The 111,197-nt window shown below is 36.8% G+C and overlaps 17 protein-coding genes across 20 annotated transcripts; 10 read left to right on the forward strand and 7 right to left on the reverse strand.

Annotated features, from left to right (window-relative positions):
- The first annotated feature begins 1,074 nt into the window (after positions 1-1,074).
- Positions 1,075-3,844, forward strand: LOC145902936 (organic solute transporter subunit alpha-like). Its single transcript, XM_082991025.1, has 9 exons — positions 1,075-1,189; positions 1,252-1,406; positions 2,048-2,121; positions 2,186-2,347; positions 2,413-2,539; positions 2,581-2,698; positions 2,911-3,036; positions 3,145-3,344; positions 3,734-3,844. Exons 1-9 carry the CDS (start codon positions 1,075-1,077, stop codon positions 3,842-3,844), a joined length of 1,188 nt encoding a protein of 395 aa, XP_082847151.1.
- A 3,362-nt stretch (positions 3,845-7,206) lies between these two features.
- Positions 7,207-13,338, forward strand: LOC145904079 (cell division cycle 5-like protein). Its single transcript, XM_082992310.1, has 16 exons — positions 7,207-7,316; positions 7,811-7,906; positions 7,968-8,137; positions 8,410-8,640; positions 8,808-9,026; positions 9,096-9,216; positions 9,368-9,535; positions 9,655-9,815; positions 10,734-10,878; positions 10,943-11,107; positions 11,209-11,387; positions 11,527-11,579; positions 12,056-12,243; positions 12,388-12,540; positions 12,610-12,759; positions 13,036-13,338. Exons 1-16 carry the CDS (start codon positions 7,272-7,274, stop codon positions 13,126-13,128), a joined length of 2,337 nt encoding a protein of 778 aa, XP_082848436.1. The 5' UTR covers positions 7,207-7,271; the 3' UTR covers positions 13,129-13,338.
- A 1,020-nt stretch (positions 13,339-14,358) lies between these two features.
- Positions 14,359-23,861, reverse strand: LOC145902937 (glutamate receptor ionotropic, kainate 2-like). The gene is made up of 27 exons (XM_082991026.1): positions 23,837-23,861; positions 23,318-23,578; positions 23,028-23,194; positions 22,734-22,857; positions 22,441-22,628; positions 22,327-22,380; positions 21,810-21,869; positions 21,577-21,729; positions 21,024-21,128; positions 20,632-20,757; positions 20,435-20,512; positions 20,259-20,375; positions 19,866-20,089; positions 19,591-19,743; positions 18,821-19,004; positions 18,668-18,770; positions 18,485-18,601; positions 18,273-18,385; positions 17,890-18,045; positions 17,614-17,784; positions 17,422-17,553; positions 15,749-15,827; positions 15,610-15,682; positions 15,214-15,344; positions 14,958-15,102; positions 14,525-14,670; positions 14,359-14,462 (listed from the first exon to the last, which is right to left on the reverse strand). The coding sequence occupies exons 1-27, from the start codon at positions 23,859-23,861 to the stop codon at positions 14,359-14,361; spliced, it is 3,489 nt and encodes a 1,162-aa protein (XP_082847152.1).
- Positions 23,862-25,681: 1,820 nt separating this feature from the next.
- On the reverse strand, positions 25,682-33,008 carry LOC145901683 (sorting nexin-33-like). 2 transcript variants are annotated; one of them, XM_082989444.1, is made up of 18 exons: positions 32,845-33,008; positions 32,613-32,699; positions 32,094-32,168; positions 31,960-32,022; positions 31,371-31,412; positions 30,633-30,734; positions 30,418-30,521; positions 30,263-30,353; positions 30,050-30,175; positions 29,868-29,985; positions 29,218-29,351; positions 28,859-28,962; positions 28,443-28,546; positions 28,171-28,248; positions 27,815-27,981; positions 27,385-27,499; positions 26,503-26,594; positions 25,682-26,218 (listed from the first exon to the last, which is right to left on the reverse strand). In XM_082989444.1, exons 1-18 carry the CDS (start codon positions 32,851-32,853, stop codon positions 26,162-26,164), a joined length of 1,668 nt encoding a protein of 555 aa, XP_082845570.1. In that variant the 5' UTR covers positions 32,854-33,008; the 3' UTR covers positions 25,682-26,161. The 2 variants fall into 2 exon arrangements, with proteins under 2 accessions (XP_082845570.1, XP_082845571.1); XM_082989445.1 differs by lacking the exon at positions 31,371-31,412.
- A 2,133-nt stretch (positions 33,009-35,141) lies between these two features.
- LOC145903350 (dual specificity protein phosphatase 14-like) lies at positions 35,142-36,502 on the forward strand. The gene is made up of 3 exons (XM_082991427.1): positions 35,142-35,384; positions 35,440-35,612; positions 35,763-36,502. The coding sequence occupies exons 1-3, from the start codon at positions 35,223-35,225 to the stop codon at positions 35,974-35,976; spliced, it is 549 nt and encodes a 182-aa protein (XP_082847553.1). The 5' UTR covers positions 35,142-35,222; the 3' UTR covers positions 35,977-36,502.
- A 4,301-nt stretch (positions 36,503-40,803) lies between these two features.
- Positions 40,804-44,041, forward strand: LOC145902029 (uncharacterized). Its single transcript, XM_082989866.1, has 3 exons — positions 40,804-41,061; positions 41,360-41,548; positions 42,797-44,041. Exons 1-3 carry the CDS (start codon positions 40,915-40,917, stop codon positions 43,283-43,285), a joined length of 825 nt encoding a protein of 274 aa, XP_082845992.1. The 5' UTR covers positions 40,804-40,914; the 3' UTR covers positions 43,286-44,041.
- A 114-nt stretch (positions 44,042-44,155) lies between these two features.
- Positions 44,156-46,995, reverse strand: LOC145902028 (transmembrane protein adipocyte-associated 1 homolog). Its single transcript, XM_082989865.1, has 8 exons — positions 46,697-46,995; positions 46,397-46,631; positions 46,189-46,341; positions 45,874-45,990; positions 45,442-45,505; positions 45,247-45,349; positions 45,003-45,183; positions 44,156-44,703 (listed from the first exon to the last, which is right to left on the reverse strand). The coding sequence occupies exons 1-8, from the start codon at positions 46,930-46,932 to the stop codon at positions 44,533-44,535; spliced, it is 1,260 nt and encodes a 419-aa protein (XP_082845991.1). The 5' UTR covers positions 46,933-46,995; the 3' UTR covers positions 44,156-44,532.
- Positions 46,996-49,013: 2,018 nt separating this feature from the next.
- On the forward strand, positions 49,014-51,182 carry LOC145903920 (xyloside xylosyltransferase 1-like). The gene is made up of 9 exons (XM_082992110.1): positions 49,014-49,318; positions 49,376-49,505; positions 49,579-49,649; positions 49,746-49,834; positions 49,893-50,049; positions 50,127-50,273; positions 50,333-50,463; positions 50,526-50,702; positions 50,757-51,182. The coding sequence occupies exons 1-9, from the start codon at positions 49,244-49,246 to the stop codon at positions 50,971-50,973; spliced, it is 1,194 nt and encodes a 397-aa protein (XP_082848236.1). The 5' UTR covers positions 49,014-49,243; the 3' UTR covers positions 50,974-51,182.
- Positions 51,183-51,248: 66 nt separating this feature from the next.
- On the reverse strand, positions 51,249-52,316 carry LOC145903921 (peptidyl-prolyl cis-trans isomerase NIMA-interacting 4-like). Its single transcript, XM_082992111.1, has 4 exons — positions 51,977-52,316; positions 51,651-51,706; positions 51,469-51,588; positions 51,249-51,415 (listed from the first exon to the last, which is right to left on the reverse strand). Exons 1-4 carry the CDS (start codon positions 52,017-52,019, stop codon positions 51,257-51,259), a joined length of 378 nt encoding a protein of 125 aa, XP_082848237.1. The 5' UTR covers positions 52,020-52,316; the 3' UTR covers positions 51,249-51,256.
- LOC145902938 (uncharacterized) lies at positions 52,065-65,325 on the forward strand. The gene is made up of 32 exons (XM_082991028.1): positions 52,065-52,120; positions 52,449-52,656; positions 52,762-52,926; positions 53,120-53,272; positions 53,339-53,569; positions 53,875-53,981; positions 54,042-54,193; positions 55,426-55,573; positions 55,644-55,783; positions 55,836-56,101; positions 56,568-56,698; positions 56,803-56,911; positions 57,063-57,169; positions 57,296-57,476; positions 57,593-57,805; positions 58,005-58,119; positions 61,236-61,584; positions 61,834-62,011; positions 62,247-62,435; positions 62,540-62,680; positions 62,747-62,880; positions 63,265-63,453; positions 63,511-63,560; positions 63,614-63,730; positions 63,783-63,826; positions 63,987-64,095; positions 64,178-64,235; positions 64,304-64,455; positions 64,507-64,666; positions 64,758-64,857; positions 64,987-65,098; positions 65,234-65,325. The coding sequence occupies exons 1-32, from the start codon at positions 52,065-52,067 to the stop codon at positions 65,323-65,325; spliced, it is 4,656 nt and encodes a 1,551-aa protein (XP_082847154.1).
- Positions 59,397-60,362, forward strand: LOC145901581 (uncharacterized). Its single transcript, XM_082989316.1, has one exon. The coding sequence runs from the start codon at positions 59,397-59,399 to the stop codon at positions 60,360-60,362; it is 966 nt and encodes a 321-aa protein (XP_082845442.1).
- Positions 65,326-67,094: 1,769 nt separating the features above from the next.
- On the forward strand, positions 67,095-77,143 carry LOC145901511 (uncharacterized). Its single transcript, XM_082989212.1, has 22 exons — positions 67,095-67,275; positions 67,641-67,760; positions 67,941-68,078; positions 68,137-68,277; positions 68,329-68,469; positions 68,545-68,685; positions 68,744-68,830; positions 68,896-69,162; positions 69,361-72,015; positions 72,344-72,522; positions 72,588-72,684; positions 72,760-72,897; positions 72,954-73,103; positions 73,160-73,263; positions 73,418-73,602; positions 73,665-73,875; positions 73,964-74,073; positions 74,283-74,409; positions 75,442-75,689; positions 75,778-75,940; positions 76,176-76,325; positions 76,386-77,143. Exons 1-22 carry the CDS (start codon positions 67,215-67,217, stop codon positions 76,764-76,766), a joined length of 5,994 nt encoding a protein of 1,997 aa, XP_082845338.1. The 5' UTR covers positions 67,095-67,214; the 3' UTR covers positions 76,767-77,143.
- A 172-nt stretch (positions 77,144-77,315) lies between these two features.
- On the reverse strand, positions 77,316-91,711 carry LOC145902374 (histone demethylase UTY-like). The gene is made up of 23 exons (XM_082990312.1): positions 91,555-91,711; positions 89,507-89,567; positions 86,969-87,074; positions 86,820-86,869; positions 86,693-86,751; positions 85,421-85,541; positions 85,073-85,127; positions 84,865-85,002; positions 84,674-84,800; positions 84,461-84,602; positions 83,850-83,993; positions 83,606-83,775; positions 82,122-83,483; positions 81,843-81,972; positions 81,505-81,681; positions 81,271-81,405; positions 80,869-81,066; positions 80,416-80,630; positions 79,497-79,641; positions 79,148-79,332; positions 78,837-78,963; positions 78,440-78,610; positions 77,316-78,330 (listed from the first exon to the last, which is right to left on the reverse strand). Exons 1-23 carry the CDS (start codon positions 91,623-91,625, stop codon positions 78,310-78,312), a joined length of 4,110 nt encoding a protein of 1,369 aa, XP_082846438.1. The 5' UTR covers positions 91,626-91,711; the 3' UTR covers positions 77,316-78,309.
- Positions 91,712-92,376: 665 nt separating this feature from the next.
- On the forward strand, positions 92,377-93,376 carry LOC145902281 (FUN14 domain-containing protein 1-like). 3 transcript variants are annotated; one of them, XM_082990192.1, is made up of 4 exons: positions 92,377-92,504; positions 92,648-92,789; positions 92,846-93,042; positions 93,091-93,376. In XM_082990192.1, exons 1-4 carry the CDS (start codon positions 92,480-92,482, stop codon positions 93,168-93,170), a joined length of 444 nt encoding a protein of 147 aa, XP_082846318.1. In that variant the 5' UTR covers positions 92,377-92,479; the 3' UTR covers positions 93,171-93,376. The 3 variants fall into 3 exon arrangements, with proteins under 3 accessions (XP_082846318.1, XP_082846319.1, XP_082846317.1); XM_082990193.1 differs by having other exon boundaries at positions 92,846-93,023; positions 93,093-93,376; XM_082990191.1 differs by having other exon boundaries at positions 92,846-93,376.
- Positions 93,377-93,448: 72 nt separating this feature from the next.
- Positions 93,449-98,906, reverse strand: LOC145902279 (uncharacterized). The gene is made up of 15 exons (XM_082990190.1): positions 98,767-98,906; positions 96,983-97,629; positions 96,798-96,849; positions 96,527-96,648; positions 96,227-96,437; positions 96,015-96,103; positions 95,591-95,719; positions 95,436-95,531; positions 95,108-95,289; positions 94,923-95,046; positions 94,697-94,861; positions 94,498-94,631; positions 94,226-94,421; positions 93,901-94,082; positions 93,449-93,821 (listed from the first exon to the last, which is right to left on the reverse strand). The coding sequence occupies exons 2-15, from the start codon at positions 97,559-97,561 to the stop codon at positions 93,662-93,664; spliced, it is 2,421 nt and encodes an 806-aa protein (XP_082846316.1). The 5' UTR covers positions 97,562-97,629; positions 98,767-98,906; the 3' UTR covers positions 93,449-93,661.
- Positions 98,720-100,077, reverse strand: LOC145902939 (motile sperm domain-containing protein 1-like). Its single transcript, XM_082991029.1, has 4 exons — positions 99,891-100,077; positions 99,617-99,692; positions 99,295-99,545; positions 98,720-98,925 (listed from the first exon to the last, which is right to left on the reverse strand). The coding sequence occupies exons 1-4, from the start codon at positions 100,075-100,077 to the stop codon at positions 98,720-98,722; spliced, it is 720 nt and encodes a 239-aa protein (XP_082847155.1).
- Positions 100,078-102,109: 2,032 nt separating this feature from the next.
- Positions 102,110-105,621, forward strand: LOC145902660 (uncharacterized). Its single transcript, XM_082990712.1, has 4 exons — positions 102,110-102,269; positions 103,693-103,825; positions 104,024-104,086; positions 104,380-105,621. The coding sequence occupies exons 1-4, from the start codon at positions 102,163-102,165 to the stop codon at positions 104,905-104,907; spliced, it is 831 nt and encodes a 276-aa protein (XP_082846838.1). The 5' UTR covers positions 102,110-102,162; the 3' UTR covers positions 104,908-105,621.
- The last annotated feature ends 5,576 nt before the right edge of the window (positions 105,622-111,197 follow it).

The following is a 111,197-nucleotide window of genomic DNA, read 5'->3' on the forward strand; positions in this document are numbered from 1 at the left end:
GCGGTGCATATTTATAGCTTCAAACTTGTCAAATAAACAGCAGAAACAAATTATTGCCTTTTTACTTATTTAAAAATATGGATAGAAGCACGCAGGGAGTGTAACCATTTTAATGCAATTTTATAGTTCATTCTGCATGGATCAATACTTCGATGTCCAATCATATTTCATGGAATAAAATGTCTGATTTTCAAATTTGAACGCAATCAGGTATTATCTATCGGAAACATTCATACGTCAAGCGTAGTGATGTGTTACGCCGGATCCGGGTACCCGGACCCGGCCGGATATTGACCAATTTTCAATACCCGGACCCTGAGGATTAATACACTTAATTTTACCGATGTCAACATGATTGTATCAAGGTCACAAATGTCAGTAAATAAGCAAATTCATAGATAAATTTAAGTTATGTATCAGTCATGTGGGTCCAAATACCCATTGTGAGCAATCTCACGAATTCTTTCATTTGTTTTTGTTGTTTTTAGGTTGTCAAGTTCCAGTTAATTACGTTGTTTATAATCTTTTATGAAGTCAGTATTGTTTTATTTGCATAGAAAATCTTGAAATTAGCCACAAAGGATATTTTACTGTAATTTTTTTTACCAAAACAACAAGCTTTTATATTCAAACAGAACGATGATTCCATGCTTGCTGCGTGGCACCAGTAAGGCGTTGGTCTATTTGCACGAGTAAACGTTTATACATTGATCAAAATTCAATCCTTTTTTGAAGATAACCAAACTCTATTTACAGTTGCTTTTGTGTTTTATGCCCCACCAACTTCCCAGCGGGCTTTAAAACTTCCGACGATGAACTGAATGCAAACAGCGCATGGTTATGGCATAATCGACAAATGTAGTTTCAACAAAGACTATTTGTTGTACGCCGCACAAACCCTCTAACTTTTTACGCAGAGAACAATAAAGATTTTACGTGAGCTTTTACAGAAACAGGACAAATAGAATATAAAGATTTTGTCGATTTTGTAGCGGCGCTGCAGAATAAAAAGCTCTCTTTCCGTGTAGTTTGTCACTTTGGTGAAAATAGGTATACGGGTAACATTCAAGAAAGATGACAGCAAGTCCTTTAGAAATGGAAAACACGACAACTGATGTAACTTTAACAATGTGGAATTGTGAGTTGTTACAAAGTCCAAGCGCAGCAGAGCTGAGAGAAAAAATTGCTGGTAGAAATATTTCCTTTTGCAATTAAGTTTGTGGAAATAAAACAATTAAAAATGTTTCACAGAAGCCGGGTCGACTACCATTGTGACAATGTGCATTCCCCCCATTTTGCTTGGGATAATGGCAGTAATTTTCATCGAAGAAATGTGCTTTTTCGCGCGTCAACCAATTCATTGGAGAAAAAAAGCATACTTTGCCTGGATTTTGGGAAGTTTTCCGGTAAACCCGCTTTTTTAAATACGGGACAGAGTGGTATTCGAACTTTTACAAAAAAGTTTTGTAACTGTCCCCCTACAATTGTCCCAACAACTGTAGAAGCTATAAGGTCATAACTCGCAAAAGATTGTGTGCGAACAAGAGCCTTCTTTGTTACTTGTGATAGATAAACGAGCATTGATGGGTTATGGTACATAGGACAACGCAATCAACAATACACAAAATTTGGACTGATAGTACGGTATGTCAGCATTTTAGCACGATCTGGCAAGAGGCATTGGCGGTTACTATACAAAACTCCTTGTAACGCAATAATAGCGAATTAGGTCGCAAAGAGAAGATAGCCATGAATTCGCCAGACAAAGCACGCAAGTAATGAAGGAAAATTAATGTTATAACAACCTTTTTGTCCGCCGTTACAGCACTGTTTTTGTATTATTGTAAGTTATCGCACATTCTTGGGGGGAAATGGGCCGAATTTCCTGGATCTGCCCCTGACTTTAGGCTCTTTGCGGTTCCCTCGAAATTGCTTCGCGTGTCCCACGTTGAGAGCCGCTGTTATATAGCACATAGTCACTTGGCATGACATTAGGAAATTTTTTCAATGAAAAATACGAAGTAGCAATCCTAATTTATTTTCACAGATTTTGAGCACTTTTTACGTCACGGGATTATTTGTGCCAAGAGCATCGGAAGTAATTTCCTTCGCCTCAAGTTTGTAAGTTAATTAAGTATAACATAAAACTGTGGTTATTTTTTTTTTCAAAAATTTATTTTTTTAGTTATTTTGCCATCTGTCTAAAAAAGTTTTTTGACCATGTCTTGTATTACTTTGGCGGAAAAGAAAGAATGGAGAAAGCTCTAGAAGGCATAGAAGTGGTAGCTGCCAACCCATTTCCCTGCTGCTTTATTGTGTGTTGCTGTCGAAAGCAACCAATGACTACGTAGGAGTACAGATACATGTTTTAAGTACAATGTTTGTTGAACTACATTTAAAAAAATATTACAGATCAAGGATTACTAAATTACAAGTTGCCGTTTATCAAGTTGTTTTCATATTTCCATTCATTTACTTTATAGAGAGTATGTTAATTGCAGAAGGGTACTCACGTCTGACAAAAGCTGTAAGTAACTTTGTATCTTTTAGAATATGTTTATTTCATTATTTTGTTTAAAGGCATACCTTTATGAGATCCTCGGATACGTTGGAACATTGTCTAGTTTCATGTGTCTGTACGGATTTATAATAATGAACAGGGCATCAAGGATTTCGTTACAACAATTTGGGATACGAGGTATGTAACGGTGAAATGTTTTTCTATCGTGTTCTAAACTGCTTTCTATGTGCTTTTACCACCCATATTTGATTTATAAACAAACTTATTTTTATGAATAGTGCCGTGCATTGTCATTTGTCTTTTTAGGTGGCTAAAGGTCAAATGTATTAAAAAGGTTGGAGTAATTCGTTAAAATATCACTTTATTATCACACCTCATAAACAATGCAGGGAAATCTGTTTGTATACAACTGTTGGTTGCATGCAACTCCATTCAAGGGTTTTTAATCGGCATATTGGACAGATACAACCAACTACCTTGTGGCTTTCCATACCCGGACAGGAAACAGGCATTTCGTAAGTAAACATTGAAGTTTTAGTGTATCTTTTCACAATCGCGTTTAAAATAAAAACATTGGTCAGGGTATGGTAATTACAAAAAAAAACATGGTTTTCTCATTGCAGTTTTTCACTCGTACCTGATTGTTTGCGAGTTATTCCTCATTTCGATCGGAGGTTGGTTTGTTTTTCGGAGGTCAGAAGAAGGTTGCGAAATTGTGATGACTCATTCTCAAACTGCGAAACCCACATTAAAAAAGGTACAAAAGATTATTACCGCCGTTGGGCAAAGAAAAAAGGGCAAGGGGTTGCGCAATTACCTGGAGGTATTTACTCCTGAGGTGGTTGACACTGGAAGCAATATAAATTCTTCCGCCCCTCTCTGTATCCAATGAACAAGATCGTTGTTCGTTGCACGGAACTCATAAAGTTTCGTTCGTTTTAATGGTTCTGGTAAATACCTGGTGGATCAATGAGAACGCCGCAACTTCAAATATATTGCCCCGTACGTCACTCACTAACGACCAGTAGTGATTTTTACGCGAGATGAGATAATCCAGGGTAACTATAAATCCCTAAACTTTTATACCTTTTTTGTAAATCGGTCATATCAGGGCTTCACGGGCAATAAAACCGTTTGAAGTTTAAGAAAACATTTCGAAGAACTACGTATTGGTGCCATAAAGCCAGCACAGTAAAACATTCCGTTTTTCAGGTAACCGTTATTTCCGAGCACCCGCTGACAACAACAGAATCGGATGACAATTCTAACATCTTCACAAAACAGTTATCGGTAGAAAGCAATACTCAATCTAACCAAGTTTGAATTGCGTGTGTCGGGCGCTGGATCGATGCTGCCAATCCCCCGTCCTTTTTTAACACAGAATTTTTTTTTACCACCCCGGTTTTGTAACCCAGGATATCCTGGCCACGAATCCCTATCAGGTTTTCTTCTTGGAATATGGGTCCGGCGCTTGACCAATAACACAGAAATATTGACCTGTTTTTATTTTCGTTTTGTGCAAGACTGCCCACAAACGGTCGGAAACATACAACTGAGCAAGCCGGTATTCTTTGGCAGGCGCTGGTTGTTGTTCAGTTTTCTTTAAATGATGCATGTTTGTAACATTCTTTTACTTGCCCATAGAAACGCTTGTTATGAAGTCCCGCGTGTGTTAGCTTATTACTACCGTCTTAACAGTTGCATAGCTACCTAACAACCTTATTTCTTTTTTTATACAATGTTTTTTTTTCTAGATAACTACGATATTTTAAATATTTGTGTATTGCCTTCCCAAAAATGTGTAACTTGTTCAAACTGAATAAAGTTTGATTTCATAGATGTATGAGTTTCCGGCAACATTTTTTTCCTCAGTCTTTTCCTTATGTTCCTTAGTTCCGTCTATCAGTGTATATTTCCTTACTTACCGTAGATTCCTTAATCTGTAAAATACAAATTTAGGGAGGATACCATTGATTTCTATAGAAGGGAAAATAAAGGTCAGGTATACGAGTTTATTTATTTAAACAGACGTGGACTCGCCAAGAAAAAATAGGCAAAAAGAAAGTGAGGGACAAAAATATATTTGAGTATATTGCATGCATATATGAGACTCTACAAACGTAGAATTGACGTTTCTGCGACGTCAAGTTTGTTAAAACACGATAATCAAACGAAAAATTTGCAGTAGCTATTTCAATGTTTCGCTTGAACATTTGAAAATGCATGTTGTACATCTTACAAAAGGTGCATAACCTTACGTCGAGGCAAACATTCACCTTATGGCGTTATTGTAGTTCGCGATAAAACCCACTGAATTATCACAAAATGTCGAGGAATATGAAATAGAATTTTTGGTCAATGATGTCATATGCATCACATGCTGTGCATTAGCATTCAATGATTATTATTATTTGGGATAACATCAGACATGAACATTTAGAAAGTCCAATCGTCTATCTAATTCAACGAAAAAGGTTAAAGTTGTGCCATTTAAAGTTTATATTGCGAAAGCTGGATAGGAATATTTTCAGCTCTTTCCTAATCGCGCCTTTATTTTCGAAGCACTCAAGAGTGCTTAATTTAAAAAAAAATGTACAGCATTCTATTTCTGACAAGGGGACCGAATTTGTTGGTGCCGAACGTGCGCTGAGGAAAAAAACATTTGTAGCGTGCTCTAATTTCGCACATTTTAAAGGCTTTGCTTTAATTTCTGGTTTACGTCAAAAGACAATGTTGGTTGTAATTTATACTGTTTCAATTACATTTCACAATAAAATTAAAATGTTCTAGTTGCCCATCTCCCCATCCATGAAACAAATTTTAGCATTGAGCTTATTCAACCGTGAAGCGTATTTTGCGAGTTTGTTACCTCGTTGCACATTTTTGAGATTTTGAAGCGTGCAGGTTTTTCATGTGCGTTTGTTTTTTTGATGATGTATTATTCACACAATATTGCTTACCTACAATGGAATTTTATGTACATATAAGTACGCTTTCTGTCAATCTTTATAATTCTCGGGCTTGTGGGGTGATAATTTGTAAATAATAATATTATCATTTTCCTTTTAAAAAAACGTAATATTTTTCGAATGTGATTGAGTCCGAACCATGAATAGGCTATATTGTTAAAGGATATAGCCAGTGGTGGGATTCAGCTGGTTCGCACCGGTTGTATAGAACCGTCTTATGAAATTTTTGGAGATCAGGGAACCGGTTAGCATTACTGGTTACTGTCCAGTCTGCAGAGTATGGCAGCTGCACGCGCAAGTTTGTCTTCAACTTTTTTTGTTTGCACGCCAAATTTTTCGGCACGCGAATGTCTAAACAGAAAACAATCAACAGAAAGACGTTTTATCGTTTTCGTTGCACGCGGGTTTAGGGGCCGTGCACGCGAAAAGATTTGGTCTTGCACGCCCGAGATCTCGTCGGGAACTGCCATATTCTGCAGACTGGGTTACTGTCAATGGATTTTTGCATCTTATCTGATGCAACGATTTTTGGGATCCAAGTAGCTCACATGTTTTTTTTTTCAAAATGTGCAATGGTCAAGTTTGCACAAAACAGTTATATATACATTGTGTTAATTTTAATAATTGTATGTATGTTCCTTTTGTGATTGTTTGTCTGAAAATTATATTGTTGCGTCATAAGTACAAGTCATGAGATGACTACTGCTTTTTAGTATGGCTGTTAGCAGTGATGGGATTCAGTTCACACCATTCGCTGGAACCTGGGGTTGCATACTGTTCTTGCAACTCTTTAATTATTTGCCAAAAATATGAAATGTTGCAACAGAACTGGCTAAAAAGTATGACTTTTGTGATAGAACCGACTGACAAACAATTTGAATCCCCTCACTGGATATAGCCTATATTTTTATTTCGAAAGCACTGCTGAAATAAAAATGATGTTGCAATTTTATTATTTTTCCATTTAATGGTAGATAAAAGTTGAAAATTAAATGGTGATAAAACTTTATCAACTACCACTGGCAGAGAATCTTTTTTAATGTTACCAGACAAATTGATGTCTTTTTCGACTTTTATCGGTTGAAACCACAGCAAATATACAGGCACATTTCTTGTCTGATTACACTACTAAAGGTACTTAACAAAGGAAGAAGTTGGTTGTTTGTGTACAGAAAATGGCCTGCGAAGTTCAACATGGAAACATTTATTCAAAGCCATGTTTTTTCAGGGCATTTGGAGCTGTATTGATGGCAGAAAAAAACTTGTAATGTTAACATAGAATGCGCCATTACCTATGTATTATATATGCAAACGACCTTTCAAAGTTGGCATTTTTATTCACTGCATCCAGGCAACCTGTAAACTTGTATGGCGATTTTAACAACTACAGGCCTGTGTTGACCAACCAGGTGCGGTGGCATCCTGTGGTGCCATTTGCAAGTTTTAGAGATGTTGCGAACTTTTTTCTGCATTCACTCTCCTAATTTTTACTATGCGGTTTGTTGGTAGATTAATGTCATGCGGAGGGTACAAATTTTTATTTTGTTCAAAAACCCTTCATATAGAATCAAATAGAAAGGCTGATTGCAGCATTCACAGCAGTCGCTCATTGGTTTGCATTGTGTGCCGAAAAATCTTTATAAATTCTGCAGGGGTGCCATAAGCTAAAGGTTGGAAACCACTGCTACTACTCACTGTTTTAACACACATATTTTGCAGGACTGTTTTAGATAAAATCAATTTGGCAAAGAAGTGTATTGTCAAAAAGAAAATTAACAGTTATGCCACGAATAACCATTAAAGGTGGTGTTTGGAGGAATACAGAGGTATGTACAAAAGTGATCATAGGCGCCTAGTCTGGGGGGGGCGGCAGGGCAGGTTTTTTTCAAAAAAAAATTACGTAGACTATTACGCTCGTTTGTCCGCACGATGTAATTCGCCACATTCCTAACGTTTAAAGGAAAAAAAAAATAAAAACAATGTGTTTCTTACACGACATGTACACAAAATATGTTGACCTAGTTTCGCTTGCGTAAATGACATCGGTTGTTTAACGTTAGTGTCGCAGTATGATATGTGAACAGGTACTTGGTGTGGCTGATCCACCTAGGCTGCATTGCCTGGGCTGCGAAGCCTGTAAACCCAATGATCACCTTCTACAAATAATTTTTTGACATACCAAAAACAGTTATCTGTTAAGCCTCCAGTAAATATGGCAATTCCTAGAACTTCTTATTCATATATGAGGAATGGAAATTTGAGTTAAAATGGGCTAGACATGCACAGTTTGCACTCTTATTCAAATTTATGTTTTTGTTAGGATGAAATTCTTAAAGCTGCTGTAATGAAATATGGCCTTAATCAGTGGTCGCGGATTGCCTCGTTGCTCCATAGAAAATCTGCTAAGCAATGCAAGGTAAGTTAAAAACCAAGGGATTTAAATATTTGTTTCAGTAAAACACTAAATGAAATTGTAGGCACGGTGGTATGAATGGCTTGATCCAAGTATAAAAAAGACTGAGTGGTCAAGAGAAGAAGAAGAAAAGTTGCTTCATCTTGCCAAGTTGATGCCTACGCAATGGAGAACAATAGCACCGATTGTTGGACGAACTGCTGCACAGTGCTTGGAACATTACGAATACTTATTGTGAGTACTGCCAAACATGTCTTGGCCTCTATAATTGTTGCATTACTTGTACTTACCCACCAATACAACAGACATCGAGTACAACTGCAATAACATGTCTGATGCAAGCTTGCAACGTACAAATATGTTACCATTTCATATAAATCGATCAACATGAAAACAAAATAATTTGAAATGAGAAAGAGTTTTCTCACTGTAATTGAAAAAAAAACGTATATGCTACAAAAAATTGGAGGTATATTTTTGTGACTAATAATGATTGATGTATGCAGGGATAAAGCTGCTCATAATGAGGATGGTGATGATGTTGGTGCAGATGATCCGAGGAAGCTTAAACCTGGAGAAATCGATCCAGCCCCAGAAACAAAGCCAGCCAGACCGGATCCAGTGGATATGGATGAGGATGAGATTGAAATGCTCAGTGAAGCAAGGGCTCGATTAGCAAACACACAGGGAAAGAAAGCAAAAAGAAAAGCAAGAGAAAAACAACTAGAAGAAGCAAGGTTTTAAAACATTTTTCTGTTTCTGTTATTACGAAATTTGTTTTTGGCTAAAATGTATTTGTTCTAAAAAATGAAACATGTATGTACTATACAGTGCACATGCAGGGGTGGCCAGCTTATGGTGCAGTGTACCACAAAAAATCAGAGTTGTTCAATCTGTTTTTTAGGAGACTAGCATCTCTTCAGAAAAGAAGAGAGTTAAAGGCAGCAGGAATTGAAACTCGAAGAAAAAGAAGAAAGAAGGGGAGGATTAATTATAATTCTGAAATTCCATTTGAGAAAAAGCCAGCCCTTGGTTTTTATGATACCAGTGCTGAAACTTTTGATGCTATGGATCCAAACTTCAGAAGATTAAGACAAGATCACCTGGACAAAGAACTGTCTACGTAAACTATTGTATTTTTTACCTGTGACAACTTTATTCTGTGTATGCTAAACATGTATTGCTGCTTTAGTGTTAAGGAAGATCGCCTTCGACACAAGGACAAACAGAAGCAAAAAGAGATACCCCCCCTTGTGAATGACCAAAATGAACCAGTAAAAAAGAGATCAAAGTTGGTTCTTCCATCACCTCAGGTATGTTCAACTAACTTATTCGCTCGAAAATATGCATCTTTATTGATAATATGTTTACCAGAAAAACTTCCAACTTTTTAAAATAGGCATGGGAGTTACTGTTCATAACTTATTTGACCAGTGTTTTGATTGTTACAAACTTCAATTTCAGATATCTGATATTGAACTGGAGGAAGTTGTTAAAGTTGGCCAAGCAGCAAAACTTGCAGCTGAAGAGAGTGGGAGTGGAAATATGGCTTCAGACTCATTGTTGTCCGACTACTCAGTAACACCAAACACAGCCACTCTTCGCACACCAAGAACTCCGATGCCTTCCACGGTTTGTCGTGACACAACCAGAATCATGCTTTTACATATTTAATCTGTTAAATCTTGTTCTCTGCTCAATGTTTTGCCTTTAGATTTTGCAAGTATTAATACATGTAAACTTGTCAACAGGATGTGGTGATGCAAGAAGCATTAAATGTCATGGCCTTAACCAATGTTGATACTCCACTCAAGGGTGGTATTAATGCCCCCGTTGAAACTGACTTTTCTGGGATCACTCCACAAAGAACCGATATTAAGACTCCCAACACTGTCATCGCCACTCCATTCAGGTGTTCATGAAAAGAGTTATAATTTTGTCATGTGCAACATTTACTTGCTCTGAAATCACAATAACCAATCATTTTTGTTGGTATGTATTATAAAGCAACAAGCCTCTAAACTATGTCAGCAGATTTATTTGGAAAAAATCAATTTCGCTTATGTATCATTTGTTTCTGCAAATATTAAATATTAAAAGCAATAGTACACACACAAAATATACACTTAAGTTATATTATTGAATTGGAACTGGAAGCAAATCGTTCCTTGATCCTATCCCCTTGAACTGTAAACTACAGCGTGGTAGCGAGGCTCAATGCCTATTGTACTGATCATGCTTATATAAGAGAAGTGACGTAAATTAAAGGCTTGTTACTTCATAATACAATTGCAGTAATTTGCTGTCACAGAGAAAAAGACAATGACAATTCTTGTACAGCAGTGGTTCTTAACCTTTTATCTCATTTCCCACTTTCAGTGTAAAGCGAACCCTTTTTATCTCACCAGAGTATTCAAACTTTAAATTTGATTATTGCATCTGCTCTATATCTGTTACACCTTTATAACAATTTGACAGAATTTCATGACCAATTGCCAGTAAGTGAATGACACACAATGAATACAGAACATAACAGCTACTTTTGTATATTTTGGTGCCGACTAATTACCTATCATCAAACCTATAATTTCCCACTGGTTAAGAACCACTGTTCCACAGTTATTGAGCAAATCATTTTGTTTGGTTTTTGATTGCGAAAATTTATTATCCAGTAAGAAAGTTTAATTTATTAGCTTGTAATCCTGATGTTTTTTGGGGGTAAACTTCTCAATTTGGTTCATTATTAGTTATTTATTAAAAACTTGTCAAGCAGTTTTTTGACTTCTGCAAGTTTTTAGTGATGATAACGCTTAAGAAATATATTTAACAGGACGCCATCTGAAGCTGGAACAAGTGGTGGTGTAACACCTGGATTGGTTACACCAAGAAGTGATGTCATGGCAACTCCAGGCCAAACCCCAATTCGTGACAAGTTAAATATCAACAAAGATGAGATGACCCCATTCAACCCAAAAGTAAATAAATCTTAAATATCTGTGATCCAGTTAAAATGCTGACACATATGAAAACTTTTTACAGATGGAGAAACTGAACTTGCGAGCAAGTTTGTCGAATTTACCAGCTCCAAGAAATGATTTTGAAATAGTTTTGCCTGAAAACACTGATGTTAATAATGATGATGGAAAAGAAAATGGTGTCAATGATTTTGTTGAAGATGCGGCGGATATAGAAACAAGGAAACAGGTTTGAAAAATCTCCAATTATTAAATATTTTGTCCTTTTCTTTGCTAAAGCATTTAGGAGACACAATTTTTTGAAACTTGAAGTAAGGTTTTTATGTACAGGAAGTAATAAATGCAATAGAAATGGAAAAATTAGCCCGTCGTCACACAGCTGTTCGCAAAGAGCTTCCTCGTCCTACTTTGATAAATGATTCAATTATAAGACCTCCATCATCAACACAGCTTGACGAACTTCAACAAGCTGAAGAAATGATCAAGCGCGAAATGATTACAATGCTGAGGTAGTCTTTTACAGTCTTTACTAACAACTTAAAAACAAATATGTTATTTTCCACTGTTTACATTTTCTTGGCGTAGGTATATAGTTTTTCAAAAATATCGTTTTTATTTATTTTAAAGTTGTCGAAAAAACTTTTTTAGGCATGATGCTCTCAACCATACCATTGCTAACCAAATTCCTGGGAAAGGCAAAAGTGAGTAATTTATAAACTTGAATCTGAGGTGATAATCGGGTTTCAGGCACCTTATCTTCTAAAAAATATGTAGAATCATGTCAATTCTTTAACAGAGGCGGCATATTTATTGTTTATTTAGAAAAAAATGTTTTCCCCTTGCTATAAAATGGATTATCAGTTTCAGCAAATGTAAAAGGTATAAAACAGCAACATGATTATAAGTAATGTTAACATGTTTGTTTGCTGTTCGATTGATTTTAAACGTCTGTTATTGTAGATGGGTTAGTTGATAAACTGTAGTGTGAACACACTTTGCCAGCAAATTTTTGATACTTTTGTGCCCATGAATCAAAGATTCTCACCACTGATTTAAGATTGGGATTATCCTAACACTGAACAATTTCTTGAATTTTATAAGCTTTACTGACTTCACAGTCATATTGTAGATATTGTGGAGATCACAATATTGCTAATACTTCTTATGCTTACAACAGAGGCAGCAAGTTTGTCATCGCACACGCAGTACCTGAACAAAAATCCCTACCAGGAAATTGAGCCAGATGAGTTGGAAGCTGCTCAAAACATTCTGGAAAAGGAAATGGATGTGGTGAAGGCTGCAATGCAGCATGGAAACTTATCATTGGATGTTTATTCAAAAGTGTGGCGTGATTGTTACAGCCAGGTTTGTTTTTTGTGTGTTGCTGTCATCATAGCATTATTTTATTTAGTCATCATAATTTAATTTAATCAAGTTAAATTTTTTGCTGCTTTTTCTTTGTGCTTCTGAATGCGTCTCCTCAATTACTCAAGTTTGTTTTGTTGGTAGGTTTTGTACGTTCCAAGTGAAAATAGATACACACGAGCAAATCGTGCAAACAAAAAGGATAGAATTGAATCTCTTGAAAAGCAGTTAGAAGTAAATCGTTCACACATGACTAGAGAAGCGAGACGTGCCGCCAAGATGGAGAAGAAATTAAAGGTAATTTACTTTTTTTGTTTGCTGTATTTTGATGTTCAAGTTAGTCTTTACTTGTCGTTTTTGTCTTAGGTTTTGACGAACGGTTACCAAACGCGCAGTGCAGGAATGGTGAAACAAATCAACGAACTTTACGAGAAAATCGAATTGTCGCAAGTCGAGCATCATACATTCCAAGAACTTTTGCGAACGGAGTGTGGTGCAATTCCCCATCGTCTAGAGGTGATCATGAAACTATAAAAATTATGCATGACCCTAAATATTTTTGTTGTATGCCACAATTTGCATTTACAAGAAAACTGACCATATTGACATGTTTTATTAACAGTAGAAGTTTCGGTAATATCTTATGCCATAATTAGTTTGACAAAATGGCAATTTATTGTTCTCAAAAGTAACACTGGTTTGTGTCAAAATAAAATTAATCGTTTGTGATATGCCACAAGATTTCAATTAAACAACCACCCAACTTAATATGTTTGGTTGTTTACTGTGCAGAGAATGGAAAAAGATTATCAAGTACAAGTGGAACGTGAAAGGGAACTTCAACAGCATTACGCCCAACTTCTGAGTGAAATCGATCAATTGTAAACATCACATTTCTTCCTCTTCTACTATTGCGCGGAGATGAACTTCGTCAACACGCAGTAGCACACACGATGTTGCGGCCGAAATGACTGATGGCGCTGCTAGTGTGGATACTATACGAAAAAACGTTCATTAGTTGATGGGTTATTTGATGATAGTGCCATGAAAATATGCTGCTGTTTTTGTAAATGCCGTAAACGAAATAAAAGCTTCGTAATATGTGTTGTTTTTTTTTCATATTACATGCATGAATTTGCAATGTCGAAAAACAATTTGTCAAAGGTGGCGTTTGAATTTAGGCGGACAGAGATACCTCGAGTGATAGTGCTGCTACCAGCAATAATTCCGGACAAAATAAGTTTTGGCGAAATAAAAAAAAATACATACATTTGATCAATGAAAAGCATTCGAATGCGATCGCAGTGTCACAATGCTGAATTGTTACATAACCAACGACAGGAATAATCCAGTCTTTGTTTTTGAGAGATTTAAAATCTTCAACAACTTCATGTGCTTCGTTTTCGCTGTAAATCCCCGCCATGAGAAGTTGGTGAATTTTGATTGAGGTTAGATTTCGTAACTCCGGCATCTAACATCGTTGAAAAGAAATACTGACAACACGCCCCAATAACAAAGATTTATACTCGCCTGTCGCAGACGTAAAATCATCACCTGTGAATCACAAATATAAAACAGTTTACCGGATGTATTCTTCAAACCAATTGCTTCAAAAAGAAAAATGAAAAACCTCGGTTGAAAGTTGTTGTCTGTTTTTTTTCGTAAGTAATTGTTTGTTCTGATAAATAGAATTCAATCGTTTCACATACTTTTCGTATGTGCGCATGAGCTCTACGTTTTCATCTTTCTGTGGTAAAGTCCGGACTAGTACTTGTATAAGTTATGTTACGTTATATTCCAAATTTTAGTCAAATTACCAGTTCACATAAAGCTTCCTCTAACAGGAATTTTGATATGGGCAACACGAAAGCGGGAGTATTTGCAACAAGACTAAATTGAAACGGCGTTTTGTTAAAAATGCAATCCTCGCCGATGACAAATGGGATGCGTCTGGCTGCAAGAGAGAACTTCCTTTCTTCGCATTTTTGTCTCAGCCAAAAACTTGTAACAAAATTTTAAAATTGATAATCACAAAAATACACACGATTGCAAATGTTGTTAGCCTACAACCTTCCACTAATTAAAACGTAAATGTTAGAGCAACTATCATTTTCTTCACACAGGGTCGAATTTCTGGGCATCATACAAAGCTGACCCCATTTCAGACGGGTTAACAGTTTCATCATTTCCTCGTTGTTCCAGTGGTGAAAAATATGCGTCTTAACAAATGTTCATATATTTTGTGACAAAATGTTTAACAAAGCAAGTACCCTTTTCAAACTTCGCATTATTGTGGAGTTAAATCGTAGAAAACCTTTAGTTGATGAAGAATCACATTTCAGCTTCTCCAGCTCGTGCAGCCAATACAATCGGGTTACTTCGTAGTTTTTTATTATATGACTTGACGTTATTTCCGCCAACTGAGTCCTAGATAATTCCCATTTTTTTATATTTTTACTACAAAATCAAAGCTATTGAAATTCTGCAATAGAGCTTGGCAGCGCTTAACTATATGGCAACTAAAGTTGCACTTCTGTACATGTGATAGCGTTGCAGCCCGTCTTATGTACAGCATTTCTGTTAAATAGATATCAGCCTGCGCATCAAAATGTGGAGCTCGGGCCAGCATTTACGAAATTTTCCTATAATGACTATTTTCTATATGTGACGTGGTTATTTTAGCGCAAAACACAAATAAAGCTTAATTCAATTACCCTTCTGTGGCAATGATGTAATAAATAGTGTTTCTTTCGAAAAGTGTCGGGGTATTAATTCCAAACATGTCAAACTTGCGCATAACCGCTATTTCTTCACTGTAAAAATCTACTTGATCGTTGCAAATTAGTCTGCATTCTCCGTCTTAAACGAAAATAGTAAAAAAGTTATTTTTATTAATGCCAGTAAAGGCGGAAGCAGTATCAATATGTATCCAATTTGTGTAAAAACAAACCGCCTTTCGGTATAGTATACCTATAACAACATAGAGACTTCTGCTAAGTTCCGATAACCGAAATATTCTGTTTCCTTGTTGAATGTTAACAACTTGATAATCAATGGCATCTTTGTTTTCAACTTTTGTTGTCAAGTGTTTCCGCAAAGACCTGTATCAGCGAAAAACTGTTGCGGTAATTTTCCCTAAAACCAAACTATATGGTCGTATTAACCACCGGTATTACTTTTGTGCATAAAAGTGAGTTCTTTGTGTTATTATTTTGTCGCTATTTGATGTAGGCCTACATCTACGCCAAACTTGTACAAAAAGTAATTTACCTTCACTGAAAAGCATTTGAAATATGAACCTTACAATGTAGCGACTGCTCCGCACTCAGTAGGTGTCCACGGGATTAGACGATTAGTGAATCTTACCTTTCTAAAATTGTGGTAATGTTTGTCTTATCGTGTGGCGAATTGCCGGTAAATATGGATTTCTCTTCATTGTCTAAAAAAAGAATAACAAAAATAAAAGGCGTGTTCCCAAAACCAAGTAACAATTGGTGTACATAACCTGTGACTTGTAAAGCTTTTTTCTTTTCATCTGTGGCGGCTTTTTTATATTTTGTTGCACCTCCACCCATTGTGCTTTGCTGTGGTCAATTCATAACATTGTTAAAGATTTTCAATTTTCATTGTAACGACACAATTAAAACAAACACAACTGTTTGTGTATTTTTTCCATATAATATTTGGTAATATTTGGTTATCACACTAGATACAATTTACTTTTATGAGTTTGTATTTCTAATGTACGTTTGAACTTGCATAATATTTACACCGTTTTACATTTATTGCCATTTATCTAAATTTTATCCACCAGAGATTTGCTCGTGAATAATACGATTGGACAAGGAGTTGAACAAAAAAAAACTGCAGTTAGAAAGGCAAACAAGGATAACGGGCTTAGCAGGAGCAATAAGGATGTCGTAAAACCAATGCTTCCCACCCTTTTTTCCACTGATCTCTATGTTTATGAGGTATGCGGCAGAATATTTTTGTTATTTATTAGATTTGTTTTTGCTAAGCTTCTACAGTGAGTAACTATGTCCACTTCCGTGATATAACTAAACTGAACTCAAAATGAGCAACACACAAACTGTGGACTGTTCCGTTTATTGTTTAGGTGTTCCCAAACTAGGGTCTGTCGAGGATACGCCGATGAACACGGCTAAATTTGTGCATAATACAGTATATATGAACTCTGTTACAAATAACCCAAAAGGCTTGGTAATCCCTGCTGCATGGTAACATGCTTCGGCCGCGGCCCTCCTGAAAGAACTTCGCCGACCACTGATCGGGAAGCAAATGTGAGAATTATGGGTTGCTCTAAAAATGATCCCTTACACTCTTTGCTTGAATATTAAACATTCCACCTCCTTTTTGCTTTTATAACTCTTTGTCTCTTTGTATTACCTTACAGCTATTTGTACATCATGTTCTTAATTTCTCTGCATTTATTCGTGCACTTTTTACATTGGCCAACATAACTTCATTTTTGAATTTTTTTTTAACAATAAACATAGTTCAGCCAGTTCGTCAAAAATGCGCACATTCCGTTTTCCTCTTTTGTCTTCCCTCCTTTTTGTTTTTTTTCCCGCCTTTTTTTATTCACCGTATGTTGTTTGTACTTTGTCCTGATGAAGGTCAATTGTATGACGATCCAAACGTCGATGTAATAAATAACTTAGTTTCTTGAAGTTAGAAGACCTTTAAATTGACTGAACCTTGTGTCAAGGTAGCTTCAGCAAGTTAAATGAACTATAGGTTGATTGGTATCTGGCAGTTACAACAAAAGGTCTGCAATAATAAACTACAACAGGCGTATTAAGTTTATTAGCAAAAAAAGGTGGACCTGTACATTTTAAGGGAGTTAAAACAAACATAGCAGCTATAAGTTTATTACATACTGCTTTGTTTATATTCAGATAATTTGGACATTAAGTGATTTCCAGCCAACGGGGTGCTCCAGCTTGTTGAATATTTGTCGTTTTCACCATCACGCTGATTCAATAAATGTGGGTTTCCACACCTTGGTTGACCTGCTAGTGGGCTTAACTCCCCGTCACAGCAGCTTGACATATCAGGTGTTTTATTCCACATATACGTTGCATTGGCCTCTTGACGGCTTTTATTCTTGAGTAAAGATTTGTCCCACTGCATTCGCCACAAAGTGCCACTGTTTACTTCCGTGGGCTCCTTTAAGGTAACCAACTCTTCGTTGACATCAGATAAAACGGTCTCGGTAATAACGCTTGGGTGCTTACGTTTCTCATGGTTAAATTTGCTGTTGGACGGTTGGCATTCTTGTTCAAATTTCTATAAATTTATGGTTGGTCTTAAGATTTTTTGACATGTCGCCCGCGAACATGAATATACCTGCTGTACTGTTGTATCAAATTCTGTAGATTCTCTCAACATCTTTGTGCAGCAATAAAACATAGCAGAGGAAGATTGTTGACTATTGTGGCACGGTTTAACAGCATGTTTATGTTGAATGTGGCTGTTGCACTTTGCTGACCCATTTCCAATCTTCATTTTATCTTTAATCTGCATAATGTGTGAAGCTGGCAGGCAGTATACAAATTATAAATACTTTTATATTACATCTACTTACATGCATTATTCGTAAAAGTAAAACAATATTGCAATCACCTCTTGAGTTACTTGTGTTATGTTGGCCCTTTTCCGGCAGTGTATGAATTTTTCGATAGTTGCAGCCAGAGTTGCAACTAACGCGCCGATTAAAAGAAATACAAAAGCACCACCTAGATTAGAAATGTCAAGCGACTGCGTGTTTGAACTCACTTCCTGAAAAAAACCATCAAGGTTTGTCAAAATACTCAGGAGAAGGTGTATGATGATAAAAAAATCTACCTACCAAGTTTATTATGTTAATACTATAAGTTTGACGGCGAAAACTCTTGAGACGTTTCACTACTATATTTTGATAAGTTGAATACGATCGGAATAGTTTGGGTGATAGTTAAATCCGCTATTTTTGGAAAACGTTTCTTAGAACGAAAACAAACACTTGCCTGAGGACAGTCCGTTGTATTGTGGGTCCACCATTTGTGTTTCAATTCATCAAGAATTCCTTTTTCCTGTAGTTTTAAAATGGCGACACTTAATCGGTCGCGCAAAACTGGATCTAAAAATATCTTGATTTGAAATTTTGACGTTTTGTTTTAATACGCAGCCAAGATCTTGATATTTAGGCGTTCGTTGAAAACAAATAATCGAGACCCACCCATTGTCGCGACCCCGTAACCTCTTGCATCAAGCAATCCTCCCACTTGCGTTAAGTTGCAATTGCGGTTCACAATGTACTGCAAAGTGGGCGATTCCATTAAATAAGCGTATCCTCCTAGATAAAAGTTTTTATTTTTTATTCCATATGTAATTCCCGGCAAAATTTAATTGAAAGTAACACCTTGCATGACTCGTTCCACTCCATCGCGGTTAGTTTGTACAAAAACATCGTTAGTAGTGTTGAGATATTGCCACATTTGTGAGTAGGTCTTAATTTTTGAGTTCTAAAGACAATTGTTTTTAGGCAGTAAAATATATATCACCTAAATCTTACTCGAAAGAATGTTGAAGTTGCCCCGTCCTTTAACGTTCCGTATTTAATTTTAGTTTGTGCGGCAAGATCGTCCGCGGAACTTATGTCCACCTCCATGCGCGTTACCGTTAAAAATGCAGCAAGATTTGCGGTATATGATGAAATAAATATAAGGCTGAAAAACCACCATACCGCCGCAAGCAATCTACAAAGTATATGGTTGAGGAGGAAAACCGCCAAATGTTTAGATGAGGAAAATATATTCTGGAAAATATGTGTAAAAAAGCCACAATATTTGCAAGCTGCAGACAGGGTGTTTACACGCACTGTTACGACCTGTAAGGTCTCATCAGTGCAGCTGTTGAAATGGCACTGTGCTAGTTTCTACACTAGCAGGCACACAAATTCCACTTTGTGGTACCGTTCCGGTCATCGTCGATCTGTTGGGTATCCTATACTGGGTACCAAACAACAGAGACGAATCACTGTGGAGCGCACAAGTGAAATTTAGTGTGCCTGCTAGTGTAGAAACTAGCACAGAGCCATTTCAACAGCTGCACTGATGAGACCTTACAGGTCGAAATAGTGCGTGTACCCACCCTGTCTATACTGGAAAGAAGTGCGAGAATGGAACTAAATCCTGATCTGTAGAAGCTGAAGAAATACAATGTATAATTCTACATTGTTGGGAGTTATATAATTAAAACCTCCTGATAACTTTATGGCCAAAAAAGACGTAGTGGCAGATATTTTCAACAACTTTTGAAATAAATCTTTGTTCGTTTCTGTACCTTGTTGACATAGAACGTGGACTAAAATCAGATCCCTGTTGCATCAACGAACCAGCACCATACCACAAGCTATTCATTATGCTGAAGTTGTCAGCGTTAGTTTTTGAGTCACATTGGTTGTCCGTTTGTCGTGTTCCTTCGTACGGACTCAATCTAATCAGTACAACTGTTAGGTTAACAATTACTGTTTAACTTCGGTAAATAATATCTATAAAAGCATAGCAACAGGAAGCGTAAAAAGTTGTCTAAAAGGTTTTCGTATGTCTCCTATTCACCTTGCTATGAGATACATGAGAAACGAAACCGCCACATATGCTGCCAGGACGAGAATCCAAATGTGCAGGGACAATGGTTTAAGAAAGCCAAAAAGGCTTGGATTTCCAGGCACTGGTTTTCCATACAATATACTGACGCCGAGGCTCATGTATGGTTTGGTGAAACAAGTATCCTTTTCTCTGTCATATGTTATAGTAAGTGGGGCAACCGCAATATCTGCAATCTGTAAAAAGGAAAATTCATAGCTTAATATTATTTTGTGGTTGTTTTCTGGAATTGCATTGATAAAAGCTTTTGTGGTGGAAAAGTATGTAGACATTTTTTGTGTTCAAGTTGTTCTAAAAAATTGTAATACCGCGGAATTATACATTTCAAATAAGTTTGTGACTCACAGCAGTCTTCAACTCGCCGATCATACCATCCCATGTACCATCATCTCGCATTGTTCCATATTCGCTATCAGCGACCTCGCGAATCTTGTAAGTAAACCCAACGTCGTCGGCTAAGAGCTTCACAAGAAACCAAACCAAATGTATCTTTCTGGTACAAGGCGACTGCACGAACTCACCTGAAGCAAATCGATGCAATACCCGGAATAAATCGATTCGTTGAATGAAGTTTTGTGTCGAAATACGTACGGATCCTCCTGCGGAAAACATTGTCAACAACTACATCGTTTATGTGCAGTCGTGAAAGGCCGGAACGCAGTTCCGATAAGAATTTATTGCGATCTCGATGGCTGAGCGATCAAATAGAAAATAATACCACAATTGTTGTGACGATGAATGTTTTGTTGAGAAATGACGATGTGTTGTCATCTTTTTTCTCAAGTAAGGAAGTAAACATACTTAGCCTTTGTTTAGAATTGAATCCATCGTTAAACTTTCCAATCTAAAATTACACAAAAAATGACTGTGCAAGAGATAAACGTGAAACATTTTAAATTAAAACCTCTTGTTATGTCTTTAAATCAAACAGTTACCTGTCAAAAAATGGAAAATAAGTTTTTAATGCGAATGTTAAGAAACCCACCAGGATGTGTTCAAGTGATATATTTAAAAAATTTATGTTGAACAAGATGATTTAAGAAACATTGTTGGGCGACTAACTGTGTAACTATAAGGACTGTTTGTTTTTTACGTTTATTCCGAAATCACCTTAATCAGTCCCTTGTAAGTGATGGACATGACGTCGAACTGGACATTAACTCTCATGCCAGCTTCGTCGAACTGCAAAGGACCTGTCAATCCCACTAAGTTCGTCTGCATTAAAACAACAGCTTACGTCATATGATTGGTGAGCGAGCAAAGTAAACATGAATTTTTGATCGGTGAAATGTCCAATAAAATTGAATCAGTAGCAGCAAAGATATGTAAATCTCATGAAAAGACGTAGCTTACATACATTGCATGAACGGCTGTACCAATAATAGTTAATTGTTTTTGTATTTTAGAATTGCTGACAATCGAACCAAAACTGGACACAATGTTAGCAAAACGGCCATTATAAAAAATTTGGCTTGGGTTGTATTGCCAAACAATTTTGCTACAAGGAACGTAGGTCACTGTTGTGCCCAATAACTTTGAAAAAACATCTTGTTTCCGTTTTCGTCAAAATGTATAACTACTTGGTAACTCGCGGTGGCTAACTTGCTTGCATATAGGCATTCAAAGGTAGGAAATCAAATAAAACAACGAAAAACAAACGTACCAAACGCATAGAACGCGCGAGATGTTTTCCGAAGTCCCATTTCTTGTCACCTGTGCAAAGCAAACTTCGGTGTTTGAAAGAATTTGAATGATAAACGTCCGCAAGAGCTTTAGCGTACATCTGCAGTCCATCGTACATCAACGCTGCACCTGTCTGTATACGGTTGAGTAATGGATAAGTGTAGTGATTGAGTTCGACAAGAACATGATTCTGCCATTGGTCGGTTTGCTTACCGAGAACTCAGAAAGTGGAATTTTCGTACCGTTGATCGCGTAACTGGAAAGCTGTTCTCGCTGTAACGGGGAAATCGTAGAGTACTAAAAACTCCAGAGTCACGAACACGCGAATATTTTAAAAGAAAGCAACGGTTTTGTTTGTGTTAAAACAGAAAGTACCAACGTTAATAATATTAAAACAATGCTTTACTGGGTGTGGATTTGGCATTTAGTATTTGTATAGCTGCTCATTGTTTTGAGAAAACAAATCCTAGAAAAAAAAATTAAAAATACCTACATCTAATTTGCTGAGTAAAAACGTGTTCCACTGGGAGTATATCTTATCTTCTAGGGGCTTGTCTTGCGCAATTCCAAGACATGTTATGTTACAATGTCCGAAAACATACTTGTTATGACGCAGCAGTAAACAAGAATCCTGTTTTATAATCAACAAAATACCAATCATTTCCTGGTTTCATGTAAGAATATATGGGAATATAAGTTAATTGTTTTGAGGAGCTTTGAAACTACTTACCAGTTCAACAAGGATGTAATGAAAGCGATTATTTAATAAATCCATTTCCAGTGCCTACAAAAAAGCCATGACAAACCATTATTAGACTCCTAATTTTCTAAATTTTTTACGTGCCTTTTTCAAAACAAGAAGTAGCACATGATGGGGACTGCAGTCAAGTAATATCTTCGTTATTTTCTTTTGCATGATAACTTTCAATAATGAGTTAAGCTGATCGTTGTTGACGCCTGCCCGCAGCACAGTCACGTCTGCACTGTGGTTAACTATCAGAGTTTGTATCAAACTACTAAGTCGACCTAATCCTGCAATGAATGGGTATTGTTGAAGGACAAACAATTGTTCTAACTTGAATAGAAGATTAGTGGGATACATTTCAGGAAACAATTTAAAAAAGGAAATGTACAAACCTGAATTATCGCAGTACACCACAGCTATTTTTCTCCACCGGTAGTAGACTATGAGATCTAATATTGCCTTTCGCAATGTGTGAGATGCTGGTTCCATTTGAAACGAATATTGTGTATGTGACATCTACAAAAGGAATTGAGCTCTCAATCAATGTTTCACAAAGTTCTTTTTTTAACCAAATCCCAAATATATATTATTTTCAAATGGATTTTGATGCAAAAAAAGGTACCGGTCCGCAAGGGCAAAAAGGTTCAAAGCCACTGCTCTAATCAACCCGAGCCATAAAGTTCTACCTGCAATGTTGTATCTACTTCTGTTGGCCGAATGTTTTCCGAGATTTCGCTTGGGTCCTCACGGATATATATGTATGGCATATCCTTTTTATTGCAAACCGAACTAATAAAGGAAGAATATTGGTATCCAACGATTGCCGCCACGCCAATGTAGAGTTGTTCACAAGCTGAAAGGTCGACCCAATATAAATTCGTGATTTGTAACTCTGACACGAATTGATTTCAGTAACAAAAACACAGTGGTATAAAGGACAAACCACGTCACACGGTTACAAGTAGGCTATTTTTACTTTGCTTCATAACGTCGAATGATTTTAAAGGTCCTTCCTTGTAAGATAAAATGTTCTGCGTGAACGTTTTGTTTCTCAAAATTGTATCACCGACTTTATTCAACATCAAGACAGAAAATTCAAAAGCCAAACGGATTCGTTGATCCAAGCCTTTCGATTCAATTAAGTTTTGAATTGGCGTGGGTTCGTTTTCTTCGTGTATTCCCATTTCCGGATTGTTGGTTGTTGGCTCTTTTATAACTGCCTCACTGAATATTCCTCCTGAAATGGAACCAGATGTGAAAATGAAAGCAAAAGTGAAAAGAGGCAAATTAGATAATTTATTGTTTTATTTTTAAGTGAGAACAAATGTAAGGTAAAGATGCATTAAATCGGTCATTTAAATTTTGCTTGGACGAGCAACCGTGACAGTAAATAACCTCAGGTCAACGCAGCAAATTTTGTGCAAATAAAATTAGTGGTCGCGTTGCCAATGGGCTTTTAAAATGTTATCGGTGTAAACCGAGTTGTGTCCCCTACCGGCCACTCGTAATGATCGCGTCATCCGCACGCTACAAGTGCACAAAACAAGTGGCCTAATGGACGTCGGGCGTCTTTCTTGAAACAGGTATTGATTCGAGGTGACTTTCAACAGCAACTCTCTCCGTGTCAAACCTTAAGCAAGATACATAAGCCCCCAAGCCAATCGATTTAAACTTAATCACTGTTAATAAATGAGTTGGCGCTGGCGGATTGCAGAACTACAATCGCATAAAACGTTATCCGATGTAAGATTTTTGGAATTCAGTTAAGCGACCGTGGGCCAATTGCCTTTTCACCCTAATGGTATTCCCAGGGGTATTAAATGGTTACAGATAAAACATTTTTCCAGGAAAGACACAGCCCTACTAAGGCTGTATCAAAAAAGCTAACATCAATATGACTATTATATTGAAGATTTTTAAAAATAATTATGAGATACATGTTACCATTGCAACTGTTGTCCCGCAAAAAAGTAACAAGCAAACAAAAATAATGAATGGCGCGTAAGAACGCTGTTCATTGCCATTTCACGGTTTTGCATTAAATGAAAGACGATAAAAACATAACATGAAAACCAAGAATGAAAATAACTCAATAGTAAAAAAATATGTTTTCGGAACGTAAACATTTGTGACATCATTAATTCACTCAAAAGAAGAAGTTAAAGTTTTCAAACAAAGAAATACCGCTTCCAACGAATATAGGTTAATTGCAGCTTTTACCTCTGTAGTTCCTCAGTTGAAACCAGTGGTTTCCAACCTGAATTGTATTACGTATAACCGCTTCAAAGTCCTGCAGAGGTACCGCGAACCACCCACGTTTTATTGAGAGAAAAATATGGCACAATTGAGTGAAATACCACCTTCAAACCTTGGTTTAGGCGCATTATTTGTGAAACGGGCTGTATATGAGTGCATGATTTCTAAATAATTTCAACTTTTCATAGTACATGCAAGTTTGTCCGCAAATGTTGTTGCGTACCACCTGGGTGTCATTCGCGTACCACCGGTTAGGAATCACTGCTTTAAACAAATCAATTACATTTGCTTCTAAGGCGCATGCACATGGTTTGCGGCAATTTTTATATTTTTGGTTATATTAATGCTAATAAAAAAATAACAATATAAAGTTATGCATTGAGTTATTCATAATGGTTGTATTGTTTTTGGTTAGCTTACCCAATCTGACACCAGAAGAATTACCAACTTGAAATAAACACACAAGCAGCCAGATGAGAAATTTAACGAACTTCATAGCTTGCAAATTGCTAAAACGGATTTTACTGTCGTTTTCAATTGCTTAACATGAAAACAACAACTCTATTATGTTTAACCAATCCAATTGTCTAACTTTTCTCTGTCTGAACAACTTTGCCTTGAGCTTTGTTCTCACGGCGTTAAATCGATATTAGTTCAACTAATCTTTCTATTGGATTATGCTCTCTGTATAAGCAGTGAGTGGCCTAAGACAAATGCACTTTCTTCCATTCACTTAATGCTTGGAAGTAATATGTGTGTTTAGTCAAAACTACGGTTTTCTTGTCCACTGCACGTTTTACGCCTTTTTTTCACTAAATCTATGAGAAGTTACAAGCTGCGCTCATGCTTGGTTTCGAAAAAGATTCTTTTATGCGTTCAACCGTTTCGACAGAGGGTTTATAACGAGATCTCAAATCGATATCTTGCGGTTTGCGTATGGATTCAATGGCAGATAATTAAAATCCAATGAGCAAGCGCTAAAACGCACACTCGATTAGTGACACAGCTTGTGTCAGATCTCAATTATTCAGTAATGAACTGTAAGCGACCACTTGATCTGCCAATACCACAAAAACTGTATTTTGGTCATTTTTCTTCATGGTTATAAGCGGATAAGTGAAGTACACAAAGTTTTATGAAACTGCAATCAATAGGTTAAAAGATCATTGCACATAAAATAGCACAAATAAACAATTGATTAAAACAAAAACACTGAAATAGGGAGATGCTGTTTGTTGTTGAAAGTTGAAACTTAACGTGAAACACTTCTTCAAGCGAAAAATTTACACACGCTTAGTAAATTAAACTGCATGGAAAAATAGTATGATAGATTGCACGACATGGTAATTGGCAAGTAATAAAACGGGCGCACGTTAACTGGAATCTGCACTAAAATCACAGAATTGTCACTTCCTATAGGAAAATAAATGATCTAAAAGCAGGTTGACGGTATCATTAAAATGGCGTTATGAAAACACACAACACAGCACAATTGCACAACACAATGTATCGCTCGGATGATATGGAAACGGCGAAAAATCAACCATTTTTTCCAAAAGCACTTTTATTCGGGTACCATCGCTTGGTAAAGATCGGCCGTTTCTTGAAGAGTTTGGATAATCTTTAATAAGGAAATAGAAACGTTTTATATTTGAAACATTTCTTTTGTTTATTTCGTACATTTACACGCATACATTTACACGCGACCGACAAACTGAGGGTGAAAAAGGTAAGTTAAGTAAGTTTTATGTTCCACCGTATTGTACATATACTCACACATCTGTTACATCCGGTGGAGTTTCAATAAAATAATCGAAACATTCGAAAGCGTCATTACTTATCATGAAACGAAAGGGAGCCAATCATTATTATCTATTGTTGATAACGCATGATAGTATTACTTACCCTCTGGTGGAAGGAGATTTGTTCGTTAAGCAAATTTTTCATGTACATTGCAAAATCGCCCACTCGGTAATGTTGAAAGTGATTCAACTCGGCTAAAACAACACGCAACATGTTGGTGAACTTCAAAAAATCGACACTAGCGGGATGGAAACAGCATATCAGCACAGTTTTTATATTCATGCGAACACGACCAATGCTCAAGATTGGTAAGCAAATATGTATTGGAGCGTATAATAATGGTCATGTGTGATACAACGGCTAAGGTTATGTGATTTTTCCCATGATCAATAACGGTAGCACACCGCTACTAATGCCAAAAGCACTAGTATAGTCGTTTTAGCTATTGGTTTATCACCACGCACAAACAAAACGGGACAAAAATGCAGTTTCACTAGTAGCGAAGAAAACTATATTGGTGGCCCGGGTTTGGGTAACTAACAACAAAGGAGCCAAGTCCTGTGTTATTTAACGTTCCATTTAATCATTCTAATGGCATTATTACGTTATGTCAAGTCAAAGCAAAAGTTTATCATACTTGAAAATCAACTGTCTGTAATTATTATGTCGTATGACAGCAAAACAATCGTTGGTCAAGCAACATACCTGCGCTCATGATGGAAACCACCAACTACTGGTGATGTCACACTTACATACGAAATATTTGGTTCGTGCGAATGTTTCTAATTTATTTGGGTTCGCAGGAACCCGAATCCTTGTCCATATGGCGTGTCCCTAGTATGTTTACTTTTAATATTATAAACACATTAAAAGGAATCTCTCGTAGATTAGACTTTCACAAGACCTGTTACAAATGCACATTTTGTTGTTGTACTTTTCAATAAGGGAAAATGTACGATCGTATACGATCGTCACACCACTTACCTTGCACACAGTAAACAACCTTTTCCGTCCTCAGCAATACGTCATCCAACTCATCTCGAGTCACCTTGTTTTCTAATTGTAATCGACGTACCTCTTTCTGCTTCTCCAAAACGCTCTACACAACATAAAAACGTTATGTTTTAAAAGTCATACAAAAAAACTAGAGCAAACATAAAAAACACAATCTATATATTTTGAGACAATGTTAATGTGGTGATAAAAACGTCCACACAGATTCGTTGCAAAAGGTTTCAATTTACACGGATATTCGATTTTATGGATATATATCATATGAGTTCCGAAACAATTTCCAACACAAATAAAACCACTGACCACTGTCGGCTAACATACTGGTTTGTTTTTTGTTAATTGGTAAAAAAAGAAAAGTAGGTGGCATCAGTTTATTGAACAAAAAAATTAAATGGATTACCCTCTCATTGCCGAGAATGTTGGGAAAGGTTGCAAGAACACCTTTGTATTCGTTGACTCCTTCTAAAAAGGGATACCAATCCAGCTTTGCTTGTTCCGAATACATTTTGCCGATGGTTTCATATGCTTTTCCCGTGTGCTTTAGTGCGTCAGTAAGAGGTTGCGAGACTATGAATAAAAATTATAATCCAAAAACATGGTTTGCTCAAAAGTTATGTTTATCGAGTGTTTTGAATGTCCCATAAAACTCAGCTTGAAAAGTCACATCACATGATCGAAAAGCAAGTGACATCACACTTCCCGCATAAACATTCACTCAACAAGGAAATAAGCGGTTGGCAGGTTAATCATTCTTACCTGGTCTTTCATCCAGTTCAAAAGATTGACTCAATGAGTTTAAAGCCAAGCCGAATCTGTTGTGGTCTTGCTTGAAAGCTGAACAAAAAATGATTTTAGATTATTTCTCACTGAGAAAAAAAGTTATTGTATCACTTACAATATCATCATATAAAAGTGATTTTCAATGCTCGACAAATTTTTCTTAAAGACATGACCCTCTAAGCTTAATGCAGATTTGCTCCAACATTAACAGAGTTGTACAGCATCAACAAAATGTTAAATGTTCTTACCGCCCTGATAGTTCTTGATGTGATCTTGGCCAATGATCATGAGCTGTTTACACGATTCGTCCATACTACGGGTAAATTTGTTGTGTGTATCCAACGTTTGCTCTCTAAACAAAAATAGTAACTTTTAAAATAGTGAGGAAAACGTTAGTTGAACTTGACATACATACAATTAGTCTTGTGTGTAAAGTCAATCGAAAGAGAAAATATAATTTAATATTTTCTTGGCTGTGACACATTGTCCAAGTGCATACTGTTAACGAAATTGCAATGGAAATTATTAACCAACATCTAATCCACCCGTGCCACCAACATAAATCAAATCAATAAAACTTTGTCACCGAAAGTGCTGTATATCGGCGTAGGCGTCCCACACTAAAATTTCAGCTGAGACAAATAGATTGATAAAAACAACTCACGATATTGCAAGATCTATGGTGTTGGATGGTGGCTCGATACATAGTAAAAATGCCCCGCCAACTGCTTCATCCTTCTCAGCTTTACGTTTACCTGCTTTCCACGCCTGTTTAAACATACGTACTGTCAACTTTACATGACGTCACGAAAGCCTACATTGGAGAGGGGTGAGATAAAGCAGGTTTAAAACGATTTTTATTGAAATCATTTCTTTAAAATTGTTTAGTCTGGTACGGTTATAATTATACTGTAATAAAATAACCTTGCCGGCTGTAACACCATGGTATCACAAACCTCACTAATTAACTACATATTTATTTTGGTTGTTCCTGTTTTTTTTTACGGTAAAACCCTAACTCACACGTTCATCATCTTTTGACGTGATGAAATGTTTGAATACTTCGGATCTTGATACAACGGGATGTAGAGCAATCCGACAAATCCAAGACTGGAGCTGAGCTCTACGGGCTTCGATAAATTCGTCCTCATATCGACCTACGAAACAACCGCAAGTTGTTTGTGTGATATGTCTGTTGGCATTCGTCTACTATAGACAAATTTTGTAAGAAAAGTTTAGAGCATATAAAATAATGCAACAACTGTATGGACGTTTAGCCACAACATGTACAATTAATATAGAAAGTCTTCCATTTCCATGGTCACTTTAATTAAGGTCGCAAAGCAATGAAATCGATAAAACCGGGTCCGCAATTTGAAGTAAATCAATAGGCATACAACTGAGAGACATTTCGACAAGCTGCTGGAAGTGAAATCGACTTTGTTACAATTGCCTTCCAGTATCTTTTCCGAGGTTTATCAGGCAGTCATTGATGCTTACACTACTCTATTCAAACACATGACAAAGGTTCTGATCGTGTTATGCCTTACATCCGCTTTCATGAAATACCTAATTGTCCCAGTTAGCAGTGCTAAATGTAAACAACGTTTTTTAACAACTTTAGGCGACAAGGGACAATTGTCCTGTTTTGCATTAAAGTTTCGAACAAATACCGGTAATTTGTTTGTCGGGAAGTTGGGGAATTGATATTGTGACGTTGTACTTCCTGTTGAGCTGCTCATACAGCCAATCAAAGTGCTTAAATCGCCGCTGCACGGGTGTCTGTGTGTGCTGGAAGAGGAAAGTTTTCTTAGAAAAACTTGATCTGTTGCCACAAATCACAATGGACACATACCGAGGGTGTGATGTTGTATGCAATGAAGCTTTTGAAGCCTGAAAACTTGCTTTCCTTCACCGGGTTGGAGACAGCACAGTTGAAAGGTTCAGGTGTGTTTGCCCACATTGGACCAACATCACCAAGCTAAAAATTAAATTCTTTACTAACTACAGTTTGAATGAGCAAAAACAAAACACACCTACTTTGTTTTGAACAAAATAATACACTTACCACAATGTCACTTAAATCATTATCATCAACTTCTGCTTTGTATTCACCAAGAATAAAAGCCTCTGCTGGAGTTTTGGTAAATGTAGAAAATCTAAGACCCACAATAGTGACATTAGTTACCACAGTAACACTTTTAATTTAAAAATTTATATTACAAGTTCATTCCAACTTTAATCTGTGTTTTACGATCAGTTCGCTTTCCAGGAGAAGTTTCTGATATTCCGAGAGACTGATGAGATCTTGTTGGTGAAACTTGTTGCTGAAAAATAAAATAAAATTGCGATAACTATCAGTGTGCATATTATAATTTTGATATTTTTTTAAAAGCTTTTGGTTCTAATTTACTTTGCCAAAATTTTTATGCACTTACACCAGTAGCCACACCAGAGCCTTCCCATTCATCTGACCACTCAGTTGCATCATTAGTTGGTGGGGGTGGAGGTTCTTCAGTTGGTGCTGGGTCGCCCCATGGCTGGAAATAATCATATAGTTAGATATATATTTTTTGGTAATTTCAATGCATTTGCACTTAAATTAGGACAAACAAAAACACTATACAAATTGTTAGTAGCAGGATTGTAGCCGAAGCTGTGACAAATTCAATTTACCCAATAAGTCAAAGCAGTATATGAAAAATCATGCTCCAAGAGCTTTAAACTTTCAACCCTGGCTATACCAACTGAACAACATGAGCTCAATGGTTTGAGTAAATATAATGATAGAATTACACACTGGTACATAAGAGCACAACATTTTTGCAGAGGATCACCCCAAATTGCAGCAACACAAAAATCATGCATACCTTAGTACACCAGGGCAGGAACCCCTTAATATTGTATTTTACTTGCGAATCTCTGCTTTCTCTAAAGTACTTGTGTTTTCACAATTACACCAACATTACATATAAAGTAGCATGCATTTGAATAAACAATATTGGAAAATAGAATATTGCTTAAATGATAAAAATGAGCAAAGTTTGTGCAGATCTACAGCAGAGAGTTCCTTTAAAGCTGGAAGTATGTTAGATTATTAGTCAATCATTTGCAAAGTTTGATGAATTAGTGCAATAAAATATGAAATATATACATATATGTTAACAAACAGATACCTTTTCATCACCAATTGTCTCAAAATTGTTGCCCTCTGTTTTCTGATTACATTGCTTGTAATTACATACATGTTTGAATTGTTTTATACATATTTACATACTTGGTAATAACAATATCACACTTGCACACCACATGGAATTAATATAGTAATTATTTCAAACATTTCATGAAAAATTGGCATATTGTGTGAGTTTACCTGTGCAGTGCTAAACCCCAAACCAAAAATATCATCCACTGGAAATTGCTTGCATAAAAAGTACCATGTATAAAGTTTGTTGTTTAAAAAACAATTATATATACATATTATTCATGAAAATATAGTTGCACATCACGAATTTACCTCATGAGAAACTGATGGTTTACCAACACCAAAAGGATCGCCGTTAAAGTAAGGCTTGCAGGAAAAAGTATCCAAATTAGGGTTCGACTACTTTTATACCCCAGCTAAACAATTATATTTGGCACAAACTAACAACCAGCATTCTCAGACTATTGTTTTTAATTTTGAAGGAGAAATAATAAGGGAGACTCGATCAACTTTTTAAAAGTTACATATTTCTAAGAAAAAAACATAATTAAGTGTGTCACCTGTTCAGGTGGTGGTGGTGGTAACTCTGATGCAGGTGGTGGATCTTGGGATATATTAAGTTTCTAAAAATTAAAACAAAGTTTTTATTTGAATATAACTATCTAACAAATAGAGTTACAAGTATTACTTTTACCTCAACATAAGCTTCAGGAAATAAACCGACCCTTCCATCAGCTGCTTGTCCCTCCCACCAGCCATCTCCAACATCCTGAAATTAACACAGCAATGTACAAAGTCGTTCGGTTCTTTTGTTTTAAATTTTAGTGCTTGTGGTTTTGGTGGAGGAAAGATTTGGCAAATGGGGTGCGAACCAGCCAATGCACAATGTATTAGCTTATTTGTTTTTTCAAACTGAATTTTTTTTCAATCTGAATAACAATATTATAACTAGTAAACAAGGAATAAAATGACATTTAAATAATATTTATTTATTTACTGATTTACTTTAGAAGGTATTGGGCCTACATGCACTGACATACTTGCCTATGATATAAAGCAATAAAAAAATGGTCTGAGCTTTAAAAAAGAAAAACCTATCAAAGGGTTAGGGCTTAAACTAACCCCCTTTTTAGTTTACTATCTGCTTTGTGTTAAGTCGTGATTTAAACCAAACCTATAGATTTTTAAACTGAGTTATTTCAAATGCATATACCTTGTTAGTAACAGAAATAATTTCTTCAGTTGAAAATGAAAGCTCCCCATTTTCTGTGTCTCCATCAAAATCATACAGAGCTTTAACCTACAAATAATAACATACAGATTCATGCAAACAGTAAACTTCAATTCTTAAAACTGTTTCAAAATACTACCACGCACAATTTATCCAAAGTTGAATGAATTTTGTTTGCCAACAATCAAATTAGGCTATAATGTAAAATACCAACCTGATCCATATCGAACTTCGTCACTAAATTTGGAAAAACTTAAATGGAAAGTACAGGAGGATATAAATAATTGCTACGCAGGGCCACCGAATCACCACAGTAAACACTATTAATGCAAAGTATGCAAGTGAGAGGAAATAACAACTCCCTTTGCATCGATGAAACTGAACTGCGACTGCGCAAAATGCAGAAATCAGTGAAGGGAAGCAACAGGTCATGCAGAACGAAAACCAAAGGTTTTTTACCGCTGATGTCCATACGTTTCTAGTAAAGTAAAATGTGTTGCATTATAAACAAGCCAAAATAATAAACATGATAATTAAAGTATACAACCAAAAACTTTCGCCTGACCCAAAACCGTAAACATTTCGGCCATCACCAAAACCTCCGACTGGGCAGTCAATGCCATTACTTGCGTTCTGATAAGAATTGCGAACCCGTGTTTGAGAGTATGAAAACAAATGTTACTGATGTACAACGTAATATTTGTAACTTCACGTACTCGATATACAAATAAATCAATCCGGAGTTTTGTTACGTTACTAATTGTGAGGCGCTATGTTTGCTGTGAGAGATCCGCAGATATTAGGTGAAGGTTCTGTTTTGCTGCTTTTCTGGTTTTGGGGTCAAATAGCGGATTAATAACTTTAACGCAGTGATTCCTATAACCTTTTTGTTGTTGCGTAACACTTGGAGGTAAAACAATTTTGACGCGTATACCAACTAGTCCAGTGTTACAAACTTTGTAATACAGTACCCAAGGGGGATAAATAACGAACATTTTGAGATCACTTACGATTTTTTGAATTCGAACTACATCCGCAAATTACGGAAAGGTGCTCGCGTACCACCTGAAATGCTATCGCGTACCACTGTTTGGAAAACACACTGCTTTAAGGCAACGACGCGAATTCTTTAATATGTTTTTAACTTACTGAGGTTATCTTGTCCGCAGCAAACACTTTTGTCAAACGTTCCCGCCAACCGCTTCAAAGCCTTTTGCCAAAAGTTATTCACGTACCACTTGTTAGGTCGAACTTAAGAATTCTAGAGGGAAAATGTGTGGAAAACTCTAGTCAGGCATTGAGGGGCTTAAAAGGGCATGCTGTAGGTCAAGGCCCTTGAGAGAAAATGATATGCTGGTTCGTGGGAGGTCTAAATCCATTCCCTTCAGCTTTGAAGGAACAAATGTCAATGGGTTCCCCAGATTGTTATGGGTCCTGTTGCGGCCCACTTGATCTGCACCGCTTTTCGCGGGAGCCTGGCATAAGAGTGCCAAAAACTTACATGTTCTGCTCAATTCCTAGTAGCACGAATCAGCCACTACTGCTTGTTTCTGTGTATGGTGATCTTGTCCCGATTTGCGTTTCCAATGCTTTATTCGGACGCATCTATGGTGCAATAAATGAAAGTTCATTGAGTGTTGTTGTAACGTAATAAAATGGCCACTACATGTAACAGCTAGGGCATTTTTTTTCATAGAAGTCATCTATTTCCACAAGGTCCAGACGATGCCCTTGATGGGCACAAATATCACATTATTTTTGTTTTAGGTTGAATAACAAAAGAATCAGAATGTCATGTATTGCGGGTTATGGCATAAAATATTTCTTAGGTCATTAAAGTTATAAATTTAAAAAATTGCGTTCGACTTCGCATTTATTCTATGTGTGTTGCTTAGATATATTTAGGACTTTGGTTCGGTAAAATATTCAATTCCTGGTCTGATTGAGCTGATCTGAATCGCAAAAATTGTTAGGCCGGGTCCACACTCATGCTTTGCGCCGGCGGATTGTTTGTTTGTTTCTTTATACGTCGGCGTGGGGGCGTACGCTCGGGACAATGAAACAAACAAAGAATCCGCCGGCGCAAAGCGTGAGTGTGGACCCGGCCTTACATTTTAATGCTCCTTTTGCATAACTTTATCTCTAACGAATTTTGTAAGAGATAACTATTTTTAATTTAAGACGAAAATACATATTGTGTGTTCACTACAATTCCATTGTTTTCACATAAGGTAAATGTATGTTTGTTGTGCAATATTGGTAAGGCAGAGTAAAATGTGTTTCTACAAACAAATTAGGTTAATTGTAATGCAATATTATGCCGGCTATGAAACATTGCTCTGTTGCAAATATATGTATCGATTGTCAAAGAAGTTGGATTAGAATGGACAGTCATTCAAACTTTTAAACCTTCCGTTCATAACATGCCAAAGAATTAATATAAATGTTGTTTAGTCATGCGAAACTTTTTCCCCAAATTTTTTTTTTTCTGCTTACACGTTGACTGACGGAGCACAGACTTAAGAGAATACTTTGGGCCGAACAAACGGTTGTGCATCTGTTTTATTGATTTGTTTTTAGTCGCGCTTTCAGATGTCACTGTGGAGAACCATTCATGAAATTACACCAACCCTCTACTTGTGTAGTGGAACGGCTGTGGCAAATAAGCAATTGGTACTTGATAAAAGAATCAAGTGCATAATCAACGCGACTATCGATTTGCCGAACCGCACGTGGAACAGCAGCATTGATGTGGTAAACTGCAATAGTTTTTGTCCGTTTATTTGTGATAAACAAGTTTAATTGACAGATTCGTGTCCCAGTCAATGATGTTCCTCACGCACAAATACAACCATATTTTGACAAAGTCGCTGACTTAATTGAGCGTAGATCAAGGTCTGGCGAACGCTGCTTGGTTCATTGCGTTGCTGGTGTTTCGAGGTCTGCCTCCTTGTGCATTGCTTATCTAATGAAATATCACAGGTAACTATTACTATATTCTCCATTGAAATCTGTTAAATTATTGTGCTAGTTATGTTAGTTTTTATGTTATTATGCGTAACTGCCATAAATTTTGCCTACTGCAATATAAAATGCTATGTGAATAAACTAGATCTATATTTTTTTTTGCAGAATGACATTAAGGGAGGCACACAGTCATGTACGGCATTGTAGACCTGTAATACGACCAAATTTAGGATTTTGGAAACAACTTATTGAGTATGAGAAAAAATTAAGAGGAAAAAAGTCTGTTGCTATGGTTCAGTCACCCATTGGACTGATTCCTGACATTTATGCTCCGGAAACCAGAAACATGATTTCTTTTATTGGCAGAAGTAGACGGTAAACCTTGATGTTTTGAACTTGGTTGAAATGCATTAGATAAAAGAGTAGCAACTTAGATTTTTGTAAACTAGTTGTTTTTTTGTGATGTTTATTCATTAGAATACATCCAACTTATATGAAGACAATTTTAGGTTTAGAGTTATTCTATATTCTGATTTTTGTTGTTGATAATTGATTGTTTGACTGAAAAGATTTAAATCAAGTTTTTTTTTTCAAAAACCATGTATGTTTTGTGTGTTTAAAAAGTGGTGTTATTCTTATCCATACGTAGAAAATAGCATTTTAGTTTTTAGCAAGTCAAACCCATACTGTGAATTCATTATACACAAGTTTGTCACTGTTATATTTGTTCTTTAACCTGTTTTTGAACTTTCTTTGAAGAGTTTTTGTCATTCACTCTGTAATATGTATCAAGATTTTGTGACATGTGTAAATACATTATAGCTGGAAGTTTCATTGATATTGTTTGTTTGTTTGTACAATTCTGAAATTCTTGAAGATAGTTTTGTTAAAAAAGTTGTTGTTCAACATGTAGACCAACATCAGCATTTATTAGCTTGACAGCATTGACACTGTGTACACCTTGATTTCAAGTTGTATAAAAGTTTTTCAAATTAGTTGACAGTTGTGTGCTTTTATGGATTGCAACAAGGAACAGTGCTGATATTTGTGTGGAACTTTATTTAGTTTCAGTTTCTTGTGATAATAATTCTAAATACTAATGAAAAGTTTCTCACACAAATCTGTCTACAGTTCTTCCTGCTTTTTGAACAAGTTTTTAATACACTCTGACTAACTAGCTTAAAACAGAAAATATTGCAATTAAACTGCCTGTAAAATGGCCAAATTGCATATTCAAAGTCTTTTTCACAATGTGTGCAGACCTATGTTATTCCAAAAAAACTATTTGGTATACTTACCGGCTATAGGGTTCTCAAAACCAACGAGACGCTAGTCAACAACACTTTTTTTCCAGTTGACAAAACTTTAAACGCTCATAACTTTGCCGTATCTTGACGATAATTTTTGTACAGGTTGCATGGAATGGCATGTAGTTTCAAAAGATTTGAAACAAAATAAAAAATTCCAACGATGTATGGAACGAATATTAATGTACATTGTCATAAATCGGTCAAAACTACTTTTATCGAACCGCGGCCACGACTATTCATACATCGTTGGAAACTACATTCAAAGGCCTTTCCAACCATACCAAACTTGTCTAATTATCGCATCTGAAAGAACGCCTACTGACCGAATATTATTCATAACCGTCATAAAAAAATACACTATTTCGTTATTAAGTCTTTTCACAGATTCGCGGTCACGACTATTCACACACCGTTGGAAACTACATTAAAAACCCTTTCCAACCATACCAAACCTGTCTAATTATCGCATCTAAAAGAACGCCTACTGACCGAAATATTTTGGTTGGAAAGGGTTTTTAATGTAGTTTCCAACGGTGCATGAATAGTCGTGGCCGCGAATCTGTGAAATGACTTAATAACGAAAAAGTGTATTTTTGTGTGACGGTTATGATTATGAATAATATTCGATCAGTAGGCGTACATTCAGATGCGATAATTAGACAAGTTTGATATGGTTGGAAAGGGTTTTTAATGTAGTTTCCAACGGTGTATGAATAGTCGTGCCCGCGGTGCGATACAAGTAGTTTTTATGGCAATGTACATTAATATTCGTTTCATAAATCGTTGGAATTTTTTTCTGATCTTTTAAAATTTCATGCTATTCCATGCAACCTGTACAAAAATTATCAAAATCCATTAAGATACGGCAAAGTTATAAGCGTTTAAAGTATTGTCGACTGGAAAAAATGTTTTTTTGTCGACCAGCGTCTCGTTGGTGTTCTTAAACAAGGATGGGCCTTGATGGGGACAAGAATAGTTTTCCAAGAAAAGAAAAGGCATTGCAAGCGTTTCTCGACAAAATTACTTTGAGTGGGACTATGCGTTCTTGCAGTACCTAAACTCTAGAAAATACCAGTTCTTAGTTAGCGCTTGCTCAACATCTGTAGAAAAATTGGATGGTGCGACGAAAGTTGGTTCTACACTGCTTTTACGCAATCTCTGGGTTTCTGGCTTTAGTTTTTAGGTCGTGGCTGTTGCCAACAGCATGCTCTATTGTTCACAACTAGTTGTACTGTATTCGATCTATCAAATTTTTATCGATGCGAAACTTTTTATTTCCTATTTCCAACAATTGCAGCCTTTCGCCAAGTACAAGTAAAGGAGTCATAAATTTATCAATAGATTCACGTCATTGGCGTAGACTCGTGCGGACATCGAAGCGTTTATCAAACTTTTCTTTTGCGATGTTGTATAAAATTTTGGCCAGAATCAGAATTTTTTAATGTATGCTGAATTTTACCTGAAACACTGTTGCAGACCAATTTTTAAGCCTCGCCCAACTTGATCACAGGTAGATCTTCTTAGTCAAATATTTTTTTTTACCCGTTGCGGACATGATACATGAATAGTCATGTAGATTTTCCTCTCAAATCGTGGACAATGTTAAGTTTCAGTGCCACCAAAATTGTTGATTATTAAATTGCTATGGCAGATAGCTGGGTTTTATTGCGCAAAAACGGTATATGGGTCGGGCGCTTTTTTTACGAAGCGTTGCGGCCACTCAAGCCATATTGCCAAGTTCTCCTAATGGACGCGGTTGCCCTGCTGGTCACGGATATCCCAAGTTCCAGCTTCTGCGGTAGAACAATCGAAACAGAGAAGAACCGCACACAGAAGAATAGAATGTGCATATTCGCTGCAAAAACATTCTGTTTTGCTGGTTTGGGTCATGTGCTTTATTGGGAAATCAGTGATGCAAATCGCACTGCAAAAAATCGGTTATGGCTTACTTGGCCCAAAGACTGAAACTTATGCTGAAACCTGAAAAAATCTGTTCAAAACAATTAATGACTTGAATCAATACCTCACATTTACCGTTCATTTGATAAAATAAAAGCGGACCAATATTTAGGGGATACCGGGGATACCTCGGACCAGGTATTTTGCGTCACCATTAGGTATTGTTAAGACCCTTTTACAAAAGCTTTATGTCTCCATCAAACGTTAATATGAACTTTGGAATTAAATCACGTCTGCTTAAAAAATTATAATCGAAAAAGTCAATTTATCAGTGAAACCAAGTTTTTCTATTTGTATGTGTAAGGCCAGTCACAGTTAATCAAAATGCAGTAATTTTTGGTTGATTGTGTATTCAAATATGTATTCTTGGATAGGACAATGAGGAATTTGTGTAACCTTTAAAAATACAGCCATATTTTAATAATTTTTATGTCGTCACGTGGTCGGGGATACTTCGGACATCATGACAAGAAATCGCGAGAAGACAACACTTTTTGAGTTTTATGAAAAATTATCAGGTCATAGAAGATAATAAACAGAGACTGGATGAAATAATCGAATTTTTGCAGTAAGAAAAAGCCCCAAAGACAAAAAATCGTTTGTTGACCCGAAATTCCATGATATCCGTGCTGCCGTTAAAAGTACACGAGTTACGCAAAGCATGTACGTGTGGAAGGGTAGAAACGATAAGTGGCCACGCCCCGATTCCTGAAAGCTTGAATGATATTTTATTGCGCCAAGTTTGATTTCAGTTATTTGTTAAATAAACAAACAAAAAAGTCTGTTAAAACTTGCTGCCCGAGGTATCCCCAGTCACGATGTCACCCCAGTACATACCGGGGTGACTTCGGACATTTGAGACCTGTTTAAAAAATGGGCTGAATGAGCATTTTCACTGAGCTAAAACGAACGAAAAACCATTTTGAGCAATGTCTCCCCTACCTCATCTTAAACATACCAACGATGCAACCACTCTGAATTGTTGAACCATCACGGATCTTGTCGATGGTGGATATCGCGTGGAGGTGGTAGGGTGAAGTCGAACACTTCAGCAGGCACGGATTTTCTTCCTTTGTTCTTTGAATTTGAAAATTGGCAAGACAACGTGTGTGTAAAACATATAAATAAAAAAAGTAAGGCAACATGTGTGTAAAATATAAAAAATAGTTACAGTGTTTGAATACAATTTACAGCTTTAGATTTGTTATGCTTCTACAGAAGTTTGGACAAAGAATGATAATTACATTAGTGTCGTGACATCATTCGCTATGTAAAGTGATTGTATAAGTGTAGGCGTAATCGCCTATATAATTGCCTCCTCTTTTACGTTTGTTTAACTTTGACGTGTTATTAGTCGCGCAATCCACCTTGCTATGTTTGGGAATCGAATTTAACATCACGAGGCAGCTGCCTAGCTACCTTCGAGCAAGAATAATGCAACAGTATAAACCCCCAGGCAAAGCTGTGGAGAAAAAGGAAAGGCGTTTCTTTAAACAGTCATCAAAACAAACACTTGAACTTGACTTTTTAATGGAAGCTGACGCATGACAATTACAAGCAAGCAAGCAGAATTGTTTTAAAGTGTAATGCCAGGCAATGAAACAACAATACGTCGTAGATTAATTTTAGTTTGGTTGTGTTTCTAATTTATGGTTATTGCCTTCTGCGGGTACAAGTGTCATAAAATATTTATGCCATGAAGAGTAATGCACCCAGAAAACGGTTCACCGGAATATCACCCGACAAAAGGTTTAAATTAAATTGACCTGAACTTATACGGACATCTTCGCATTTTAATGTTATTACGTCTGATTTGGTCGAATGGTGTTGAGCTATCTTTGATGGCTTCAGGGCATGTGGAATGGGTAAACGCTGACGCTAAGGTATCTTAATATGAGATCTATGCATATATAGAACGTCCGACGAAACTTAGTGTCAGCCCTGTTACCAGCAATTTGACCACCTACAATTTGGAATGTTTTAGAAAAGGTTTAAAATACTTGAAAATACTGTTGGGATTTAGCCTATATGTAAGCTACAAAACAAGAATGTTAATAGTAAAACTGAAGCTACTTGCTGTACTGATAGTTCAAGTTTCCTATTGGACCTTAATCATTGGATGTAGCGATATACATTTGGAAGAGCAAACCGTTGCTGAAAGGGCAAAACAAGCTTCCATCATCGTTTTTGCTGAAGTAAGTTTTAACGCGCCATTATGTATTTTTTTTCGTGTAACGTTACGGTAAGTGGAGTTTTCGTCTAAATTTAATGCGGAACACCATTTCCGAATCGCAAGTACCTCTTATGGCAAGAATGTTAAGTATATAATGTACTTGTGGTCAGATTGTCGGGACCACAGAGAGCATTTATGTCATCGATCAGTTAATTTGTCCGTTGATGGCATGCGACCTTGTATAGCTCTAAAAGCAAAGGATGGTAGTAAACACAACACGGACTATTATAAACTTTGATAATCAGACTTTTCTATTTCAGGCTGATCACAAGTATCCCGAATATTCACACAATAACGAAGAAACTTATACAATGAGGTTTCGTCACATCTGTATTTTAAAAAACGAGGAACATTTTTTTGGAAATTTGGACGAAGCTACATTAAAACGTAACCAAGGCTATTACTTTAACGTGACTCAATTGGGATTTACATCTGGATGGTGTTTACAGGTAGGCCCACTTACATTTGTGATGTTTATCACTGAGACCTTTTTATTTTTTCACTTGAAAATGCGGTTAAAGAGTATTGTTTCGTAGTCAGGACGACTCTTATCTAAATGACTTGAAGTTTATTAATTTTTGATAAATGTTGTCGGAGGTTGGACAAACTTTAAATATTGTAAAGTAAGGAGAAAACATTCTCTTTTGCCAAGACTAAACACAGACATTAAATAAGCCCGTAAATTACAGCTCGTGGTAATCACCAAATTGCTGTACGATCCAGGCAAAAAACAACAGTTTTGTTTTGGATGCGCAATGTCGGTTTTGAATCTACCTATAGTACATAAATGAAAAATTTCAAAACTTGTAAATTATATATTGTTCAAAATACATCCATACACTCTTGTCATCGATTTTTGTTTGTGCAATTGCGTTGCGTTAGCCAAGGTTGCCATATTATTCATGACATTTGTGCTTTTTTATTTTTTTTACGAGAAGCGTCTGAGGAAATACAAATGTGCTTTTTAATTATTTCCGAAAACGTGCTTATGATATTAAGCCCATATGAATTTTACGCAAAGCTGAACATACGAACAACTTTTAAATCTGCAAAATTTTAAAATACAAGGTATAAGTGTACTGTGCCAAAAATTTGATACAAACACGATCTTATGATTTTTAGGATGAGATTTCTCATAATCGGATTTAACTTAAAACTAGTTCAATTTTACGCAAATATAAAAATTGTTTCATCCAACATGAAAGAGACTCAGAAATAGTTTAATATGCAAAAGATGTATAGACTGTATATAGCCCTATATAGTTCTATGTGTGTTTAACGCTTGAGATACAAAGGCCCGTAACAATACGCCAGCACTTTCCAAAGTGGGGTCCGCGGAAACTATGATTACATGACAAATATGAAGAGTTCCATGAGCTATTATCAGGTTTTAAGCATAGCATGCTGAACATATATTTGTTGTTTCGTCGACAAACGCACGAGAACCAAACAGAAAAATTGAGACTATTTTTGTGACAAACGTTTTGGTTTGCTTGACGTTGCTAAAGATTTTGAGGTTCCTTTGGCTAATAAAAAACGTTTACCGACTTCCGCGGACAAAAAAGTTTGGGAAACAGACAAAAAATTATCAGGGCCTATGAATGTATTTTGTTCAATAAACCCAAAAGTTTTATTAGTCAAACTGCAAGTGGTGTGTTTTTTAGGAAGAAAGTTTACAGACTGTTACTTCTTTTTAGGTTGATGCAATTCCCGGTAAAAAATACTATGCGTTCCTGCGTCTTGATGACAAAATCAACACGTTTGTTGTGGATCGCATCAACATGCAAACACCGATATTCGATGACAATCAGGAAAACAAAATCAATTTAGAGGAATATTTGCACGACAAAAACTGTGAACCAACTTTTCCAACGCAAACAACAAGCACTGAACCCAAGATGAAAAAAACATCCACTATGTCAAGCATGACAAAAACAGTAAAATTTGTACCAGTGACTCCAGCTTTGACAAACCCTCAATCTCAAAGCACAACTAAACTAAGCCACTCCGAGTTCGTTGCCAAACCACGTGTGTCACTGACCGATAAACCATCAACCACTTCATTTGTTCCGAACACCACCAGCACAGGAAGCTCGGCTGGACTTCAGCCTTTGAATTGGTTTTGGATCTCGTTGACAGCATTTCTAGTCTACCAAGTAAATAATATCCAAACTGCTGCATTATAAATATAGGCCTACAAACGAATAGGATAACTCAAAACCATCAGCAGCATGAGGGTGTCACAATAACGCTAAGTCACCCTACAGTATGAAGGAATATTGTTTTTGTGGCTTGCCACGGTACAACTATCTGCTGAGAATGGATTTAACCTTCAATGTATAAAGAAATTTTATTACGACAACGACAATAGTTGCAAATTTCAAGAACGTAATTGGACGTTTGTTGTCCCCTACTGATTTTACACATTTAAAATGATAATGAAAAGTTCCAACTAGGAAATTCAAGTCATAATCAGATTATAAAATCTCCGTTTTGGTTTATTGTGTGCTGATATGTTCATTAAATAAGACTTGCTGAAATTTTTATGCTGAATTGAAAAACAATTATCGGGAAAAAACAAATTCTAAGTTTTACGAGTTATTACCAAAACTACGCGCCATGCGCACTCAGTTTGAAAAAGGCATGTCGTACTTCCCGTTGCGAGCAAATACATTTGTCAACACACAATTTTACTTCTTTAATATCCGTGTTAATTTACGGTTTAATCACTATAAGCTTTTAATTTTTTGCCCAATGACTATGGGCTTTTGATTGGACGTGCACAAGTATACCTTCGTCAGTATTTATCATGTTTTAGCCTTTCACGAAAGTGTCCAGTTTCTTTTTTTTCCCGAACAATAAGAGTTCACAGGCTCAACTGTTAATATTTCCATGTATGGTTTTTGTTAAACTTTTAAAAAACATAATACAATCTGGCTGAGGACATTTGGTAACATGTTACAATTTCACTGGGATGCAGTTGTTTGTTAAGTTGATACTTTCAAAGTTTTAAGTGTATTGCAAACGTATCCCCTAATATGACGACGTACCCAGGGTTCAACACATGTTTATTATAACACTGTTGCACTACAGATATTTCACCAACACAGTTCGACAAATAAATGAAATACTTATATGAGCACAACAGAAACTCATATATTACTGCAGAAGGAGATATATGGAAAATATAGCCATAAAATAATGTACAGTGTACAACAATATATACATACAGGTGGACACACAAGTTTTTCAAAATATGCTTCTTAATAATACCCATGCATAGAAGAGACAAACCACATTAGGACATGCACTTACTTTGTGTTAAGACAAACCAAAACATTAATTGTAACACTTCACTTGGTACAAAATCTTATACATCAAACACTGCCATGTGTGTAACCTAATGTCAGGGCTTGTGTTTGATAAACGCAAATCAAGCACTGCTGTGAAAAAAACTATGAGTACTATCAACACTTTGAGACATCAAGTCTGATGCACCATCAGTAAAGTCATGTAATGGCTCTTCTATGTGACCATTCTGCACTTGATATCCACTTTCATGACTATGGTCAAACACCAATATTCCACTTAGTGTTGAGTCAACCTACAATAAATTAATACTTTATATTATAGAATTACCTTAATATCACATAAACACCAATCCTAATAGCCCACAAAGTTTTTTAACAGTTAAAATGCAATGCATTTTGAAACTAAACAAAAAACATTATAAACATTTTTTAACTAAGCAATACTTGTTACTCTGTTGCCAGACTAATAATGTTTTAAAAGTATGGCAATTATACATCCAAAAAAGTATACATAAAATATGACATATGCAGGTATTCAATGGGAAAAAATAGACAAGTATCCGTCAATTTTATTGTCTTGTAATATACTTACATTACCACCACTGGCAGGCATATTAAAGTCATTGACATCATTTTGAACATCATCTATATGTGTTGCATAAGAAAACAACATACTACTTGGTTGAGCATTTCCAAAATACGAGGATAAGAATGTCCAGTACACCAATGGGGCAAACATGGTGAAATAGGCCAGGGAATATGCATCCAAAAAACTACAAAACAATCCTAATTACAAAAATATTTTGTGCAAAAATCCACAAATATGAAATACACACCATAAACCAATCCAATGCCAATCCAATAATAAACCGCAACCAATGACAGCTATAAGGTTTAAAAATGCCATAAAAGCCACATAAATGTAGAATGATTTGCGTGCTGGAAAATTTATTAAGTTACATTATATACGTAATACTGTGTATGCAACAAATATATATTTGAAACAAAAATTCTTTATTTTGATTACTTACTTGGAACAGAAAGAAACTTTTGCAACCATTCAACAAAAGGCAGACAACCAATGAATATGTATGTCTAAACAAGTCATATGTCGGAAGTTAACAGGAAAAACGAAAGACAGTAATTTTTATGTCAGATTTGAAACAACAATATATTAAAACATCATATTTGGTAAAGCTGCAGACAGCTTGTGAACACGCACTGTTTCTACCTGTAACGTCTAATCAGTGCAGCTGTTGAGTGGCACTGTGCTAGCTTTCACACTCACAGGCACACTTGTCTCCACTTTGTGGTACCTTTTGGTCAACTTGATCTTACAGGTCGAAACAGTGCGTGTACACACCCTGTCTGCAGCTTTGCAATAATATGGCCTTTTTTGCACATATATCATATTCAGTATTTTACAAATGGTATTAGTTACTATCTTTAACATGAAAACTCACAATTAAAAAGACAATAGATGTTATGAAACAAAATAAACTTCCACCATGCCCATAGACAGACCACTGCGTAGAGTTGATTTGAAATCTTGGGTCTGTTTCAACCATTTCTAAGGTTCCCTGTTAACATAAGTGATGCAGGTGGTAAAGTAGTTTTAATCTTTCTAACTGTAAAAGCAGAATATTATGCAACTTATGTTTAATTTCCGAGAGCTGCATGCATGCAGATGGCTACTGTTTTTACCTTGCATTTTTGGCTAAATGCTTATATATATGTTTAATTTGTTTGATAGCATGCATATTAAAATAACACCATACCTGCACAACAGAATATATAAGGGCAAGGGATGTTGTCACAAACAAGACACGCTTGATGCTAGTTTTGCTGTCTAAATGACCAAAGGCAACTCCAAACACCAAAACACTCATTTCCGCAATGAGCAAAAAGAAACGCAAAACAACCCACAATATCTAAAATGAAACTCATTATGGGTTAATGCACAAAACAAACACACCTTCATCTTACTTTGTTGGCATCACTCCCAGACAGGGTAGCAACATCAACAGTCATAGAGACTATTCCACGAATGACTGCCAGAAATGCACTGAGTGCCACTAATGTAAAGTAAGTAACAAATATTGGACTGCCACCACTCCCAATTCCAGACAATATTCTATGCCATACTCGCCTCAAGCGATACAACACAAAAATCAGAAAAAGTACATTGGGAACAAACAACACAACATCCCAAATGCGAATTCTAAAAAAAAAGTTTGGTAATTTTAGCAGAATATATAAGATCACAAATTGTTAAAACTAATGTACCTAGACACTCCTATGTCTTCATACAAAATCCATAAACATCGACTTTCGTTAGAAGATGATACATTTTCATACAGTGAAGTGGTAGGCACATTAGTTGTTGGCTCAGAAAGTGTAGTTGTGATTTCAGCACTGGTTGTTCCATTAATCGTAGATGTAGCAAACGTTGATTGGAATACAGTTGTTGCACTAGCAGATGTGCTTGTAAAGTTTGTGAAGTTGGTTGCCGTACTATTCATGGACAAATTTAAGGTTTCCTAAAGCAACTAACTACATCAGGTTTTAAACAATACAGTTCCTGAATTACTGCAACCACAATAAATCACATAAAGTGTTTAAAGGCACTTTCATTTATGACTGCATGAAAAATGTTGCACATTATAAATTTATAATGTGCATATTATATGTGTACCCAAAAATTGTTCTCACTATTTTAGTAGTTTGATTAGTTGGCCAGAATTGGATCAACAATGCAGCTACGTTATGAATGAATTTAATTAACCTTTTGGGTCATACTTACGATACCTTCTCAATTCTTGTTGCAAAAATAAAACAAACGTCTTCCTAAAAGTCATTGTTCCGTAACCATCACGTGATTTACGTGATCAACGAGCCATGTCTACCAAAAAAATTAATTAGATACGGAATGAGCGTTGGCTGTGCCATGTGGTAACGATATCACGGTAGCTACCTTACCAATTTTTAGTATCCTTCGGTTTGGACCTACTGAGGATTGACAATAGGCGATTTCCGTTTATAGGTTGTTTGTTGCTAATTTCGTTCGTGGCGTGATCTACCTGTATCTGTCAACGTCAACGCCTTACACACCACATTGGGTAAACTTAGGGTTATTAATAATTTGTGACGTTATATGCAATGTCAATACTTTAAATGCCCTCATGGAAATGTGCTATATTTGGATGGTTATTATGTCGCCGATTTTCAAAGGCTCTTGTAACATCCAATGATTCTGTGAAGCAGGGTTTCCTAAACTCGGGGGCGCGCCCCTTTAGCGGGGCAATAAGACGTTCGGAATACCGTCTAGCGACCAATCAGTGATCTATCCGCGTTTGGTATTTCTGTGCACAGAAACTTTTTATCGGTAAAGCACGACAACGAGAGCTTTATTGTCAATTTACTCACAATGGAAACTGTGCCCGCGGTAATGGTCATTATGTTGACGAAAATAGTTTTGGTTTCTGGCTACGCTACTAGTTGTTTTGCAGTTGCACTGGAGTGTTAAAGACAAAAGTACGGAACAAACTCAATTGTGCAGAACAACTGCGATGTGCATTGTCAAATTGTCATTCACTAATCCACGCATTATAAACACCTATGTTAAAAAAAACAATCCCTTCCAATGATGAATGATATTAAAATTAAACAAAAATATATTTTAACTTGTATTTTTTTCGAGGAATGGGGGGCGCAAGACTGGAGATAAAATGTCAGGGGACACAACCAAAATAGTTTAAAACCACTGCTGTGAAGTAATGAAGATATTTTATAGGGAAACTGAACCACATTACCTACGAGTTGTTTTCTAGCACATTAATAAATGTCCTACTCCTATTTGTTCGAGTAATGATAATCTAATCATAGCAAAGCATACTTTTTGGATATCAACTACTTTTTAAAGCGCCCGCTCCGATTGCGGTTAGCAAACTATGTTGAATCCAAATTATCCGGCCTGGTCTGGAAACATAGTGATTAATCTTGAAAACTAAAACTAGAGTCAAATGCGCAACTTTTACCCACATCCATTTCCTAAATTTAGCGTATTTGTTCTGTAAGCTTGCTAAAATTTTCGAAAACAACGATGTTATAATCAAGGATGTTATTGTGATATTGTTGTTCTGGGGAACAATCGAGTGGTGGTGTACCCATTTACACCATCTCGTCGGTAATTGTAGGTCTTTGACGATAATAAAGATACTCCAAGTGCATTTTGTGTGCAGAACCACCTTAGTTTCTAATAACGCAAAAATCTGCATGAACTATCTAGCTCTGTAATTGTAGCAATACTACAGTAACCATTTTACAGAGAGTATATGTCGATTGTCGCGAAAAGGTGTAGGTAGCAACAAACCGTGAAAGATATTGTCACGTCATTTTGCTTTTAGGTCTACTCATATCTTTTGAGTTTTCCTCATTGCATTGATTCAGAGTAGCAGATAGAATGTTGACCGAGTATAAAACATACTCAAAACCGCCCAAACTGGTTTAATAAATCGGGTTCAGTGCCGGTTCAACTTCCTGTGGAAATATAACGTAAACGTGTGTTCACCCACGCGTAAAATTTGTTTACGTTATCAGCATTGTTGCTGAGCTGCGGTGTGTAATGAGTCCAATTTTACAATTTGGAAAAGTTTAAACAACTAATAGTCCTGTTATCCCCCCACCAAATTAAATCATACATTTGCACTCTAAAAACTTTGAAATACTTATCTGGCACTTATGTATTAAAACTTTCACCTCACTAACTCCACTGTAGAATATATTAATCGTATATTAAAGGGCAGTGGAATTCTGTGCAATATTTGTGTAGCAATGGGAAAAAGCAACCATCAACGACCAAAACAGCTCAACACTTTATCAAGTTTGTTGTCAAACAAATTACTGCAAGTAAGTTTAATATGTATAATAATACAAAACCCCTCCATATTATATCATTGTGTGCAGATTCTTTTTGTGCTATGTGCTGTATCATTTGTGTATTTGTTTTACACTTTTGCATCAACCAAAGAAGACTTTTTTACCAAAAGTAAACAAATGTACAAATCAGAAAAACTGGATTCTTCAAAACAGAGTGGCAAGTGACCAATATATATTTTGTAAAGTTTGATTATTTTTTGCAATATATACTTTTGTTTTTATTAATGAAGCTAATATTAAAGTGGATAGGAAAGACAGTGGTGAAGAAACACTGCAAGAAAAACAACAAAAAGCTGGCAAGGTGTTACAAATATTGCTTGCGTACTAAATGATAAATAAATGTTTTATCTGCCTTAATTTTTCTTTTAACACCCTGTTTGTATTGTAAAACTTTCAGGTACAAGCTGAAAAACATGCTCTGGAGTTCCACAAAGACTATCACGCCCTGTTCATTTTTACAAAAGTTAAAAGCAATCCTAAATTAAAGTATAACATGGTACAGTTTTGTTCAGTACCATGGAATTTCAATGATTATTGCTTTCAGAGATAAGTTTAATGTGGTATTTGGATCTCTGTTTGAACATGCAGCATTTGACAAAGATGAAACCTTTCATGTCCATTTTGTTTGTGATGAAGAAGGAAGAGAGTTTGCTGAAGACTATTTGAAAGGCAATGTTGCCCATCCACAATTTGCATTTAAGGTAACCTTCACAGTCTATCAATGATTTCAATGGGTTAAAAGTTTAAACCAGAAGCTCTAAAATTTGTTTTGGTATAGGTACATTTTCACAGTGCAAAATCTGTAAACAAGGAAGTGTTTCCCAAAGTACAGGCAATACAGACCATGTTGGGACAAAAACACCCATACTATGATGATACAATATTTTTCATTTCACTTGTTCTTCATCATGTCATGCCAGATACTGTAAGTTCACCGAATGAAATGATAAACCACCTAGCTTACCAGGTTTATACCATTCCAAGGTTCATCGTTTGGTTCAGTTGGATCTTGATTTGAAATTCACAGTTAACATAAGGGATTTGTGGAAGGAATTTGCTTATTTTAAAACGGACAATGTAATTGGTCTAGCCCATGAAAATCAACCAGTGTATAGGTGAAATTCGTTTGTGACAAAACATGCTTAATATAAAAAATCTGACTTAAAACTTCTTCCAGGCATCTGTTGTGGAAATACAGGCAAGAAAACTTAGAAACTACTGTTGGCAATCCTGCTGCTACTGGAAATCCTGGTTTTAATTCAGGAGTAATACTGCTCCATCTTGACAGAATTCGTTCATCATACCTTTACAGCTCTTACCTTGATGTAAACAAATTACAGCCAATTGTGCAAAAGTTAGTAATGTGGTCTTTTAATACCAACATTATTTACCGGTCTATTTTTTCAAGGTATTCATTTAAAGGACATTTGGGTGATCAAGACTTTTACAGCTTACTTAGCTTTGAAAGCCCAGAACTTTTTTATGTATTGGACTGTGTTTGGAATCGTCAACTCTGTGAATGGTGGAAAAATAAAGGTTACCAAGAAGTGTTTGATCAATATTTCCACTGTGATAGTTCCATCAAAATTTGGCATGGAAATTGTGACACTGCAATCCCAGCATGAAAAATATATGACCCAGCATAACATACTTGAAAGCATCAATCATATTTGTGTGCAAATTGTGTCTGTATTTCATTTATATTTGACTTTTAACAATTCTTTCCATGACTTTTGTATCTTGTCAGTATTATTATGTTCGCTTTTTGCATTGGGTGCATTTTCATTTCTAGGAAAAGTAATTTTTTATTCAAATTAAAGTTCGCATACACTGATTCACCAACAATTTTGTATTAAAGCAAAACAGGGCAGTGTCAAAAATTCTGCATATTTGTTGATAGGAAATTGGTTATTTTTTGCCCTCCACCATGATAATGTGGTAACCAAACTTAGTCTTGACAGGGGGATCTGTGTAGTTAGGTGAAGCAAGTGAGCTGATTGGTAGTGCAAATGCTGCATCCTGAAATGGTCCCACCATCGAACCACGGGTCATCCAACCCAAGTCACCCTAAATACAAGATAGTAAACAAAACATTTCAACCTTAATAATGACGCACTTACTCCGGCCCTTGCCTTGTCCTCACTGTACTGTTGGGCAACTTCATTAAAACGCATTCCGCCTTTTAGTTTCTCCAGTGCTTCCATGCATTTTGAATGTTTTTCACAAAGGATATGCCGAACCTAAAGTGCTAAATGTAATTAGTGTTTCAACATCTTTTGACATTGCTCATGATATAACCTACCTTGACAGCATTTCCCCCTTTCTTTTCTTTTCCTCCAGATGAATCACCACCTGATTCTACATGACAATTTTGTTCTTAGTTTAAATTTTAGGACAATGGTTCCCAACCTCTGGTTCATGGACCCCTAGGGGTCTGTGCAATGGTTTCAGGGCATCCACAAATGAAAAAAAATTAAAGCAATTTAAGTTTTGTTTTCAAACTCTTCTGTGTGAGTGGTGACTCACAAACATAATTTCATTGAAAAGAAATGGATAACTTCGTGACAAGACATCCACGTAAATTAACATGAAAAACAACAGCTGGCTAAGACAAACATCTTGTTTTACCTTTTTTTGCTCCACCTTTTGCTTTACTACCACCTTTGGGCATTTTTAAAGGCAAGGAGAAAAGAATGCGGTTTAATCTTTTGGGAACATGCGTGAACTTCAGAGATTAGTTACGTTTAAAATTATGTGTTGTAAACTCCTTACGTAAGTTCTGTGAGTTTGAAGATTAGAAACTCTAGTAATTTGAAAAGTAAATTAACACGGAAACAACTTTCGAAACTAATGTTGAATTCTGTAAGTGCAATGTGGTTTCGGCAATGCAGCTAACGTTAACATCGCGCAAAGTAAGTATTTTGTAATACTTAAACTAACAAGATCCCCAATAAGCAATAATGGTCATTGGTCTTGGTGGCAAGTGGCAATAGCATCACAATGCATAAAATGACGTAACACATATGCATTGTTAGTCATGCGTGGAAAAAATTCTGTCTCTTTCTTTCGTATTACACATACCAGTTGAATTATTGTGTAGATTTGTTTATGAAAAATTTGAAGTCAACATGGACGAAAGGGCGAAACGAAACTACAAAATGATGGCTCCAAAACTGAGGAGAACATGCCTGTCTGCTCAAAGCGCTTTATCAGGAAAACCGAACATAGAGGATGTTCCTCTTGGAGCCAAGTTACCATTGATACCTGGAAGTTGCATTGTTCTTTCCACTGTCAACCTCGGCGAAAAGGTCAGTTGGTTATGTTGTGAAATTTCATTACAAAAATGCAAGAGTTTTGTTCATCGCCACTACTTTTTTGAAATGAACAGTTTTGTATTTGAACGATATTTGCAGCTTCACCAGCCATCTTGTGACTTTGATCGTACTTATCCCAGTGATGTGTATATTAGCAACGAATATCGCTGTTTGCACGACCCCCATTTGCGGCATTACTTCGCACAGAAGTCTGACGTGACGAAGAGATTGAAAAAACGGAGATATATTACACCCGAAAATAAAGTACGCTGTTAAAAAAATAATAGTCGTATTTACATGGCTAGATCAATGTTAAATAATTTACTGTATTTAGTGATTCGATTACAACGTAAGCTATTTTAAGTTATGATCCGGAAGTTGTGAAGAGTTATGTTTAGAGTGAAGAGTTATGTTAACAAAACATGTTACATACTATAAACATATATTCGTTGTACAGGTAGTCTGCTCACTTAAGGAATACAATCTTTACCGCCAATATTTAAAGCATCTAAGTATTGAGTACTTCAACAAAATTCTGCGGGAGGGGTATGAGAAAGAACTTGAAATTAAACGGGAAGAAACTGTGGCGAATATTGAAAAGAAGCAACAGGTCTGTGAACAAAGAAAATTGCCTCTCACTATCATGCAATGTCACTAATGAACGGCTATTTTACAGGATCCAAACAATCCAATTACCAAACGCATCAACCGTGCGACAAAGGCACGAAACGCAATGGAAAGAGCTTTGATCCAGAAACGAAAGAAAGTGATCCGGAATGCGGAAGAAGAGAGGGTAGAGCGATGCAGGAGAAAGGAGGAGGAGATGCGGAGAAGGATCGAAGATGAAGTGGCGAGGGAAAGAAAACGGGAAAAATACAAGAAGATTAAGATGATGAAATTCGAGGAGGTGAGTTTGAAATGAATATAAGTAAGATTCAAAACTTGTATTTGATAGTTTTCTTGCTTATGCATTTGTTTGGCAAGATCGCCTAACTGCACAGGTCCTTACACTTGGCGATCACAGCTATCGTATCGAGATCCAGCTATTCAATCATGCGGTTACATGAAGCATTGCTGCATTGTCTGTTAGTGCTGCTAGAGATCCCCTATGTATAAGTGAAAGTTGCCAGGCAAAGTAGTGCGCTTGCGCTCCTGTGTATCTTTCTAAAAATGAAAACGTATTTTTATCAAAATTTAACATTTTTGTGGTAGGAGCGCTTGCTGAAAGAAGAATTGCTGTTTTACAAACACCAGGAAGAGATTTACAGAAGCAAAGAACTGGAGGAAAGAAAAAAGGCAATTGCTATTGAACGACAAAGGTAAAATAGCTGCGTTTATGGCAAACGTAGGATGTTATGTAGTTATATTTGATTTAAAAGGAAGCTGACAGAAAAGTATGAACGGAAAAAGCGATTTCATTTGATGAAGATGGCGGAATTAAACCAACTTTTAAACGAAAAGGAAGAGGAACGACAAAAGAACGTTGAATTTTGGAAAAAATTCTTTGAAAGCAAATTGAATCAACAGCGTCGTACGTATAAGGCTTTATGCACCTACTGGATTTTCTTGAACTGCACTTTTGAAAGTATAGGCTACAGTAGAACTCGGTTAATCCGGATTTGCTTTATTCGGAAATTGGCCCCATTCGTATGAATTTGAAGGTACAAATAGTTCGTAATCTTTTTCTTGACAAACAACTTCGGATCTTTCAGAATATTTAATCCAGATATTTCCTATATCCGGATATAAGTTACAGTTTCAACATCTTATTGTAATCCGAATTTGGGTGGTCCCTTCTTCAATTATGCAGTTGTACACCAAACAACGTTTCGGTTGCATGTTTGTTTATAACAACTACCTGCAATTAGATCCTTGGTTTATTGCATTGTTCCCAAATTGGCCTACTTTCGTATTTGCACATACCAGTGAAAATGTTGCTGCTGAATGATTTGCAGTCAACATGGACAAAAAAATAGTCAACATGAACAAAAAATAGTTAACATGGACAAATTGACCCACAACAGTGGTTCCCAAGTTGTGTGTCGTTTCAATATTGTTTAGTCGTGATTTGTAGGAGTTACGAATTGTATCAAAATAAAAATGCGTATCCTTTTAGCTGTTGCAGTGATTCAAAACAGTAATCGTTATACATCAGCTACTGCATCTATAAAAATGTCAACATTCTGAAGACGGGCCATTGGTACATGAAAGTTGTGAACCATAGCTAGGCCTACAACATTTTAACATCCAATGATTAACCGCCAGTATTGCTGCGCGTATGATGACTTTGCAGTCAATTCGTCCAGTGTTTTTGTGGTAGTCAGTGCTAAAGGTTAGACACACGTGTTGCAGTATCTTTTGGGATAGGTTACACAAAGATGTGCAAAAAAGCCATAATAATATTGGTAAGCTGCAGACAGGGTGTGTACACGCACTGTTTCGACCTGTGAGGTCTCATCAGTGCAGCTGTTGCAGGGGCACTGTGCTAGCTTTTACTCTAGCAGGCACACTAGATTCCACTTTGTGATACCTGTCCACAGTGCCACTGCAACAGCTGCACTGATGAGACCTCACAGGTCGAAACAGTGCGTGTACACACCCTGTCTGCAGCTTACCAAAATTACACAAAGATGTTGTTGCTGTATTCAATAAGGCGGGTTTCACAAATATCCTACTAGCTACACAGCGTTGAGCTTAAAACAAACGTCAAAACCATAATGCCTTCACACAAATTTGGCCTCTGTAATTATTCTTGTGTTTTAGATAAACTTCGGCTGATAGTGGCTAAGCAAGCCCGACTTAGAGAGGAAAAAAACAAGAGGATTGAAGAAAGTCTGAGAGCTAGAGGTTGGAGAGAAGTAAAAGGGAAGTTTCCTGAACAACTCAAAGACGAAATCAAGACAGAGAAAAGGTTTGGTGAAAACATACCAGATAAAAATGTGTAGAAGGTACACTTTTGGTGAAAAAGACTGTGCTTATAGATTTACAAAAAAGAAAGTAAAAAGAAGCAAACCCTGGAAACCTCATCAGTTAAGTGCTCTCGGTTTTCATAATGCGATTGTTTCTGAAGATCTTCTGGACTTGATTTGGGATGAAGATGTAACTGATTCGCCATCGTCTGGTTGGTTAAATAAGAATAAATGTTATGCAGGGTGCTAAATTTATTAAACTAGATGATGGTGAAGAAAACTCAGCTGGTGACGCGATAATTAATCCACTTCTGAAAACTTTGTCGCAACAAGCAAAAATCATCTGCGATGACGTAATCACCAGCGAACGCGCACGACATCTTGTGACAGAAGTTGTGGACTTATCGCAGAAAATGGAGAAAACATCGACTGAGTTAGTGAAGCAAGCTATTGAGATAAGTCAAGAGGTGATGCTTCCCATGCTGAGAATGTACGAACAAAGAACGGGCGTAAAAATCCCCGATTCAAAGGTTGGTTAATCTTTTGTAATTTGTATCCCAATCTTGACATATGTATAAATAGTTATAAATTGCAACTTCATATATTGAAAAATGTTGGTCTTAACTATAGACTACAGATGCTGGCCTGGCGATCACACTGTACCTTCAGTAATGGCAATATGCCCCCAAAGCATTATAGCTTTTAACAACAGGATCAGCCTGGCTGCTGTTAGGAATATATATTTTGGGCATCATCACTTCCTTCATAGTAAACACAACAATAAAATAATGTAAAAAGCGTCTCATTGCTGTGTTTGCCATGAAGGAACTGATGATGCCCTAAGTATATATTCCTAACAACAGCCAGACTGATCCTGTTGTTAAAAGCTAGTGCTTTGTATGTGTATTATAAATTGCAACGTACTTTTTACTACTTTTCAAGCATGTACTATTTTTTATTTTGTTTTTATTTAAGTCAGGTGTTTCCTCTTATTAGGTTTTATCAACCTTACACGACCTCTGCAACGATATCTTGGATGAGGAGACGGACGATTTGCCTTCACTAGTTAACATTTCGCAACCCGGTCAGGCAACAATAAAAGCTGGCACCAAAGATTCTGCAGTGAGGTTGGTTTGACTCAGCACCTCTGTGTACAAAAAAAAATACATTTCACTTGATACCCTTATTGGAGAGAACAATCTGAAGGGAGTTACTGGTTCGTATTTTTCAGGTTTGTAGTATCCAATACGGATCTCCCTGGAGGCCACAGAAACCGGCAACAGCGTCCTCCGACGCCCATACGAAGAGTCAAGTTTTATGAGTCAATGGGCGATTTGAGCGTAATACTTTTTTACTTTCTGGGAATTTATTGCTTTTTTTTACTATTTGGGTAAATGGGTAATTACGAAATTCTGTATTAAGCAAAACTCCAGAAACGGATCATGCTTTTTGTTAATTTTATGTTTTACAATAAACCTAATGCTTTGGCAGGAATTAGTGGAATCCGACTCACAGGTAATTCTCGGGGAGACGATAAAAACGCTGGCAAGCAAAGTTGTCGATCAAGTTTTCAAGACCGCAGATTTGCCTTTGCCAAGGTAATTGCAACACAATCTTTCGCAAAGTCTTTTGTTGTATCCGTAAAACACCTTGCAAGTTATTTGCACATTTTGATAAGCATTTTCTTTATTCTTCATTTTATCACTATGCTTGTACTTTCCAAGGACCGTTTTGCAAGAACGTGTAAGTGACCTCGCGAACTCGGTGGTGAATGAAATAATCACCATTGAAGAAGCAACAGAAACTCACATGGAGTTTGTTGATTTTGAGGCGATTTCTTCTACATCTTCGGAACACTCTGAGGAAACCCTCGATCGCAAAATAAGCTTATTGGCTAAAGCACTTGTTACACAGAGCTTTGATGAGGAAACTAGTAGTGGTAAACAGTAGCTTACCCGGTGCTTAAAGACCAAATTTGTTTTTCTTGTATAGGAATTTTAATTTTTTTTATTTTTCGAGAGGTCCAAAAAATTGTAAATAGCTTATCTGCAGAAACATTAAAATCTGATGACACCATGGCGCAATCTGACGTCAGTCTCCTGGCGCTTCAAGTTGTGCAATCCGCTTTCAAAACGCTCGATCCAGCAGCAGAAATTAATGAGGAGAACAGTCAAAGACTCTGCGAACAACTGGAACCTTTGATCAACGAACTTTCTTCCAAACTTGTAGAAGAGGTAAGCGAAATACGAAAAAAGGCGGTTTTTATTTTTTGTTCCCAAATAATGCCAGTCTTCATATGACAAAATACATGCATGCAATCTTGTTTCAATACACATTTCGTTTCTCTGCGTTACCACAAAAAAAAAACGAAAATTAGCAAAACTGAGACACTTCCCTTTATGCTGTAAGTAAAAATTTAAAACGATGTTACAGATTATTGTTGGAAGACAAACAGAAGCAGGCGAGATTTTTTTACCGGATGAAGTCGTGCATGTTGAAGAAAAGATATCCAAACTTGCCTTAAACATTGTTGGCTCTGTTCTGAAAGGTTAGTTTTGTAGTAAAAGTTTTCAGTACCCGCAGCATTTACAGTCAAGGTGTTTATACAATAACATGTTTAATTTGTTTTGTAAAATAAGGCAGAATTTAAAACCTGATTGAAGGCCACAAAATGTGCCCAATTTGTCGCAGTGGTTGATGTGTGGTAGCAATAAGGCCTAAATGGATTGACAATGTTGTCCTATAGTTGTTTTGCAAATAAGTTCAAATAAGACGTTTCGAAATTAAATATCCGTTTTTGTCTGTGGCAAACTCATACGTTATACCCTATATATTGTGGTAAAGCACGAAAATCACCACGTGTATTTTTTACCTATTCATTAAAACACACAAAAGTTCACCACAGGTTATGCTTTCGCCACAGGTTATGTGGTTCGTTCCCTGACATAAACCACATAAATTTTACATGCCATGCCCAATCTAAAAGTCTTAAACAAACAAAAACTATTCGCCCCAATACTGCCATTGAAACATCGACACGATTTGCATTATTACAACTGTTGGAGCGCAAGGACGAGACTAGCGGTTGAGGCGCTTGAAAGTGCTACCGTATTCCTCTCACACATGAGAACTAGTGGCGGAAATATCGGAGGTGGTGGGTGTTTAGCTTTCCACGTGACAACACTATAACGGGAAGACAGTCTCTATTTTTGGTCTGACAAAACGGCGGCAGACTTAAGAGTTTTATTTGTATGGGCGCACTATCTACGTATGTGCTAAAATGTAGGTAAGTGTCGTAACTAGTGCTTACGGTTAACTGCAAACAACTGAAACTGTCTGATAGAAATGATGATGATGATGACTAGGTGCATAGTTTAAACAGATAAAAAGTGTCATATATCTAGGTCAAAATAAAAGTTACATGCTACAGAGAGAAATCATTTAAAGCAAACGGCAAAAATGTTTACTGTGTGTCATGTTTTGTTGTAAGCACGGGAGGCGCTTGTAGGTAAATTAATTTGTAGAACGATAACTGCGTGGGGTAAGGTATGACAGCGCATATTGTACTGTGACATCCCACATGCTAGAATATTTATAATATTACACGATCAATGACACCCTTTTAGAGAACAGTGGTACGTTTTATTGATTAGATTGGCAACATTCTAAGTGTCGCTTAAGTTGTTTTCTGTATGGTTGATTTAGAATCACCAGGTGGACAAAAATATTGTAACAATGTTTACATGTCTGTAGTAGGTCTTGCTAAGAATTCTTGAAAAATGTAAATATATTTGTTCTAGTTGTGATAAAACATTGCAAACAAATATGACAAATCATTTAAGCGTTGACAGCAGCACTGAGTTGCTACCGGAGTACACGACTTCTCTGCTACCGGTTGGATTACAAGCAGAAATAATTGGCAATGTTTCTGCCGCCCTTCTTACAGCTGCAGCGTTCTATGTGCTCATATGTTTAATATACTATGAATGGAAGATTCATCGTTTGAGAAAATGGGGCCTCAACAAGCTTCACATTGCCTCCGCCGCTTCAGCCTTGTTGTCTTGTCTTGCCGAACAATTTGAACTAAGACTCGGAAAGACAGCGGATGTTTGGTGTCTGGTCTACACTGTGATGGTTGCATTATTTTATTTGGTCGGTTCACTTTGTACTTACACTTTGCTGTGGTGGCGTCAACGCACCTTTTACACCGACCCCCTGTTGAGGAACTGCAACAGTAAAACAATGCGAGTTATTAGTAGGTTAACAATTTTCGGAGTTTACATTGCCCTGTTGTCTGCTGTATTGACCATAACACTCAGCTATGAGCTTCACAGCACAACCGACGGCTGCATCTTGTCCCTGAAAGATGGACAGTCAATAGTTCCATCAATTTGCTTGACAATATTGGCCGCAAGTTATGTTTTGTTCCAACTTTTGCTTTTGGGGCTTATCGTTTATCCACTCACAGGAAGCTCGGGTGGCAAATTTAGGTTTTGTCGGCAAAGAAGAGGCGAACCAAGAAACGAAATACTAAATTTAATTAAGAGACTTGTTGTTTGCACAGCAATATGTGTGACGTCTGCATTGCTTAGCGCAACCATAGCTGCATGTAGCATTTTGTTTGCCCGCGATTCTTATTGGTCTCTTATTGTTCATGTTGATCTTATCGTAAACACAGTGGCTATTGTTTGCACTACCGCAAACTGGCGACAAAGACTGTTTCCCTGCTTTGAAAAACGTGCAGAGGAAGAGGTCTACTACTCAAGGGACGTCGTGCAAGTATCAGCCTGATGTAAATACATTTGTTTCACAAGCAAATTATCCACCCCGACCATAAGCACAGTGTTATTACCGTTGATGTTTTTGTGATGCAAATCTACAACCATAAAAGTCTTTTGATCTGTTCACACCAAGTGTTGTTTTCCGTTCTGAGATTTAATTTTTTATATCGACGACAATAACAACATTTACACGATACCTATTACAATGACCGCAATAGTTGTGCTTGCCGACATAAAAATCTAAAACATACAACGCTCATAGACAATAACGAGACTATAATGGATATTCATCAATACAGTATTTTTATCTCTAGGGTCTGTACGTAATTTCACTGGTTTTTCTTTCGCAGTCTATAGGGCCTTGAAGTGTAAGTATTGACGCCACCAGTTATTAAATTTGTTAAGTCACACCGCGCTAACCAAAATGAAACGAAGATTCAGCCACTGCCAGGTGTGTGTTGTAAACCCGGCCTCACACATTTAATAATTTACAAATACAAATCTGATTCATTTAATCAAAATAGATTCGAACCGGCCTTTGTTGCGTTGACAAGAGCGTGTTGGACTTTTGTAAACGGTTTACCACGCAAAGATGAAGTTGTTACGTATTACTCGTAGCTAAAAATGGGTTGTGGCAAGCAACAAACATAACGTAATTAGTACCACGCATTATCTACAGCAAATAGAACACCTATCTTCGATTCACTGTCCCTCATAGGCGCGAAATGCGACTTAGCTAACTGTGTCATTTTTGTATTTGGCGTCTGTAAATGTCAAAATTATTTGCTTAAGTTTTTGGAATTGTTTGTTTTATAATCCATATTTTACATGGACAGATTTCAAAAATAGCAAAAGTAACTCGAAGTTTTTTCTGTAACCCCAGGGTCGGCAGCATCCGCTTCCACGAGTTTGTCTTCCATAAGCAGTGTAACCCGAGAAGCAAAAATTGGAGAAATCACAGTCGACACGATTACCTCAATAATGAAGCTGAAGAAACTTCTTCCGCCCGACTTGAGCGTTGTAAACAGAGACACAACAAAACGTGCATTTACGATAGTTAACGTTCACAAAAAGGGATTAAATATAATAATAAAAAATATTACCTTAGAATCACCTGCGGCAGCAGCAATTGGAGAGATCCTTAATTTAAAAGCATTACACGAGACACCAAAAAAAGTTTTGACCAGTCTTGAAGAAAATGACATACGTCGTATCGGCACAGAGATAACAAAGTAACGCTTTTGCTTTTGTAACAACTTACAAACTAACAACTAACTTTGGTCAATTTCACCAATGGTCTTCAGTTTGTTTTAAAGCCATAATATTACTTACTGTCTGTAAGCACTTCTTCGCTTCGTTTTTTTTGCAGGATAATAACCTTTTAGGGTCAAAGCTTGACGTGTGGTTTTTGTTTTTCACATATTATTAAATTTTCTGGACGTATAAGAACTTGTATCATCATCATTACTTTTTCGTGTTAGAACGTTGGTTCCTTCTCGATGCGCTTCCTCTGTGTTCTCATCTGGTATCAACGAACTTGCGATTGCTCTCACCGAAAACGCGGTTCGTAACGCAGCGAAAAGTTCCTCATCGGATCAATCTTCTTCCTCTCCTTCTCTCGATAAAGCTATTAAGGGCCTTGCTGACACATTGGTCAAAGTAAGTTGTAGAAAACAAGGAAAATACTTTTCAGACAATGAACAAATGTACAGAGTTGCACTAATGAGACCTTACAAGTCGAAACAGTGTGCGCTACTTTTTGCAGCTCAGTAATAATATTGGCTTTTAAGCTTCTGAACAAATGCATTGTTCGACATGTTAAATTACTTTCAAAACAAATTTCCGCAACAATGAAAATTTGCTTTGACGAAATATGGCAGCTGCATACTTTTAGGAGACGCTGCACAAGTCGAGTTTGCTATCGAGTGGAACTCAGTCAGCGATTAGTTCTGGTTTGGATTTATTGGCTGATGACATCACCAATGAGGTCATTCACAGGGTCGAACAAATTTCTGAAGAATCTGCAGTAAGCTCGGGAGCAAGCAAGTTGGCAGATGATTTAATTACGTCCGCACTTGAAAAGGTTTGGAAAGTTTCATTGCCGTGAAATCACTTCTCGTGTACTTGCAAACACCAATTAAAAGTCACTGAAACTTCATATAAATTTGTATGTGTTTTAATGCTCAGGGAAATAAAGTAGGAAGTTCCACGGAATCAGCTGTTTTGAGTGGGGTTGACATTCTTGCTTCCACCTTATTTCAGGAAACGATTAGATCAGCGACTGGTGTCGGCAGCTCATCCGAATCCACTTTAAACTCAGCTATCAAGGTTCTCCCAGCTTAAATTAAAAGCTAAAACCAAACACTATGTGTACATAATTTTCTTCAAATTTAGGACTTGTCTGAAAATGTCGCAAACATGGCGTTGGACGAGGCTTTGGGAAAATGCAACAACGCAGGGAGTTCGGCCGAATCAGCAATCAGTTCCCTTGCGACATACGTCACAAAATGCACTGTTGGAAAGGAAGGGTATTTGTTGTTCCAATTATTACATGCGTATTCCATATGTTTAAACGCAACATATTTTGCGTTAGATTTGTTTTGTCACATCATAACATTACTGCATAAAATTGCTGTGTTGCTGAAAATGGAAATCTGCCATTAAAACCACTACTGCCTTTTGAAGGTTGAACAAAAACACCGCGTACGCTTTAATTTAAATAGGGTTCTTTTTGAGTGAAAGGTATTTATTAATATCGACGTTTTAGTCGCAATACAACAGATCTTCTCAAAGACACTGTGTCTGGCAACTTCATTTATAAACTGTTCAAAAACCGACTGTTGATAAACTGTTTAAAAATATATCAGACAATCCCCAAGATGAACTGTTTACAAGTGGTCTTTTGGTTGCAGAACAACATCTAGTGACGTTGAAAGCGCTTTAAGTTCTGGCGTAAGCAAAATCATCGTTGACACTCTCTCAACTCGTGTCATGGAAATAATACAAGAAAAAAAAAATTCGCAGTTAAAAACTGTTGATAAAGACAAGTTGAAAGGGGACATTATCCGAATCGTTCGCAGTTTAATTGACGCTTACAACAGGTTGGTATTCGTACTTTGATTTTTCTCTAGCTTATTACTGTATTTTTCATATCACAGTTCCATGTCCGATACGCAACAGGAGGACCAAACAAAAACATCGGATGATAGTAAGAGTTTGGTTCACATGGTAAACCACATTTTAAACAAGGGCGTCTTACAGAGATTACAAATGTTATATCTTCACTGACATCTAGCGGAAGCTCAGCGGTAAGTACTGCCATCAGTGCTTTAGCGAACGATATCTTGGGGAATTGCATTGTAACGCAAAACACGTCAGGTGAGTTGTATAAAAACGACAAAATGCAGATTTTTAAAATCATTTATGACAGCTGCAGACAAAAAGGACTTCTCTCCAACACATCATGACCAGTCAGTAAGTATTTTACGTTGTGCTTGGATGCTTGGTCAATATAATATTAATATTACGGAACAAACAGCGCATAGTTGATCAGTTGTGTAAATATTAAACAAATTTTATTTCAATGAACATTTCTGGTCAAATTCACATTTGTTTATTATGTTTACTGGGAAAGCTTGAACAATCCGAAGGTCAAGAAACTCAGAAAATTGCGACAAGTAAGTCCCATACGCACAGAACCCCATATGAGTCCAACTTTACATGGCGTTCTCCACAAAGCAAAGGTAAACAAGGTTGTACCACACTCTAAACTGGTGATAAACATTTCAGAAATAGCGAATTTACGAATCAACTTTTTTATTACAGACTCGCACTCTACAAAAGACACGCGTGCTATTAAAGTTTATGCAACACAACTAAACCTGTGAGCCGAATGTTTACATATTACTAGCACCGTTTCAAACGGCTTTACTAATTTATACGAATTCAAAGAAATAAAATGGCGGAGGGAAAGAAAGCGACATTTAGTCACCATGTGATGCCAGTTCTCACCGAACAATCAAGTGCTGAAATGCAGGAAGCCCTTGACGAACTTGCAACTCGTATTGTAAAATCCGTTGTCTTAAACAACAATGACAGTACAGGTACGATGTTCAGAGTTTTGCCAAACACTATAAGAAAGTTCACAGAAACAGTTACAGATACTAGCGAGGATGTTGTGTATCTTTCCAAATCCCAAAGCGTCGAAAAATTGGTTGAATCTTTGGCACTAGGTGTCGTGACGTCACTGCTAGGACTTGACGTCTCGATTTCAGATGAAACTTCAGTCCAAGATTCGACAATCAGCAATACATCGTATGTTACTAATATCAAAATAAACTATTTGCGCTGGTTTCGTTTTGCCATACATCAGCCTAATGGTGGCATATTGGACCGTTCATTTTAGGCCTTTAGATGAAAAAAACGAGAAAATGGACGAAGTGATACCGACCCCATCATCTGGATATTTTACTCGCAACAAAGGCTTGTTTGACACTCGCACAAAGGTGGGAATCTAACGCAAAAATGTTTCTAATGTTCGTCCTATCATGCATTCTGCTGATGGTACTTCACAACCTTCTTAACAGAAAGTTAAGCGGGAAAATGTATTCAAGTAGTTCTATCTTTTACAATAGCTTGCCAACCTGCCGCGCCCTTCCGCCCCGATTCCTGGTAGACGCCGGCATGCGGTAAAAGAATCAGGAATGTTTGAAGCATTACCAACTTTTCTAAACCAGCCATTCGACGGTATATGCACATTCACTTTATGTTATAGATTCACTGCAATTATAAAAATACAAACTAAATTATCTTTACTTCATACATTAACAAAATTATTCCTAAACATGTTTAAGTAACAATTTTAAACATTGTAATATGCAGCAACGAAAAAGGAGTGCGTCGATCAATGTGAAGATATTGCCCTTAATCATCCTCACAGGTACAAAAGGTGTTTTGAAGACATTACTACGTGACCAACTTTTCAGTGATTTTTTAACATTTTTTTGAGATATGGTTGATTTCATGGCAAAATGTCAAAAGCGTACGTGGGATAGCAGCTGCCCGCATACTGTTTCTCGATAATCCAGTGATTTGCTAAATGAGCACGTGCAGATCCACGCTATTGTCCACCACAAAGTTGACCGCTTAACGGTGGTTTGATATGGGAAGGTTTCGCAACCTTCCAATTTTTTCGTCGCCCTTCGTTGGGTCGACACATTAGATTCGCTTGCTTGCCTGTAACTGCCGTACTAAGGAAACACGCACTGAAGCCACACCCTGGTTTACTTTCTTGTCCATTTCTTCCACCCACACACAAAAACATGGTTGTCCTAGCAACTACAGTTTGGCAAAAAAACAACCGTACGTTATTAAGTAAAACGTCGGTTCTACGTCTACGAAACAAAGCCGTTTCGCCTTATGTTTGCCATTTGAGAGATGGTTTTTACAGAAAGTTGTTTTGCAGAATTCCAAGTCCGAAAGCTTCCAGACGATCAACGTATGAATCAAAAGAACGTCACCAACAACGCTGTAATTTGTTTGTTTGAATACTGTGCGTCACGGAATAATATAAAAACGCACCTATCCAACCTGTTGTAAGTTACGTGATGCGTAAAACGAAGTGTTTGTACGTTTCCGCTTCGTCATGCTATGCAAAACTTCACTTAGGAGGGGATAAAATCTTTAACTTTGGAAGAAGTTAAACCATTTTCCACATGCCATGAACGGCTTTTTGTGCTTTGTAAACTTACGAAAGGAAATCCCTGATACCAATCCGCACGTAGGAATTTTTTTTGCTTTTCTCCTTCCGAACCCCCGAAATTGACTACAGGTCCAATTACAGGTTGGGCGTTTAATCATGCGTACCAAGTACTAACTATAGCTACTTCGTATTAGCCACTGATTTAAAATTAGCCCTACACAGGCAAGCGAGCACAAACATTTTTTTTAAAATGAGATCTTGATTTTGTTTTATGCTGATTTCCGTGGGGAACACGTCGTTAAATAATTGAAAAAAAGTGCTTGTCAGTAGGACAATTACCACACGAGCTTTAACGTTAAAAAGGTAATTAAGTATTTCCCGATAAATTCGTGCTTAACGTTCGACGAGAGGAAGGTGGTCTCGCGAAATAGGGCCTTGGGTATGTAGGGGTCCCGCCGTTTGTCGGGTTCATGCCTCACTGACTCATAGTCGAAGTGAATAAAAGCCAAACCCTACTCGCAGCGCACAGCCAGACTTCTTACGTTCATTGCTCGTATCAGAGATTAAGTGGAAGTTGGTCTGTAAAAACGACCTCCAGACGCACCGAACAACAGTAGCTTCTCGAGTTTAGCAAAAAGCCTTGGTGACAAAACAAGGTAGTTTTATAATAAGTTTCCAGTTATGGTCAAGTGGCGAGAAACAAATTTAGCCGCAATTTAAATATAAACATTGAAAAAGTTTTTTTCACACTTTTATGCACAGAACTAGTTAAATTTTTACAAATAATTTTACACAGCAACACATTAAAGTCAGTATGTGATGTACAAAGAGATATAAGTAGAACCTACAGGGTTCGGAAAAACACGGTTTGGAAAATGTGCGAGTAAAAATCAGACGTCATTGTTATTCACGGGAAGTCGCGTATAACATCACTACATGGGTGGGTGAAGACAAATCGGCATCACCCGGACATTAAAGAAATTGTTAGACGACTGGGGAGTTGAAACCACTAACTGTCCTTTCACTATTCATTACAGCATTGGATGAACTAAGTTGCGGTGTTTAGGGGCAAATACTATGTTTTTAAATATTACTATGTCGTGAAGAAGATAACAACTATCAATTTGTAAGAAGTTTCAGGTGCTCATTAACTTATTCCTGATGGTTTTGCATTGGATTTATGCAGCAATAGCATGCAGCGTCTTGTCTTCTCAAGTGTTAGGTAAGATCCGTTGTTGTTCTGCTGTTGGTTTGATATTTTACAACCACATATTTGTTGGTCACAGCGTTGTTTCGTATTTTGTATATACATGCATCAGTGCACAACAGACAGCTTGGATTTTAAAGGTTGCTAAGTTTGTCACGCTTGAAAAAGTTTACGATTTGGTGTTATGTCACGTGTTTAAGGAGGAACACATCTTTCGTGAAACTTTTTTGATGCATAGTACTAGATTTTCAACTCGTTTAACTAAATTTATTATTACAAAATAATCGCTGTTTGTCGTATATTCACCGACATGGGGAATAATTTATTTACGGATTCCTTAATTGGGAAATCACTTTGTTGCATGCCAATCTGTTTTAAAGGTGGGCTCTTTTACTTTACCTTTGATTGCGAAAATGAGGCAGATTGCAACAAAATCGTTCAGGAAATACAGCTACTATCAATAGAAACCGACAACACGACCTCGAACGTGTCAATATCAGGTTAAACATTTAACTTTTACCTTCCATTGAAATAGGTTGAGTAGATTGTTATTGATTAGTCTTTGTGTGTCAATTGTATCAAACTATAAGTAAGTACCTTCTTGTTAATTTTTTTTAATCATGCAAGTAAGTTCGTGCGATTCTTTTTATCATTTGGTTGGGGTCATAACTATTTTGCAGATTTCGACGAGTGTGCTCAAACAACGACAGAATGTTCTGTTCATGCAACCTGCACAAATAAATTCCGCACATTTTTTTGCCAGTGTAATCCTGGCTATCAAGACAACAACCCTGCTTTTCCGGGAACCAATTGCTCGGGTAATAATCGATATTGCGCTTTGTAAGTAAGAAAATACTCAGGGTTATAATTTTACAGATTTTAATGAATGTACAAATAGTACGTTTAACACGTGCCCACCAAATTCGCATTGCATAAACACCAAGGGCAGTTTTATTTGTGCATGTGACGCCGGATTTTGGAACACATCAAACTCGACAACTGAAATAAACTGCACAGGTTTGATTCACTTAAATTTGTGAGCTTGGAATAATAATAACTTTTACCAAGATATTAACGAGTGCGAGGTTCCGACTTTAAACAACTGCTCGCTGAGCGCCCAATGCATCAACAACGTAGGAGGGTTTGTGTGTCAGTGCAATGCGGGTTTACAAAACGCTGATGCAACATCTCCTGGAACAAATTGCATTGGTGGGCATTGTAAAATAATTTACCGATTAAAATAAAATAACCGAATTCTTGTCGTTACTCTTGGATTATTTGCAGACGTCGATGAATGTAGTGACGACACGTTACATAATTGCAGTAGCTCATTTAATTGCGCAAACTATGTTGGTGGCTTTAGCTGCAAGTGCGGCGAAGGGTTTGTTTCGAGTGATCCAGTGTTCCCTGATGCAAATTGCAAAGGTAAAATTTCAAAAATTTTAATGTTGTCACTGCTATTAAATTACAAACGTTGTAATAGATGTAAACGAATGCTTGGATAGTGCGCTGAACAACTGCACCCCAGGATCAATTTGCATTAACATGCCAGGATCTTTTACTTGTCAGGGTAGGCCCAATAATTTGTTTTTATAGGTTAAATAATCAATACAGAGCCATGCATTGAAAATGTAGATACAACAACTCCAGTTACTAGCTCAATAACGGAGGAAGCAACAACATTAACTTCTGAGTTACCAAAAGAAACAACCGAAAATACAAAACTAACAACGAGAGGATTTGTATCAACTCAAGAAACAAGTCAATTCGCAACTACAATCAGCTCAAAGGAACACACAACGGCCATCTCCATGGCAATTGCGGACACATCGGAAGCGCGGACACTAACTCCAACCGAATCACTCCCGCAAACCGAAACCACAAGTCACGAAACAACCGCAGGTAATTCTATAGCTTCTTGCAATAACTTTGCTTACAACGCATATAACAAACAAAAAAACAATGTGATTGCTCGGTGTATGCGTGGCATTTAACCTAGTGATCAACTATTGATGATTTTAGCAAATTTCATTAACAAGTGGCACGATGCTGACAGAATCAGAATAAACAAAAATATCAACCAAACAAATTTTACATTAGGGCAAATTACTCAACAACCTCCACTGTCACCGTCTACAGTTGTTAAAGACAATACAACTAGTAGTATATTTACAATTGCAACCACCAGAGAAGAGAATAGTACACTTGATGGTAGCACTGCACAGGGAGTAAGTCTCGCTCCCGCTTCTCAAACATATACCACTCTGGAAAAGACTTCCGATATTACCAACCTACTTGTAGTGAGTACAAGTCAGGAAACTACCACCACCCAAGTAGCAAAATCTAATAGCACTACACAAAAGCAAATTTTCGTTGGAGTGGTCACTGACAATACCTCTCAACATACATCGACTGCTAGCACCTTCCAGGAAGCGACTACTGCGGGAATGAGGCTTGAAACGTCCACTAGTAGCCCCACTGAACAAGAAACCACTGATAGCACAACCGAACAATTAACCAGCGTTACTACCAACTTGGTCACTGATAGTACCTCTCAACATACATCGGCTGCTAGCACCTTCCAGGAAGCGACTACTGCGGGAATGAGGCTTGAAACGTCCACTAATAGCCCCACTGAACAAGAAACCACTGATAGCACAACCGAACAATTAACCAGCGTTACTACCAAGTTTGTCACTGATAGTACCTCTCAACATACGTCGGTTGCTAGCACCTTCCAGGAAGCGACCACTTCGGGAATGAGGCTTGAAACATCCACTAATAGCCCCACTGAACAAGAAACCACTGATAGTACAACCGAACAATTAACCAGCGTTACTACCAACTTTGTCACTGATAGTACCTCTCAACATACGTCGGTTGCTAGCACCTTCCAGGAAGCGACTACTGCGGGAATGAGGCTTGAAACATCCACTAATAGCCCCACTGAACAAGAAACCACTGATAGTACAACCGAACAATTAACCAGCGTTACTACCAACTTTGTCACTGAAAGTACTTCTCAACATACGTCGGTTGCTAGCACCTTCCAGGAAGCGACCACTGCGGGAATGAGGCTTGAAACGTCCACTAATAGTCCCACTAAACAAGAAACCACTGATAGTACAACCGAACAATTACCCAGCGTTACTACCAACTTTGTCACTGAAAGTACCTCTCAACATACCTCTGCTGCTAGCACCTTCCAGGAAGCGACTACTGCGGGAATGAGGCCTGAAACGTCCACTAATAGCCCCATTAAACAAGAAACCACTGATAGTACAACCGAACAATTAACCAGCGTTACTACCAACTTGGTGACTGACAGTACCTCTCAACATACCTCTGCTGCTAGTACCATACAAACAGCGACCACTGCGGGAATGAGGCTTGAAACGTCCACTAATAGCCCCACAGAACAAGAAACCACTGATAGTACAACCGAACAATTAACCAGCGTTACTACCAACTTTGTCACTGACAGTACCTCTCAACATACGTCGGTTGCTAGCACCTTCCAGGAAGCGACTACTGCGGGAATGAGGCTTGAAACGTCCACTAATAGCCCCATTAAACAAGAAACCACTGATAGTACAACCGAACAATTAACCAGCGTTACTACCAACTTGGTGACTGACAGTACCTCTCAACATACCTCTGCTGCTAGTACCATACAAACAGCGACCACTGCGGGAATGAGGCTTGAAACGTCCACTAATAGCCCCACAGAACAAGAAACCACTGATAGTACAACCGAACAATTAACCAGCGTTACTACCAACTTTGTCACTGACAGTACCTCTCAACATACGTCGGTTGCTAGCACCTTCCAGGAAGCGACTACTGCGGGAATGAGGCTTGAAACGTCCACTAATAGCCCCATTAAACAAGAAACCACTGATAGTACAACCGAACAATTAACCAGCGTTACTACCAACTTGGTGACTGACAGTACCTCTCAACATACCTCTGCTGCTAGTACCATACAAACAGCGACCACTGCGGGAATGAGGCTTGAAACGTCCACTAATAGCCCCACAGAACAAGAAACCACTGATAGTACAACCGAACAATTAACCAGCGTTACTACCAACTTTGTCACTAAAAGTACCTCTCAACATACCTCTGCTGCTAGCACCTTCCAGGAAGCGACTACTGCGGGAATGAGGCCTGAAACGTCCACTAATAGCCCCATTAAACAAGAAACCACTGATAGTACAACCGAACAATTAACCAGCGTTACTACCAACTTGGTGACTGACAGTACCTCTCAACATACCTCTGCTGCTAGTACCATACAAACAGCGACCACTGCGGGAATGAGGCTTGAAACGTCCACTAATAGCCCCGCAGAACAAGAAACCACTGATAGTACAACCGAACAGTTACCCAGCGTTACTACCAACTTGGTCACTGAAAGTACCTCTCAACAATCATCGGCTGCTAACACCTTCCAGGAAGCAACCACCGCGGGAATGAGGCTTGAAACGTCCACTAATAGTCCCACCAAACAAACCACTATTAGCACCAGTAAACAAACAACAACGCAGCAATCCAGAAGCGGAATGACAACAGCCACCGCAGTAACAAGTACAATTCAACCAACTGATTTTAGTACAAAGCAAATATCAACCTCTGTTATCTCTGTTGCGCCAACTACAATGTTACAAGAAACCAGCTTTAAAACCACACAAGAGGACGCTACGTTTGTTACAAAACAAGAAACTACTTTTAGTTCCCAACAAATAAGAGAAAGTAAGTCAGTTGTGGTGCATGTTTCTCTGATTTGCACCAACGCACACTTCGGCCCACCCACATTGTTAATGCATGCATGCTACCAGTTCCAGTGTCAATGATGTCACAGAAACTGGCTATGCTTCTACAAAATTCTCAGTTTTCTCAACCGTAACCATTCTCTCGGATGATATCATACAATGCATGCGACTATAAATTACCTAAATCATCAGAAACAATGATTTGTGCATTGGGCTTCCAAGCATGTGGATCTCTCCAATAACATGCGTTCGCTGTTCTGATTAAATTACAATTTTATTGCATTTTTCTGGTTTTAAAATTGTTGTAGTTACCACTGCTGCAAAAGATATCAGTACGGCCCCAAGTACAACAATCACAACTTTGGCGAGTGTCTCCTCAAAAGAAGCAAGCTCTGCAGATTCCTCTACAAGCAAACCAACTACTAGTCAAGACACCACGCCAACCCTAACAAGCATGCCTATAGTTACAACTGTGGCCATAGCATTGGTATACATATTTCATCGTAATTTTAAACACGCACATATCTTTTGTTCAATCCACGACATGTTTAGCCTACAACACCATCGCCTCCAATGAATATTACCAACGAAAACATCGTACAAGTTGCCAATGTTTATTCGGAGGAGTCTATCGAGTATGTTACTCAAGGTAATCAGATTATAAAATATAAAGATAACTGTACTGATTAGAGAAAATTGGACTTAAATGTAAACGTCAATATAGGAAATTTGACCACGATGGGAGTCATGGTGATTTTGGACGGTTTAAAGACTTTATCGTCCCCTGGACCTAACGTAACTGTTACCGTAGCTGTTGCTGAATCAATACTAAAGGTTGTGGATGAAATTGGAATGAAAACTGGTGAGTAAATACGTTTTCTTTCCACAGGAAACAATAAAAATTTGTCTGATTTTTAGGCGAAAATGCAATTACCGATGCTGTATCATTGTCATTTACCAATTTAACTGAGGTGTTACTGCAAAACGTAATGCTACCAACAGGAATGTTTGAAAGCAAGTTAAATTCCTTAACCGTGGGTGCAATTGACACAGGTTTTGTGAGCGGAGGTAACTATTTTTTTTCGGGTACCAGAAAAAGATTGGTAGACAAAATACCTTGATAGGTTCAGGTCGAACTTTTTCCCTTCTTGATGGATTTAACACAACTGCTACACCAGAATCCCCGACCATACATTTACCAGGCAGTTTATTTGCAGATCTCTCCCAAGTGAGTTGTTGGTAATGAACCCTGGTATAACTTAAGTGGCCATTTATTAAACAATAGCGATTAAAAGATAAAAAAGAAAAAGGTACCACTATGCTTCAAGGCCCAATCTGAAACATTTAGTTTAAGGGCAACTATGACACACGTTAGTTTATAGGAAAGAATCACCTTCACGGCATATAGCGATGCTGGGCTCTTTCGGACTGCGAATACACAACCCATTCAGAACCAGACTGTCGACTTATTCAGCAACCGAAACCAAGCGGTGATTAACAGCGGCGTTGTTGGAGCAACTGTTGCTAACAGAACAATACGAAACTTGCAAAATCCCATTGAAATAACGTAGGATGCGGAACATTGCGTATAAAGCTTTGCAAACAAGATTTATGTCTATTTCGTTTTAGGTTGCCACTAATTGTAACCTCGTTTCAACCTGTTGATCAAAATAATGGAACCCAGATACAAAGGTCAATTTATCGTCCGAGTTGCGTGTTTTTTGATTTTACGTTGAATAATGGTCGTGGAGAGTGGTCTAAGGATGGATGTGTGACGTTGGTTACACCTTCGCAGGTTAAGTGTCAATGCAACCATTTAACCAGTTTTGCTGTATTGATGGTAAGTGCAAATTCTGTTTGAGTTCATACGCCAACCACACTTTACAGGTTTAAAATTACATTGGACTTGTTTTTGTCATGAAATTCAGAGTGTCGAAACTTCGGTTCATGACAGTGTACTCAACATTCTTACTTACGTTGGATGTGGGTTGTCTGTGGTTGGTCTTCTGTCTACTATTCTTACCTACACAATGTTCAGGCAAGACGTATTTGTAATTACAGTTTTACATGCAAATGGAAGTGGTGTTTGTAAGATAATATTTTTAAAATGACTATGAGGAACCTAGCTTCGCTTTGACAAGGTTGTAGGAAGGTTATAAGTGACATAAAACAAGGATTCTGTGAAGTTTAACAGACGCTGATATAAACAATCTGTCTTTTAGTAAAAAATGATATGACAATTTGCAGGTCTTTACGCAAACACAAATCCAAAAGGATACTTGTTCACTTTTGCATTTCTCTATGCGGTGTTTATATCACGTATATTTTTGGAATTGCGGCATCCCTTCCTAGCAACCAGGATCAGTGCATTGCGGTGAGCAACTATAAATATTTTTTTAAAAAATGGTTGGATAAACGCCATGACTGCAAACACGGAATAGAACTTACTAAGTTTCAAACCCTTTTGCAAAAGTCTAGGAAACAATAAACAAACTGACGTTAACAGAGTTGACAGTTTTATTTTGCTCTGCTGTGCAACGAAATGCCATCTTCGACATTTTCCACAACAAAATCACCGTGTCACATGAAACGCGTCAAACAAAATTGCCCGAAATTGTCCTGGAAAATCATTGATCCATGAACTCCTATATTCGCTATCAATAGTACAGTAAATGCTTTCTTTTTTATGTTGTGGACAGAAAAATGTTTTCAACAGGGTAACGACGTTGATTTTACCGCTTTTGTAATGGGGATTTGTAGTGTGCAGCCATATGTATAATTCAAAGCTCACGAACCTACATCACGAGAAACCTCCAGGGTACTTTATATGGTGTTTGTCAACATTTGCGCAGCTGATCACGTTACGCTTGCACACATACACCACAATGCTCCCTGCGGAATTTCCTTGTGTATAGTTTTAGCATTTATGCAAAAGATCTGAAAATAGAAAAATAAAGTAACAACAACGACTGTCATGCTTGATTGTTTTTTTCGGTTTCGCCACACAATATATCAAAAAACAAATTGTTGAGTTTTTGAACACCTAATACGTTAAGAGCTGATAAATTTAGTCCATTTAAACAAACCATTTTCTCATAATAGGTTGTAACGAAACACTTTGCCCTTAATTAGTGGTTCTTAAACTGTTTTGATCCATTTGTGTATAAGCTGCAGACAGATGGCCACTGTTTCGACCTTTGATGTTTTGATCCATGGCCCGAATTTTTTTTGAAAAGGCTTGTGGCCCACCACGAAAAGTTTTGAGAAAATATATTTTATAAAACAGAGTGATCTGATCAAACCACTGCCCTAAGTCATCTCTTATAACGCACTCTTAAAAGAATAAACACCAAGTATAAACTTGAAGGTTAATTTAAAATTTAAAATGTGATTTGTTCATGTTCAGTCTGGACTATTCATGCATTTCTTCACCTCGTCAACGTTTGCATGGATGTTTATTGAAGTCCTGGACATGTATTTGATGTTCGTGAAAGTGTGGAGTACGGTCAGACATTATGTACGAAAATCGTGTCTCTTTGGTTGGGGATTTCCAGCTTTGCTTTCGATTATAACGCTTGGAGCTCATTTTGGTTTGGTAAATAATAATGGAGATGAATATTTCAGGATGTATCCATTGTACCGGGAGACTGCAGTGTGAGTATTTTAGTCTGTGTAGAAGGTCGTGATTAAAATTTGTCGATTCTCCAGCCAAATTAAAATAGTTCTTGAATGCTATTTTCAGATGCTGGTTGACGGAATTATCAATGTATTGGGCGTTTCTTGTACCGATGGGTTTCATAATGCTCGTCAACTTTTGTCTTTTTGCTGTTGTTTTGTACCACGTGACATGCAAACGATCAAAATCTAATTTGACAAGAGTAAGAAGCAGTGCCAGAGGAGTAAAGGTTAGTGACAAATCAAACCTGACAAACAAATTGTCAGATCTTTGGATATTTTTGAAAGTTAAGGCAATATGGAGAGAATTTTGAAAACATTGTTTTGGGTTATTTGACAAAAAGCCCATATACAACATGTGGTATAGATATATATCAGAAATACAAAAACAACGATTGTAGTTGACTATACACTGAAATTAATTTTAATATTAACTTAAAATTATTCGTTTGTTCGCGTGTGTAGGCTCGTCAGCACGTCATAAACGCAGCAGCAATTATATTGTTGAGTGGGCCAACCTGGATTATCGGCTTTCTTATCAACATCGATCCTATCCAGGATGGTGTTATAAGAAGAATACTATCCTACCTTTTTGTAATTTTCAACGCCTTTCAGGTAAGAAAAAGTTAATCAATAATTAGGTACATATTAGGGAACGTTCTATTTTTGGCACAGGGTTTGTGGATCTTTCTGATCTTCACTATTCGTCCCAAAATGGTTCGCAACCAGTGGGTGATGCTCATCCGCAATAAAGGCTTTACGCAAAGGAGAGGAAGTAGCAGCACAGGCAGTAGTTGGAGGCAACAACAGTCGAGACCGAGCATTTCGACTGTACGAGCAAACACTTTAAAGCCCGGGGTTGCATACGATTATCGTAGAAGCAGCGCATTGTCAGCTGTGACTATACTTAAATCATCTCCTGAAAACTCTCGCTTGCCATCACCCAGTCCATCAACTCCATCCCCGACAACTCCTTACAAATACCGCTACAGCAGAGAAGCCAGTCGCGTTGAAGCGATTGCTGAAAATTCTGACGTCAGTTCCACTGGCAGTTAATTGATTTTATCGTATTCTATTGTTTAGAATTTCTGTATTCTCGCCAACTGTTGCGACATATATGCAACTTTTTTGTTTATATTATTGTGGTGTACATTTCTATTAGGGCATTATTAGCCATGTAATGCTGAATACATGCATACTTGGCAATTAGTATGGCAAAACAGCAAATGACCATGCTATGCCCCAACGATAACAATAGTGTTTGATAATATAAGGGTTGCCCATCAGGCATTGTATAAATGTTTGTCATGTAAATGCATTGTCCTCATTACTGCTTGTCCGTGTTTACCGATATGTCCAAAGCGAATTTCTTCTTAGTTCTCGATTCTTGCTAGGTGGGAAGTTGTGTACAGAGAAAATACAAATGCAGCAAATGTCGACCGGGTTTTTGGGATTTGGTTGTACCGCATACGAGGTAAAAGACCAACTCTGTTAGTCCCAAACAACTCTATTCTGTCACCTAGTGGATATTTTTGAAACAAATATTGAGAGGGCAGAACTACGGCAACTCCCCCCAACCGGTAACGGATAACAGCAGTCGGGAAAAGTTTTGCGGGGTATATTTATGTCCTTAAATTTTCGCACGTTTACTAAGGGAGGAACCGATCAAAAACGCGCGACCCGTCAAGCCAACGTCAATAGTAATAATAAACAATACAATAGAAAAATCGAGTCACTATGTTCGCCAACAGAATCAATCTTTCAACAAAAATCTTTGCAGAAAAGTGGACTCCCGTCTAAAAAACGCGAAAACGGAAAAAATTAGAACAAAACAAGCTTTGAAAGAATAATGCAAAAAAGCGGGGTGGTTGCTCGACCGAGAACCTCGATGAAATGACGTAGCGGGAAGTACGAGGATACAAAAAATATCATATTTCCATGCACTTGGCGCGCGGCGAAAGAATTGTGTCATACTACTTCGCGACCTTGACAGGAAAATAAAAAAATATGTGAGTATATGTGCGCAACATGCCACACGCGCCCTTTGGAGAATGTTGCTCGACTGCAGTTGGGTCTTGATTTCGTCAAAAAACACCGTATCTTATTCCGGTATTGCACAACTCGCTAGACAGCCCTCAAACAAAACCAAGAAAAACAATCGGATGATAGGTTCTTCTATTTAAGCGCGTGTGACCTTTTTTTGAAAAGTAATTGGTAACAGAACGGGTGACAACAGAGAAAAGGTTAAGGCATCGTGGATATTTGTGATTAGCGTTAAGTACGTTTTCGCCAGTGATTAAGCTTGACAAATCACAACCTTGACTCTTGCTGGTGTGCCAAATCATCGTTAATACCAAATAATGCGCCGTATTAGTGGGGCTTGAAGACTGAGGGACAACCACATATCGTTCTGCGTTATAACATTTTTGCGCATCGGCGTGGTTGCATAGGAAAATATCTGCGCTTTTGCCGAAGGTCTGCAATGTCATCCGTCTCCATCTGCTCATAACATCACATTGGCAGAAAGTTTAGCCGTGCTTTACATTGAAGCTCATGGGCAACATTGCGAATTGTTGCAGTGCTTTTTAACTTCCTGCTGTCAAGTTTTCGATTTCTTTGCCTGCGTCAAACACATGAAAGTTTCATCAACAAACTGATTTAAACTATGCACAGAACACAACAAAACATTAAACAACATACATGCGAGGAGTAAAATATACATTTCTCACCAGGGTGAAGTGGTCATATATCCTCATCAACTCATCTGTGTGGAATTGATTGAGAATAACAAAATTCTCTAATTCTGGATTCAAATTCCTGGCACATTCCAAACAGTGGACAAGATGTTGTTGAAGATTATTCTCCGATCGTCTCACATACAGAATGTTAAAAACCTCAACCTGACAAAACAATAATGAAAAGATCCTTAACTTATCTTGTGACATAAATATACCTTGTAACCTGTTAACACCAAACAAGAGCCATACATTCAAATAATTTACCAGAAATAAAACAATCTTCTAACAAATTCTTCCACCTGCTTTTTTTGCACATAGAATAGTATTTAAATACGTAAGTTTAATCAAAAGTTTTTGTTGAAAGTAACTGTTAAGTTGCAATACATACCTCGCATATTTCGCAATAGTGTGATGGTTCATTGTCATTTCGTCCATGCCAGAGAACCTCAATATTGTTGCGCTTCAAGTGATCAAGAACATTCTGACAACTCCACAAAGACCTCATCATACAAGTTCTGCAAAAACATTTAAACTTAACCACTATTTTTAACAATGGGTTTTACATTTTTCAATGGAATCTGGGACATTCTGATAGGAATTAGTAAATATTTTGTTACTTTTAAATTGACTCGATACAAATAAAGAATGGTTTAACACAATGTTATTCCATGCATGAATGCATGTTACACCCTCACATACTTCATCATGGTGAATAACTTTGGGTCGGTAACTCGCACATGTTTGGCCATGTTCCACGTAAGTTGGATAAGAGGAACGATGGATTTGTAGCCAGAAAATTTGTTCCACTCGTATCTTTCCATGGACATTTGGTATTGATATGCAGACACAAGACCCACATTCCAAGCAATGTTGTTGCACCAACCCTAAATAACATACATGGCTTTTTTTAAGTGTTTCTGGAAAATTGATCAACCAAGCAGTAATTTATACAATAGAAAAATTAGCACTACCATGACTTTTATTAGGTGTTACAATTTAAAGTAAAGCACAATAATCATTTCAACAAAGTTTGCTCAAACAAACTTACAACAGCTTGAACCCAGTGCACAGTCCCAGAATTGAGCCAAACAAGGTCTCCTGGTTTCTGAATAAACCTATACACTGGTATATTTGCATGATACAAATCCTCCAAAACTGGCCACCAGGAACCGGAAAGATAGTTGATGTTGTTCCTGAATAAGATAGGATTTATGTATTACATGCTTTGTTCTGATAAATGGTTGGGACCCCAATGGTGGCTGCTAGTTATTTTCCTAAGGGTGGTAAGCAGGCATAGTTTTGCCGATGATTTTTTGAAACATGTTTAAATCCAACAACAAAATGTCAGATAAAAACAACTATTGTCAAGGCTGTTTTTTAAATATGAAACAACTAAAAAACAAATTAATCTGCTTTTTTTTGTTGGGCTAAATTTATTGACCTGTTGCAATTTTTTAGAATTTAATGTGTGGCATGGTGTAATTATCAAAAGGCACTAAATAGGTCAAATGGCTTCAATGGAACACAGTAGGTTAAAAACAACTAATTTAGATAATAGTAGTATAACTAACCAAATGTTTCCATCAAAACATTTTTAATGTGTCAAAATTTAAGTAAATATGCTTGTATTTAAAATTTTTAGTAGGATATTAACATTAAACAGTTGCACAGGTCACTAACTATTCAGGCTAAGGCTATATACTTTTTACTGAAAAGGTATAACAATACTCAAAAACAGAAAACCGTTTGACAAAGTAGGATAGTAGAAAATGATTTGAGATTTGTGCTTTTATTCTCCATTCACGTTTGAGTTAATTGAGTTCTTCAACAACTCATAGAAGGTAAAATTTAGGTTTTCAATTAACGTACTGTCTTCACACATTATTTACTTTTATTATGTGACACTGTATAATGGATAGATAATTATATTTGTAGTGACCTAAGTGTCTGTTACATTCAACACTTACTTTTCGCATAATGTGTGTATTTCGCCCCAATATTCTTCGGGGACTGCAAACCATTCACAGTCACCAGGACCAATATTGATGTTAATCGCTGAGTAATTATTGTTTTCCTGATGACCAGGTGTCCGTGAACCAGGTACTTTCATGTACAATTGAATGGTGTTCATTCCCAGGATGTTGTGGCCAACATGGCTCAACATGTTGCCAGCAGATACCAGCTAAAGTAACAGAAGGTTTTACATTTGTCATTTGAAAAATTTACATTTGTCTTATTTAAACATATAATGGCAATTGCAAATTAAAAATTATTCCTCGACAGTTGGTGAAGTTAGATACATTTTTAATGCACAGTCTTGTCTTTTATGTTAAAGAGATAGACTAACCAACCAAACTAACACAATGCGTTCTCATTACTCATTCGTTGCCTCCTATATAAAGAGAAACATAATATTTTACCCTAAATAGCCAAGGCAACTTCGACAGCTCCTGTAGTTGAGGTCGCCACTTCTTTTCACTGGATAAATCGATGTTCGTTCCAAACTTGATAGTCTTGAACACTTTTTTCTTGGGTCCATTAGGTTTGTCAATAGTATCAGAGGTGGATCTCTTTGAATCAGTTCCTATTGGTTGACCTTGTCGCTTCATTTCCTCCTCCTGTTGGAGGTTGAAGTAATGAATAGATGTATTATCACAAACAACAAAAACTTACTATTGAGATTATTTATAAGATCTGTAAACTTATAATTTCTTTTCATTAAAAACTAGTGTGTACAGAAACTAAAATAAACTTTACTTCAAACTTTTGAAAAAAACAGTGTTTCTTTATCAACAACAGCAATGAGCTTGGGTAATACAAACCTTTAGAGATTCTTGAAAAGTGGTGGCTTGATATTGGGCATACTTTGCAATGCTTGTGAACGACCGACTACTTTCACACTTCCAAACCTTCTGGGTTGTGGTTATATCCCAATTTTCATCTGATGGTTGTTGGGCCTGAATTGTACAGCACAACCTCTGTTATTCTATGTACTTTTTTTAAGGCTGACAATTTTAAAAGGTGCCTAGTTTGCTGGAGCAAGAACAAGTACACACCTGTGTTCTCACTTCAACGGCACATTCTGGATTACTTTCAACAAGTGTCTTTGTTGAAAAGAGACCCAGATCAAGTTTGAGTGCAGCAGCAAGACCTCGTATCACAGTGACAGGATTGTGGGGATCAGTACAGAAGTCAGCTAAGGCGCGAGACATTGCTTCTTTTTTGCTTTCCAACTGCATACAGAACATTGAAGAGCATTAAAAGCTGAATGATTAAAGAACTTAAACAAGGTGAACAGTTTGTAATGATTTAAAAATAGTTATAGCACAGTATCTCCAGCTTTCTATGAATTCTAAAAAAATATGAAGCAAAAATTCTCAAAGCAAAACCTTACATATATGGTTGGGGCTGGAGGGCAGAGTTTATCTTTGGGAATTACAAATGTCCGATGTGTAGGTAATTGAGGGGGAGCCATTTTATCCAGAAACAGATGCTTTGCTGAAGAGCCATTGGATGTTAATTTTCTGCACAGAAAAGAAATGTTACACAACCAACTTAAAGTATACGTTGCATATATATGTAACTTTATATACATAGGAAAACTGATTTAAGCCAAACATATTGTGACAATGTTTACTTAACTATCGCATATATACATGACACAAAAACTTGCCTGCAATTAGTGATCACCTCCCTTGCAGGTGTATTTTCTGTTAATCCAAAAGGTTTTAATAATGAAGGTAGAGGTCTTCCCTTGATTGCAGACAACTCATAACTTTGCTGTTCTAAGATGTCCACATTTGAACTATGGCTTTCTCTACTTTCAGCTTTTATCGACAACTGCTCCTGGTCATTTGTTGTTCCAACCCCAGGAGGTGACAACACCCCATCCAGTCCAGAATGGCGTGAATTTAGTGAAGAGGGAGGTGAAGGTTTTGAGCAGAGTGACGATGGACCATTGTGGGTGCTCATTTGTTGGATGTGGTTATTTAGTTTGGCTTGCAACTGTTGCGGGTTGGTTGATGCTGGTGCAGTTATACCACTATCACTTGAAGGTGTATCTTGGGGTGTGTACATGACACTGTTGTATCGCACACTGCCCTCATCCACCGCTCGTACCATTTGAATATCGTCAGAGTTTGTTTTGGGACACACTGCTTTGCTTTCCTCAACCAATGAAGCCTTTTGAAAGCAATTGGAGTTGGAAACATTAAGAGAGTTTATTGAGGTAGTTGACAGTTTGTTGCAATGTACAGACACTGTGGTTTGAGTGAAAGCAATGCCATCAATGCCATTCATTGTTATTGAAGTTGGGCAGGGACTCTCAGCTGGAGATTTACGGCTGTGATTATTAAACATGAATGCTTCATTATTCTCTGTGTGTATGTCACCATTATGAAGATTAGTAGGCACAGATGGTACTGATATTGATATTGGTGACACCACTGGGAGCTCAGTGGCAAAAGACACAGTTGTGGAAGGACTTGCATGGTTTCCATTTACAGGCTCAGTAACCATGTTGCCTGGTAAAGTGGTAACAGATGTTGCCACTGGTATGGTACTATAAAGTGATGTAGTTGGGTTACGCTGTGTTCCAACAGAAAGAGCACGCTGTTTTTCAACCTCTTCCTTTACAGCCTTTTGATGTTTGGACATGATAGAAAAGTTGTGCTCTAGCCTTTCAAGCTCCAAGAGCTGCTGAGGCGTCAGAATGGACTTATTTAGTCTCAAGTTTTGTAAAACCTGTATCTGCTGAGCAGTGAGGTACCAGGGAGGTGGATGCCAGGACTCCATTGTTGAAGTATCAACCTTTCTTCGCTTTGTAGGATGTTTAACTGACCCAGAAGTTGCATGTCTGATTGATTCTTGGACACTTGTGGTTGTCATTGAACCAGGCAAAGTAGCTGGGTCAGTAGCTGCAAGGACCAACCCATCACATATAGTTTGGCGATTGATTGAAGGTTGCTGAGGTGCAGTGGTGGTGGTGGATATTTGAGTAGATGAAGCTGAACGTTTGTGTTTCGATGGAGGACACCTTGCAAATTGCATGTAACCGAAATTAGACCACCAAAATTTAAGGCAATATCATTTTTAAACCCACTGCATCACCAACATAAAATACTAGTTTAGGGAATGTTTCTAATTGTTTAAACTTACTTAAAAGCACTTTGCCGCTGTGTTAATTCAGCAGGTATAGGCAATGTCCATGCATCTTCAATGCAAGGAAGCACTCTGCCTTTGTTCAAGTGTTCACTGGTAAGTGCTCCAACTTGTTGTTGCAGGGTTTTTATACGATTTGATAAATCACTGCTATCTTCACCAGAGCGCTATAATATGTCAAAATAACAAATTCCAACACCAAAGTACAAATGACCAATATAGTTTTGAAAAGCTAGTTTACCTCATTCTTCGTTTTGAGACAGTGCTGAGAGTTAAGATAGCAAACAAGTGCATCTCTTGGTTGTTGACATGCTTCGTACAGAATGGCCAGATCCCTCCAAGCTGCTTCATGACTGCGATCGAGTTGCACAGCACAAATATATGCCTACAAATCAATGACATTAATTGCAAGGCACCAACATGAACTTGTTACTCATTTACCAGAGAATAACAATTTCTACTACTACAGATTGCAGATAATCTGTAAAGCAATGCTAGATAGTATGGACTCTAATTTAAAGTAAAACTTAATTTGTGACTTTAAAACAAACATTCGAATATTTTTTAGAGCATTATATTCTTAGTCACAATCCAGTCAAAATAATAACTTTGTAATTTTTGTTTTACAAGGCAAAATTCATGTTTGGAACAATTTTTACAAATTTTTTTTCTGTATGAACAGACAAATATTGTATATTCTGTGAGAAGACACCTATTTAATTAACTTAAAAATTAAATAACCATGTATAGGCCTAAAATGGTAACTTGCATGTTTAATTTACAAGAGACTTTAATTTACACATGCCAATACCTATGATAAGACTAACTTATAAAAAATAACAAAACATTTACCTGCAGAGCATCCATTGGCTGGTTTTGTTCTTGATACAGAACGCCAATTGAACACCAAGTATCAGCACTTGCTTCAGATTTGTCAATTGACTGACGATAAGATACAAATGCGTCATGAACCTTTCCCATGCTTGAGTAATATCTTCAAAGCAAAATAAAGTTATGTGATGGTGGGAAAACACCAACCTGGGGGCATGTCAGTTCTTTGCATACCTGCCTAGGAAGTACCAGGTTTGACCATTGTTTGGATCAATCTCAATAGATCTTTGCAAAAACTGCAAAGCAGTGGCTGATCGGCTGGTTAAGTCCCCAAACTCTTCAACAGTATGGTACATCCATCCTGAAAACAATATTTATTAATTAGCGAAAGTCCCAGGTCAACAGATAGAAACATGGTATCTTACCTAACTGCCTGAAAGTATTTGCAAGAATAAACGGCAAAACTTGTGTTGAAGGTTGTAAAGAGATGATTTGCTCGTATTCCCTGCGAGCTTCAAAATACCTTGCTTGAATCTCGTACAGGTGCCCCAAATGAAATCGGACTACAAACAAATTCGCAGTAAAAAATTACCAGTCTAAAAAACATTCTAATAAATTACTATCTGAACTTACTTTCAGGTTTGGAGATACTGCAGTTACGACAGTCTGCCAAAGATCGGTTAAAATGCTGCAACAAAAGTGTAAATATGCATTATTGAAATTAAATTGTGTGAAACTAATCTTTTTGAATGAGAAACTGATTATGGCTATCTAGGCAAAATTAATTTTGAATAACAAACCATTGAATTCCTAATTGTTGCTGGTATTCGGACAATGCCTAATCAAGGGTTAGATTCAGCCACAACTAAAAACTATTCTCACAATAGTGAAATATAGTTTATCATTAGAAAACAAAATATGTTGATGTTTAGAACATCCACACTTGCCTACAAGCACAATTTAACAAAACTTAAAGCATACCTTGATGGCAGGGTGGTGATTTCCAGTTATTTTGAAAACTAATCCAAGCCTACAATGTACTTCATTAGCTTTTGAAAACCCGGGATCGTTGTATAGCAGCTGTTGAAAGAGTTTCACTGTCCTGATAAAAAGCAGAGCATTACAGCCAACCTTGACAAAGCTGATCAATAGTGTGAACACAAGCGCCCATTCACCAAAGTGATTTCATCACATCTAACAAAAACTGATCATTAACAGTCGCACAAGCAGTAGCAACACAGCCTGGGGCCGTGTTGACACACTTAATTATGTAAGTTTCTTGACAAAAATTATTTGAAAGCTCCAATTATTTCCTCAAAAAACTACTACACACGAAGCCAGTTCAAATCAATGACCTTTTCTGCCGGGGATATATTAATAACAAACATAGCTGAGCAATGCGTCACGCAACTCTTGCTACGCAATGAAACCCGCAACAACTGAAGAGAAATAAACTGTTCACTTCCGAGCCAAGCCGCTTCTCTGTTCTCTCGTTTCTGTGCGCCAAGGGCAGGGCACTACTAGACTGGAATCTAAACGCTTTTTCGCGCCGCTGCACGCAAATTGGGTCACTCGGCCAACAGTTTCGCTCGAGCCTTTTGCCCAAGGGAGAACTCGGCAAACGCGACAATCCACTAGTGAAACATTTAAAAAGTCTAGCGACAAAAGTCAGTGAGGCACGGCGCGAATGTGCGGCACGCCGGTGTGGAGTGTGTGCGCACGATCAGACCCGGCGTGAATGTGCGCCGTGCACAATAGCCGCCGTAAGGACAAACGGCTACAAACCTACTCATGGTGGCATCGGGCGTTCATTCATACAAACGTTAAACAAAGACCCGACGGTCACGTGTTTGACGCTAGACAAAGGAAGCGACGCGGAAAAAATGCTGCGCCTGAATCCGACTAGCCGCACGTTAGCAGTCACAGTAGCGCGGCGACAGATAAATCATCAAAACCTGAAGTCTCGGGCCCAGAGGCAAACATACTCATGCAATGCTGCGTAGAACGGATGTTGTTGCGCAGACGCTAAGCTGATGATGCACAAGTCTAAAAACGTGTTGCGGTCAAACTGCTGGCTACAGCTACCGGCGCACGCTTTATAGTCGCTACGATACCAAGAGGAACTGATCCTTTGTAACGCAGTCTAGCATTTAAATGAACCTGTCCACCAAGAAACAATGCCATATAGGATAAGATTTCAACCCCGAGTTGGATTTGGTCTGTCGAAATATATGTACGATCACAGCAACTTACCACGAGTATGCACTAAAATGATAATAAACTATCCCAAGTCCAAACAGAAACGGCGAATCCTACATAAAATAAAAATAAAGTTCATGTCAAACACTAATCAACCAAACATTGAATCGATTAATTTTACCTTCCAGTATTCTTTTTGTAGAAAGTGGAATTTGTTGTAAGCAGATAGAGCTGCAAATAAATATATGTAAATTAATACATCGTAACTATCTTAAAAAGTGATCAATGTATGCACTACAATGAAATATCTATTGCTCCTAAATAACTCACATTTGTGAAAGTCTTCGACCAACAAATGCAGATGTCCAAGCTTGCAGAACAGCGACGGTTCAGGCTTAATGCTGCCTGTTGTCAACTTCTCATAATGCTGTATCCCCTGTAAACGACAACGACGAGCAAGTTATAACACGACCCAGCGTAAAATGGCAAAGTCAACAGTGGTTACATAGGCAGGCAACAGCTAAACTGGCAAACTGACTACAAACACTCTAATCAAACGAGGTAACGCGACGCCGGCTATCATGTAATAAATAGCATAGCATGCGGCGCGTGTGAATCAACGAGCTAAGTGCAAAGCGTATTGTAAAGCACGGACTCATTGGAAACCTTTCTTTGGCCTGGACCAACGTGCGTAAACAGAAAAGAGAAGGGCGAAGGAGAGAGGGTGTGTCGTAAAGCGCAACACACACCCACTGAAGTGAGAGGCACGTGCACCGCTCGTCGCACACACGGAAGTGGGTGGCGGGCACAGGGCACAGAAGGTACGGCATTGCTCTGCAGCTGTTCTTTGTTCATTCAAGTCATGGTGGCGGCAACTCTGCAGCGACACCACCACCGCCATTTGCACAGAGGTCGGTGGCTGCCCTTTTTCTCTTCTACTACTGGTTTACCGCGTTGCTCTTCCGACTATCCCCCACCGCCAGCGACGTGGTGAAGGGAATTTTCGCAAGTTGACGACATCACCCAAATTTTCTCACAGAAATTATTCCACATTACCCCCGAGTCTGTAACTGTCAACTTTGAAATTGAATAATTTTTAAGCATGCTTTTTGTTCAAGATGTAACATATCCTTGAATGAACAGTGTAACAGGTTTTAAAAGTATTGACTGAAAACGTTTTTATTTTAGTTTTATTTGGAAGTGAGAATGACACGCACATGTAACACATCAAAGATTGCTTAAAAAAACAAAAAAAGGCATAATAAATCACTTCTTAACAATTATAGTATATTTTATGTTTAATTTAACTTATATTTTGCAATGTTACTTAAGATGTCTGTCAGATTAAACATCTTTTAAAGAGAGGTTGAAAGACCCTTGTTGCCTAAGGTTCTATGCACAAGTGCAGTGTCTTTACCACCCCTGTTTGTGATTAGGTGATTCCCCAGACAGTACAGTTAGGCTAAAAATACATTCCAGTTGTTTTGGCTGCAAAACTGTTTTTAAGAAAAGTATAGGAATAGGTACATTAAATAGGACTTTTTTTGGGGGGAGGGTATTTACCCTTACAGAAATGAGAATTTATTTTTGCAGACAAAAATTGATCATAAAATTTTTGTGAAGTAAAAAAAATTAGGATTTAAAAAAACATAATAAGGTATTGGCTATTTGAGGTTGTGGTTTTTTACCTTATCACATGAAATGAATCATAGTCAATTTATCTGAAGTATTGCTTCTTATATTTCAGTTATGTTCAATCCTGCTGAAGTTTGTGGCATTTCATTTACTCTAATCTTGTTCACTGCATTTTGTTGTTTTATTTTTCTATAAAAGTAACCAAACTGAACATGAAAAAAAGAACACCAAAGTTGTTGAATATAGGAATAAATGTTAGAACTGATAATGGTATGACTACCAATGTTAATTCTGGATATAAAATAGACAAATAATTTTTCATTTACCCTAATTCTTTCATTCACCCCCACAAAAATTTCATCTGATTAAGAAACAATGGTTCTATCTGATACACATATTAGTATTTTATATTTTCTGAATTTCCTGATATTGCACAGTTCAATAACAACTCTCATAGGTTATAGCAGGGCTTCAAAAACTTTTTTCAATCGTGACCCCTTTTAACTGGTTAAGACCCCTATTTTTACACAACGCCTATTGTTTTTTTGTTTTGTTAAACAGGTGTTTTTTGTTAACAAAACACTGCATGAAATACAGTTAATGTTGTACCCATGTGATACTAATGAACTTTTTTCGACCACTTTTTTCGAAATTTGGCATGGGACCCCTAGTTTGGGAAGCTGCAGGGTAAACGCTCGTACTCTGATAGTAGTATCTTGCCTTGTTTAATACAAACATGAATAAACTTTGATGTTCACGATTTTAGGTGCTGACATGAAAATAAGTTAAAACTCGATATTGAACAGCAATTTTCACCAGATGTAGTTTACACGTACTTTGTTTCAAGGAAATTGTATCTACACAACTATCCAGAATTGTTCAGAAAGTGTTATGTGTGCTTGCACAAAGCAGCAAGTGCCCTTTCACATAGTGGTTAACTTGAATGATCAACATTTGTTAAAAAGGTAGGACTTAATAGCTGTAGAGGGATATAGCCCTCAGTTAGGCATTGTTTATTTATCTGCGATAGCAAATTACTAATAAAAAATTATTCATTTGTTAAAAATATTGTTTTATAAATAAAACGCATATTGGGCCATGCTATACATATATGCATGTTCTAAGCAAGCAAAAATAAATATGTGAAGCTTGAATGTGTGCAGTACACCACCTTGTACTAGCTCACAGGTTAAAAACACAATGGACTGCAATGTTTAAACAATAGATTGTTACCTTTTTAATGAGAAGTCGCTTTTGTTCATCTTCTCCACCTGTGACCTCCCCGAACACACAACTGCAAAGACACATGACAATTAAAGAAAAGGATGACCAAAAATCTGAAACTGTGATTGGGCAAATCTACAATTGCAGTAACATATTGAAACATGGGCATTCTTTACAGCAGTAAGCATCTTTGGTATGGGCTAATAATCAAGACTATGCAGACCAACTAACTTCAATATTACCTCACTTATGCCCCAAGAATAAAAACTAAAAAGAAAATGTATTTTTACACAAAAAATATGGCACTTTTTTTCGCTTTTTCATAAACACCACAGAATTAATGTTATAGATAAAACACAAATTAGAATGCTACATAATAAAAGCATACCTCAGACACCAAGTTAAACATTGAACAAACCACTGATAGAGAATATAGAAATAAATTTATATCTGTTAGAACATCAAAAAAGACAAATTATCTGTTATAATCAGGACTACCTGAACCAGGGTCCACCTCACTAACCCACGCCGGGTTTGGTTAATCCCAAAACAACAAAAAATACTTTATACCGCACAACCAGGATAAATCTCAGTTTTACTTTAGGCAGTTTTTGATATTCCACTAAGGTACTGCTTCTTTAACACTAAATTGGGAATTATTGCATTTCAATATCCTATTTAAAGAGACCATTTCTGTAAAAATATCTTTTTTAAGGGCCCCTTTTTTTAACTTTGGTGAACCCTGGCCCAGAAAAAAAATACAATAAAATTGTGATTTATTTCAGATACAATGCCTCACTTTCCAAGAATATTGCTCTGATTAAGTCAGGAGGAGAGATATGATAAATTGCTTATTTGGAGCCATAGGCACCCAAATATATCTTAAAATGTCTCCATCTGTGTACCATACAACTAACTATCAGCGTTCCTTGAAATTAAGCCCATTTGGAAGAAAAAAACAAAAGCATGGAAAGCAAAATAGGCATAAATCTCAGAAATAATGTAATGGCAACCATAAAACATGAGTAGCAAACAAAAATAAAGTACATCATAGGTTTCACAGATTAACGTTTTAAACAAGCCCAGGTAGGGATTTTAACAAGAGTCTTCTGTTAGTAACAAACATAATGTAATATGAGTTGTGTAAGCTGCAGACATAATGTAATATGTTTGATAAAAAACCTTTCCTGTAACTAGTAAGCTGGTAGAACTGAATAAACTTGAAGCTAGCAGGGCTAAGTGTACTGGCAGTCTTATATTTTGTCAAAAAAAATGCTGAATTCTTAGGTGCAGTTTCATGTTCCAGTCACACAAGTGTATATCCACAAGTTTACACCTCCTGTTTTAAAAATAAGTTAGAAACAACTTTGTCCAACTAAACCTTATAAATACGGTAAGATATATTCTGACACAGTTCATTGGTGACAGTCTTTCTTTTCATTGTGATATTGGGACATGAATTTAGGCAAAAACTATTCCAAGTAAATATATATATTTGTTTTCAGTAATATCAATCCAGATTGGAAAGAATGAGGTTATCACCATTTTATAAACAATTCATGCAAAAACAACTAGTAGACACATTAACAAAGAATAAACGTCATTTTGTCTGCGCAATCAACCTTCGCTGCAAAACAATCCTCGCGCAAATTACAAACTTTCAAATCTGTATTAATGTCCATTAATAAATTCATGTGACACATACTGGGAATTACAGGTCTACTTAACTTACTAAATTTGTACCAATGTATGTTTTCTACAGCTTTATTTTATTGTCCTATTTTCTGGTTATTTTTATCTGTATCTTCTTGGTATAGTGAGATAACATTTCTTACGAGCAAACACAGGTAAAAATGAACGATTTTACTGCCTTTCTTTGTGTTTTTCCAAATATTTGCAAACAAAGCTGAGTACTATTTGAAAAAATACAAACCCGAGAGCCACTTCAACCATGCAGTAATGAAAAGGAAAAAAAACATATGTTGACAATCAAAACCAACTTGCAAAATACAGTGATATTTAGTAAAGGATGGATGTTATGTTTTAAACATATTTACCTGTCAAACTTCTCAATTTCTAACAGCTCCGCATCGGTAAGAGACGTATCGTCAAGACTGTTGTTCGACATTCTCGAGATTTGCTTATGAAACAGTTACTTTAACTTTTCCATTAGTACATACGTAAGACATGTCACACGTTGTACGCATTATGCAACTGCCTACATATAAATTGCAAAACAATAAAATAGGTAATGAAACGTTTTTCCCGCTCCAAAATGTCCCTGACTGTATCAACACAAACCTCCATCATGCGAAGATTCGGTGTTAGTCACGTGACAAATAGGCGAAACATCATTGGCGAAAGGCCCGTCGTAATTTATACACATTCAATGCACGAAATTTTAATATTCCGTAGAAGACACACTTCGCGGGCAAAGTTTTCCGAAAAAACTAGGTGTTGAATTTATTCTTTTCAAAGCTTTTGATAGTTTCAATGCTGCTAAAATTTTGTTCGATTGAATATTCCAAAGTTTTCCGGATTTAAAAATAAATCCAAGTAGACCTACTCGCTATAACTTATGTAGTTTGCCATGTGTTAAATAACAACGTTTTTCCTTGCGAAAAAAGTAAGCTAGTTTCGCCCTGTTGGTAGGTATGTATATGGTAACCTTAATTGACACTACTACGGTGCATTAGATCAACAGTATTTTACGTTTTGACAAGGAGAACCGATTGGTCATGCTGGAACTTTATTATACTTATTAAGGCCAAACAGCAACGAAATAATACTTGTATCAAGGTTATGCATACACATCCATCGACTGTTTCGGAAAAGGTTTCAGGCACTGGACATCAGAAGGATAACTCTTTGGCGCTATTGGCGGACTTATCTGGTATCTTGTGTTTTTTTAAGGAGCGCGCATTAACAATGAAAGAGAGGAATTGTTGACATACAAAAGGAAAAACATTTGATTGTTTGGCAATGGAAGATAATTCAACAGAAATAGGTAAGGCTAAACTAAAATGTACTTTGTATTAATTTGTTTATTTCCAATGGTATCGTTTTACCACTGTTGGTATACCTAACCTAATAGGATATGTGATGCGATTAATGTAAACGATGGGCCAATTATAGTTCTACCACTTTCAGCTAATCCAGTGGATGAATTGTTTGAAGTTATCAGCACTGATGAATTGCAGAGTGATCAAGCCGATCTAATAAAAAAATATGCTGGTGCACTAATGAAGTATCAGCCAATGACACAGATTGCTGTTGGAGGTGCAAGTGGATGGTATGTATTGCCACCAATACATTTTTTATGTGATATAACATAAAAGTTTGTTTTAGGATTGTTGGGTGCATTTTCAAAAAGGTTGGGCGTGTAGCAGCATCTGCTATTGGTGGAGGAATGTTAATGCTTCAGGTTGCACATCAGTGTGGTTACATATCAGTCAATTGGTCAAAAGTGAATCTTGACATGAAAAAGACCCAAAAACATGTACCAAAAGAACTTCAAAGAAATAATGTACAGCCAGTTTTACAAAATCTATTTTTTGTATCTACACATACAAAATCAGACAAATTGTGTATACAGATTTTTCAATTAGTCAAACACAATGCACCAATTACACTTGGATTTGCTGGGGGAGTACTTATAGGAATATCTACATGAGTCTACAAATCTTGATCTTTAGAACCTGACTGCTTTGATCTGGTCAAGAGAATGTTGGTGCTGGACTTACCAGACTATGAGTGTACAGTTGTGTTGCTGATTTCGCGCACACTGGAAGGTAATATTTGAAGAATAAAAAATGATAGCCATACTAACTCCCTGCATTTGTGTGTACATAACACTGCAAGTTTATTCAAATCTATCGTGAATAAATTCAATTTCTTTGTTTTCAATCCTGATATTTGAGCTACGAAAACTAACCTGCATTCCAGGACAGGTAATACATGCAAATTTTATTAAAATAACCACAAAACAAAAATCACCATGCAATTGCAAGCATTGTTGTAATTTGAAATGCCTTAAACTCAAAAATATGCATAAATGTAATAATGTACCAGTATAGCAATAGGGCAACTCTTACTGAGAACAAATTCGCAAAACAGATTTCATTTGAAATTCAAATAATAATGTTCATCATCTAATACCACATATTACGCCTTGACTCCATGCACTCGGAACCTATACAAACAGGTAAAGTCCTTGTGACCCCAGTTGGATGCAATTCGTAGCTCAATGAAGCTAAAATTTCTGCCACTTTCATGTAATGGTTCAATGGAAAAGGTTTGGATTGCTTGACCACTTTCCTCATATCTTAATGCAACGATTGAAATTTAACTTGAGGACATTAGTGTCGAAATTAAATTTGAAACACTTATGCATATAATCATACCTAAATATGCCCAGCAGGTTGCCTTCCAAGTCTGTGGGTTCATTCAACCCATACACAGTAAAATCTTTTGGTGCACTTGAAATATTGTTGTAGAGTGCCAGAGACTTAGGGATATGTTCCAGTGTAAATGATGTGGGGTGAATAGCAGCAGAAAGACCAATCACAACATATCCCTCTGTTCCCTGCAAAATAAATCAACAAATGTTTCTTATTTGTTTCTTTCTATATATTACCTATACTTGTTGATTAACATTTACTGCGGTTACCAAAAATTCACAGCATTACTTTAAGAATATGTATCAATAACAGTTGCAATAAAATTTACCTGAAAAGCCCAGCAATCTCCAGGCAGTACATTGGGTTGAATAATGGCCCTTGGAGTATTGATGTCATAATAAATTGGAATTCCAAAAATGCTAACCAAGGCTGTTTTGTGTCTGTATGTTTCTGAGCATCTTGTGTTAACAATAAAACCACCAGAGGATTCGAGAGCAAAATCGGGCATTCCTATTCGATCAGCACTGCAGAGAAAGTGTGGTGAAATAATGTCAAAATAGTAAAACACCTTTCCTTTTCCACAAAAATTTTCGAACTTACCTATAGACTTCTAGTGCTTCCCTTATCCAAGCCTTCACCATGGTTTCAGTAACAAGATTTTGATGTGAATACTTTTGGGTTGCGATTGAATCCAGGGTAATTGATGACTGTTGATTTTTTCCACCTAACGTTGCCTGGAAATAAAAGCATGTTGAAATACTTCATTTCATGTGTTTGGTTTAATCTTTTTAATGCCAACCTTAATTTTTAGATCCATTTCAGATTTGACTTCGTTCATCATGTCAACAAAAGATTTGTTCATATGATCATAAACCCCGCTAAAATCTTTTTCCTTCACAAAACCTCGTACTTTTAGCCACTCAATAAATAGCAATGCAAGGTGACTGTGACTTGATTTGGACATCTATATATAAGTACATATTTTTTATAATGCAAAGTACCAAGTGTCAGTATTTGTCACTAACCTTGCTAGAATCTGCTGATCCTTTTTGCAGCAGCAAAAGGAAGTTCTCAGTGAAACTTTTGTCTGTGATCTCCTTTAGATATGTAGCATTGGCATAACTTTGCTTTACAAGCACTTCCAAATTTCTACATCACAAGAAGAGCACAGAAATATAGACAATCTGTTACATTACTATTCTACACTGACCTTGCATCAGATCCAACACTTCCCATTTTGCTTTCCAAAGTGGTCATGTAATTTTCAAAATGATCAAGTTTGCTTTGAAGGTCTTTTGATTTGATTTCAACTTCTTGAAACCTTACATTTATGTCTTGTTTGATATCCTGAATTGCTTCTTTATGTTTATGTTTTACTTGCTCTATCTTTGTCTACAGTGACAAAAAAACAGTTTATTTCATTTCAAATATATGTAAGCAAGATCAACCTGTTGACTGAAAAACAGACAATTATTTGGGGAATGTTGATGTGGGCAATCTAGGGTGGTCTACCCTCACACAACGTTTTAAAATCTTACTTGTATCAGATTAAGTTGTTGTGTTAGCATAACCTCCATTTCCTTTGTTTTATCAGTAACGGAATCGTCTACAACAGAAGCCACCGATGTTAATCTCTGCAAAATAAAATCAAAAATCAAAACTTCCAGGAGTTGTGAACACTATAATTCAAAACCTCCGAGGTTTTTTTGATTTCTTCAATGCCCTGTTGATGTTTTCTTTCAAGTTTCTCCAGTTGTGTATTGAGCAAAGAATGACGATCAACAATTTTTATTTCCAGTTGTTGTAGGGAGTATTCTAGTCCCTTGCATCAGATTGTATCATTAAATTTGTTGCAATATTTTTTGGTAAAAAATACATTTCACCCAAACACAATGCATATTCTGTTTACATATACTATGTAGTGTTATTTCAAAAGAGTAATATTCAGAAAAGTTACGCTTAAATGTTTTATAGCCTTTGGCTATAGCAATACATACTTAACCTTTTGATTTGATGTTAGTTTTGGTGGCATATAGTTACAATATAAACAAGGACTTTTGTATTAAAAAAAAAATATTGCAAATCTTGTTACAAGAAGTTGCACTATAGCCCGTTACCTCAACAACTTTTTGCACAGACTTTTGGTACTCTTGAAGTTGTTTGGAATACTTCTCAAAATGTTTCACTTCATTTTCACTACCTTTTTCTGTGAGAATAAAATATATTTCACAGCTACAGTATAATGGCATTAAGGGAAAACATCACATTCTTTAACAAATACATATTTATAGATTTGTAAGAAATTACTTCATTTCTTTTCAATACTTACCCAATGGTGAAGTGCCCTTTATTGGTGTAGTTTTAGTGAGAAACACTCTTTTGTATAAATGAGGAACAGATAACACTAAGTATGTGGCGACTGCAATGGCAAGTGCAAGTAACACAAGCTTGAAAAGTTTGCGTGGATATAGCAATGTCATCTTTTCACCCAACCCATGTGTTAATAGCCATGTGTCCAACAAAAGTACTTTTGTGGTCATCTGAAAAGCATTACACAAACAAAACAGTAAATTCACAGACATTGTGTGACTAATTAAGAATTGTACCAGCAAATGGTTAATATACTTACCTTGTAAACAAACATGCCACCTTTCCAAGTAAAATTAGAAGCAGAGGTAAGAAGCAAAACAATAGTTTGATAAACCATTGTCAAGAAACTGAAGTTCGGGGAGACATGATTCTCGTTGAAAACTAAACATACATAACAAAAATGGCAAATAGTTGTAAACTAATCTAAAGAATTTTATGTAAATGTATAGGCAATGAACTCGACTAATTCAACCATTACAGAAATTGTTCTTATGTGCTATAAGTTTTTGTACAAAACTGTTAACTTTCACCTTGGCTTTCAAATCCTTCAGTTTCATCATCTGAAAGAGAGGAAGCATGTCTCTAAAAAATGAATTATATATAATTTAGTTCTGCACATTTGTGAAAATGGTACATAAAATTAAAAAACATACAAAGATTTAGGTAAATAGCTCATTAAATTGTTTCCTGCATAAATGTTGATAAATGTACCTACCTGCAAGGTGTTTCTGTACAAAATAGTGGGTGTTTTAAAAACATCACCCTGAGAAGCTTGACTGCCGTCTATTTGTTGCATATTTGCTGAGTGAACATTACTCTGCCTTCCAACATGTTCACCACCAGCATTATTTTCATCTTCATCTTGCTGAAGGCCATACAAATGGTGTATAGTGTGACTGCGGTTAGTGACAGTTTCGCGCTGCCTGGTTGACTTATACACTGTTTTCTCAGAAGTCACCAGGGCTTGTTTGTGGGCATGAGTTTCTTTCTTCAAAGTTATCCGGTTCACAGTGGCATCCACACTCCTTGATGCACTCACAGGACTTCTTGCGGGCGAGCCAGAATGATTTCTCCTTCGGTAGCGATTAAAAATTTGCCTGGTCGGAGATTCCTCATAAACCACATTTCTATTTTCAGCAGCAAAAGAAGATCTGCTTATATTGGAGTCCACAGATTCTATATCATCTTCATCACTTGGAACATCAATCTCATTTTGAGATGGAAGATAATATCCACTTGCAAGCAGACGCTTGCTTCTGCGGTTCGGGGAATTAAATCCATGTGTTCGTGACATTTTAACAGTAGTACATAGATTCAGACAAAATCCAGATCAGGGTCGAAATATTGCCATTGTTATTAAACCTGCAAAATTGGTAAAAACATCGATTTCCTATATATGTAATGCAATAAAATACTACCACCACGAAAGTATAACTTAATCCACATGGTTTTTACAGTACAAAAATTTCTTTTGATACAATTTAAAAAAGCAAAGAAAATGTAACAAAAGTTTTTACTATGTGAGGTCCAAATTGGTTGAAATATTAGGATTATTTCTGTTATAAACTATTATTGTTACTATAAGCAAAAAAGGCACACATAAAACAAATTGCAACATGCCAATTTACTATATTTCTGTTACTGACATAAATGCAAACATTTCATTTATATCAATTTATGAATTAACTTAAATTTTTACACCAAAACTTTAGCTAACAGTAACACCATAACTTCAAAGACAAGAGTCACAGCGTTTTCCCGCCAAACACACTGGTGCTTAAGACCACAAATACACCTTTTATTAGAAATTATTCAAGCATGCTGAATCAAAAAGGTCAAGCAAACGGTCTGGAAGTTTTATTGTCCACCTATAATATTTACACTTCTGGAGAAGCACAATTACTTTTTTGCAGTCAATAGTTTTACATTTACAGTTAGTTTCAAAATGAAACAGATTTATATAATATGTGTTATACCAACCATAGGATAGTGGTCTATCTGCAGATGTCTTTTTTTATTTAAAGAACAATTTTGTATTGTTTTTGTTGTACAGAAGAAATGGATTCATTAGAAATATAAAATATACATTGAATGCTTTTTGAGTATTTTCTGGACAATTTTGTCCCAATGGACCATGCACAAAAAACAATTGTTAACCATGCAGACACAGAACACTAGTTTGTCTTTTCAAAATGAAAAGAAACATTACAAATGTTTATTTACTTCATAGTTACTTTTAATAACCCAAAATACCCAAATTAAAACTAAATGGTACAATTTGGCTTCTAAGCATTTGGTACTGTGACTGGACAGTGCTTTGTGTTAATGTAAAACCTTTTTATAATTTCATTCTTGTTGGACCTTACACTGGTGACAATCTTTTATAGTAAATATCTTGGTATAGTCATAGAGAACATTAAGAATAATATCTCTTTTTTTATTTAGAAGACATTCAAACAAAAACAACAAATTGCATTGGCACATTTTCAACCCTCTCACCAAGAATATAAGATGCAACCATTTTCTGATTGGATGTCAATGAATAATATGTAGGAATAAAACTGTTTTCGTCTTCTTGTCCTGTTGTATGCGTAGCTAGTGCGCACAAACACACCACGGCAATAGAGATCATCAACCACCTGCTGCTCAAAAATTCTCCTGAAAGAAGTAAAGGCTATTGAGTACTAAAAAAGTTCAGTTTTGGAAAATTAGACTATAAAGTGTTTTTTATTGCTTGCACTGTAATATCAAGCTATTCTATAATTTAAAAATATATGAAAGGGACAAATCAGTGTATACTTTGCAGTATTTTGACATATTCAGTCGATCTTGAATGCATTTTTTATCGTAATGTTTTAGATTTTCTTTTCTAATTATTGATTTGACAAATTTATATATATCACACAAAAGACCTTGTTTGACAGCAGACCACAACAAGATAGAATTCCTAACTATGAATTTTTACACATTTTAGGCAAAATCATGGATACAACATTTACTAAAACATCTTGACAGTGTGTTAGTTACCTTTAGGTAAGCTTGAATCCAATTCAAATGATGTGGTTTCAGGATAAGCAGGATTTTGGGGAATTTGCTGTGAATCACTTTTATTCGTCACAGAAGGTGTGTCAACTATTTTGCTAATGATTTCTTTTATACCAAGAGGAACAGTCTGATATTTTGGTCCCTTTTTCAACACAGGTTCAGCCTGGGAAACTTCCACACGAAACTTATCTTCTCTATCTGCAGAATCTTGAAGGTTAATCAAGCGAATGACTCTACAAATAAATGTGTTCATAAATTAGACATTGTTCATAATTGCATAAACTTACAAAGGCATGACACTTACATGTCAGAGCAACACTGAGGTTTTACAATGCCTTTGGCTTCACCAACATGGTAGTTTTTGGGAGCAGTGCAAAGTACTGTATTTGAGAGTATAGATAACTGGTTAAAACTTGAGTTCAAAATATTGGAAATGCATGTTGATAAAACATGATGATTGGTGTAGGATTTACTTTAAAACTCGCTTTACTTGCTACGAAGGGTACTCCGATATATTATGTTCAAAAATAGATAAGATATGCAAATTTTACTTGGTACATACAATACTACTAGCATACCTTTAAAATGAATTAAAAAATCATAAGGATTATATACAGTAACAATTTGTTTGTGGGTTGATCTGTCACTTAAAACATATTCCAAAAGGCCCGGTGTGACAAAAATTGGCAGTTTCCTCTGTATTTGAGAAGAAGAACTGTCTTGTCTAGCCGTTTTGGCAAAACTAGTTTTCCTAGCTTGTGGCATTCACCATTTCGAACCCAAGCCTATGAATGCAAAATAGCAGTACCTGTATTTGTAAATAAGTAACTTACTAGAGCAGTAAAAAACATTGAATCTTAGAAAACAAAATGATACGTAGCAAATAAAAATACAAAAATTTCAGTGAGGGAACTTTTTCTTAAGTTTGGCATGGATTGCATTGAATGGTCAGCCAATGGAGAACTCTGTCTGAAATAAGTAAAGCCATTAGCCACACAGTATATAGCCTACACAAACAAACCATAATTACGCGTATCTTCCATACGCAATTAAAAAACAAAAACGTTATTTTCGAGAGTAACCGACTTTCTGCGAACAAAACAACTATCTTATGGCGTGACGCGCGTACGAGAACAGCACGCAGGGATAGTCATGTATACATCAGATCGCATCAAAACAAAGAGTCAAAACCTGGAGCCATTCAAGCGTTACATATGGCTTTGATGTGAAAATGTAATCTGCAGACCTAAAATGCTGAAAATTTCTTGTTCCGAAATAAAAATAAGAAAACTAATTTCGAACTCAATATTGTAGCACCTTAATTCAGATGCGCTACAACTTCCTGGATATTATTTTCAAATAATATCAGTAAAACTCACTTCTAGCTATGTATGACCTAAATTTCGTGTGTACTTTGTCTGGACATCAGTTGTTTTTTTCTTTGCAAGTAGCCCTGCTTTTTCTTGAATTATCTTTGGTGTTTAGTGCGCCACCAGTAAACTTGCAATTAGCACATGCGCCACAAGTTGGCCACCACTGTCAAAGATAAACTTCAGTCAAAGGGTCGCAAAATGTTTTGTGAATATATCGCCTTTCTGTCATTTAAATTAACCGACTTGGAATCAACAAAACACGTCAAAACTGTATTTTCTGTGACCTGTTCAGTTCAACCAAAAATCTCAAATTCAGAATTTAACTTCTTGCTACACTTTAGTTCACGCTTTGTAGCCTATGTACATTCTACAAAAGACCTATGACTCTTTTTATACAATTTGTCCTTACTTAAACGCGTATTACAACCAATTGCTTTTCTCACAAATATTTTTAAATATTTCAATATTGCCTCTAGTCTTTGTTGTTTAACAATAGACCAATAATCGGTGGTACTTCACAATAGATGACGACATAATTTGCAACTACTTATAATTGCCCACTGCTAGGCCCACGAAAGAGGGGTGCATAGTTTGCTTTGAAACTGAGGAATTTTTACCGCAAAGGCAGAGGATCCCAAATGGTGCGACCCACTGTAGGTTACATTGCGTCGTTTTTGGAGCGTCCAAAGCTTACTTTTGGGCCTCGTAAATTTCAAAATTATCGAGTTAGACACCAACTCATCCGCAGAACAACTGCTCCAGATGTACTTAAAATACTATATTCACAATTAACACGCACCGTTTGGGGCTCCAATTACGCACCCGTGAAAGCAATTTGTAAATTTCATTCTAATTGCCTTAATGATTAAAAAGTGCCCGTGGCCTAAAAGCAAACACTGGTATTCCATTACATTGCAGGATTTGGTAAACGTTTCTTCGGACCTGAAAATAAGTGCAAACAAAATAGAAAAGGATTTACCAACATACACTAACTTAAACAACCACAATGAAGATGCTAAAGTTCACAATCATAAAAATTATACAAAGCTACAGTCACCACATTTTATGACTACGCAAAGTTGAAATTCCAATTTTCTCTATCCCGGCCGTCGGGGATTTACGTTCGTCGCCAAGATGCTAAGCAAATAGCGCCTGGCAATTCAAACCAGCCTACTTCGCCTACATAGCCTGGGTAAAGTTTCAGAGCCGTCACACCTCACCGCACTTAAATATACTTTGAAAGTCTGTGCAAAGAACGTTCTTTTCTTGAGACAGTGAATGTGGCTCCAGGCTAGACTTTCAACAAACCTGACATGTTATGTCGGGTAGTCTACATGCATTATCATTGAGTTTAGTTCCAGAAATAAGAGACAGATTTGCTTTCGTGTCTATAACATGTAAAAATGTATTTTATTTTTTTGGATGTGTTTTGTTTGTTCGCTAGTTTCATAGGATTGGTGAAAATGTGAAAAGCAATATGACAGATGTACCGCGTGCAGTGCCTGCGAATACCCATGAACCCGGTAACGTCGCAACTGGCAATGAATTCAGCCCACCAAAGCTGTATCATGTTAGAATCGTAAGGTAGGTCATGTGATTCGTTAGGCGCAACATGGCGTGTAATATTAAATGAGGTCTTTCTGAGGCGCTATTATACTGCATACTTCGAAACTGCCCTGTGCTTAACCTGTCGAAAAACTCGAAAGCAAACATTAAAACAGTGCCATAAGCTGCCTAGGGCCGGTGATTGGCGATTAATCTTGACTTAATTCAGCTCTAAGGAAACACAAATAAACAGACCTTCTTTTTACATTTTGCTTGTAGTCGGATTTAATGCAATAGACATGGAAGAGGTAATGTAAGCCACAAATATATGTTGCAACAAATCACTACCGTAAATTTCTTTCCCAGCTCCGTTTAATACCCAAAGCAAATTTACTAAACGGACCAGGACAAATGGCGGGCAAAAGGCTCTAACACTGTTTATGATCTTTTAAAAGGTCAAAAAGTATTACTCCAAACCACTGCGCTAAACACTCTGGGCATCCAATACTTGGGATTGACTGTGTGGACTTTGGTAAAACTGCTTATTATCAACCAGGGCATTTTTAGCTAATTTATATTTGATACATTGTACTTTGTGAGGTTGTAACTCGCCGTGAATTTATTAATGTTGAATTGAACCTTGGGCTTGATAGAGGCATTTTTTACCAATTTACCGCAGTGTTAATTTCTGTACACGTTTCAAAAAACGTCCTTACGTCATTTTTATTTTACCGACTGCAAGAGTAAAAACAAAAAAATGTAAAAATAATTCTACGACAGTAAAATTGTAATCTGTCAATAAAGTGATTATACTGTCAGGTTGGCATGCTCAATCATGTAAGACAATAAATCAAAAACTGATTTTATTACTAGTAAGTGATAGGCGTACTTACCATCCAGCTCGTTTATGTGACACTGGTACAGAAGGGTTTTGTTCCCCAGAAACGAGTCAAGTTGTTTCCAATTAGATGTGTCAAAATGTAACAATACAAAATAACAGTTTTATCAGCATTATACGTTTTTGAGATTCGATAAGCTGCATTGTGTTGTTTGTTGAATTTTCTTTTAAAATATGAACATACTTTACTTAATGATCTGGATACGATAGCTGTAATAACCAAGTAAGGACCTTGCTCAGTGGAGCAATCCTGCCTTGTCATGCGATACCATAAAACATTTCTGCGAAGGCTACTATAGTTCGAATTTTTTTTTAACTAGTTGTAGGGTAGCCGTGACAAGTAACCATCTAATTTAATTCTATTCAATACCGTGTTTAAATCTATTCAATACCGTATTTGGGTCAGCAGGTTTAACAACGCTCATGACGTTTCACAAAAACGTTTGGATGCATTTTCAAATAAAACAATATAAATTAAGCAATTTCTCGTTTTGGATAAATTTTTTTAGCAAGGACACGTATACTTTTGTTGCATAAAAAGAATTGACACAGCTTGCTTTGCAGGTTGGGCTTCATACAACTGGTGCTTGGAATCTTTACTCTATGTGTTGGAATATTTGACATTGCATTTAGCGCAGTAGCGTTCGACATTTTTACTCAAGCAAAAGCTGCTGCGGGAATTTGGGTTGGAACTGTGGTAAATTGATTTAAAGAAAAACCGTTCTTTTTAAAGTTTTTATGAGTAAATTAAGGTCAGGAAATATCATGCACAACGACGAAATAGGAATAAGCTTATAAATAACCGTACAACCTTCTTTTACTTGATAATTACCGCATAATATTTCGCAAGTGTAAACAAGCAAGCTCACCAATAACATCGTTGTTTTATCGGCAGATCATCGTTACTGGATGTATTGGACTTGTTACTTCAAGATCTGAACTTCGTCGTCGAACCACGGTAACATATTGCTAACCTCAAAAACTGCGCAGTACTTTTCCTGATCCAAACATACAGGTTTTAAGCTTCTGTTACAATGCGCATAGGCAAAGGGTAATAAAAGCTTTTCTAACTCACTCTAAAAACACTATGTTTGAAAAACAGCTGAATTAAAGTTCGGGGCGAGAAACGTTTACTTGTTTGAAGCAAATCTTAACATACTATCGTTTGTAGAGTAAGATGAATGCTAAACACATGAGCCGGAAGATTCGTTGTGGCTGCTTTGTCACTTTATCGTTCTTTCTTGTTTGCAGATACTGGCGTTTGGTTTTTTTTCGGTCGGTAGCTTATTGCTTTCGATGGTACTGATAGGGATCGCTATTTCCGACATGGTTACTTCATCCTTCACCAAAGGAGAACTGTTAATCGAAGGAAATAACTGTACAGGCGTTGGATCATTAAATGCAACTACACCAACAGTCAGATGCGTTGCACAAACGACGTTTGATCAAAAACTAGCGACTACCAGCATGTTAATTATTTTTGGGTTCATCGAATCGCTTATTGCAGTGGTTTCGCTCATTACAACGCGAGACATATTTGTCAACAAGTATGCAGATGATAAGCCACGCAACTCCAATGACCTCAACATGTCGGTGAGTGAATACTTTAGTCGGGGAGTGTATGAGGAGCCAAACACAGTGAACAACGGAACTTCTGACGTACAAGAAGAAAGACCAATTCCTACAGCCGCAGGTTCGGAGTTTCCGGATTCTGATCAATTCCGTTCTCATGTGGAAGGTGTAGGATGGGAAAGAAATTATGGTAGCGCCTACCAATAATTGATCATGTGTTATTTTGGGGTTCTTGGTATTCTGATTTCTGTACTATATGTAACAAATGTATTAAAAAGCTGTGAATGGCGAATTGCAACTGCCAGTCAAATCAAAAGAGGCAAACAAAACTTTGTCACAATTTTTGAACATAATTCAAAAATGTTAATTCCTTTAAAACACTAAATATTGTTTCAGTTGAAATGGAAATTTTTCTACCTGTTTAAAATGCAGTGTGATTTCTTACTTATCATTGTGCACTTATATACACTTACATATCTACAATACAATATGCATTACATTGTGATTGATTTTTTCTTGTAAAAAGGTAGATAAATTGGGCAATAAAACAGGTGATAACAGATTGAAAAATTATTCAGCAAATAATATAAAAGTTTGTCTCTGAAGCACATGTTCATATGTCAGCAAAATAATCATGACATGAACCACCAGTTCTTGAACTTCGTTCAGACCAAAACATATCCATTTACTCTTTACAGTTGATTTTTATCTGCATATGGATAAGTGTTCATGAATATAAAAAATATTAAAATCAGTGCAGCAACCACGAGGGAAGGTAAAACAATAGTGTAAAAACGTTCAACTGCTTTTTTATCCAACTGTCTTCGAATGGCTTTCTGTTTTGAATTCTCTTTAGCATTCCATTTTTTCTTTAAGGTCCTCATTACTTTTAAGCAAATAGTACAATACAGTAACCAACAATATCCTGATAGCAAAATGGTACACAAATGTTACAGTTAGGAAAAAATGTGATCACATTTTTGCAACTTTTCACAGAATACAGAAAAAGCTATATATTTATTCCAAACGAATAGGCTACTCTTTTCCTGCATTCAACATTGTATGAATGAAAATCTCTTTGCGAACAATGGAACAAAGTTACAAGCCTTTAAATCTGGCAACAGAAATAGTTTTAAATCCATTAAAAATTTTATTCACATTCAACTATATTTTGTTATTTAACTGCTATAGCATACTATGCACAAAGGTACAAACTATAATAGAAACGAAAACATGACCCTTCTGGAGCAAACCTAATTTAATATTCAATTCAAACCATGTACTACCATAGTTTGTAACCAACTAAGCAAGCGGTTTGCTAGTCAAACTACAACAGATGTGTAATTGTAAACGCATTTTATCTACTCTAATCTGGTTAAGGTCTCATTACGTTTTGGACATGTCTGATAACGTTCACGTCATCGACATAAAGTCACAACAACCAAACACTCCTGTAGTACGACCAAGACAAATCTCGTGGGGATTTACCTACTCCTCGACTTGTTTGCACTCGAGCGTAACGGTACATAGTTTTTCCACCTTCGAAACCGAATGCATTTTCTCAAAACCTGCATCAGCCAGAGACCAAAATTTAATGAAATATTTTGAAGGACCACTGTGAGATATTACAGCAATCACTATGATATATAGTGGTGTAGTGACTGATCTGTGTTGTATAGAGATCAGTGCGTGCAGCCAATCACCAATCCACTAGGTGTCGTTCGGAGTAATAAATAACGTGCGCGTACGGTGGGTGCATAGAATACTAAAACATGGAATGGAAACTCCGCTGAAAGTGCGCCGTCACGCATGAGCAACACTTTACGCAAAATGAAAAATGCATTGGGTTAAATGCGATTTTGGTGTTTTCTAAGGGGCTTAAAAACCCATTAAATAGAACAAAATTTAAAACTTTTTCAAAGAAACAGGAAGTTTGGTCCCTCGTCTTTTGAAATATGTTGATGATTTTGAATAAATCGCGTCGCATCATTTTTTACGGCGATTTGCTGTCTACTGCCTTTTGGGTCAAACTATGAACAAATAATTGCGCGCTTTTGCTGTTTGCAAGCAGTGGGAGGCTAAATCGAGTAATATTATCAACTACTATGCTTGTTATGTAAAATCAACTACTTGCTTATTATGTTTTTTTCTAGGACAGTATCTCTGCACACAGTAATGCGATTGTTGGGAATATTTATTTTGCAAAAACAGGGCATTTGACAAACAGTTGACAAACGATAGTATGACTGCTTTTTTTCTGCGATTTCTGTATCTTGATGAAGATGGAGATGAAGATATTATAATGAACCAAATTATTAAAATCAGTTGATATCAGGAAATACCTTGCCAACACCATGTTCATACTGCTGAGTGCAAATGTTTTCAGTAAAGTTCAACACAAAACAACATTTTGTGCATAATATGGGTTTGAAAAAGCTAAGCCTTGACAAAATATATGTTGATTGCTTGCAAATACTCAAAGGCAGTGGGAATACTTCCAATATAAACCAACTATAATTTGTTTTTAAGTGTTTGCATACGAGCAAATTCTGAAAACTTTCATCTTTTTCTTCAACATGACATGTCTCCTCAGAAGCATTTTAATACATATCTAAATCAAATTCTGTTGTGTTTTATTTAAAACTAATCTGCGAAGAAAAAAAAATGACTGGTGAAAAAGGTTATTAATATGTTAAGGTCCAATTTTGCTGAAACAAAAGGCAATTATGTTTAGTTCAACAAAACATTACATATTTTCAACTGTGTCAGGAGCATTCAACCAAGTGTTATGATAAGAGTAAAAAAATATACTTCTGTTATGTGTGCAATAGTTTGACAAAAATAATTTCCATCAAATTTGTTTTCTTCTCAGGAATATTGGATTAATCAACACTTAAAGGCGAACTTTCGGACAAAAATGCCAATATACAACCAAATATTTACAATGAAATCAAATAGAAAACTCAGATGTGTGGGAAAAATGTATAAAGTAGATTACTAGTACAACAAAAGCAAGTTCATTAATATTCACAGAGCATCGGCTCATATGTGGCATGAATTGCTCAAAACCAATGGAATATAAAAAATGACACAATAATTTATTTGATGGTATGTCAATATTTTTTAGATAGCTACCACTATTTATTTATCATTTAATATTATTTGCATAAAAGATGAAAAACGGCCAGATTTAAGTATGGTTAACCAAATAAATACAATCTTTAAAATTAAGCAGCAAAATTTGGCCCTATCTTATCTGGTTTACAAAGGCTACAATCTGACATTTTGGGCCAAAAACTACTTCATGTAGTACTGCACTATCTGTCCAACATATGTCTTTAAAAAAAGAGGAGCTATGAAACATTTTGATACATACCCAATAATGACTGCAAAAATGTGACCTCTGGGTCAGACTGTTTTGTTCAAATATTAGGTTTCTGAATCCAATGATTGCTTTTTAGGCAGATATGCAAATATAAAACATTACGTCATTACTTGAATGACGTAATTACATGTCTTACGTCATCTTTGAGGTTGACGCGATGACGTATTAACATTTTTTTAGTCAGTAAGGTGACTTGTAACACACGGTTAAAAAGTGTATTAGAGCGCGTCATAATTAAAATCATCCACATATTTTAAAAGATTAAGGATGAAACTACTTGAATTACATTTAAATAAATTCTTGTGGTTACATTAACTTGGAGTTTTTGGCCGCCGAAAAACGCCAAAATCGCATTTAACCCAATGCATTTTTCATTTTGCGTAAAGTGTTACTCATGCGTGACGAAAAGAGTTTCCATTCCATGTTTTAGTATTCTATGGTGGGTGTGTAGTGTACCTGGTGCTCCGTGACCACCGTCATTTCGGCGAAATGGAATTTGGTTAAAACCGAAATTATTTCACGCATGAATGAACACGGCTTCAAACAATTGTGTTCACACAAAATAAGCATTAACTCACGAAAAAAACAAAAATGAGTTGTAATGACAAACATTTCAATCAGCAAGGTGTCCAATATTTGCAAAACAATATCTACACTTTAAAATTGCAATTTTTGAACACCTATAAAGTATATAACAACGAAATGGGTTTGACTGCGGTGTCGCTGTGTGAATCCCAGCATTCGCGTATTTTCGGCGCTGCATACAAGTGCCAATTTAATGATGTTCCGGGCCATAGGATTTTTTATAAATTGGTGGAGAATAGGCTTAGAACATGTAGATCACATTACAATAGCGTTTTTTGAACACCTATAAAGTATATCGCAACGAAATGGATTTGACTGCGGTCACGCTGTGTGAATCCCAGCGATCGCGTATTTTCGGCGCTGCATACAAGTGCCAATTTAATGATGTTCCGGGCCATAGGATTTTTCAAAAATTGGTGTAGAATAGGCTTAGAACATGTAGATCACATTCCAATAGCGTTTTTTGAACACCTATAAAGTATATCGCAACGAAATGGGTTTGACTGCGGTCACGCTGTGTGAATCCCAGTATTAGCGTATTTTCGGCGCTGCATACAAGTGCCAATTTAATAATGTTCCGGGCCATAGGATTTTTTAAAAATTGGTGCAGAATAGGCTCAGAGCATGTAGATCACATTACAATAGCGGTTTTTGAACACCTTTAAAGTATATCGCAACGAAATGTGTTTGACTGCGGTCACGCTGTGTGAATCCCAGTATTAGCGTATTTTCGGCGCTGCATACAAGTGCCAATTTAATAATGTTCCGGGCCATAGGATTTTTTAAAAATTGGTGTAGAATAGGCTCAGAGCATGTAGATCACATAACAATAGCGTTTTTTGAACACCTATAAAGTATATCGCAACGAAATGGGTTTGACTGCGGTCACGCTGTGTGAATCCCAGCGATCGCGTATTTTCGGCGCTGCATACAAGTGCCAATTTAACGATGTTCCGGGCCATAGGATTTTTTAAAAATTGGTGTAGAATAGGCTCAGAACATATAGATCACATTACAATAGCGTTTTTTGAACACCTATAAAGTATATCGCAACGAAATGGGTTTGACTGCGGTCACGCTGTGTGAATCCCAGTATTAGCGTATTTTCGGCGCTGCATACAAGTGCCAATTTAATAATGTTCCGGGCCATAGGATTTTTTAAAAATTGGTGTAGAATAGGCTCAGAACATGAAGATCACATTACAATAGCGTTTTTTGAACACCTATAAAGTATATCGCAACGAAATGGGATTGACTGCGGTCACGCTGTGTGAATCCCAGCATGCATGCGCATTGTTCGTCAAAGGCTTTGACTCAAACAGAAGGCAGTGAGCATTTGCGGCGCTGCATACAAGTGCCAATTTAATAATGTTCCGGGCCATAGAATTTTTTAAAAATTGGTGTAGAATAGGCTCAGAACATGAAGATCACATTACAATAGCGTTTTTTGAACACCTATAAATTATATCGCAACGAAATGTGTTTGACTGCGGTCACGCTGTGTGAATCCCAGTATTAGCGTATTTTCGGCGCTGCATACAAGTGGCAATTTAATAATGTTCCGGGCCATAGAATTTTTTAAAAATTGGTGTAGAATAGGCTCAGAACATGAAGATCACATTACAATAGCGTTTTTTGAACACCTATAAAGTATATCGCAACGAAATGGGTTTGACTACAGTCACGCTGTGTGAATCCCAGCGATCGCGTATTTTCGGCGCTGCATACAAGTGCCAATTTAATAATGTTCCGGGCCATAGGATTTTTTAAAAATTGGTGCAGAATAGGCTCAGAGCATGTAGATCACATTACAATAGCGTTTTTTGAACACCTATAAAGTATATCGCAACGAAATGTGTTTGACTGCGGTCACGCTGTGTGAATCCCAGTATTAGCGTATTTTCGGCGCTGCATACAAGTGCCAATTTAATAATGTTCCGGGCCATAGGATTTTTTAAAAATTGGTGTAGAATAGGCTCAGAGCATGTAGATCACATTACAATAGCGTTTTTTGAACACCTATAAAGTATATCGCAACGAAATGGGTTTGACTGCGGTCACGCTGTGTGAATCCCAGCGATCGCGTATTTTCGGCGCTGCATACAAGTGCCAATTTAATGATGTTCCGGGCCATAGGATTTTTTTGAAAATTGGTGTAGAATAGGCTCAGAACATATAGATCACATAAATCCACTACGGTTGCCGGAACCTTGACGTGGTGTATTGGCTTTAAACAAATACCGGCAAGTGATACAATATGTTTGTTAAATTATTTTTGCAAAAGCTTATGTGACTTTAAACACAATTCAAAGCGTATTTTACCGCCCAAAAGTATCCTTGTGTCCTTTTATTGAATGGTAATGTAAAATCATTTACATTAATTACAAAAATTTTGTTTGTAGTTTGCCAACCCACCCTCGTAGCTGCCCCACAAGTAGTGAGAAGCTGCAACACTATGGTTTCTAGCAAACGAAAAGAAAGATGAATTTTAAACAACTTACCTGTATCGCAACAGAGGCCTCGTTGG

This window comes from Ascidia mentula, chromosome 5 (assembly GCF_947561715.1).
Source record: "Ascidia mentula chromosome 5, kaAscMent1.1, whole genome shotgun sequence".
NCBI lineage: Eukaryota > Metazoa > Chordata > Ascidiacea > Phlebobranchia > Ascidiidae > Ascidia > Ascidia mentula.

Bases quoted from the DNA above. Each gene is read 5' to 3' on its own strand.
- LOC145902936 (XM_082991025.1), top strand. From the start codon at position 1,075: ATGACAGCAAGTCCTTTAGAAATGGAAAACACGACAACTGATGTAACT. The intron at 2,122-2,185 runs GTAAGTTAATTA...TTATTTTTTTAG, and splicing joins ATTTCCTTCGCCTCAAGTTT to TTATTTTGCCATCTGTCTAA. The intron at 2,540-2,580 runs GTATCTTTTAGA...TTTTGTTTAAAG, and splicing joins CAAAAGCTGTAAGTAACTTT to GCATACCTTTATGAGATCCT.
- LOC145904079 (XM_082992310.1), top strand. From the start codon at position 7,272: ATGCCACGAATAACCATTAAAGGTGGTGTTTGGAGGAATACAGAG. The intron at 10,879-10,942 runs GTAAATAAATCT...AACTTTTTACAG, and splicing joins TGACCCCATTCAACCCAAAA to ATGGAGAAACTGAACTTGCG. The intron at 11,580-12,055 runs GTGAGTAATTTA...TGCTTACAACAG, and splicing joins AATTCCTGGGAAAGGCAAAA to AGGCAGCAAGTTTGTCATCG.
- LOC145902937 (XM_082991026.1), bottom strand. From the start codon at position 23,861: ATGACGCGATCATTACGAGTGGCCG. The intron at 17,554-17,613 runs GTATATTCATGT...ATAAATTTATAG, and splicing joins TTGATACAACAGTACAGCAG to AAATTTGAACAAGAATGCCA. The intron at 15,345-15,609 runs GTAAGATTCACT...TCGCTGATACAG, and splicing joins ATTACCACAATTTTAGAAAG to GTCTTTGCGGAAACACTTGA.
- LOC145901683 (XM_082989444.1), bottom strand. The intron at 32,169-32,612 runs GTATATGCATTT...TGTTAATTTCAG, and splicing joins TTATTTCTGTTACTAACAAG to GATGTTGGAGATGGCTGGTG. The intron at 29,986-30,049 runs GTATGTGTCCAT...TTCCTCTTCCAG, and splicing joins CATACAACATCACACCCTCG to CACACACAGACACCCGTGCA.
- LOC145903350 (XM_082991427.1), top strand. From the start codon at position 35,223: ATGTCACTGTGGAGAACCATTCATGAAATTACACCAACCCTCTACTTG. The intron at 35,385-35,439 runs GTAAACTGCAAT...TTTAATTGACAG, and splicing joins GGAACAGCAGCATTGATGTG to ATTCGTGTCCCAGTCAATGA. The intron at 35,613-35,762 runs GTAACTATTACT...TTTTTTTTGCAG, and splicing joins TATCTAATGAAATATCACAG to AATGACATTAAGGGAGGCAC.
- LOC145902029 (XM_082989866.1), top strand. From the start codon at position 40,915: ATGTTAATAGTAAAACTGAAGCTACTTGCTGTACTGATAGTTCAAGTT. The intron at 41,062-41,359 runs GTAAGTTTTAAC...TTTCTATTTCAG, and splicing joins CCATCATCGTTTTTGCTGAA to GCTGATCACAAGTATCCCGA. The intron at 41,549-42,796 runs GTAGGCCCACTT...ACTTCTTTTTAG, and splicing joins CATCTGGATGGTGTTTACAG to GTTGATGCAATTCCCGGTAA.
- LOC145902028 (XM_082989865.1), bottom strand. From the start codon at position 46,932: ATGAATAGTACGGCAACCAACTTCACAAACTTTACAAGCACATCTGCT. The intron at 45,991-46,188 runs GTATGGTGTTAT...TTATGTTAACAG, and splicing joins TTATATATTCTGTTGTGCAG to GGAACCTTAGAAATGGTTGA. The intron at 44,704-45,002 runs GTAAGTATATTA...AATTTATTGTAG, and splicing joins TGCCTGCCAGTGGTGGTAAT to GTTGACTCAACACTAAGTGG.
- LOC145903920 (XM_082992110.1), top strand. From the start codon at position 49,244: ATGGGAAAAAGCAACCATCAACGACCAAAACAGCTCAACACTTTATCA. The intron at 49,650-49,745 runs GTGTTACAAATA...TAAAACTTTCAG, and splicing joins AACAACAAAAAGCTGGCAAG to GTACAAGCTGAAAAACATGC. The intron at 50,274-50,332 runs GTAAGTTCACCG...TACCATTCCAAG, and splicing joins ATCATGTCATGCCAGATACT to GTTCATCGTTTGGTTCAGTT.
- LOC145903921 (XM_082992111.1), bottom strand. From the start codon at position 52,019: ATGCCCAAAGGTGGTAGTAAAGCAAAAGGTGGAGCAAAAAAAG. The intron at 51,707-51,976 runs GTAAAACAAGAT...ATTGTCATGTAG, and splicing joins AAAAGGTGGAGCAAAAAAAG to AATCAGGTGGTGATTCATCT. The intron at 51,589-51,650 runs GTAGGTTATATC...TTAGCACTTTAG, and splicing joins AAGGGGGAAATGCTGTCAAG to GTTCGGCATATCCTTTGTGA.
- LOC145902938 (XM_082991028.1), top strand. From the start codon at position 52,065: ATGCGTGAACTTCAGAGATTAGTTACGTTTAAAATTATGTGTTGTAAA. The intron at 55,574-55,643 runs GTTTGGTGAAAA...CTGTGCTTATAG, and splicing joins GAAATCAAGACAGAGAAAAG to ATTTACAAAAAAGAAAGTAA. The intron at 55,784-55,835 runs GTTGGTTAAATA...TTATTAAACTAG, and splicing joins AACTGATTCGCCATCGTCTG to ATGATGGTGAAGAAAACTCA.
- LOC145901581 (XM_082989316.1), top strand. From the start codon at position 59,397: ATGACAAATCATTTAAGCGTTGACAGCAGCACTGAGTTGCTACCGGAG.
- LOC145901511 (XM_082989212.1), top strand. From the start codon at position 67,215: ATGGTTTTGCATTGGATTTATGCAGCAATAGCATGCAGCGTCTTGTCT. The intron at 72,523-72,587 runs GTATACATATTT...CGACATGTTTAG, and splicing joins CAACTGTGGCCATAGCATTG to CCTACAACACCATCGCCTCC. The intron at 75,941-76,175 runs GTTAGTGACAAA...TCGCGTGTGTAG, and splicing joins GCAGTGCCAGAGGAGTAAAG to GCTCGTCAGCACGTCATAAA.
- LOC145902374 (XM_082990312.1), bottom strand. From the start codon at position 91,625: ATGTCGAACAACAGTCTTGACGATACGTCTCTTACCGATGCGGAGCTG. The intron at 89,568-91,554 runs GTAAATATGTTT...GTGTCTTTGCAG, and splicing joins GAAATTGAGAAGTTTGACAG to TTGTGTGTTCGGGGAGGTCA. The intron at 86,752-86,819 runs GTAAAATTAATC...TATTTTATGTAG, and splicing joins TACAAAAAGAATACTGGAAG to GATTCGCCGTTTCTGTTTGG.
- LOC145902281 (XM_082990191.1), top strand. From the start codon at position 92,480: ATGGAAGATAATTCAACAGAAATAG. The intron at 92,505-92,647 runs GTAAGGCTAAAC...TACCACTTTCAG, and splicing joins AGATAATTCAACAGAAATAG to CTAATCCAGTGGATGAATTG. The intron at 92,790-92,845 runs GTATGTATTGCC...AGTTTGTTTTAG, and splicing joins GTTGGAGGTGCAAGTGGATG to GATTGTTGGGTGCATTTTCA.
- LOC145902279 (XM_082990190.1), bottom strand. From the start codon at position 97,561: ATGTCACGAACACATGGATTTAATTCCCCGAACCGCAGAAGCAAGCGT. The intron at 96,850-96,982 runs GTAGGTACATTT...TTCATTTTTTAG, and splicing joins TGTACAGAAACACCTTGCAG to AGACATGCTTCCTCTCTTTC. The intron at 96,104-96,226 runs GTAAGTATTGAA...TTATTCTCACAG, and splicing joins AAAGGGCACTTCACCATTGG to AAAAAGGTAGTGAAAATGAA.
- LOC145902939 (XM_082991029.1), bottom strand. From the start codon at position 100,077: ATGCCACAAGCTAGGAAAACTAGTTTTGCCAAAACGGCTAGACAAGAC. The intron at 99,546-99,616 runs GTAAGTGTCATG...ATTTATTTGTAG, and splicing joins CCTCAGTGTTGCTCTGACAT to AGTCATTCGCTTGATTAACC. The intron at 98,926-99,294 runs GTAACTAACACA...TACTTCTTTCAG, and splicing joins GGATTCAAGCTTACCTAAAG to GAGAATTTTTGAGCAGCAGG.
- LOC145902660 (XM_082990712.1), top strand. From the start codon at position 102,163: ATGACAGATGTACCGCGTGCAGTGCCTGCGAATACCCATGAACCCGGT. The intron at 103,826-104,023 runs GTAAATTGATTT...TTTTATCGGCAG, and splicing joins GAATTTGGGTTGGAACTGTG to ATCATCGTTACTGGATGTAT. The intron at 104,087-104,379 runs GTAACATATTGC...TCTTGTTTGCAG, and splicing joins AACTTCGTCGTCGAACCACG to ATACTGGCGTTTGGTTTTTT.